We start from the raw sequence: 141,582 nt of genomic DNA, 5'->3' as shown, positions 1-141,582 counted from the left end.
AAGTCAGGTCCACTTTCAAGGTGAAACAGCAGACATGGGACATGGGGTTCACCTCTAGCCTTTTTTAATGGCCCCTCACTTCCTTTCCCCTGTTCTTGTTCATCCTACTCTGCGGACCTTGGTGGAGAAACTGGAGAGGGATCATTTTGGGATTTCTTGCACCTTGGTGAGTTTACTTCCAGATTCTGAGTCAAGTTCATTAACTGGGGAAAGAGTGACTCCTGCTGAGTGGCTTCTGTTACGGCTGCAGTGGGTGGGGGTGGGGGTGGGGGTGCCAGGACCCAGAGGGGCATCCGAGCCATCTGAGCCAGCACCGAGCAGGCACCAGTAGACACAGCTAAGCAGGGGGAGGCAGGGGGTGGTGGTTGATGGACCATGGGAGACTTTGTTTCCCTTGGGAATTAAGGGTGGCGATCTGAAGTTTCTAGAATGGAGGACCCAGTGATCCCAGCAGAGGTGTGACCCCAGGGCTCCCAAACCGCACTTGATTGCAGGTGGCCCTCCACCTGGTGCTGACTTAGCGCTGAGTGGGGGGTGGGGAGTGGTAGCCAGAAGGTAAGCCTCCCATCTGATGCCATTCAGAGCCCTCGGTCAGGATGTTCTTCTGCTCCCTTGGCTGCCCCCCTCCCTATTTTCTGGGTCCAGACAGACACTGCCCCACTAGCAGAGGAGCAGGGCTCTGCAGAGGGGCCGAGGCTGCGCAGCTCTTGGGGCGCCTGGTTGCAGCAGCAGCTGCAGCCAGCGCTCAGGCATGGCTGCCAGTCCTGGGATTGATCCCCCAGCCGTGATCTGTCATTTCTCCTCGGCAGGCGCTGTTTTCTCTTGCTTCGGGAGCCCCTTCGACACCTGCTTTATTTTTCTTCCTGCGCTGACGTGACGGGAGACAGGTGTTAAACTACTTAATCACTTTAAAATTGTTTTAATTTTCTGTTTTTTATTGATCTCTCCAGCACCAATTAATCAGCTCACTGGACCAGGCAGTTAGTACATTAAAAATTGTCAAGGAGGCCGTGCATCTTGCAAAATGTCTAAAAAATATTCGGCTAGCAAATTTCGTTTTTCTTTGGCATGCAACAGTCCTTTGCCCCGAAGAACTCCCACTTGCAAGGGTCCCCTGACTCTGGGGCTTGCGTCCGGGAGTTTGGGGGTGCAGGGGAGCTGCCCATAGGAAAAATGGAAGCCTTTTCGTCACCAGTTTGCATCTTTCCTTCCACTTTTGTTCACAGCTTCCAGCTCCTCAGGTCTCCTTTCCCCAAAAGTGTGAATTTTCCAGAAAGGGACGCTTGCTCTAGACCACGTGTCCCAACCCCCACAAGGGCAGGACTTCACCCTCTGTAACTGCCCTTGTGACCAGCCAGGCACCAGGCCCTCAGCCAGATTTCCTTTCCCCGGGACGTCGGCACTTTTTAACTTGTCCTGATGATGCCAAAGCCGCCTGTCTGGGGGTAGGGGGACTGCTAAACTTGGTAAACTGTTGGCGGGTGGCTGTGTGTCACGCTGCCTGGTCCCTGGCACCCAGGTGATGAGCCTGAAGTCCGTCCATGGAATGTTCTGGACAGCACCCCCCCCACCCCCAGTCACCCTGTCCTGAGCGGCCAACCCTTGCCACTTGTCTTTTATCACCTCTCTTGAAAATTATTAACTGCTTGGCTGTACTTTCTGAATTAAATAAAACCTGGACACAATAACCAGAGGCTTCAGTATTAGTTCTTGGGGGTAGACATTTGTTTTCTGATTTCTGCCATTCTGGGCATTTTTTCTCCTCACTTTCCAAAAGCGAGCGTCTTATCTTTTTGGTGGCAAATTAAGTATCAGACAGTCTGTCTGCCTGGTCTGAACTGTCCATTGCCTTCCAGTGGGTACCACCCTCTCAAGCATCCCTCGCTCACCACGGCCTCTTCCCTCTGCTCCTGGCTGACTCCCTTTTCAGTCCTCCTCCCATCCCCAGGCTTCTCATAGGACCCTCCACCCCCAGACCTCAGGCACAGCCCTCTGGAACCAGGGCCGGCAGCCCCCACCTGAGCCTGTTGGCCATGGACTTATCTACCCCACCCGCCCTTATTAATTGATATATGATTGGGCTGCAGCATACAATCTCATATTGATTTTCTCTCCGGACGCCACAGCTTTATTTGCTCACATCTGCCTTGTGTTTAATTGGTGCTTTGCTCTGGAAACCAGTGATCTTATCGGCCTGTTTGGTTTCTTTTCCTGGGGCACACAGGCATGCACACACCCTCACATGCTCAAGTTAGCTAACCCAGCCCGGCCTCTCCCTGACCCTCCCTCGAGGTGTTACTTGGGGTGGGGAAGGGCTGTGGAGAATGACCCAGAAGGGCCTTCTCCCAGACTTCCTGTCTTTACACTTGACCTCCTGTGCTGTGGTTGAGCCTGTGTGTGTGTGTGTGTGTGTGTGTGTGTGTGTGTGTGTGTAAGGCTTACTGGGGAAATACTCCCACTGGAGTCAGACCTGGGTTCCAATCCACCTGCTCCTCATGTGTGGCCTTGAGGCTAACATATTGCATTTTTCTGCACTGCAGCAACGCAGGATCTGAGCTGTGTCTGCAGCTCACCGAAACACTGGATCCTCAACCAACCGACCGAGGCCAGGGATCGAACCTGCGACCTCATGGTTGTTCGTCAGATTCCTGGGCCAGGGATCAAAGCCGAGCCACAGCAGTGACAACACCAGGTCCTTAACCCACTGAGCCAGCAGGGAACTCCTGCAGTACTGTCTGTAACTGAGAAAAACACAGAATACCTGCTTTGCAGCATTCTTAGGAAATATGCATCAGCTATCACACACAGTGCCTGCTGGCACTTAGCAGGTGCTCAGGAAACAGTCCCCCCCCCCAAACCCCCGTCCGCTGCCTGGTGTGAGAGATTGCAGTCCTGTGTGCAAGGAAGCAAAAGGGAGTCTCCTGCAGCCACCATGTCCACTCAGGGTGGGAGGTGCATCCCCCAAGGCTGACAGCTCAGGGAGGGTCTCTGCCACAGGGTATAGCAATCACTACCCCCTTGTCTGAGGCTGCACCTCGGACTTTTGACCACAGTCCTGCCTCTGGGCTAGTCTGCCCCGGGCTTTTTGTAGAAAGAGAAGACAGAAAGGCCAGAGGCAAACACGAATTTCCTATTGACACAGCATTAATTCTCCTGTTTAGACAGGTGAGTGTGCTTTCACTCACTTTAGCAAGATTAATGATGTGTATTTGCCCACAAAAGGTGGCCTAACAAGGTGCTCTGAAGCCTAGCCTTCTGGGTTGGCTGTGGGGAGAGAGGCTGGGGAGCTGCGCAGCAATGTGGGGGGAAAAATCAGCTCCCCCTTCACCACTTTCCACACCAGGGGCTTCCTCCCCTCCCCCGGGAAGAAGCCGGACGAGGGAATTATTGGTTAAAGAATGTGTCTTGCTGAAGGGGCTTTATGACTGACAAGGAGACGTTCTCACCAGACCTGCACCCTGGGGTCTGGAAGTCAGCCCCCACCCCTCTGGAAGAGCCCCGTCCCTGTAAGCTCTCTACCCACCTGTGCAAACTAGGTCACTCCCTATCTGCCTCCAAGGCTGCTCAAAAGTGGGGTCAGTCTCTGGTTCAGTGCTCCCGAGAGTGACAGAGTATTGGAGGGGACAGGCCAGGGTCTGGGGTGGGACAGGAAGAGAAGCATCAAGACCCCCTAGGATGGGAGTTCCCGTTGTGGTGAAATGGGATCCATGGAGTCTTGGGAGCGCTAGGATGCAGATTTGATCCCTGGCTCTGGCACAGTGGGTTAAGGATCTTGACATTGCAGCGGTTATGGCTTAGGTCACAGCTGCGGCTCGAATCTGATCCCTGGCCCGGGAACTCCATGTGCCACAGGGTAGCCAAAAAGAAAAAAAAAAAAAAGGAACACCACCAATTTCACATAGGTCAACTCAAAAGAAAATGTCATGCCATTTGTTATGCATATAAAAAGGACACACACACACACACACACACACGCGCGCGCGCGCACGTGCACGCTCACACACAAAACCACCCAGGATGCTCCAAGGCCTTAGGGCAGGATGTTCCCAGGCCTGTGAGTGACCTGGTAGCAAGATTGGATTGTAGCAGCTTCTGTTTTTTTACTTTGTGGGGTCAGCACAGCTCAAGCAGCCTATAGCTAGACACTTCTCAGCAGAACAGCCCACGGGAGATGACAGTGGAGGTGGCTGGGGTGGGGCACAGAGATGAGGCCATCTCCTCCAGGCCGGCCTGAGTCGGCAGAACCCCCCAGGGAACTCAAGTGTCACCCCCCTCCCCAAGAACCAGGCGCTGTTCTCATCAGGAATGTGACCACGGCTCGAAACTAATAAACACTGGGGATGAGAGGAATGGTCTGATCCCGTCACTCTAGGTCACTAAGGATGGTCTATTCTCATGGAGCCATTGAGCTGAGAGAGGAGAGCTGGGGAGTAAAGAGCAGAAGTGTGGGAGTTCCCATTGTGATACTGTGGAAAGGAATCCAACTAGTATCCACGAGGAGGCGGGTTCAGTCCCTGGCCTCACTCAGGGACTGGGTGAGTGAATCAGAATCAGACGTGGCTTGGATCCCTCACTCCTGTGACTGTGGTGTAGGCAGGCAGCTGTAACTCTGATTTGACCCCTAGCCTGGAAACTTCCATATGCCGTGGGTGTGGCCCTAAAAAGAAAAAGAGAGAGAGAGAGGAAGTGTAGGGGGCCAGCTCTCAGAGAAGGAAGCCTGGGACATTCAAACCCAGGGCAGTTCCACCTGTCCATCTGTCCTCATAGCCCCACAGGCTCCCCGGCAGAGCCAACCTATAAGCAAACAACAGGATTAAAAGAAAGAAAAAAGTGTTTTATTAATGTTCTTTCAGCTATAAATTATACAAACCCAACTCAACCAGACTCAAGACAAAAGGGTGGGTCTTGTCTTCTGAAAATTCTAGAGGCAGTTGAGGCCTGGCTGAAACAACATCACCAGTTTCGTCCCGCTCTCACCCTCCCCCAGATCTCCTGGGCTGGCTCCCTTCTCCGGGCAGGACGGACCAGCACTGAAGCCACAAGGCACTCCAGGTAGAGAGGGAAACTGGCACTCGCCCAACAACGTGGCCCTTCGCTCATTGGCTGGGATTGAGAAAAGGGCCCAGCCCTGGACCAATCCGTCAGATGACGAAGAAGGTGGCATTCGCTGATTGGCTTAGGATGGTGTCACTCATCCACGCCCAGAGATGGGGGTGGAGTCGGCCCACCCACACTAGTTAATCAAATGTGACCAGAGGGTTTTTCTGCCTGGAAAGTCAGGGATGTTTTATCCGAGACAGCGAGGATCAGCACCCGGGAGCCCAAACCACACAAGCGCACTGCACCCCTTTCCTCCTCCTTCACAGGGCGGAAGCTGCCATTCACTAGGCAGCGCACTCTACTCCACAGTTTTCCTGCAGTCAGACAAACGAGTCCTCTGCCTTGGCTGTTTTCACCGTGCATCTGACTGACCCAGGAAAGCCACACCGGAACTTCAAGGCCGACACTGCTTCCTCTGCCAGAACTCTTGGGGAAGAAAACCCAGACTCTTTCCACCTCGGCTTGCACCCTTGCTACCTTCCCTGATTGTGGGACTCTTTCTCACCAGGGCAGGAAGGACAAGCTGTGGGACTCAAGGTGGCTCCCTGAACAGGGACCCAAAGCAAGCAGGAGAGCCAACCCAAGTGGTTTTAAGTTGGGCTTCTGAGATTTGCCAAATTCATCCACTCCCAGTGCCCTGGGCACTTGTTAATCAGACACATTGCAGGAACACACCTGCCCAAGTGAGTTGGAGTATCCCAGAAGGGCCCTGGGAAGCTGCATGTCTGACAAGCCTTATTGTTGGGAGAGCTTGGGAAACTGATGAAATGAACTTCTTCTCTGGCTGTGAGATAACTGCTCCGACCAGGGACGGTGGCCGTGGATTGTGAAGCAGCAGAACCCACACCAAGAAAAATGACGTTTGCTGTGGTCCTGCCTTGGAATGCACCCAATCAGTCCCCCTCCATGAGGGGACCTCACTCAGTCCTTCTGTGTCCTCTTTCAGGTGGCTTTCAAGTCCTCATATACTTGGGAGTTGACATAGCCCTGGACTTGGAGTGGGAAGATAAGAAGTTTTGACCTTGAGTAGGTCTCATTTTCCCTATATGCAAATTGGGGATAAAACCCGATGGCCAGTCTATCAAATTGAAATAATGAGTCAAATGAAAAAATATAAAAGGAAGTGTCTAGAAGGCCACAATATTAGTGTTGAAAAGGGGGATCTGGTCACTGCTTTTCTTTTTTGACTGCCCCGCGGCAATGGATTTCCAGGGCCAGGCATCAGATCTGAGCCGAACTTATGACCTAAGCCACAACTGCGGTAACGCTGGATCCTTAACACACTGTGCCAGGCTGGGGATCAAACCTGTGTCCCAGAGCTCTCAAGATGCCTCCAATCCTCTCACACCCCAGCAGGAACTGCTTTTCATTCAAACTATCAACTCTGAATTTTAGGTGGGAGACACAGTGGTTCCGACGGATGGAAGTGGAGCCTGTTCCTTCTTCTATGTTAAAGGATGTGATGCTTTTGATGAGCTGTGTTGCTGTGTGTGGGTCAATTGTGAATTGCACCTGCATTCATGTCTGTTGCCTTTAATTCAGTTCTCTCTTATTCTGAACCACTGCTCTTGTGCGTCCCTCTGTTCTTGGTGAAGCCATTCCTCAGAGCACTGAGAGCACGGCCTTCCCTTTCCTTCCAGGCAGCCCATCTTCTTCTTCTAGACACCGAGCATCAGGAGGCTAGAGGGCTCATCTTGTGCTTGTGCTCCCAGCAACCAGCACAGCACCAGCTATTGAGTGCATGGAGTTTCATCTATAGCACATAGGATCCTAATTTTCTCTCTCTCTCTCTCTCTTTTTTTTTTTGTTTTTGTCTTTTGTCCTTTTAGGGCCGCACCCATGGCATATGGAAGTTCCCAGGCTAGGAATCAGAGCCGTTGTTGCCAGCCTACATCAGAGTGACGGCAATGCCAGATTTGAGCCACGTCTGCAAACTACACCACAGCTCATGGCAACATCGGATCCTTAACCCACTGAGCGAGGCCAGGGATCGAACCTGCAACCTCATGGTTCCTAGTCAGATTCCTTTCTCAATAAAATTATCTTACTTTTCACCTCACTAGGCTGGAAAATGCTTTTTTCCGACCCCAGTGCACAGACCTCGACAGTCAGGGAGTGAACTGTTCTAAGTGACCCAATTTCCCAGTGAACATCATTTAGCTGAAGACCAAGGACATGGGGTAACCTCCTGACAGCTTGGGGATATAGTCACGAGCACGAACCACAGTGATGGCCTCAAAGACCTAAGTTGGCTTTTCTGTCCCATCACCAACTGCCCATGGCAGGGCGATGCTTCTGAAATTCCTCTTTCTCCTCTGCTAGCAGTTGCCACAAGCATTAGTGTATGCCTACACCCTAATGGCAACCAAGAGGAGGTTGGGGCATTCCCACTGGGCCAAGGATCGAACCCACATCCTCTTGAATTGAATAATAGTCAGGTTCGTAACCTGCCGAGCCGAAACAGGAATTCCCAAAGATTTTTTTTAAAATTTTTCTATTGAGCACTTAATTTGGGCCAGGCTCTGAGCTCTGAGAAAAGGAGAGTTTTCCACACGGTCACATCGTCATACCCACCCTCCATCTGTTCACACTGCGGAGTGTGTAATAAACTAAAACTGGGGATCTTGTTAAAATGCAGAGTCGGAGTTAGGAGGGCCGAGGTGGAGCCTGAGAGTCTGCATTTCTAGCAAGTTCCCAGGTGAGGCTGGAACATGGACCATGTATAAGGGTATCAAGTGTCCAGAGCAGGATGTAGAGACCCAAATACCCTCAGGGGACAGGAAGAGGGTGCACAGCACAGAGCACAGGATGACAGAAGTGCTAGGTAGGTAGTGGGGCTCCCCCACGAGACCATGCTTGCCCAGCCTACAGACCAGCTAAAGTTTCTAGGAAAGCACTGTTCTGTTCCAAAGGAACACATCTGCAGGGTCGTGGCTCAGTGGGTTAAGGACCCGATGTTGTCTCTGTGAGGATGTGGGTTTGGTCCCTTGCCTCACTCAGTGGGCTAAAGTGTCCAGCTTTTGTTTTTTGCTTTTTAGGGCCGCACCTGCGGCACATGGAAGTTCCCAGGCTAGGGGTCGAAACAGAGCTGCAGCTGCTGGCCTACACCACAGCCACAGCCACACAGGATCCAAGCCACATAACATCTATAACCTACATCACAGCTCCCAGCAACACAGGATCCTTAACCCGCTGAGCAAGGCCAGGGATCGAACCCATATCCTCACAGATGCTCTTTGGTTTCTATAACCCGCTGAGCCACAATGGGAACTCCAAGGGTGCAGTTTTGAGCCAAGCTGAGGGTAGGTCACAGATGTGGCTCGGATCTGGTGTTGCTGTGGCTGTGGCTTAGCCCTTAGTTGCAACACCGATTCCACCCCTCTGCCGCAGACGCAGCCCTAAAAGGAAAAAAAAAAGAAAGAAAGAAAGAAAGAAGAGAAAAAGAACCACATCTGCAATCTGACTTCAGCCCTCAGCATCTGGGTTGCCTCCCCGCTCAAGAGTCCAGAACCTCAGGTGTTTAGCAGGTAAATGCACCTGCTCACCAGCAAGTCCTCCCATAATCTGCAGGTAGGGGCTGAATTGCCAAGGCTTAGGTTTTCACAGGAATGGGTGATTGTGACTTTTGGACTTGCTGGTCCCACTGTCCACTCTGGCTCTGCTGCTTCCTAGTGAATTTGAGGAGGAAGGAAGGAGTGTGAACACACTGATGTGTGACTACTCACACCATTTTTACACCTTGTGTGTGATTCCGTTTCATCTTCTGCTGGGCCTTACAGAGCTGGTTATCAGCCTCACTCTACAGATGATGGAACTGCATTTCAGACAACTTTGTCACAATGACCCAGCAGCTACTTGGTGACATGGAGACTCGAATTCGGGACTGTTTGCCTCCGTAGCCCTCTCGGAATAACACAGCAGATACTGTTGAGTGTCTGTATACGCCAGACATGCTTGTGAGTTCTGATCTTACAGAGACCCCGCAAGGTATGTATATTATTCCCATCTTACAGATGGATAAACCAAGGCCTGGAGGTTAAATCAAACGCACAAGCGCCCAGGGTGGTGGGGCCAGCATTTGAGCCCAGCTCTAAGGATCTGGCGTTGCCATGAGCTGTGGTGTAGGTCACAGACGTGGCTCAGATCCCACATTGCTGTGGCTGTGGTGTGTAGGCCAGCAGCTGCAGCTCTGGAACAATCCCTAGCCTGGGAACTTACATATGTTGTGTGGCCCTAAAAAGAAAAAGAAAAGAAAAGAAAAAGACAAAGAAAACAATAACAATAATAACAACAAAACTGGATCCTTAACCCACTGAGCCAGGCCAGGGGTCAAACCCACATCTTCACGGACAGCCGTGTCAGGTTCTTAGCCCCACTGAGGCACAGTGGGAACTCCCCAACCTCCTCTTTGTTGCCATTAGGGTATGGTCATTCAGAACCTTCTAACACACTGCCATCCCTACCTTCACCCCCCGCCCACCTCTGCTGGGGACATGTCCTTGGTCCTTCCTACACTGAGAGCCACAAACATGAAGTCTGATGAGGCAGAAACTGTGCCTGCCTCTTGGAGACTCCTGGGCTGCCATCAGGGCAAAGCTCCGTGCCCAGGACTGAATTTCTTCCCCCTTGCTCATCCTTGAAAAGTTTGTGATGGGGTAGGAGGGAAGTTGCAAGAAGCATGAATAGCCTAAAAGTAACGTAGCTTATTTCTTTTTTTTTTTGGTCTTTTGTCTTTTTAGGGCCGTACCTGCGGCACATGGAAGTTCCCAGGCTGAGGATCGAATCGGAGCTGCAGCTGCTGGCTTACACTACAGCCACAGAAATGCTGGATCTGAGCCGTGTCTGCGACCTACACCACAGCTCACGGCAACACTGGATCCTTAACCCACTGAGTGCGGCCAGTGATCAAACCCGCAATCTCATGGTTCCTAGTCGGATTCATTTCCGCTACATCACAAAGGGAACTCATTTCTTTTTTAACTCAGCATATACCAGAAGGCCCCTTGTGACCAGAAATAAAAAAGGGAAGGTTGCTGGGGCGGGGGGGGGGGGGGGGTGGTTCCCTGGTGGCCTATTAGTTAAGGATCCAGCGTTGTCACTACTGTGGCTTGGGTTTGATCCCTGACCTGGAAACTTCTGCATGCCCCGGGCATGGCCAAAATTTTTTTAAAAAAGCAAAAAACAAAAGGCGTGGTGGTGTGTGTGTGTGTGTGTGTGTGTGGTTTAAGATTTCTTTACGATGGATGAAATGAAATAACCCTGAGTTCTCCCCAGCTACACACAAGCACTTACCCATCTGTGCTCACACGCATACACACGTGTGCTTGAGGGCAGGGGTGAGGTAGGGGGACACGGGGAAGGCTGGAATTCTTGACCCAGAGTTTCCGGTGGCAGGTGTCCCAGAACTTGGAGATTGGAGGAAGTTTTGTTTAGCTCAGCAGATGTTTCTTGGGGGGGAAAATAACTTGCCCTAGTCTTGATTTAATACAAACCCCAAACAATGTGAATCAGATAGGCAAGAATTATAGGTATGATAGGACTGTAATAGGCTTAAAAAGAAAGCAAAGGAGCATGGGTTTTCTGGTCCCTGGCTTCCTCTTCCACATCTGCCTTGTGACTTGGCACCTGGATTATGTTGACAGCTCCTCCAGCCGGCAGGCCTCAAGACTCTCCTCAAATCGCTCAGCAAATCCTTGACCTTGTGTTTTGTCTCTGTGGCTGTGATCAGCAGGTGCTGGGTCCCCCCAGGTAGTTGTTCCACCTGCTGCAGCACAGCTGTGGGGCCTGGCCCAGGACACTCGAGTCAGCTTGTGGCCAGGAGCACACAGAGGAGGTCTTGTTTATTTCCTCCCCACCTTAGATGGAGAGACCTCCAGGGCGAGGCTCATGGCAGAGGGAGGGTTAGAGTTCAAAAGCATCCTTCATCGTGTTATGTGCGCCCCCCCCCCGGCCCCCGTGCCCTTTCTCTGGGTCCAGTAGGGTTATGATGAAGAGTGGATGCCTCCATTTCTGAGAGGCCCTCACGCCCTCCTTCCCACCCCAGGCTGACTCCACCAGCCAGATTCTCACACCCTGGGGGCCCAAGGGCTCGGACAAGGACTTGGGGCTGCTGCTTCCAGCTTGGAGGCCTTGTAGGTGTTCAAATAGATGGTTCCTGAAAGCACCTGACCTTCTAGCCTCTGGTTTTACTGCAGAGGCATTGAGGGTCTCCCCTCCCTGTAGACATGAGGGCCTGGGCATCAGCTCAGGAGGTCTCGTCCTACTTCTGAGACTTGATTTAGGTCCTTTCTGGGTCTCTGTTTTCTCATCCATGCAAGGGAGTCAATCCGTACCTCCTAGGTCGTGTGCGTCAGTCCAGCCTTCCACGTGGGTGGGGTTAGTAGGTGTCTGGTCAGTGTGGGTGTGGCTATTCTCTGTCCCGGGGGCTTTTCCTTCTGGTATCTAATTCCCAGCAGATAATTTCCCATGCAAGGCTACAAACTCCTGGAGGTCAGGGACCCGGCTAAACTCTAGTTTCTCTACTACGATGTTGCCTGGCATGTCCCAGCGAGACTTCAGCTTGGCCTATGCCTGAGGTTTCCTGACTCCCAGAGCCCTGACCTCCCCTCCACCCCGGGCAGAAGTGCTGCCCTCCAGGAGCCCCCCCACCACCGCAGCTGGCACATCCCAAGGCCAATTTCATGGAAGCACATGAGCCAGGGGAGGCTTCTAGGGCTTTTATTTTCACTCTTGATTTTTTAAAAACCAGTGAAGATACGCAAACGCCTGGGCCCTTTGGTGCCGCATTCCTCTAGGGCCTCGCCCCCCTCCCGCTTCCCCCAGCCCCTCCCCCCTGCTGGGCAGCATCCTGGGCAGAAGTGGCTCTGCGGCCAGACCTCCAGGAAGCCCAGGAAACCCAGGAGGGCCGTGGGTTCCATGCAAGCCTGGGGTGCAGCCCCTACTGGCAGGTCCTCTCCTCTGTGTGGTGACCACATGGGAGGGGCAGGGGTTTCTGAGGGCCCTTCCTGCCCCGAGTCCCTCCCCTGTGGATGCTCTCTTCTGCCCCCGTGTCCTGTCCTTGCACCCAGCCTTCTGGCTACAACTCTGCTCTTTGGGGACTTCTAATCTCTTCCTGTCCGGTGGAGTCGGGGAGGAGTGGGGGGAGGGTGGGGCAGGTGTGGGGGAAGGAGGGAATCCCTCTGAGGGCAAAGGAAAAAGGATCACAGGCCGGCAGCTCCCTCCAGGAACTTAGTCCTTGAGTTGGGGTTGTCAGGGGTGTTCCTTCTTTGCTGGGACCCACGTCCCCTCCCTGGGAAGGGTTTCCTCCAGCCTGGGTTAAGTTTTTGAATGGATTTTTTTTTTCCTTTTAGGGCCGCACCTGCACACATGGAAGTTCCCAGGCTAGGGGCTGAATCGGAGCTGCCAGCAAGTCTGCGACCTACACCACAGCTCAGGGCAATGCGGGATCCTTAACCTGCTGAGCGGGGTCAGGGATGGAACCCGAAACCTCATGGATACTAGTCAGATTCCTAACCCACTGAGCCACAACGGGAACTCCTGGGTTAGGTTTTTGTCTCCCACCCCTCAAGTGAGATCCTTCCTGTGCCAAAGGCTGAGGAGGGCCCCTGGTCAGGCCAGCCCTGCTTCTGCAGTGAGCTCGCAACTAATCTGGCCCCAGCACCCTGATTCCTGTCTCCCGGAGCAGCAGAGAGGCAGGAGACCCCTGCTGAGCTAACAGCTTCCCTGGGGGAAGCCCCGCACCCCCTTAGCTATCACAGTGGCGTTTCTGGGACCCCACGGCCTGTATGCTGGCTGCAGACCCCTGGTCATTTCCATCTACATGTGCACCTAGAATCTGTTGAGCTGGCAGGGCCGTGCCTGGGTCCACCGGGATGCAGGAGGGCAGAGGGGGTGCCGGATCTCAGGACAGGTGCACATCTGCGTCTTTGCCCCTCCTCCCTTAGGAGTCCGGCCTCCTTCTCCCCCTCTGCCCCGCCCTCTCCTCCTCCTCCCTGCATCCTCCTCCAGGTCTCCTTCCTCTTCGTCCCCTCCATCCTTCATCCATCCTCCCTCTGTCCTCCACCCATCCTCCCGCTCCGTCCTCCGTCCTCCCGCTCGGTCCTCCAGCCTCCCCCTCAGTCCTCCTGCCCCGCCCCTCCCCCGCCCCCCCTCCCTCCTCCGCCGCCACTGCCCCCAGTTAGCGCCTTGCGGGGACGCCGAGGCCGCCCGGCGGGGTCAGACACCGTGCGCGCCCAGGCTGAGCACCGAGAAGGCGGCGCGGTGCTTGCGGAGCAGCAGCCGGATCTTCTCGTCGTCGGAGTCAGGGTCCAGCGGCTTGTTGTACTCGTCGTCCTCATTCTCCGAGGCCGGGCGGTCCCCGCCTGCGCCGCCCGGGGCCCGGGGCGTGGAGGACGAGGGCTCCAGGGCGCTCTTCTTCCGCCACTTGGTCCTCCGGTTCTGGAACCACACCTGGGAAGAGAAGGATTCTGAGCATCGCGCACGCAGCGCACACCGGGCCCCTTTGGGGAGGGTGGCTCCTCTCGGTGGCAAGGACCCGCCATCCTCACTTTTATAAAAGAATAAATGGCTCAGCAATGGAGTTGTCTTATTCACACTACTTTTTTTTTTTTTTTGGAAGGAGGCAACAAAAAACAACTAAATGTGAGGGCAGCAGAGCCCTTTCGCTTAGCTGTGACCCTCTCTGCCTGTATCTTCCTCCCCTTTGCCATCTGGGTACTTGGGTGGAAGGGGCTGAAATGCTTTTAACCTCATAGACCTTGACTGAACCTCACGAATAATTTCCCCCCAACTTCAAAAAATCACATATGCTCGTTGCTGAGGACAGAAAGTACCCCAGGAAGCAAAGCAATGTGGGAAAGCCTTTCCTCTCCAGTTTAGGGCAAAGGGGGCTGCAGAGGTGGTTGGTTGGCTGCAGGTGCACGGCTCCCTGAGAGTCCAGACCCCTGGTCCCAGCTGCCCCTTTGCTGCCCTCTTCCCTCAAGCCTGCCACCTTGTGGCAGAGATGGGCAGTTCCAGCATAGCTCAGAACTTGCTTTTGCACCTCCCACCCAAAGGCCCCCCAGGGGAACAGTGAGCCTCAAAGTTGCCAAGGCGGCACCCAGGACCCTGGGGGCAGAAGCCAGTGTATCCATCCAGCTCAGGCCGGAGTTCTGCAGTTTGAGAGGGGCCGCCCTCTCCTAAGCTTGGCCCAGAGCTGGGCACAGAGGCTCCTACATCGTGACATCACTGGCAGGCACCAGAGGAAGGGTGATCTTCACTTGAAAGTCTGGTGAACCGAGACTTGTTTTGCTGGTTAACGGAACAAGCCTGAAGCCAGTTCTGATCCGGCCCAGAGGCTCTTGAAATTGAAGTGTCAGCTCTTGAAATTCCTAGCCTCAACATGAAGAGGCAGGAAAGATATGAGGTCAGAAACTTATAATCCAGGTCAGTCTCCCAATGTGCCTTTACCAGCCGGTGACCTCAAGCAAGAGGCTCAGCTGAGACTGTTTCTTCACCTGTGCGATGGGTAATAAGACCCACCTCAAGGTGGCTGTGAGGGTTTCAGTGGGCTCTCAGCATGGTAATTACTACCGTCTGCTGGGTTAGGTGGGCAAGTGGTACCCAAGCACCAGGACGGCCTCCCACTGAGCTGGCAGCTGCCAGGAGAACCAGGCTGCCTCTGTCCCAGGAAGCAGCTTCTCATCCTGCCAGGTAGACCCCCTTCTCCTCCCTCACAGACTCACCTTGACCTGGGACTCAGTCATCCCCAGTGAGTATGCCAGCCGTGCCCGCTCAGGGCCAGCCAAGTACTTGGTCTGCTCGAAGGTCTTCTCCAGGGCAAAGATCTGGTGTCCTGTGAAGGTGGGCCGGGTGTGCTTTTTCTTGTGGATGCTGTCGCTCAGGGGGTCTGGGGCTGGTGGGAGGAAGAAAGTGTGCGGTAATGGGGGGGTGATGGGGGAGGGGTGCCAGCCCTGCCCTGCCTCCCCCCCACCCCGGGGAAGGCTCACGTACAGAGGAGCCACTGAGGTTGCTGGGGTATCGTGGGACCTCTCACTTAAGCAGCATACCTCTGCCTTGTCTGGGGGGCCTGGGCCCCCCCAAGGGTGCCTGCCCCAGATTTTTAGCTAATTAGGGCCAGAGGTGCTTAGAACTGGTTGTCCCCATGACTTAATGATGCCACCGTCCCCTGAGGGGCAAGGGGACTTTCCTCTGGGTCTCAGAGTCACCAAGACACAGATTTGGCACCTTCTACCAACAATTGAGGCCCTAGGGGCTGGGGATTCCTCCCCTCCCACTTCTTGCTCTGGGATCCCATGTTCCAGGTGTTCCAGGCAAACCAGAACCCTAGGCTTCAAGTTGCTGCTTCTCCCTGTCCCCAGGCCTGGGAGTCATGTGGCTTCAACCCCACTGGAGAGTCTGGACACGGAAGCTCAAGAACTGACCACTCCCCACCCCCAGGCCAGGGCAGCCTCTCAGAAAGGAGCTGGGGGTGGGGGGCGGGGCGGGGGAAGCAGAAGGCCCACGTGCTGGGCCTTGTTCAGGGCAGCCTGACAGTCCCTGTCCTGTGTCCTCACATTGCAGGTGAGGAAACCCAAGCACAGAAAGGGGAGGAGACCTCTCGAGTGTCTGTCACCTTCAGCCCCATCCCCTTGCATTAATTTAGCCACTGACTCAAGACATTTTCCTGTGTGTGGAGGTGCAGGGGTGTGAAGAGGGGGTTGTGTGTGTGTAGGGGGTAGGGGACATGGGGATGAGAGAGAGGGACAGCTTAGAGCCTAAAGCACCCCCAAACCAGGTTATAAAATAGGTGCTGGGAGACGAGGCTTTGGCCCCCATGGGACTGGCCGTGTTTGGGGTTGATGAGGGGTGTGAGGGTTCAGAGCAGTGGGTGGGAGGCAGGGGTGCCTGCAGGCTTTCCTTGGCTGCCCCAAGCCCCCATTATGAGGCGGGGAGCCCTGAGGTGGGAGAGAAATCGAGGCTCCCTCTGCCCCTCTCCCCTGATCTGGGTACAGGTATGGCTCCTGCAGCCACTGACATGCTCCCTGCCTCCCAGGTAAGCGTCACCTGCCCATGGATGTCCTGCCACCTCCTCCAGCCCCTGACTGGCATCCTGGGGAGACTCGGACCAACTCTCTGACAATCACAGCTCAGGCATGGGTGGGCTGCTCCTGGGGATTGGGTGGTGTGGCCACTGCTGTTGATGTAAATCACCAAGAGAGGAAAGAGACCCCCTTGATTGTGTGGGGTTGCAATGGGGCCAGGGTACTTTCTGGTGTCCCCAAGTGCTGCCAGTGCACGAGGAGGCTCTTTAGGGAAGGTGATGCAGTGGCAAGTTCTCCTCACTGGGGACAGCATTTGCCCTCTTGGAAGAAGTGGTGACACGGGCTCTGGGTGGGACAAGTAGGGTGATGGGACCTTACATAGGGTGGGGGTGGGCCGTGGGGTCTTACCTAGGCTCTCCAGAAGGGCAGCTGGTAAGGGCCGGGGTGTGGGGATCAAGGCACCCATCCAAGCGAAGCCGGGGTGGGACAGGGAGGGGAGAACCCAGTGCTGCCCCAAGTGAAGGGACAGCCCCCCGGGGGGCTGTCCGATGGTGGCCAAGGACCCCACCACTCCTGCCCCCTCCTCCACATACTCACCGTTGCCGCACTGCCGCCCGCCTCGCCAGTCGGGGCCGGCATCTGCCCAGCAGTTCCGGGTCCGGGTGGGGTACTCCGTGGCCGCCTTGGAGAAATTCCCCACCTGGGGGCTGTAGTAGACCCCCTGGGAGCCAAGACCACCAAAGCCGGCCACGTGGGGGTAGCCGGAGAGGAGGCTGCTGTTCGGCGTGGCCACGGGTCTGCTCAGGATGTCTGTGATCCCGTGAGGGGTCCCCGCCGGCAGCTGGGGGCCCAGCCCCGGGGGGCTGAGCTTGTAGAAAGAGTTCTGCACCGAGTACTGGCACACGGGGGCCTTCATCTCCGAGAACTGAGCCAGCGGAGCGTTGTTCAGCAGGAACGGGCCCTGCAGGTTCGACTCCATGGCCCCCCCTCTGATGGGGCCCAGGGGGAGGCCGGAAGCCCAACTTCAGGCCCCTAGAGCCTGAGACCCCAAGGCCTGGCCCAGAATCCCATGGCAGCTTCAGAGGGTCAGAGCGGCCCCAGCTTCGGGCCGCCCTCCCTTCCCGGCATCCGGCCCAGCCCTCACCAGGCCGGCACACACGTCAGCCCAGCCCTGGGGAAGTCAGGTGCTCCAGGGGCAGGTGAGAGCACTCCCAGTGCCCCTGCCCTCTGTCCCTGTCCCCAGCTCTGGGGACACACGGCTCTCCCCACAGGTCTCAGCTCAGGCCCCTGCTCTGCCACGGAATCTGGGGACCCTCCATGAGAAGTTTCAAGTTCAGAGAAGCAACATTCCCTGATAAAGATGGGGCCCATTAGAATACAGACCCCACACTGGCTGAGCGGCCCGAGGCGTGTTGCCATTGGTGGAAAGCCTCGCGGGCTTCACATTGGCTTTTGCTAGACAAATTGCACTTTGAAAAGATTGACTGTAAAGTCGGCCAGTGTGTGTGTGTGTGTGTGTGTGTGTGTGTGTGTGTGTGAGAGAGAGAGAGAGAGAGAGAGAGAGAGAGAGAGAGGAGGAGCAAGCTCTGGAGGCTCTGTTCATTCTCAGAGGGTCCACCTGCTCTTGGTACCCCTCAGTGAGCATCTAGGAAAAAGTGGGAGACACTGGGGCAGCTGGAGGTCACAGTTCCTGCAGCTGCTGCCCCTCAGGCAAGGGGCTGGGCTTGGGGGTTGGGTGCTGTGCTGAGGCACCCCTTTCTGAGCAGATGCCCCAGCCTCTGGGGGAGTGTGCAATCTGAACACGGATGCTTCCTTCCCAATTTCCGTGCTTGGCCGGGTAAGTGGGGAGGCTGGGCTTTGGGGCCTGAGGCCTGGGGTGGGAGCCTGCCAGGCAGATTGGGGCAGGTGGTGGGAGTGGGGCGTCTCTAGGTGTGCTGGCTGTGGGTGCTTCCTAGCTCTGCCTCTGCCTCTGGGCAGCCTTTCCTGGTCCCCTCTGTCCTCCCTTCCTCCTCCTCCTCTGAGGACTCATCTGTGCCTCTTCCAAGTTCTGCCTTGCTTGGCACCTGGGTTGGAAATCTCTGATGGCTGAGCTGGCCGTTGATTCAGCAGCGGGTGCCTGTGACAGTCCGGTGGTTGGCGTTCGGTAAATATTGCATGGATGAGACTAGTTGAATTGCAGAACACCCATGTGCCTTTTTTTTTTTTCCTAATGAATTTTTACAACATAAAGGCTCTACAGGGTGGGGGAAGCTCTCTCCCATTTTATAAACAGGAAAAAAAACGTAAATAATTTGGGTTGTTTCTGCATGGAGCAGCCTCCTTCCCACAGTTTCTTTTTTCTTTTGCTTCTTCTTCTTCTTCTTTTTTTTTTTTTTAATGGCAATCAGCTTGATACTTCTCTGGTTATGCCAAATGGCAGGAAAAACCGTGGCTGCCAGACTGATAGGCTTTTGTTCCTCCTCTGCCTGGCAATCCCAAAGCCCTTTCTGACCAGCCTGTGGTCACCCTTAGGCAGATGGAGACAAGCCTGCTCCTGGGTTTCCAGCAGGAGGCCAAGGGCCTGGGCCTAAGGAAGGGCTTCCCTTTCACAGAGAGCCACACAACTGTTATCAGCTTGGGGTGGAATTGGCCATGCTTCAGTGGCACAGATGATGTGGATTAATTCAAGAAGGGCCTCACAAAAGGTTGTGCTGATGCTTTTTCTGGAAATTTGGATTAAAAACTGGATAAGTTTGGATTAAATGTTTTCATCTCTCTCGGAGTTCCTGTCATTGCTCAGTGGTTAACGAATCTGACTAGGAACCATGAGGTTGCAGGTTCAATCCCTGGCCTTGCTCAGTGGGCTAAGGGTCCAGTGTTGCCGTGAGCTGTGGTGTAGGTTGCAGACGCAGCTTGGATCCCGCGTTGCTGTGGCTCTGGCGTAGGCGGTGGCTATAGCTCTGATTCGACCCCTAGCCTGGGAACCTCCATATGTCACAAGAGCAGCCCAAGAAATGGCAAAAAGACCAAAAAAAAAAAAAAAGTTTTCATCTGTCTCAACTGGCTGTGCTGCAAAGCTGTCCATCGCAACCATTTGGGAAACTGAATTCCAGTTCCCAGTGTTGTCAGTGGAGTCCATCCAGGCAGGTGTGACTTTCTGGGTGATACTGGTACACAGCCATGGCTGGTCCCTTGGCCTGGGTGTCTTTTTCTTTCTTTCTTTCTTTTTTTTTTTTTTTTGCACCATGCAGCATGTGGAAGTTCCCGGGCCAGTGATTGAACCTGAGCCACAGCAGTGACAACACCAGATCCTTAACTGCTAGGCCACCAGGGAACTCCTGTGTGTCTTTTCTGATACTGAGAAACTTCAGAATCAGAGTGAGGACTGGGAGAGCTCCTAGGACCCTGTGACTAAGATTTGCCCCTCCCCCCAGCCCCCACCAACCATGTGGACATAAGAGGAGCAAAAGCTTCAGTAAATGATTTGGTTCTTATTTCACACCAAGCACGACAAAGGCATTTATGTTCAGGAACCCCGAGATGACAATCTGGAGAGACATTAGCCATCACTTAATCCCTTCTCCTGTTTGACAGATGGAGAAACTGAGGCCCACTTGGTGACCAGTGTTGCATGGTGTTAGGAGCTCTTTGGGAACAAAGTGATTTTCTTGGAGGTTCTTGAACTTTGAGTGGCACTGAGTGCAAGGGCCAGATGCCTTTATAGGAGGTGCTGGGTGGGGCCAGGGGCAGGTCCCCCTAAGTATGCCCGCTGTGTGCTCAGCCACTATCCTGGTGTTTGTGGTGCCTCCTCAGCCCACCTTGGACTTGCCTCCATTGCGTGGTAGTCATTAGATGGGACGGAAATCCGCTCTACTGTCTGAGGAGTGGACGGTCCTGACTAAGGCCGCTGTCCAGGTTGGGAGACGGTGCAGGCCTTCCCGGCGTGCAGACCTCCCTGTAAACGGATCACCCGCCCCCCTGCCCCCCCGCCGCCCGACTCCTCCAGCCCGCCCTTCCCCCCAACCCACTCCCTAAAGATGAGCCTGGAAGGCGAGATGGAGGCCTGTGCCATAAGTCGGTTTCTTTATTAATTTTGACATTTGTTCAGCTGGTGTAGGGAGAATGGTCTATACATCAGAGTGGGGTGGGGGGGGTTCCCTCCCGAGAACAGAGCAGGTGGGAGAGAGTCAAAAAAAGAATCATTTTCCATAACAATTTAAAAAATCAAGGTAATTCCAAAACTTCTAAAAAGCGTCTAAGGTGCAGACTGCAGCATTCTCTAGGCAACGTGTGGAGACCCCAAACCCCTCCCGTAACAGCCCCTACTAGCAGCGGACGCAGCATGCCGCCCGGGGCCGAGGGGGCCGGCGGGCCAAGCAGCCATGCCAGGCAGAGCGGGGGCCAAAGCGCAGCGGGGCCGGGGCCGCGGCTCTACAGGGGCTACTGGGTCGGCGGCGGTGGCGGCGGCGGCGGCAGCGGCGGCGCCGGGCGAGGCAGGGACAGATCGCGGCGGGAGGGGGCCCTGCGCCTGTCTTCCTTGGCCTTGACCGAGTCTGGCAGCCGGGGCTGGGCGGAGGGACCGGCCGGCGGAGATGCTATGCGCGCAGCCCCCGCGGGGCGGGGCTCCCTCTACCCCGCGCGCCCCTCGGGGAGCTGAGCCCGCCCCGCCCACCCCAGCCGGAACAGGTGGCGGGGCGGGACGGGGTGGGGGGGATCCCCTGTGCGCTGGTGCCGGCCTCGGGGGCTGTGACATCGAGGGAGCTTCTGTGCTACTCGGAAGGTTCGGATGTGTTCTGAGGACACCTCGGAAGAGCGGCAGGGAGGAAGGTGACTGCACATCCACAAAACAGTGGCCCTCGGGAGGGCGAGAAGAGCCTGCCAGTCCTCTCCTGGCCTGGGCGGCGCCGCGCGGGGCGCGTTGTGCTGATTCGGGCCTCCCTCTGCTGGGGCGGGGAAGGGGGGGGGGCCTCTGGTGGAACTTTAAGGCTCTTCCCTGATGGCACCGAGGCGAGGAACAGCCGGCCGTTCTGTCTCCTTCCTGCCCTGACGGGGCCCCTGGCCCGGGAGGATCTCAGTCCTGGCCAGGGGAGGCCTCCCGGTGGTCTGCCGCTGTCTCTCCTCCTGCGCTCTCCGTTCCTGGGCGCGTGGTCAGGAGGGGGCCCCTCCGCCGCCTCTCCGCGGGGTGTGCGTGGGGGGGTGGTCAGAGGGGCTTGGCCTGCTGGGGGCACTGAGGCGGTGCAGCCCAGCCCCCCCCCCCCCCCCCATGCTGGAGGCTGCCTGGGCTTAGAGCACCAAGTTCGCTCTGGGAGACCTCGGGGTGGCCACTGACCTGCGATCCGATGGGGCAGGAACCTTCACTACTTCTCCCTTCCTCTTTCACCGACAGACGGGCTAAGTAGGTCCTTCTCCCGCAGCCTGGAGAAGTCCTCCAGAGCTGAGCTGTTAGTGCTTTGTACATACTGCTAAAGTGTTTCTATTAGTTTGCATAGTATTTATTGTTTGTCATATACACAAGGCTGATTACTGCAGAGTTTACACTTTGAACACGGACTATGATATAAGTGCTTGAAGATATAGAAAACCTCTTCTCTATTGAACATGCTGGTGCAATCCTGGGACAGCCACCGGCCCTCCCCCAGCTGCAAGACCCTTTCAGATGGGGGCGCCGGCTACCTTGGAGCCCTACAGCTAAGCCTGGGGGGTCCTCGCCTCAATTCTTATGTCCCTAACATAAGGAACCCCGAATGCACTCTAAAGGTGATGATTTTCCATTGGAAGATGATTGATACTGAAACTGGCGGAGAGAGAGAGAGACAACATAAAAAAAATTCCAGTTTATCCACAGGAGAGTCTACACAGCTTCAGACGTCACAGTAAAATCTGTGTGTGTATACTAAGTAGAGGGGAGAGGGTGTATGTGTCTGTGCGCATGTGTGTGTGTCCTGATGCCATGTAGAGCGTCCTGGAAGGTTCAGTCCACTGGGGATCGGAAGGGACGGTCATAAATGGTGGGTGGGGTGTAGGGGTGGGGAAGGCTGGCAGACGAGGACAAGGGATTAAGGGGCTGAACTGGTTCTTGTTTTTTTTTTTTTCCTTTCCAGGAAGCTCACATGGATTTCCTACAGATGAGGTTGAAAAAAAAGTACCCTGTAACACGTCGAAATTCAAATGATTTAAAAAAATATCTCATCCCAGCCACAAAAAAGCCCTTGTTTGCTGTTGCGCTCAGCGCTCTCCTGCGCCCTCGCGTCCCTCTCTCTCTCTCTCTGCTCGGGTGGCTTCATCCTGTCCTGATTCCCAACAGAGCTCCACAGTCCTAGAGGCAGGATTGAGGACTGCAGGTCATGCGTCTACAGTCAGTCCTTCATGCGAGTAGGTGACTAAAGGAAGTCCCTTACAGAGGTCATGCCGTCAGCCTCCGGGGGGACGTGTGTGCTGCTTCCGGGGCCTCCGGGCCAGCTCTCCTCCTGGGTGCGTGGCAGAGTGTGTGGAGTTCAAGGGTTGGGTGTCGAGGTGTGATCCTGAGGGACACACAGAGAGAGAAGGCATCACTTAGCTCGGGAAGGTGCAACTCCCAGCAAAAGCCCAGGATCCTGGGTTTTGTGCTGGCTTCTCGGTTGGCGGGTGGGGGGGTGGGGTGCGTCAGGAAAAGCAGCTTCCCCAGGCAAGGCGGGAGCTGAAAGGCGCTGAGCTCAGGCCCCTGACCTTCCAGAAATACCAGCTGTCTGGCTCCCTGACCCAGAGGCTGCTGCTAGCTTCTCACCCAGTGGATAAGTTCCCTGGAAGACGGTGGGTGCTTTGCACAACCACCTGGTGGGGAGGGGGCTCCCATCAGCAGATCCTAGTACCTAGGTGCGTGCCAGGAGAGGCACCAGGCTAGGCGGTAGTGCCCTGGCTTGTTCAGTTCAGCCAACATGTGTGGCTGTCAGCTGTGAGCCAGCCTGGGGTGGGGGGGGGGGGACGAGGACAGAGCAGATGTGGAGCTCACAGACTCAGGGGACCTCGGTGCCTCTTCGGATCTGGTCCACAGGCTCCTACTGTCAGAGGCCTCTGACTCCTTGCCCTGTGCCCCAGAGATGGACCAACTCTGTTGGGGCAAAGGGCTCTTTGAAAACCAGCTGCCTCTTCTCAAGAGAGTGTGTCTCTTAGCCTGGGAGGCAGCAGCTCTGCCTGCAAAGTGAAGTTCAATTCTGCAGCCTGGGATTCCAGCAAGACAGTGCTCCCGCCTCCCCAGTGGGGCCTCGTGGTCCAACCTGGGGTGAAAACACCACTTTCAAGACCAGCTGCCCGGGACTGTCTGCCAGGACTTGCACTCAGAGGGGCTGACAATCTCCTGGGTGGGGCAGGAAGTAGCTCATTGAAGCATAGCTGTCCCCAGACAGGGAGCTTATCCTGCGCCCCTACAGGTGCCAGGCTTGGGGAGGAAACTGGAAGTGACCCAGGTGAATGCGACCCTGAGTGGGTCTCCAAGGATGGAGGGTGGCGCCAAGTTCCTCATCAGAGTACAAAGCCAGGTCCTTGACTGCTGTGTCTGGAAGGAGCTGTCACCCTGTAGGGGAACTCTTCCATCCCTGCCTGATCCCTGTCAGCCAAGCAGCCTCCTCTGGGTCTCCTGAAGCCACATGCCCTGCCCGCTGCTGCTTGCCTGTGTCCCCCCTCCGACCCCCAACTGCCCCACCAAGGACGCCATCCAGTCTCCTCTCGGCTGAAGTTCTACCCACCACCCTCCAGACCTCTCCTCCACGAGGCCTTCCTGAAAACTCGGCTCCCTCTGTCTCTCCCTCCTGTCACTGCCTTGCGTTTCTCGCCATCACAGTGTAGTTGGCAGCATGAACTCTGAAGCTGCCGGATTGCCCAAGTTCATTTCCTGTCTGCCCGTTTCCTGCTGTGCAGGCCTGGGTCCCGTTTCTGACCCTCTCTGTGACTCGGTTTCCTCCGCTGGGAAATGAGGGCCCTAGTGGGACGCACCTGTTAGACTGTTGTGATGGGTGAGAGCTAGGGGGTCTCTCACGCGCTCAGGACAGTGAGGGGTATCAAACACTGCCAGATCAGCTTTGGAAAGGCTCTGTCGGGGGGTCCTTTTTCTTGCCTGCTTATTTTCCCGGCTGGAGCATAAACACCCTTACCTTTCCGACGGGTCTTTCCCCTGCGCTGACCCCAGTACTAAGCATGCCTCACACAAGCACCCTTATAAAACCTTGAGCCTGGGGAAGACCGACTATGATCTCCCTCCCACTCTTCTGCCTGGACACACAGCGGAGGAGAAAGTTCAATTTCATCATTCTGGGTAATTGCTCTTTCAGTCTCTGGGTGAGCCGAGACTCCGGGAGGAGGACGGACAGACTGAAGGCAGGGTTGTGGGAATAGAGTGCGGGTCTCTGGCTGCATCCAGTCCTCTGCCGCCATCCTGGGTGCCCCCCAAGAAAGGATCCCCCCTTAAAAACGCTTAGAAGATAGCCCCCGGCAGCTCCCAGGGGCTGTTTGGCCGGGTTCTTTTTTCCTCGTGGCACCTCTTGGAGCTGGGCCCTCAGTCCTCACCCCTGCCCAGGGCCTGATGCTCTCTTCTCTTTCCTGAAGCCCAGACTCTGCAGGGGCTGGGGAGTGAGGGTGGACTGTAATGGAAAACAAAAGAGCAGAATAAGGAGTTCCCGCTGTGGTGCAGTGGATTAAGTGTCTGACTGCAGTGGCTCCAGTCACTGCGGAGGTACAGGTTTGATCCCCGGCTGGGTGCAGGGGGTTAAAGGATCTGGCACTGCCACAGAGGCAGCTACGACTTGGATTCCATCCCTGACCCAGGAACTTCCACATGCTGCAAAGCCAAAATAAAAGAGCAAAGTAAAACATGACCCCTGGCCTTCCCACCTCCTCCTACTAAGGTTACTAAGAGATTTATTTTCTTTTTCTATTCTTTTTTTTTTTTAGGTTGTTCCTGCGGCATTTGGAAATTCCTGGGCTAGGGGTTGAATTGGAGCTGCAGCTGCCAGTCTACGCCACAGCCCCGGCAATGCAGGATCCGAGCCACATCTGTGACCTACGTCACGTCACAGCTTGTGGCAACGCCGGATCCTTAACCCCGAGTGAGGCCAGGGATGGAACCCAAATCCCCACAGAGACAACACTGGGTCCTTAACCCAGTGAGCCACATGGAAACTCCCAGAGATACATTTTCAAATTCACTAAACTTCTCTATTTAGTCAGAGTTAACACAGGTCTGACAACCACAGTGTATGAATGGAAAGTATCTCTTAAAAAGGAAAATTAAAAAAAGCAACAGCCATCTCAGGCCACAGCTTTCCGAGTCCCAGGAGGCAGGGCTGCCATCCAGTGACCAGCTGCCCTATCCTGTAGCAGCGCTGACACCCTGATTCTTGGACCTACGTACCTGGGCACAGAGCAAAACCCACCAGCTGCTACTGTCGGCTGCATGGGATTAGGCCTGACTAACCAGCAATTTTCCAGCTTCTTAGATACGACCAGAAAGCACCCCTCCCCCACCTGCCAGGCCTCATGCAAAATCCTCCCCAAGGTCAGCAATGATTGTTGGGGCAGGGGGAATTGGAACAGGAGACGAGGATAGGGGTATTCTGCTCTTTGGGGGGGGGGGGGAGTTCCACGGTTCTGAACAAACTGCGGCCATCACTCATCTCATCTTTTAGGTGTAACGTCTAAGCCACAGCACCTCAGGGAGGTTTGGGAAGGAACACCAGAGTTGGTCCTGATAACCTAGTCCTCAAAATGTATCAAGATCCCTCAAGCTTGCTGCAGAATCCTGAGTAACAGAATTTTTTTTTTTTGTCTTTTTTTTCCTAGGGCTGCACCGCGGCATATGGAGGTTCCCAGGCTAGGGGTCTAATCCGAGCTGTAGCTGCCAGCCGACACCACAGCCACAGCAACGCAGGATCCGAGCCATGTCTGGGACCAACACCATGGCTCACGGCAACACCGGATCCTTAACCCACTGAGCGAGGCCAGGGATCAAACCTGCAACCTCATGGTTCCTAGGTGGATTCATTAACCACTGGGCCACGATGGGAACTCCTTAATTTTTTCTTTTTTGCTGAGTTCCAGAATTTTAATGTAGAAGGTCTGGGGCAAGGACCAAGAATCTTTGTTTTAAGCAGACCCTCGGATGGCTGTGAGACATGACAAGAAACAGTGGATTAGGACTTGACAGGATAAAAAAGAAAAGACACCCCTTTCACAAACATAACTGCCCTACAGAGGGAATATCGGCATTGCTGCCATTTCACAGCCAGGGCACCTGAGGCTTAGAGAGTCAGCAGACCCGCCCCCCATCATGCTTCAAGACCTGCAATTGATGGGGCACCAGAATACACCTCTTCTTCTTTACAACCATCCTCATAGTTGCCATGGTTATTATTATTTTTTTCTTTTTAGGGCCACACCTGCAGCACATGGAAGTTCCCTGGCTAGGAGTCAAATAGGAGCTACAGCTGAGGCCTGCGCCACAGCCACAGCAACACCGGATCCAAGCTGCATCTGTGACCTACACCACAGCTCAAGGCAATGCCAGATCCTTAACACACTGAGAGAGGCCAGGAATCGAACCTACATCCTCATGAATACTAGTCCAGTTCTTAACCTGCTGAGCCACAATGGGAACTCCTACCATGGTTATTTTTAAGCCTTTTGCGCCAGTGTGACCAATTTCATCCCTCTGACCCGAGCTTGGGGAGTTAAACAATGTGCAGGTAACGCAACCTGGAAACAGGGGGAGCCAGGCCTCGCTGTGACCTACATTGCAGCTTGTGACAATGCTGGATCCTTAACTCACTGATCGAGGCTAGAGATCAAACCCGAAACCTCAGAGAGACAGCGTCGGGTCCTTGACCCACTGAGCCACAATGGGAGCTCCTCATTTTACAGATCTTTACATTAACTAAGGGTGGGAAAAGTTTATATCCGATTACAGATCGCATCATGTAGAAACAAAAGCACAAAGGTTTGAGCCCTGATTCTCTCTACACGGTTTCAGCTTCCTGCCCTGGGCTGAGTCATTCATGAAGACCTTTTTTTTTCCAAGAGAGAAGCACTGGGATTTTCAACTCCCTGTGGGGGAGGGGGGTTCAGCACCCCAACCCCCAAGGAGTTCAAGGGTCCACTGTATGCGGTTGCTTTATTAACCCTGAACTCGTTTCTGAAGACTGTCACGCATGCCTGAACAAAGCTCATCCAGTGCATGTTTTCTCCACACAGCCCATCACGGCGTTGCTGCTCTTAGGGACCATGGGTGGAGGGGCCATTTCAAACAGCCGAATTGCCAACAAAAAGCACAAAAGGACACTTGTTGAGAGCATGAGCTGAAATAGGGGGCCTTGTTTGACCTCAGCTTGGAACAGGCAAAAAGGGCCACTCCAATGCTTCACCACCATCCCTGAAAGGCCAGGAAAAGGAAGCGCTGTCACTGTCGCTTTGGGGTTACAATACCTTTTAGCTAGTAGGCGAATCTGCAAGTGTGCAATTATCTGGAATCCACCAACACTGGGGACGGTCCACGTTTGCGAGCGGCAGGTACCAAGTGTGAAGGATCAGAGAGCCCTCGGCCCTTTTCCTGTGTTGTTGCGGCCTCTGTCTTGCTTGGAGGCTACAACATCGTAGGCCATGTCCCTCCGCTCCCCCCATCCCTGGGCTCTTGGGACCAGGCAGGAGCCTCCTCTATGCTGATTCCCTTGCCACCGCGTACATTTCTGGTCACTTCCTGGCAGAGGTCCCATCCCTGTGCTGCAGCCAGGCTGCTCTGGCCCATGTTCCTGACACCCACGCCAGGTGGTCTGCACCACACGCCCCTTGTGGGGGTTCAGCCACCTTGCAGATCATCTACAGAAACTTTTTTTTTTTTTGCTTTTTTAGGGCTGAACCCATGGCATATGGAAGTTCCCAGGCTAGGGGTCCAGTTGGAGCTACAGCTGCCGGCCTGCATCACAACTCAATGCAGGACTTGAGCCACATCTGCGACCTATACCTAACACTGGATCCTTAACCCACAGACGAGGCCAGGGATCGAACCTGCGTCATCACAGATGCTAGTTGGGTTCGTTAGCACTGAGCCACAATGGGAACGCCAAACAGAAATGTTTTAAAAAAATATCTGGATTCCTCCCTTCCCCTCGTCTGGCTGCCCCTCTTCTGTTCAGAAACAACAGCAGAATGGGAGCCAAAAAGAATCTGGAATTTAAAGCTTCTGCTGCTGCCCAAGAGGGTATTTTTTCTTCCTCTCCGCTTTTTCAATTTACTTGCACCTTTGGTGTATCTCCAGAACCAATCATAGGTGATGCCCTAACAGCAGCAGCCTGGTGGCCTCCAGCAGCGTCAGGGTTAACACTGTGACCTCCTTAAGCTGCTGAGGAGTCAGGTCTAATTTTGTCGTACAACTGGATCGCCTGGACCTCTTTTCTGCCCAAGTGCTGAGGGCTGTTGGGAAGCCCAGAGTCAGCATTTATGGGGGTTTGGGAGGCAGCAGCCCTGCTTTTGGCCGACTGCAGAAAGCAAGCCTGCTGGCCTCCGGGTCCGGGGCCAGGCCCTGGGGATGTAAGTGACAACAACCCAGTGTGTGCAGGGTGCGGGGGCCACATGCATCCTGCTTCCGGCCGACTCCCACCCCGACGCGCCGGGTACTGAGCTGGCCCGAGCTGGGCACAGTGAGGGCCTCGGGGCAGCTCAGTACAGGACCCGTCAGGGAGGTCAGAGGTCCGAGCTGGCCCTGAAGCCCCAGCGCTGCTCCCCGCACCCAAGAGCCTTGATGGCCTCCCCCGCCCACTCCCCACACATTGCAGCCCCCGCCCCTCAGCCATGCTGCCCCCACAGCCTCCATTGAGCATCACCTCTTCCTAGAAAGCAAGGGAGTGACATGCTTCAGGAAATACCAAGGTGGAGGGGGGCCTCGGGTTCCAGATTTGAGGCACAGCCGGGTGCCAGGCCTCTCACTGTCTTCCTGGGCACGTGCATTGAAAGAGCACAGCCTGGCAGACTGGACTGCACACCAAAGGCCCTGTTCCTCACCCTCCAGACCCCCATGCTGGGCTTCTAGGACAACGGCACTACCGAGGTGTGCCAAGGGCTTCTCACTCGCTTTTTAAAATCTGGTTTTGTTTTCTGTCTTTTGTTTGTTTGTTTGTTTTTAAGTAGCCACACTGGTGGCATGTGGAAGTTCCCAGGCGGGGGGTGGAATAGGAGCTGCAGCTGAGGGCTACACCATAGCCACGGTGGCCTACACCACAGCCACAGCATTGCCAGATCGGAGTTGCATTGGTGACCTGTGTCGCAGCTGGATCCTTAATCCACAGGGAGGCCAGGGATTGAACCTACATCCTCATGGATACTAATCGAATTCATGACCACTGAGCCACAGCGGGAACTCCTGCTGACCCTGTTCTTGAGGAGGAGATAGAGCTCAGAGGCAGGTTGGCAGTCTATGCTTGGAGACCCTGGCAGTGCCTGCCCATCACGCAGGGGTGGGGGAGGGGCCAGGAGAGACGCACGTTCTGGGAGGTGGCAGCCACTGGGGGGGACCAGGCCATGCAGGGAGGCTGGAGAACCATGGTGTTACCTCCAGAGAGGCCATTCGACAGGGAGGGGCTTGAGATCACTGCTTCCCCCTTTTGAGGCTGGCCCGCTTCACTATCTGTGCCCCCTTCCTGCCCTCTATCAGGTCTGGGTGAAGGCTGTTCCCTCTCAGCTCCACCTAGGGACAGCAGGACAGACAGAAGGCAGGACAGATCACACAGAGAGACGGGCGGAAATTGCAAGAGAAAACCAGACAGCCTGCAGAGGAGGCTCAAGGGGGAGCCAGGAGGCCAGCAGGTGCAGCCTGAACCCCGGGCGGGCTGCACAGAGGGCAGCAGAGTTATAGACCAGCCCCTCGGCAGAGCAAGGGCCTGGGGAAGGCCCCGGTCCAGGTGGTACCTTGGCAGGTGTGACAAAGTAATCAATATCAGCCTCCAGCTCATGAGGGTCCTCCAGGGGCCCCTCAGAAATCACCTCCTCGTGCTCCTGGGTGTCATCGGCTCCGGACGGGTCTATCTGGCGAACAACTTTGCGGATGACCTGGAAAAGAGAGGGAGAAGGGGCTGGAGAAGCTGTCAAGACAGAGCTGTCAAGACAGAGCTCACAGTGCTCCACCCTGCCTCCTGGTGTGATGGGAGGTTACACCGCCGTTGGTCTTCCCTGACGGCCGGGGTGTTTCTCTTCCATTGGACCACCCGCTCCCTGATTCATGAACCCAAACATTCCAAGGATTTTTTGCTCTGCACCTACCACTCAAGGAGTAGGAGGTGAGAACAGGAACGAGGACGCTCGCTGCTGGGGCAGAGGGAAGCCAGCGCCTGCCCTGACCTCTGGGAACATGGGGGCAACATGAGGTTTTCCTTCTCTTCCTCCTCGCCCCTTTTTTTGTCTTTTTAGGGCCACACCTCAGGTACATGGAAGTTCCCAAGCTAGGGATCTAATCAGAGCTGCATCTGTGACCTATGCCGCAGCTTGCAGGAACGCTGGATCCTTAACCCACTGAGCAAAGCCAGGGATGGAACCCACATCCTCTCAGAGACCGTATCGGGTTCTTTTTTTTTTTTTTTTGGTAGGCATTTAGTAAAAGTTTATTAATTTCTTTAAAATTTTTTTTTAAATTATAGATGATTCACAATGTTCTATCAATTTCTGCTATACAGCAAAGGGACCCAGTTATACATATATACACAGCTCTTTTTCTCATATTATCTTCCATCATGTTCTATCACAAGTGACTGGAGAGAACCCCTGTGCTGTACAGCAGGTATGTCAGGTTCTTAACCTGCTGAGCCACAACGAGAACTCTTCCACCTCCCTTCTGCTCACACCCAGCACAGTGCCCACCGCTTGTCAGGCAGAATCACGCCCTCTGATGTAAACCTGCCGTCCACCCCATGCCTGCCCACATCCTTTTCATCTTAGGAGGCCTGCAAGGACCCCCCCACCCCACACCCTGTACTGCTGTCATACAGCTGTTTTCAGGGCCAGGCATCACAGGACTAGGTTTGGGCTGTGTCTTGGGACCCATTCCTTCTGGAACACAGTAGCAGGAGCTGAATTCAGGCGGAATCGGGCACAGTGGCCGTGAGAAATGGCCTGCGGGGACTGAGGCAGATACCCGAACTGCCCCGTCGGAGCCGCATTATGCCTCTGTGAGGGCAGCATCGAGGAGCTGCGGGTGCGTTTTCCACCTCTTTCAGCTTCTAGCCCAGCCACCTCTGGGGACTCTGCACCCACCTTCCTGGTGACGACATTGCCCTGCTCATCCGTGTAATGCTCCTCTGACACCTGCTCCCCTGGAATATTCTGAAGAAACTCATTCCCCTGGAATTAGAGAAAGGGAAAAAACTCAAGATTGCTACGTGCATGTGGGAATCAGGGCGGAGGATGAGGAAATAACGTTACGGCAGCAACAGCCACAGTCCAGACAAATTCCCTCCATGGCCAGAAACTGCAACTCAGCAAGCAGCTCGGAACCATCGGTCCCAGGTTGGAACCCGTGGGGCCCTGTGCCTGAGGAGGGGAGGGGGGCCAGGGCTCACAGGAGCGCTGTGTGCTTGATTCCTGCCATGGCTCTGCAGTGGGCAAAATTGGGGCGATTACGCAGGTTTTACGGAGGAGGTCCTGGGAGAGCGGGTGAGGCACCCGATCGATCATTTCTAGGGCACTTTACAGGGGAGAACACCTGGCCACAGATGCTTTCGCCTCGAGGGTGACTTTATGTTTCACCTAGCAGGTTGGGGACAGAGCAGGAGGAGGGCCAGCTGGTCCCATAGCTGAGACTTCTCTGTCATCACCAAGGGGGGTCCGGGGGAGTGCCACACAGCTCTGGCCCCCTGCACGTCCCAGCCTTCCTACCAGCAGAGGTCCTCCCCCATGTCCCTGCACGCATATCCCTGCGCCGCTGGGCCCTCGCCCGCCCGCCCCTGCGCCCGGGTTACCTTCCGAAGGACCCGGCGCCGGACCACCCTGGTGGAGATGGCCTCCTCGTCGTCGCTCAGGCCCTCGTTCTCCCCCAGCTCCTTGTCCAGCTCCTGGTGGATGTGCTTCAGCACAAAGCACAGAGAGCCCCGGACAATGTGCATCACGTTCTGGCAGCTGACCAGGAAGAAGCCCAGCAGCACCAGGGTGACCAGGAGCTGGGTGACGAACGTCCACATCCTCACCTCCTCACCAGCCCTGCCCTCCAGGGCCAGCGGAGCCAGGGGGCCGAGAGGCGGGGGTCCGGCCGCTCATTCTGCTCTGGGACTCCACAGGCCTCCCAGCACCCCTTCCATCCTCTCCCTGGGGCCGGAAGCTGCAGGTCCCACTCTGGATCTGCTGCCCTCCTGCCGGGAGCCCGGCATCTGCCCTTGCACCCGGATGACGTCAGGCTCCGGTAATTTTAGCTCCCAAACCAGCTGCCAGGCTGTCGGTCGGGGCTAGAAGGAAGTCGGCAGGTGTGCCTGTCCTGGGGACTGGAAGCCGTGTACAAGTCACCACGTGTGTGACACCCACCCCGGGATCTAGCAAGGGGGCCCACGTGCCCCTGTGCCAACTAGAGGCGGTTCTGCCCAGGAAAATGGTCTCGTTCAGGACTTGGGAAAATAAGACATCTGGGGAATGTGGCTACTTGTGTGTGTTCTCAGGCTGCTGCTGCCACAATCAGAATGATGTCACCCCACTCGTGGGGCCAACACCCTGAAAGGTTCAGGGTCTGCTTCAAAAACAGCTCTGGGTGAGGGATCTGCTCAGGCCCAGCCAAATGGGTATAGTGCGTGCCGCACGCATGGGCACTGGGGCCCCTGGAAGCCCATGCAGTTGCATTGGCCCCTCAGCTCTGCATTCCCCACCCCTTACCCGGCACAGCCGCCCGACATGTAAGCGTGTCACTGGGATGTCTATTTAAGGCCTGTCCTTAAAGGCTCTTCCCATGCTGAGCTGTCAACACCAGGGGCAGGAACCACTCGCATTAAACTCGCCCTTAAACAGCGAACTGGATAATGCAGGCGCAGCAGCTGTGGCTGAAAGGTATGCCACTTTCAGATCAGGCTGTTCCTCTTTGGGCAGCAGCCCGGCGTGGTGGAAAGAACAAGGATCTGGGCCCGCTCGCTCACTCGCTGCAGGGCTAGGGGAGGTGGGGCGCCTTCTCAGGGCCTCCGTTTCCCCAGCTGTCAAACGGGAGCCAGGGGTTCTCCTCCTGTCCCCAGAGTGCCGTGAGGTCGCAGGGTTTGGGACCCCATCGATAGGGATGGTGGCAGCAAAGCTCCCATGCTGGCTGCTCCCTGGGTGGGGCTCTGTGCATGGGTCATGTATTAACTCCGTGACACTTGGGGCCACCCCCCACCCCCCATCGTGGCTAAGTTTTCCCCTTTCACACAAAGGAAACGAAGCGCAGAGAGGTTAAGTAACTCGCCTAGGTCAAAGAGGAAGGAAAGGAGAGACAGATCTCCAACTCCAATCACTGTACAACCTGGCTCATCTCAACGAGGAAGCACCTGGAACACGCAAGGGGGAACTCGAGACCTGGGTCTGAGCCAGTCCTGGAGGAGTCCAGGCGCAGACACTGCCCCTGGGGCCGCAGAGAGGCACCGGCTGCCTTGCAGGTTCAGGTGGGCGTCCCAGATCCCCAGTCACAGGCCCCGCCCACTCTCTGTTGTTTTCTGAGACTCACGGGAAACACTAGTGAACAGATGTTTTTGGAATGGTCACCGCATTATCATCCCCTGGTGCCTCAAAGAAAACAGCTCACCTACCCTCCCATCCACTCCTAGACCAGGGGGTTGCTGGGCTCTGCAACCCTCATGCAGACTGGGAACCAGGAGGTCCCAGACTCTCCTGGCCCTGATGCTGGCCTCCCTGGGCCTCAGTTTCCTCAGCTGTAAACGAGGCGGGTGGACCAGATGACCTAGAGGGTTTCTCTCTCGGTCCCCTGGGGGCGGTCCTGCTCCCTCTCCAGTCCGCCCCCACCCTCCTGGCATCCTCCTCCGTCTCCAAACCCGGATGCAGACCCAGGGGAGGGCATGTGTGCTTTGGGATAAATGTTCACTCCTGGGAGGAGCAGAAGTGGTGCCGCGGAACAGCCCCATGGCCAAGGCCAAGAATGCACTGGGTGGCCTGGGGTTAAAAATGGGTGTAGCCGCCTGTCTCATCCGTGGAACATCCTTGGCAGGGAAGCATTCTAAATAAAACACTGTTTAATTCCCGGCAACTCTTGGGATCCAGCAGCCCAGGCTGTTGTGGAGCCGGCCTGGTGCTGGGGTCCTCAGAGGTGCCTGTGAGGCTCAGGCTCGGACAGGAGTGGGGGTGCTGCGGAGAAGAAGGATGCAGAGGAGAGGGGAGGAGGAGGAAGAGACAGCACTGATGAGGAGGAGGAACTGGGGAGACATGGAGCCCATCCTTATAGACAAGTTAAAATCACCCATGCACGGAACAGCGATGCGAACTTCATAAAGATGCACAAATTAAAAAGACATTCATGGGAGTTCCTGCAGTGGGGCAGTGGGTTAAGGATCTGACTGCAGCAGCTCCGGCCGCTGAAGAGGTGCAGGTTTGATCCCCGGCCCCGTGCAGTGGATTAAAGGATATGGTGCTACCGCAGCTGCAGCTTGGATTCAATCCCTGGCCCAGGAACTTCCATATGCTGTGGATGCAGCCATAAAACACTCACACACACACACACACACACACACACATAGATAAAATGTCTGGGATTAGCTTCAAGATGACATGGAGGGAAGAGGCGGGTAGTCGATGAAACCAGACTGGCCATGAGTGAACAGTGGTGGAGACTGGGGGCTGTGTGCCAGCAGAGGTAATAGGCTGTTCTGTTTTTTTTGATGGTGTTTTTTGTTTTTGGCCAACCCAAGGCACATGGACGTGCCTGGGGCGGGGATCTGACCCGAGTCACAGCAGTGAGAATGCCAGATCCTTATCAGGTAGGCCACAAAGGGATTCCCTGTTTTGTCTGTTTTTGTATCTATTTGTAATTTTTCATAATAAAAATGTTTCAAAACCCACATTAAAATGGGTAACTGTGGGAACAGGGAGTGAAAATAAAAGAGAATAAATAAAATGAAATGGGGAGGTTGGGAGGTTCTGGGAGCCTGTGGTAGGGCCATGCTCTCTGTCCCAGCCTGTCCCAGGAGGAGAGCCCACCCACACAGGTGTGGAATTCCTGAGTGAACTCCGGCGATCATCCATCTTCTACCTCATTTATACGAGGAAACTCAGGGGCCAGTAGGACACTAGGACACACAGGACCCATTTAGCCTAGCACCCAGGTCTCTGGGTTCTAAGCCTGTCTTCCTAAAACAGGACAGAAGAATAAAAACAAAACCACGGCTCCTACAAAGCCCACCTCTGGCCCTGTGACCCTGGGTGAGTGGGAGTAGCAGCTGAGTGCGGCAGTGGGGGTTGGGAGCACAAGTGTCTAGAAGGTTCTGGAACTCCACCAAGGTGAGCCCCTCCCCGCCCTCACAGGGATCCAGGAGGCAGACAGGTAGACAGAAAGAGAAGCCACGGCCACAGTTTTCAAGGAGGACACACCGGCTGGGAGCTCAAGCCAATGAGCGTTGGCCCCAAGCCTGGCCCCTCCCACTGGGGGCGGCGTCTGAGATGCCTCCCCGGGGGGAGCTCACCTTTACCTGGAAGGAGAAGGTGCTGTCAGCCTCTGGCATCCATTCTTGGGAGCCTCGAAGTCTCTGTTCCCTGCCGGCCTCCAAGTGCTCGGCCGCAGACCCCAGGACCTCCTCGGATTCCCGGGACCCGCTGGGCTCCAGGTCTCTGATGGTGTGGACCGTTCTCTCCTCTGGCCAGGAACCCTGAGTCACCTCTTGCAGGTAGGAGATGATGGAGCCTTCTGCATCCCACGCCTGCAGCCTGGGGCCCAGGGAGAGACACAGGTCACCAGTTGCCCCCAGCCTCTGCTCTCAGAGACCCTACTCCTCCAGAGCCCTGGCCCACCCAAGGTGCAGCCTGCACTGCCCACCTGAGGGATGGGACAGCGTGAGCAATGACACGGTGGAGCACCCTGTCCAGACAGGCAGGTGTGGGCCATCCTGCTGTACCGGTGAAGAGGGCATGGATGCCAGTGCTGCTGGGCCCCACCCTCTGTGTGGCCAGCTGGGCACTCATGGCTCCCCAGGCACGTGGCTCTCACACTGCTGGTCCAGTCAGCGGGTATCCCACCTGCTTCCCTCCTGCACCCCCACCCTGGCACCCCGACCCCTCAGTCCTCATCCCAGGGCTCAGCTGGCAAGATGATCCCCCTGCCCCTTGAAGCAGGCTGTTTTGCAGTCTCTGGGACACATATGCCTGGTTTCGCCTCCTTCTCTGGCCACCCCTTCTCAGCGGCCTTTGTGGGCTCCTCCTAATTCCCCTGACTCCTGACCCTGGAAGGCCCCAGGCTCAGGGCTCAGACCATGCTCTGTCTGTCCCCACTTTCTCTGTGAGCTCATTCAATCCATGGCTTTAATCTGCACCACCTCCTCCCTGAACTGCAGGTGTGTGTGTCTAGCTGTCTCTTGAACATCTGTACCTGCGATTCCTGACAGGCATCTCAGGGGCAGCACACAAGCCCGCACTCGAGGTCTTCTCCCCAGACCCGTCCCATCCGTCTTCCCGCTACATCCTCATCCCTTCAGGTAGCAGGTCAAGGACACCTGTGTCCTCTTGGACCCCCCACCCGCACCCCTTTCTCTCACACTCTACATCTCATTTGTTAGCAAACTCTTTTGGTTCAACTTTCAAAAAGACACCCTGAACACGACCACCCCTGGCCACCAAATTGCCACCATCTTGGTCCACGTCACCATTAACTCTTGCCTCCACCCCGCCCTCCCAGCTGTGTCTGGCAGTGGTCAGACCATCTCGCTCCTCTGCTTGAAACCCCCAGTGGTTCTCCAAACCAGTCAAAGTCAAACTCTTGGAGTTACCGTCGTGGCACAGTGGTTAACGAATCCGACTAGGAACCATGAGGTTGCGGGTTCGATCCCTGCCCTTGCTCAGTAGATTAAGGATGCAGTGTTGCTGTGAGCCGTGGTGTAGGTTGCAGATGCGGCTCGGATCCCGCGTGGCTGTGGCTCTGGCATACGCCAGTGGCTACAGCTCCGATTAGACCCCTAGCCTGGGAACCTCCATATGCCTCGAGAGTGGCCCAATAAATGGCAAAAAGACAAAAAAAAAAAAAAAAAAAAAAAAGCCAAAGTCTTTCCAGGATCCCAAGGCCTCACGTATCTGACCCCATCTCCTCTCTGACCTCGTTTCCTGTGACTACCCCGCTCTTGGCACGTCGACCATCTTGTTGTTTCTTGCATATGCCAGGCGAGTTCCACCCCAGGGCCACTCCACCAGCTGGGCCTTCTGCTGGCCTTAATTCCTTTAAGTCTTTCTCCCAATGTCACTCTCAGGTGTCACTGGCTACCCTCTTTACAATTTCAACCACCTCCTACTGGGCTTTATTTTTCTTTTTAGCATTTAACATTAATTCACATTATAATTAATTAGCAGTCTCAATTATCATTTTCTCTTTCTATGGTCGCGCTATGGCATATGGAACTTCCCAGGCTAGGGGTTGAATTGGAGCTGCAGCTGCAGGCCTACACCACAGCCACAGCCAAGGCAACATTAGATCCAAGCCACATCTGCCACCTACGCAGCAGCTTGAGGTAACGCTGGATCCTTAACCCACTGAGTGAGGCTGGAGATTGAACCTGCTTCCTCACGGACACTATGTCTGATTCTTGACATGCTGAGCCCCAACGGGAACTCCTCTCTTAGTTACTTTTAAGTCCCTTTACTTTACATGCCTATTGTCAGCTTCCCCTCTGGCACATCAGTGTCTTGCAGGCAAAGACTTTCGCGTGTTTGCTCTATCCACATCCCCAGCTCCGAGACATCTGTATTGGGGCCTGGCACACAGTCAGCACCCCATACATACTGCTGAGTGAGTGCGCGAAATGTGTCTGTCCCCCCCTGGAGGGCTGACCCAGGTCCCAGGGCCAGCCTGTGACATTCTGGGGCCCAGCACCCAGGCCTTTGGTCCCCATCTAGTGACCCCATCATCTAATGACTCTACCCAGACAGTTGGTGCAGAAGCTTGTGGCAACACCGGATCCTTAACCCACTGGCTGAGGCCGGGGCTCGCACCCGCATCCTCATGGATAGCAGTCAGGTTCTTGACTCGCTGAGCCACGACAGGAATGGCCCAGTCAGTGCCTGCTAAGTGAACAGCCATCACAGGTGGTAGCAGGGCAGGGACTTTGCTCTGAATCCTCACACCTCACTCTGCCTAATTCTTCCCCTGAATCAAACAATGCCTTTGAGACACTACATGAACTCTTGCCGTTGTCTCATTCCCTAAACAGCTTTCCTTTTTCTGCCTATGATGGGATTCGGGCTGTGTTGGCTGGAGCCGGGGGAGGGGCCCATCTGCCTGGGCTTCTGGGAGGAGGATGCAGGTGGGAAGTGGAAATGGCCAGCCCTGAGCTCCATGGATGGCTACAGCCCTCCGGGAGCCCAGAAGCTATCTCCTTGCTTCAGGGAAACTTTAGAGGACAGGGCCTCTGCCACCCTCTTCCTGTGCCAGTCCTGGAAACCAAAGCCAGACCTGTCACCGTCTGTCTGTCTTTCTCGCACCAAGCCCCCTCTGCACTCAGCAGAGCACTGGGGTGTGGTGGGTGTTCACCGCATGGATGTGTGTTGGGCCCACGGCCTGGGGACAAGGGGCAAAAGGCCCTTCTGCCTCACTTCCAATGTGCATCCCTGCTACTGGACCAGGCCTGGGCCCTCCCATGGCGGGAGGAGAGTGAGGAGCTGCCGGGGAAAAGAACTCTCTCTAACAGCTGCAGCTCTGCCCTGCCCCAGATAAGCCCACTGGCCTCACTCTATCACAAAGGGCACCCTTATCAGCTCTGTCACACGCAGTCCCTGTGACCGCACAAAGAGCTTCCCAGGGCTCCGGTGCTGCTAGGTTTCCAAGTATGGTCTTCAACACACACAAGAGCGATGGGGGCCGAGACGTGTGTTCTCCAGGCCTTAAAATCTCTCTCCTGAGGACACAATCCCCAGGTCCACACCCTCAGCCTCTCTTCTGCTGGCCAACAACTCCCCCCCCGCCCCCCGCCGCAGCCCCGGCCCTGTGCCCTATCCCTCTCCTTGGAGAAGGGACTGGCCTTTGCAGACTCAGCTCCACCATCACACAACAGAGGTCTGAGTGCAGTGTGGGCTGGGCGTCTTACTGAATTTGTTTGTTCCAGGGTGCAGAACACAGGGTGTGGCAGCACCTAAGAGTCACCTCCGTACTCACCGCCAGGTACGGCAACAAGCGAAAGCCCAGGACAGTGGAAGGCATCCTGCACAGCAGCCCAGTCCTTACCTGTCCCGGCTGGACTCCGTCACCCGACTCACGCTGGAGGATTCTGTGATGCGGGCTTGTACCCTCTGCTGGCCTGAAACAAGAGACACTTCATTCTCTGAGTCCTGCCCTGCACCTGGCGAGTCCGCCTGCCTCTCATGACCTGGCAGCTTCTCTTCTGACCTCTGACCTTCCTCCTGGTCAAGCAAATCGATAAGGCCATTTGTGGCATCTGAATCCACTGTGTCGTCCTCCACGAGGTCCAGAGAGCCCAGCGTGGGGCCCTGGGGTCCCTCGGAGAGCGCCCCCTCCAGCTTCCACTCGTGGCCGGTGGCGTCCGAGTCCTCGGCCTTGCTGCACTCCAGAGAGGAGTCCTCAGCAGTGACCAGGGAGGGCGTGAGGCCCGCGGACCACACCTGCATGTCAGACATCTCCAGCATGGCGTCATGCTCCGTGCCCGCCAAGGGGATGGCGTCTATGACGGCCACCTCGTTCCAGTACTGGTCTGCGCGCAGCGGAGAGGGAAGCGCGTAGTGCAGGGAGGCGGGGGACAGCAGCTCGTCCTGCAGCGAGGAGTAACCTGGATGGGCAGACAGAGGGCGACATGCTCCAGCAGCGATTTCCATCCCGCGTTCACGAGCGGGGCCACGCGCGTGCACGCGCGCACACAGCTAAGGCCACGGACGGGCATGCGCATTGCGGGGAGGGGCTCCCCAAGCCTTGTGGCTGCTGCCCAGGCCGCTGGGCAAGAGAACAAGGCTCTGGGGTGGGGGTTGGGAGTGGGGGTGGGGATAAGGGTGGGGATGGGGGGGGCAGCCAGGGGTGGGGGCCGGGAGGGGCTCCTCTGCTGGACGCCAAGAGAAGACGCTGGAATGCTTTCTCTTCCAGTCCAGAGCGGGGATCAAGACGCCTTGATCCAAGGCCTTGAGCTCAACCCGCCTGGATCAGGTGAAAGACCCATGGCTCCCAGGCAGGCAGGAGTTAGTGTTCGGTCTTTACCCCAGCGTCCCTTGGGCACAACCCCGGGGGCTACATTAGGTATGCACCTCCAAGGGAGGGGTCAGCCCCAGGACCAAGGTTGGTGCCCCCAGTTCAGTGTGGCCAGCACACTGAGCATCTGCAGACCTTGGCACTGTGGTCCAACAGGAGACCCCTAGGTTTGGGATGAAGTCACGTGTCCACAGGGGTATAAGGGGTTCCAGGAACAGTGAATGATCTAAGGTGGCACAAGGGTGTGTTCTCAGGGTGCTCGGGGTCCCAGGCACACTTGCTGCTGCCTCACACTCTGCCCCCAGCTCCTTGTCAGGGCAGCTGTGAACCCATGGGCATAGGACCCTAAGGCATAGCCCTGTGGTCTGCACAGCCTGTTCCACATCTGCTCCTTGTGGCCAAGCTTGGACACGAGTCCCTGATAGTTTCCTGATGGCTGTGATGTGCAGAGGTGAGGAGGACGCTGAGGGAGCAGGTGTAAGCGCGAGGTCCCTTTTTGTGTCGTGGGCGGGGCTCCTGCAGGTGATGCCTCAGCTCTCCACCAGCTGTGGAGGAGGCTCCCCTGCATCAGGGAAGAGGGCCTCTGCCTCCCCCTCTGAACAGGTGCCAACCTGTGGGCAGAGGAAGTGCTGGGAGGCAAGTTCCTGCCCTCAGGCCAGTTGCGGGGGACTGGGCACGGGAGTGTGCTCACAACTTCTGGAGATCCAGCGAGGCCAGGGTGGGGTGCCCTGCTCTCCCAGCCAGTCAGGCCCTCCTCTCTCCCAGCTGCCCCCATTTCTTCTACTTCCTACGGAGCTTGGCTAGCCTCATTCTCTCACCTTCAACCAGAAATATTAACTGAGGTCTGGGTCCATGCCAAGTACCTATGTGCTAAAGATCTGGGGATTCTAAACAAAGACACAAACACACATGCACACAAACATACAGACACTTAGACACACACTCACACAGACTCGAAAACACAGACACAAACACAGACACACACAAATACACAGACATACAAACATAGACAAATACACAGACACACACACAGACACTTAGACACACACATACACACACATACATACATACGCAGACACACAAACACACAGATACACATATACAAACACACACAACTACACACAAACACACACAACTACACACACAGAGATACACATACATACACATAAACAAACAAACTCAGATAAACAGACACTTAGACACACACAAACATACATACATACACAGACACACACAGACACACAAACACAGATACACATACATACACATAAACACACAAACTCAGATAAACACACACTCAGACACACATACAAACACACACAAATACAGACACATAAACACACATAGACACACACGCACGCATGACAGGTTCTCTTTATCCTCTCTCATGACAATTTCCCAACAACTCCAGCTCACCTGGACCCCTCTTTTCGAGCCTGCCTCACATTCTGTCCTGGCCAGGTCATGTACTACAACTCCAAGGACAGGGGACCTGTCTACTTTTTCTTCCCACCTGCCTAGAACAAGACAGGGACCCCCTGGCCCCCAGCGCGGAGCTTTCAGATGCAAGGGGGGGGCACGGGATGAACAGGTGACCATACCCAAACTTGGTAAAACTGCCAAGTTGCTGAGCTTTGACGGGAGCTGCTCTCGTTAGATGTTGTTATTCTTTGTTTCAAGCCTACAGCAGCTCTCCATCCTCCTCCCAGTAAAACCAGTGTCCTCAGGATGGCCTGGGAGAGCTGACCTCCCATTGTCCCTGCCCTTACTTTCTCCCCTCTGGACCTCTGGCCCCTTGCTGTTCTGCACATGCACACCTGCTCAAGGATCCGGCCTGGAATGCTTGACTGGGCGTGCTCCCCAGCTTACATGCCCACCCCTCATCTCCTTCCAGCCTCTGTTCAAACGTTGCCTACTCCCACCCCACTATTTATTTTTTCTTTTTGGCTCTCCTGTGGCATATGGAGTTCCTGAGTCAGGGATCAGATCTATGCTGCAGCTGCAACCCACGCTGCAGCTGTGGCAATGCTGGATTCCCTAACCCACTGTGCCAGGCTGGGGGATCAAACCTGTACATCGTTCCAGAGATGCTGCCAATCCTGTTGTGCCACAGCGGGAACTCCCCACAACACTATTTAATTTTCCCAACCCAGAACTACAATTTCTCCTTGCTGGAGTCTATTTTTTCCCACCATACACCTGCTAGCACATTATATAATCCATTTACATGTTATATTTTTTTGCCTCTCCAAACAGAAGGTAAACTCCATGAAGGCAGTGTTTGTGGCTTTTCTCTTTTGTTTGATCTGTTTCAGAACTGACTTATCTGTCCTGCTTAGAATAGTCCCTGGCACATGGCAGGTGTTCAAAAAATAACTGCCAAATGAGCTGACCAACTGGACAGGCTTTTTGCAGTCACAGAGCACAGGACTCAGGCCCACATGGGTTAGAACTCTGCTCAGGCCTTAGAGTAGAGTCTCTAGGCTTAACTGGAGTCCTGCGGCCAGTGGAGACATCCATAAATACCTGGGTCTATAACTGCCATTAAAAAAAAATTAGCGTGGAGTTCCCGTTACAGCTCAGCAGGTTAAGAACCTGACTGGTATCCACAAGGATGCGTGTTCGATCCCGGGTTTTGCTCAGCGGGTTAAGAATTCAGTGTTGCCGTGAGCTATAGGTCACAGAAGTGGCTTGGATGTGGCATTGCTGTGGCTGTGGTGTAAGCTGGCAGCTGCAACTTCGATTTGACCCGTAGCCTTGGAACTTTCATATGCCATGGCTATGGCCCTAAAAAAGCAAAAACAAACAAACAAACAAAAAAACACCCGATAAGAACACCCGACATGGGAGCTATCCTCTTGACAGATTTTTTCTTTTTAGGGCCATACCTGTGGCGAATGGAAGTTCCAATCAGAGCTGCAGCTGAGGATGCCACAGTCAAGGCAACACCAGGTGTTTAATCCACTGAGCGAGGCCAGGGATCAAATCCAAATCCTCACAGAGACAACACTGGGTCCTTAACCTGCTGAGCCACAGTGGGAACTCTTCTCTTGACAGACTTTAATTGTCGTAACTGCCTTGTTTCTACTCATGTAATTCTACAGGCCTGGTGTCCACAGAATTTGCACACAAGCCTCTGCCCCCCCAAAAAACCTCTGATTTGACTTAAATGAACCAGCTCTGGGGAGAAACCCAACTAAGTGACCAATAATCACACAGAAAAGGGAGGAGTGTGTCACTTGATTTCCTGCAGTTTGCACCCTCCCTCTGTCCTGTGACTGGGAATCTGTCACTTAGCAGTCCCTGCCACGTCCAGCCAGTCCCCCCCAGGGGTGGGAGAGGGTCAGTCTGGGAGCCCCCGAGTCAGGTCTGAGGCGCCAGCCTCCTCCATAGGCACAGCCCTGAGCAAGCACACATGCCCCCGCCGCAGCGTGGACGCTCCAGGGGAAGGCGGGGGTCCTTGGTGCCATGCATCTGCAGGGGCTGACCAGCTGGCTCCTGAGCACCCAGCCGAGGTGAGACAGTGGAGACAGGTTGTGGGAGGGAGAGCGCGGACTTGTGGTCCAGGTGAGGTCAGAGAGAGGAGAGAAAAGCCACAGAACACAGTCAACACATGAGCCCTGGGCCCAGGGGCACTGGACAGTGGGTTTCAGACACAGGACAGGACAAAGGAGAGGGAACCGGGTGAGGTCAGCAACATCCATTGGGGTGGGGTGGGCAAAGGGGGGACATGCCCCCAGCCTCCACTCACCACCCCAGGCATGGCCCCGGCCACAGGGGTCCGCATGGCCAGCATAGGTGCGAGTGGCCAGGATGGTGGTGACCTAGGAGCTGGGGGAGGATGGCAGATACAGCTGTTGGGGATGGGGGTGGGAGGGGAGAACCGAACCCCAGGGCCCCGGATTCACAGAACCAAATTGGCTTTCAAGGTCTGTAAGGAACCTTAGGTCTCTAACTTAACCTGATTGTAAAGAAGAGGCAATGGCTCAGCCCAACCTGGAGTCTGGAGAAGAGAAGGGACTAGAACCCTGCCTCCCTTGTCCCAACTCCCACCACAGGGTAGTGCCCCTGGCTGCCTGTGTGCCTCTGGTTAGAGACAGAGATGGAGGGGGTGGGGTGGGGGTCCCAGGTCTGCTCTTCCCATGGCTGTTTCCTCTGCTGCCAGGAAGGTGTGCTCAAAGGCCAGAGAGGGGGTGATGGGGGCAAAGATCATCCCCCCCCCATCCTGGTCTCATCCCAGGGACTCCTGGCCATTCAGAACCACACCAAAGAGTGATGGGGAAAGAGATGGAGAAAGAAAAAAGGGAGAGAAGAGAGTAAAAGAGAGACTGGCTCAAAGAAGCCGCTGAGCCTCAGAGAAGGGGTGGCAATAGGACCTGACACCATCCACTGGTCCCCAGCTAGACCCTGTGCCAGAACCTCCGTGCTTCTCCTCCAGGGGTTGTGTCACAGACGGGCGCGCGCAGGCGCAGAGCTGGGGGGCGTCCGACATGCGTGGGGCCACAGTGGGGGCGCCAGAACACCGCCCCCCCCATCACCTCTGATCTCAACGCCGCCCCTCCAGGAGGGAGCCATAGAGACTGACCTCAGGCCACCCCCAGGGAGAGTCAGGCCGGCGGCTGGGCCCCCCGCGGTCCCGGAGACACTCACCATTCATCTGGGAGGGGGACGATGAGTAGGGTTTCAGGCTGCGGCTCTGTCTGCCGGAGTTCTCCAGCATGTTCACGATCTCACCGCGTTCGATGTTGCGCAGGGCTGCGTACAGGTTGTCCACTGCGGGGAAAGTGGAGAGCGCGCTATGGGGGGTGGGGGGTGGGGTCGGGGGGCACCAGCGCAGGATGCTACGGGGCTCTGGACTCGGGGAGGGGGCGGAGCCTGGGAGGAGGGGTTCGGCTGATGTCTCCACGTGCAGCCCCCCTCTTTCCTCAGATACCAAACCTTCTACCTCTTTGAAAATACCCGCAGACCTGGAAATGCTGCGGGTTCCACACCACCCCATAAAGAGAGAAATTCGCAATAAAGCGAGACCACGAATTTTTTTGGTTTCCCAGCGCATATAAAGTTACGATTACGCTACTCATCTGTTAAGTGTGCAATAGCATTTTGTCTGGAGAAACGATGCCTATACCTTATTATTAAAGTATTTTATTACAAAAAAACACTCTCCTCTGAGGCTTCAGTGAGTCTTAATTGTAACAAAAGGATCACTGATCACAGGTCACCATAACAACTACAATCATAAAGAGAAAATTTGAAATACTGAAAGAATTACCAAAATGTGACAGACATGAAGCGAGCAAATGCTGTTGGAAATTGGTGCCAACAGATTGCTGGATTTGATTGGTATGAAAACAAAATCTGCAAAAATCACAATAAATCGAGACATGCCTGTCTTTGTTGGCCTTACCAGTTCTATTCCAAGCCCTACCAGTGGCTAATTTCAAGGCACTGAAGGACTGAGTTTTGTAATCTAAGAGGAATACTGCAAGAAAATGCGAGTAATGATTGGATTCTGTCTTTTGGAAATCCTTGGTTCCTGCCAGTGGATCTGAGACACAGATGCATCTTAGTGCTAATTTCCTCTTTGTGTTTTGTGTTCAGGAACGTGGTTGAAAAGAGTGAGACAAATCTGTCCTCCAGACAAATCTGTCCTCTGGAAAATCCTCCAGAAAATCCTGAAAGCACAAATACTCCATCAGAGGGGCTCTTCTCCTGGCTCTGTCCTGAGTCCTCATTTTTTTGAAAAATTCAACTGGAAGGCACACATTCTCTGAGAGTCCCTTCTGGCAGGACTGCCCAGAAGACCAGAGATGCCCAGAGGTGTGCGCATGCGTGTGCATGTGTGTGAGACAGAGCATGCAGAAGAGATTGGCTTCAAAGGTCAACACCCTCCCCTTGCCCCCCCCACCCCCCACGGAATCTGGAGGAAGAACTCCTGGATGAGAGAAGGTCCTGTACCGGCTTTGGAGGGGGAAGGGCCCCAGTTTATCGGTACTGACTTTTTGCATCTTTGCCTTCACGGGTGAGCCACAAATTCAACAAGGCTGCACTCTGCTCCAGCAAGGAGTTGGGGTTCTCCACGCGGATCCTGTTGATGTCTTCCACACTGAACTGAAGCTCCCGGGCCAGCTCTGCACGCAAAGAACCAGGACATGGTGTGAGCCTAGCCGGAGCCCTGGCAGCGCCTCCAAGCCCGGGCATGGAGGGGGCACTGGGCCGGGTACCAGGAAATAGAGAACAGTCTGCCTTTGAACATGGTATTCCTTCTTCCTGAGACATACCTAGTAAAATTCTGGCATCGACTCCTGTGTATCCCCAGAAAACAGGCCAGGAGTAGGAGTGTGAACAGAGGAGCAAATAGGTTAATAGGTATTGAATGAATGAATGAATGATCAGACACTCTTTCTTTCTTTCATAAGGTGATGGGACTGAGCCCCTCAGCCAAGACCACAGAACAAGGGGGCGCCACAGCCAGGACAGGAGCTGAGCCTGCTGATGCCTGCGGTGCTGTTGATACCACATCAGACACCACGTCCTTTCAGCAGTTATAATGGAAATGCCACCTCTGCATTTGTGTGTCTTCAGGGAAAGGTTATTTACATTTAAGCTAAAAACACAAGTTCCCATCTAAATGCAAGGTAATGACACAGGATGTTAGCGCTTCCCTCTGGTTCCTGCTATTATTTCTCACTGGTGCTTGAGATGGGAAAACAGCATCTGAGTCTAACTTCGAGGATGCGGGAGAGAAGAGGGGACAGTGATGGCGAGAAGCAGAATGTGCACATATCACACACACGACACACACACATAGCACACACACACACACATACAGCACTCACATACACACATTGCATGTACTCGCACCACACACTCCCCCCTCCACGCACACACTACACATACACCACACAACTCCCACCACACAATAGTAACACCACACGATACACACACCACACATACACGCAGCACACAATACACACACATTCACACCACACACCCCCTCACACATACAAACCACACACTCACACCCCCCCACATAAACATACCACACACACCACACTCTTACCACACACACACCACCCACACACATACCATACACACACACACCACACAACCACACACTCATACCATGCACATGCCACACACACATCACATAACCACACACTCATACCATGCACACGGCACACACACACACACACCCTCCAAGTAGCAGCAGCCGACATGCTTTATTGGCTTAAAGAATGAACAGTCTCTGAACTGCTGTTGTGAGCTTTCAGCACGTCCTGCGAAGGTTTCTGAGCTTGTCTGAGGCCCGCTCTGCAGGTGGCTGAGCGAAGCCCACAGAAGAGGGTGGATGGCCTTACAGGGCCTGCAACTGAGTAAAACGCAGCTGGAGCCTTCACTGCCTCACTTCAGTAAGAGCTCCCCTGACTGCTGACGGGACTTCTGGAAGACTCCACCACGGCCCAGATAATCAATGAAAAATGCCGAGCCTTGCCCTTTTCTTCCCTCTTTCCCTCAGCTGGAGCAAAGGCACAGTGTGTACAGGGAGCCATGGGCGAGCAGCCAGGACACACATTTTTGTTTGCTTGTGTGTTTGTTTGTGGTTTGCTGGGTTCCCAGAGCTCTGTCACTAACTCACTGCATAACTCAAGTCACCCTGTTTAGCTGGATCTCAGCTTCCCCATCTGTAAAAGGGGCGACTGGGTCCATTCTAAGGTCTCTTGTAACGTCAGAAGTTGAGGGTCTGAAAAGGCAAACACGACGAAAGTGGAGGAGTGAGGGAGCCCCCTAGACGCCCCTTACTGGTGCCCAAAGGTATGGCTGGGGCAACGCCCCATAGGCGACAACCCTGCAGCAGGGGCACAATGGATGATGGGAAGCGGGCTAGAAATGCTTTCACCTCTTTGGAAGGGAGATGGTACAGGGCGGGTGTAGACAGGTAAAGGGCTTTTCTGCCCCAATTCCCAACTCACCGGCCCAGCTGAGGCCCAGGTGCTCTGCTATAACAGCCATCTTGTCTGGCCCCTCTGTGCCACTCAGGGAGCCTGTGGGGGAAGCAGTGCATTTCACTCAGTGGCCCTGATGGACACAGGCCCCCCAGACATGGGCAGGTGACATCAGAGCCCCCTCCCCATGCTCCGTGTCCACCAGACCAATCACTGAGGCGCATTCACACCGGCCTGAATCCATTGTGTCCCCATGGAGTTCCCATCTGGGTAGGTGGAGGGGACAGGAGACAGCCCACTGCTGCCCCTGGGAAGGGTGTGGGCCCAGAGCACCCCAGGGAGGTCCGTACCCAGCGTGGACTCGCTGAGGATGCTGTATCTCAGGGCCAGTGGCGTCAGGGTCCTCCTCCGGTCCTCGGCTCCACTGCCCTGCAGGAAGAAGACCAGAGCGGTGCTGTAGGGGCAGGTGGTAGTGGGGGGACGCAGCTGCCTGGAACTTCAGCACAGGATGGGGTGTGGGAGGAGGAGGGCCAGAGGGCATTGACCAGGCGCATACACTCTGGTAATAACAACAACAACAACAACAACAACAAGCTCATGATGGAGAGGGTGTGGAGAGAAGAGAACTCTCCTCCACTGTGGGTAGAAATGTACATTGGTACAGATACTATGCAGAGCAGTATGGAGGTTCCTTAAAAAACTAAATATAAGCTGTGTGATATTTGAAAAAGGTATTTAGGAGTTCCCGTCGTGGCGCAGTGGTTAACGAATCCGACTAGGAACCATGAGGTTACGGGTTCGTGTCCCTGCCCTTGCTCAGTGGGTTAACGATCCGGCGTTGCCGTGAGGCAGACGCGGCTCGGATCCCGCGTTGCTGTGGCTCTGGCGTAGGCCGGTGGCTACAGCTCCGATTGGACCCCTAGCCTGGGAACCTCCATATGCCGCGGGAGCGGCCCAAGAAATAGCAACAACAACAACAACAAAAGACAAAAAAAAAAAAAGAAAGAAAAAGGTATTTAAACTCTATGTACCTTGGTTTTTTCATCTATAAAAAAAAGTGAATTGGGATGTGGGGAAAAACAAAAACAAAAAACTAAATATATAACTACCATAGGATGCAGTAATCCCACTCCTGGCACCCCACTCCATATGCCTAGGGGTGGCCAAAAAAGAAAAAAGAAAAAAAAGCCATGAGGGGAGTTCCCTTGTGGCACAGTGGGTTAAAGATCTGGCATTGTCACTGCTGTGGTGCAGGCTTGACCCCTGGTCAGGGAACTTCCACATGCCACATGCCGTGGCCAAAAACAAAACAAAACAAAACAAAAAGTCATGAGGTGATCCTGCTGTGGTGCAGCAGAATCTTGGGAGTACTGGGACACGGGTTCAATCCCTGGCCCGGCACAGCGGGCTAAGGATCTGAAGCTGCTGCAGCTTCGGCTCAGGTTGTGATGGTGGCTTGGATCTGATCCCTGACCCAGGAACTCCATGTGCCATGGGGCGGCCAAGAAAGAAAAACAAAAAAAGTCATGAGGTGGCTAGGACACCTTGAGCCACCGGCTGCTCCGTCCTCAGCCTTGGAGGGCTTGGTGAGGGGTGCTGGGTGGAAACCTCTAGGCTCCCTTCAACCTCAGGGCCTCTGGGTGAACACGCGTGTGGCCCTCGCACCCTGACGTTTGTTCCCAAGCTTTGCAGGAAGGGCCCTTCTCCACCTCGGGAGAGCCACAGGCAGTTTTCCAATGGGATGAAGGGGTCTGGTGTGGCCGAGAGTCTGGGCAAGGTGCTCACCTTGGTGCAGGGTGGCATGGTGATGTTCAGGTGACAGAGGATATGCTGCGTGTCCTCGTACTTCATCGCCTTGCGCAGGAACAACAAGGACCCTCCCGGTTCTCGACTGCTGTCCCTGACCTGGATTCGGTTACACAAAAGGGAGAGTCAGGGGCCGCCTCCCTGGCCACCATCCCAGCGGGCTCAGAGTGCTTTGCCTCCTGAACGTCTAGACCCAGGCGAGGGGTGGGCCAGAGAAGCCCCTGCACCTTGACAGGGATGGCCAGCCGGTTCTCCCGGAACGACTGGAAGAGGAAGCTCCGCTGCTGTGCAGCCTTTTTGATGGGCACCAGGTTTCCCGAGAGCTCTGCAAAGAGGGGCATCCCTTCCAGAACCTGCAGGGAAGGAAAAGCAGACACACCTGGTCAGGAGCAGCGCCCAGATGCCCAGTTCCAGCCCTGTGTTCTTTCTTCTGGGCCCTCAGCACAGACTCTGAGGCCAGAGCCTTAAAAAAGTCCTGACTTGTTATACGTCTGACCCTGAGTGAGGACCTTGGGATGGGTAACAGGTTCAAATCTAATCCCCATTCTTTACCCCTCCCCGCACTGCCTCGCCCTCCCCCCTGCTCCCTCATCCAGGCACTGCCAAAACCCTGGAGTGCCAGGCAAAGTGGGCTCTGGGGTCCGACTCCTGGGACAACTCCTTTTTCTGTTTATGTGGCTGTGCAATCTTGGGGAGATTCCCTAACCTCTCTCAGCCTCAGTTTCCTCATCTGTAAACTGGGAATAATAAAAGTGCACATAGTGATGAGGCTCAGGGGAGGTGATGCCAGTCAAGGCCTTTTCATAGTACCTGGGACCTAAGAAATTTCTCTTGTTACCCCAAACCACTGGGCTGACAGCCTGCTGCCACCCTAAGACACAGGATGGTGTTCCTCGGCTGTGGGGGAGCTTTCAGAAGATGCTCCTCAAGTGCGGTGTCAAAGGGACACAGCCCAGAAGCCCTGCTGCAGGGGCAGCCCTTCTGAAGGCTCTGGGTCCTGCATCGCAGCAGCCCCAGAGGCGCTGTCCCACCGGGAGTCTGGGGGCAGGGCCGGGTCCTACCTCTATGTCCCGGCTCCGGGCCACCTCCACGAAGTTCTCGTGCTGCTCCAGAGTCTTGTCCACCTTGTCATCTGTCATGCAGTAGCAGCGCAGACGCCCTTCGCGGGGGTCGTTCATCTTGGCAAAAATGACAAACTTGGCCATGTAGGGCACCGCAGTGAGCTCCTTGTACAGCAGGGTGGCGAAGTTCACGGCTTCGGCCGTCCGAGGGCAGTCCGACAGCCAGAACCTGAAGAGACGGCAGGTGTGAACCTGACCCTAAAAGTCCTCTCCATTCAGCAGGACAACCTGTGAGGCAGGAAACAGCTGCCCTGGCTCCCCCAGCTGAGTGGGGGATGAGTAGAGCTTCTAGGTGCAGAGAGGAGGCAGGGGTGCAAGCAAGTGGTGGCCTTAGGGTGGCACCCGTAAGGACAGAACTGTCCTCTGCTGGGCCAGGCCTCACCTGGCAGAGACATTGGTGGTGAAGGTGGCACACTCGTTGGCGTACACAAGCTTGGTGGTTCCTGTGATGTCCTCCCATTGGGCCTGGTCTGTCCCTCCTGTGACAGGAGCAGAAACGGGCTGGGGAACAGTCTCCAGAGGCCAGCAGGGGGTGTGCACACCTGGCTGTGCGAACACAGCTACCCACCTAGCACCCCCTCCTCCAGGGGCAGGAGGCTCACCTTATCTCTCCATCCCCCCTCATCTCTCCATCCCCCCATATCTCTCCATCCCCCATCTCTCCATCCCCCTCATGTCTCCATCCCCCCATCTCTCCATCCCCCTCATCTCTCCAACCCCCTCATCTCTCTGAAGAGCACATCACTTGCTAGATCCTTCCAGGACACAGTTCAGGGCAGGGGGAACCCCTCACCAATGACACTGCACAGCAACCTCAGGCTGGTGGTGTCTCCCTCCCCACTGTCCCTCGGGTTGTCTGTCCAGGAGGGAGGGAGTGGGATCCGGAGCCCAATGGGACGGTGGAACTTGCGGCGCCGAGGCTCCACGGTGACAATGGGGCTGAACGTGGCCTGATTGCCCAGGAGTTTGGTGACCAGATCATCTGGTACAGGCTGGGCCTGTGAAGTGCCAAGGGGGACACTCAGCCCCGGAGCGCAGAGGGGGTCGTAGATGGAGAAAGAGACTGCGGTGCAAAGGCCCTGGGGGCGGGGTCCTGCCCAACTTGCCCCTCTGAGCCCCGCCCCCTTGCCCTGCTGCTCCCCACTCCAGCAGGCTAGGGTGTCTCCAAGAAGCCACGTGGCTCTGGCTCATGCGGAGCAGCGGCTTGTGGTTTATCTACGGTTATCTGCAACTTAACAGAGCGCCAGCCTTATCCCACCCACACAGCTTTCTCCGGAGCTTTAAGATCAGAGCTCTAATTGGACTTTCTGGGCACCAGACCAGTGTGTGGGGAGGTCCTGGGGAGGAGGACCATCTTTGAAGGCCTTGACACCTCACACCCCTGACCTGGTCCAAGGAGGGATGGGGCCCAGCAGGGGCGGGGGGGGGGGGGGGCGGAATGTATCACCTGCAGCGCCAGCTTCACTCTCTTGGTGACAGCATTTTCTGGGAAGGTGGCTTGCACCAAGGGGACCAGCTTGCTCTTCAGAAAGCCCCCCTCCGGGCCGATGGTGTCATAGTCCTGGCAGAGCCGCGACATGATCACGAAGTACAAGGGGAAGTCGGTGGTGATGATGCGACAGACCCGCTTCTTCTCCAGTTCCTCCAGGCTCCCCAGCTCTGCAACCACATGCATGTGTGCCCATCACCACCACGTGTCCCAGCATCTCCCCTCCCCAGGCCATGGCCAAGCCACCTGGAAGGACAAAGTTCCAAGCCCAGAGAGTCCAGCACAAGGAAACCAGGCTGCAGGGGACCCAAGTGCAGAAGCCGGACCATCTCTAGCCTCTCAGGGCTCCCCACCCCCCAGGAGGCCTGGACAGCCCAGCCCCAAGTGCAACCTCAAACCTCACCCTCCAGGAGGAGACCCCTGCTCCGAGATCCCTGGGGTTCCCTCACCTTCATCCAGCCCATTGAGGATCTGATCCAGGTAGCTTTCTCCATAACGGCTCTTATGTTCCTTCCACACAGAGCCATTTTCACTCCGAAGCACCACAAGCTCTCGGTCCCCGCGGCCATAGGAGGCAAAGTGGGGGATCTCCACAATCACAGGGCTGAGGGGATAGAGGGGATGGTAGGCAGGTGTGGGGATGCAGGTGTAGGGATGCAGATGTGGGGCTCAGGAAGAGCAGGTGGGAGGGGGCAGCAGGTCCCTGTCTGGAGGTTGGTCCTGATGACTGGACAGGCTTGTCTCGGCTTCCTGAGATGCCTCAGACCCCTCTCACTCTCCACCAGGCCCCCACTCCACTTCACAGGGGCCTCTCCTGTCGCAGCCACAGGGAATAACCCTGCCCTTGGACTTGATGTCCTAGACAGGGGACCAAGCCCCTTTTGGCCTCAGCTTCCTCCTCTGTCAATTGCACAGTGGCAGTTTCTAGGGGGGAAGGCTCCCCCCACTTCTTTTTAGAGCTGCACCTGCGGCATATGGAAGTTCCCTGGCTAGGGGTCGAATCAGAGTTGCAGCTGAGGCCTGCGCCACAGTCACAGCAACATCGGATCTGAGATGCATCCGCCACCTACACACCACAGCTTGCAGCAGTGCTAGATCCTTAACCCACCAAGCAAGGCTAGGATTGAAAGTGCATCCTCACAGAGTCCATGTTGGGTCCTTAACCCACTGAGCCACAAGGGGAACTCCGGGTCAAAGGCTTTGAACACCACTTTTAAAGGGGGAATCCAGGAATTCCTGCTGTGGTACGACAAGATCAGCTGCGTTTCTGAAGTGCAGGGACCTGGGTTTGACTCTTGGCCAGGCACAGCGGGTTAAGGATCTGGCATTGCTGCAGTTATAGCATAGCCGCAACTGTGGCTTGGATCTGATCCGTGGCCTGGAAACTCCATATGCCGCAGGGCAGCCAAAAAAGAAAAAAAGGGGGGCGGGGGTGGGGAATCCATGTGAAATCATTTTAGAGCAGCTTTACAATCGGTGGATGAAAGCTTGGAGATGGGGGACCGGCTGGGAACAGACCAGGGACAGAAATGGGAGGGCAGGACCGGTTCCAGCTTAGATCCCGTGGTGCCTGAAGGCTTCAGAGCCCCCAAGAAGCCCAGTTTGCTGCAGGAAAGGTAAGACGCGGTCCCTGAAACCATCGATCTTGACCTTGGTGGCAATGCTGCAGGGCTGCCTAATATTAAGACCGTTTCAGAGCTGAAATGATTAAACCCGGAGCCCCCAAAGCAGCCGTCTTCTCTGTCTCCACCTCTAAGGTCACACAGGAGCTGAGACTTAAGCTCCACCTGGGCAATGGACTCCTTTGCGTATCTAGAAAAGACCGCGGAAGGATCACAGAGGCTCCAATTCCATTGCCGTCAGAGCACTGGTGGGACTGCAGCTCATCCCACCCCCACGCCTGAGCTGGGAGGGGCTGGGTGGTCGTAGCGGGGCAGGGACAGTCAGGGGCATGGGGCGACTTCTCACCTCAAGAACTGGACTCCCGTGGGTCCCAGGGCGATGACCCTGCTGGCCAGGCCCTCCTCCTCGGCCAGTGGGGGCGGCGTGGTCAGCTTCTGAGGCTTCACCAAGCGGCAGGTGATGCGGGTGGGCGCTGCGCATGTCCGGGGTGGGACCACCACCCTCAGGCCGTTGTGCCGGCTGCCGCGCATGGAGCCCCCGCGAGCATCCACCATGAAGCTCACCAGGAACCTAGGGCACAGAGGGTCCGTGTGGGCCTCTCCCAGACCGACACGTGCGGGACCCGAGCCACCAGCCCATCCCAGGCCACTCACCCTGTGTGCACGGGGCTGGCCACCGGGCTGATATTGTCTGAGGTCTCTGTGGCCGGGCTGCTGGGGATGAGAGAGTCTTCATCGTACTCTTTTAATGCCTGGGGTGGGGGAGAAAGGCCAGCGGTGCCATCACTCTCGTCACAGCGGCCGATCTCAGCCAAGGTCCGGGAGGCTGGGGAGGCTCTCGGCCGGGAACCAAGGGGCGCAGTGTAGGAGGCGCTCCCCATACCCCACCACCCACTGACCCTTTGGGACCAGGCCCTCCTGGAGTACAGAAAAAAGCCCCGCTTCCTTCTTCCAATGGCCTCTCCTTGAATCAAGACCTGGCGCCAGGGCTTCGGACAATGGAGCAGGTCCTCGCTCCAGTCCGGCTTCAGCCGTAGCTCCTACCCAGGCTGGTCCCCATCCTCCCCTCCCCCCACGTGAGACCCCTGCCCTACGCAGCTTGGTTTCAGAGTTGGCAACAGACTCCACACCATCATCTACGAGCTCTTCAGCTCTGGGCAAGCCACGTGTTCTGGGGCATCGAGGGGCATGGGGAGGCAGAATGGACCCTCGTCCTGAGGGCTTCCCATCCCTCGTCTGCAAATGGGACAGCCTCCTCCCTCCCCTCAGTGATGCTCTAACTTAGGAGCCACAGGGCTGCCTCACCCCCTGCCTGATATATCACTGGGACTCACGGAGCCAGCAGGTCTGCATCCGTCCCACCCTCTCCAGGTTCTCCACTCTGCCTCCCAACTAGTCCAGATGCCCACGTCCCTCTCCTCTGCTGGACCATCTGGTTCATGTTTCACATCTCACCTCCTCTGTGAACCCTTCCGGTTGATCCTGATCTGGAAGAGCTTCTGCCACTCAGCTGAGCCCTCCTTGCATTCTGAGTTCCTCTCCAGCTGGACCACCTGCTCCCACATCCTCCCCAAATGGGCCCCTACAGGGCACACAGCGGAACTCCAGGAGACACCTACTGACTTTGGTTCATGACTCAAGCAAGGAGTCAGAGAGCACCACTGGCCAGGGGACCGCTGGACATGGGTCCACATGGACCATTCCCATGGCCGTCACTGCAGTGCTGGGGAATGACCACACCTCCCAAATATAACCTGGGTGCAACAACAACATGATGACACTGTGATGTGCCTTAGGGTGGAATGGCTAATTGGACGGCATCCAATGGACTTTAGGTCCAGGACCATGATTGCTGCTTGTTGCCACGCATCCCTTCAGTGGCAGAGAAGAGACCAGCCTTGGCTGGAAAACTGATAAGCCTGGCTCAGTGATCAGGCCTCAGGGTGGCCAGTCTCAACCTCCAAACACCACACTGCTATCTTTTCTATCCTAGAAAACCTCTTTGCCCTGGGCAAAAAAAAAAAAAAAGGCCAAATGGTATAAAATTAAACCAAGAATAATTAACTTTTTAAAATAAACCATCCCACTCATTTTGGGGACAAATTCAGGTGGCTTTCAAGGAAGCCACAATACAGGTATTTTATTTTATTATTATTTTTTGGTCTTTTTCCAGGGCCACAACCGAGGCATATGGAGATTCCCAGGCTAGGGGTCTCATGAGAACTCTAGCCACTGGCCTACGCCAGAGCCACAGCAACTCAGGATCTGAGCCGCATCTGCAACGCTAGATCCTTAACCCACTGAGCAAGGCCAAGGATTGAACCTGCAACCTCATGGTTCCTAGTCAGATTTGTTAGCCACTGAGCCACGATGGGAACTCCCCAAAATAGGGTATTTTAAAGAGTAACAACCCATGCTGGGAACAGCTCCCCCCTGACATGCCCTTTCCATCTGTATCGGTGTTTTAATCTCCCATAATCCCTTGAGGAAGGTGAGGCAGAAACTGTCCCCTTTTTTATAGATGTGAAAGAAAAAGTGCAGAGTTCCGACTCCTCTATGGCTTCATGCCGTTGTGGCTGAACTACAGCACCAGGATGGGTACAGACAGTGTGTCCTCAGGGGGCGTAGCGGTGAGAACACAGGCTCTGGAGCCAGAAGTTCTGGGTCAGTTCTCAGCCTCAGTGAGACCAGCAGGAGGATGTTTCACTGGCCCTTAGGCTCTCTGAGGCTCAGGTCATTCATAGCCGGGATTGTGAGGGTGTCCGCAGTATAGATGCTACAAAGAACACTCGGAATCTGGGATCTGCAGGGTTTGGGAAATGCCAGGCGCTTTCCGCTATGAGTCCCTGTTGTTCCACAGATTATCTCAAAACAGTGACCTGTTCCCGGGGGACCTGCTTGCTGCAAAGAGGAAGAGAAAGGCTGCCTCTTACCTGTTCTGGCTCTTCAGATCTGATCACCACTGTCTCAGGTGTGACACAAGGAATCCGTGGGATGGCCGGGGATTCCACCCTGTATGAGAGAACATTGCGGAGTCAAAGGGATGAGCCTTTTGAGCAGTGCCCCCCGCCCCATCTTCCACAGGAGGCCTAAGGGAAACACTTCCACACCCCCAGAAATCACCTATCCAATCCAACCTCCCCACCTCTGCCTGAACCCCCACTGGCCACTGCTGTTCATCCCAGGCTCCAGACACTGACCAGGCTCCATCCCCTGTCTCCTTTCCCCAGAGCCTGACTTGTCCTTCCTGACTTGGCTGAGCCAAAGGATTTGCCTCCTCCAGGAAGTCTTCCAGCACTCACCACCCCTTAGAGCCCTTATCAAGGGAGCCCTCACTCTGGCTGTGTCATCTTATTCTGCATCATGGTATGACTACTGGGTGTGAGTTTTGGTCCTACTAAATATATCTGTAGGTTCTCCACAGTCAGGGGCTGAGTCCTGTGTTTCTGACTGATGTTCAGTAAATACCAATTGTGTTTCCCTTCTCCTTGTTCCACTGCCCTGTTTTGTACAAGCCCTGGGACCAAGCTGGCTCATGTCTGTCTTTTCAGACAAACACTGAGGGCTCAGTGTTTCTACAAAGTTGTCACTTTTTAAAAAGATTTTTAAAATTCTTTTACGGCCAAACCTGCAGTATATATAGATGTTCCTAGACCAGGGATTGAATCCGAGCCAGAGCTGTGACTTATGCCATAGTCAAAGCAATGCCAGATCCTTAACCCACTGAGCTGGCCTAGGGGTGCCTCCACAAAGACAAGGCGGATCACTGACCCACTGTGCTACAGCGGGAAACTCGCAAAGTTGTTACTTTTAGGTTCATTGACAAAAGATGTACATCGGAATGTCTCACAGCATCATAGGGAGGGATGAGAAACACACCTCAGGCAGACACAGACCCTCTGTGGATTTTTCCTAATTGATCAGCTCATGGAGGAATGCGGTGGGCATCTGAGAACTTGGTGGGCAAACTTGGTAACAGTTTTTATTATTATTATTATTAAAAATTTTAAAAAATTGGATGAAAGGTTCTTTAAATGCTTTATGATTTTCAAAAGTTTCACACACATGATTTCATATAATTCCATAATAACCCCCTCTTTTTTGGCAATTTTCTTTCTTTTTTTTTTTTTTTGGTCTTTTTGCCATTTCTTGGGGTGCTCCTGCAGCATATGGAGGTTCCCAGGCTAGGGGTCTAATCGGAGCTGTAGCTGCCAGCCTACTCCAGAGCCACAGCAACTCGGGATCCGAGCCGCGTCTGCGACCTACACCACAGCTCACGGCAACACAAGATCCTTAACCCACTGAGCAAGACCAGGGATCGAACCCGAAACCTCATAGTTCCTAGTCAGATTCGTTAACCACTGCGCCACGATGGGAACTCCCTTCCTTTTCTTTTTAGAGCCGCACCTGTGGCATATGGAAGTTCCCACGCTAGGGGTGGAATCGGAGCTGCAGCTATCGGCCTACACCACAGCCACAGCAACATGGGATCCGAACCACGTCTGCAGCCTACGCTGCAGCTCATGGCCACGCCAGATCCTTAGCTCACTGGGCGAGGCCAGGAATCGAACTTGCATCCTCACAGACACTATGTCGGGGTCTTAACCTGCTGAGCCACAATGGCAGACTGCTGAACTCCATGGCAGCCATTTTTAAGGGGAATCTCTGTCAGTGGAATTTTTGGTGAGAAGCTGAGAGCATGGGGGGTGGGGAGTGATGTGGATAGGAGGCTGAGTGAGAGGAGGCAGGAACACTGGGGAGAATTCAGGCTTTAGGGGAGGTCTCTGCCCCTCCCCTCTCCCACCCCCTGCCGGTGCTCCCAGCATGGGGCTGGCTTATCTTAAGATGCTGGACCACTGTTCTGTCCTTGTCCTGGAACACCCAGGCCCGGCCCTCCTGGGACCTTCCCTGCTCCAGAATCCTATCTGGGTTCCAGAAGTGGGCCTTGGCCTCCCCTGGTGTGAGCAGTTTTCTTTTTTTATGGCCCTATCATGGCATATGGAAGTTCTTAGGCAAGGGGTTGCATCCAAGCTTCAGCTTCGACCTATGCCACAACTGCACCAACGCCGGATCCTTAATCCACTGTGCCGGCCAGGGATCGAACCCTCGCCCCCGAGGGTTTCTTACACTTGGTCCAGCTTCGGCACAAAGTCCAGCAGCTCCTTCTCTTCGTCTACATCTCTGGAGTCCTTCTCGGCCTTGAGGCCCACAAGTTCTTCCCCTGAAATCACACAAGTTTAAGTGAGTGACAGGATGGAGAGTCCCGCTTTCTTTTTTAAAAGTGCTTTTCCTGCTCCTCCTTTCAATGCTTGCTCCCAAGGTCTGTGATGTTGGAAGGGGACCATGAGCAATATCCTCTAGCCCTGGTGCACAGCAGCCACCCCTGACATCTTAGTCTGCACCAGGCTTTGGAGGAGGAAAACAATACAATGGGAAAGAACTTTTTTTTTTCTTTTTAGGACTATGCCTGTGGCATATGCAAGTTCCCAGGCTTGAGGTCGAATCGGAGCTGCAGTTGCCGGTCTACACCACAGCCACAGCAACACGGGATCCGAGCCACGTCTGAGACCTGTTACACCACAGCTCAGAGCAAGGTCGGATCCTTAGCCCACTGAGCGAGGCCAGGGATCAAACCCATATCCTCGTGGTTTGTTACCGCTAAGCCGCGATGGGAACTATGGAAAGAACTTTTTTTGCCTGGCCAAGTTCTACCTCAAAATAGCCCTGCGGGTGTGCAGTGACACCAAAGAAAGAGGCATTTCTGTCCTTTTCCACACCACACGCAGGAGGTGAATAACCACCATGGAACCAAAACCATCCATCTTGAAAGGTTCAAGGGGATGAAACCTCATCATTTCCTAAGACTATCACTGGGCGGTTCAAACTCTGCCTATAACCCAGACCGCCTCTTTGTTTCTCGTCTCCTCCTCGAACTGAAGTTGGAGCCCTTGACCTTGCAGGGTCATCGGCTGTCCCCCAGCTGTGAGTGTCCTGGCGTTGTGATCTGGAGCCGACGGGGATGGAGTCACAACAGCTCATGCAGTTATGATCACAGACACAGTGGCGTGGGCACAAACACAGACATGGCGGGAGGGAGCCACCCGCCCGGGGCGTGATCTTACGGGTGGAAATGTCCTGCTTTAGTCAAGCTCTGATTGCTAGCCGTCAGAGGAGGGTGGAAAGCAGGGATGGATTAGTGAGAGCTTGGACTGCTTAGGGTGGAATGCACTGGTGAGAAAAGACCACGGGGAACAGAAAGTGGTTCATACCCATTATAGATATATGAGCAGTTCCTGGAAAGCAAAGAAGAGCCAAGTTTAAGGAAGGACAGGATTGAAGTCAGTTCAAGCGAGAGGCACATTATCAAAGGCGATACTCTCACCATCTCATTGAAGAAGCTACACCATCAATGGATTACCAAGAGGAAAGGGGCCAGAGAGGTAATGCAGTCCAGCCCCACCTTCTTATATCCAGAGGGTTCTCTTCCAAGTTAAGTGAGGAGACAGGCTTACTTGGGGCAGAAAACGCTACAAGGACCCCGCCACTCACAGGAGTTGAAACTACAGTCATTTATTTATTTATTTGACCATGCCTGCCACAGGTGGAATTTCCTGGGCCAGGGATAGAACCTGTGTCACAGCAGTGACGGGAGCTGCTGCAGTGACTTCGCCAGGTCCTTAACTCATTGAGCCACCAGGGAACTCCAAACTATAGTAATTTCATAGTGTATACAGCCCCAAGCTGACTGACCCATGAAGTGGTCAGAAGAACAGCTTATGAAAAGGAATTCTGAGATTTTAAATAAAACAACTTGTTATCAAATCAAAGTACAAGAAACACACCAGGTAGAATTTTATTACAGTTCTTATGGCTCTGAGAGTTGATCTGAGTAGATCATACTCTGTGTATGGTATATGCAGCAACATATATTTATGAAACTGCCTGGGATTTTTTATATTTTATTTTTTTTTTCTTTTTAGGACCATGTCTGCCCCACATGGAAGTGCCCAGGCTAGGGGTCGAATTGAAGCTGCAGCTGCCAACCTACACCACAGCCACAGCAAGGCCAGATCCGAGCTGAATCCACAACCTATACCACAGCTTGATCCTTAACCCACTGAGTAAGCCCATGGATCGAACCCGAATCCTCATGGATATTAGTCGGGTTCTTAACCCACTGAACCACATTGGGGACTCTTTTTTTTTCTAATTTTAATTTCTGAGATGTAGAGTTCCTTCTAAAATTACATTAAAGGAGTATTTTCAATAATGGACATCTCTAGAAAGCAGCTCTGTCTGGCTTCAGTCAGAAAGTAGAATGTGAGTGTCCTGGGAGGACCCAGGGGTGTTCAGAGCCCCACACAGCCCCTCTGACCTCACTTGGTGTTAATCCCAGACAGTACCTTCATCTTCAGAGACATCCAGGATCTCATCCACCGTCTCAGGGAAGCTCATCCGGTGCTTGTCACTGATCAACTAAGATGAGAAAAAGCAAAGAATTCAACCCAAACACAGCCATCCGCCCAAAGGAAGGATGGTCCCAAAGGAAGAAAATGAGCTAAGAGGCGTTCTGGGGTTTAGGATCACCAGCCTCTCCCCATGCCCGGTCCCTGCCCCAACCCCATCTACCCCTGCCCCCCACCCCCTAGGTCTGGTCTCGGCCGCACCTCCTCTGGCCACTAGGTGGCAGCACAGCTCCGCCTGATGGAGAACATCCCCCCCCCCTCCCCTCCAGCTCCTTAGGTTTTGAGTTTCCTGCGAGTCCTGGGACCCCAGAACACGCTCACTTCCCGGGGTGCCCCACAGGGCCCTGCCGTCAGGCTGTGTGTGTCTGGGGTGGGGGTGCAGGGCAGGAGCAGACGTACCACAACACTGGTTTCGTCGGTCACAACCTTGAGCACGTCTGTTACAGAAATGTAGCCCAGGCGCTTGGCTATGGCCAGAGGCGTGGTTCCATTCTGCGAAGGACAGTAGAGGGAGGGTGAGATCAGACCCGCCCCCTGGACAGAGACCAAGACCCCTGTAACGTGTGAGCCCTGACGCGTGTCCCCAAGGCTGCCCACAGAGGGGTGGGTCTGAGAGGAGGCTGCTTAAATTTGCAGCTCTGGGGGTTTCCTGGTGGTGCAATAGGTTAGGGATTCGGCATTGTCATTGCCATGGCTCGGGTCGCTGCTGTGGTGCAGGTTCAATCCCTGGCCTGGGAACTTTAAAAAAAAAAAAACAAACTTCAACTGTGGGTGCAGGAGCTTTAATGAAACCAGGGGAGATCTGGACGCCAAAGTCAAGAGTAGCCAAGCGGGAGCCAGCAGGAAGGTCAGGGTCAGGGAGGCACCAGATATGGCTGTGGGAAGTGGCTCTTCACAGCATACAATTCCACTTTTTTTTTTTTAGCTGTGTCCAGGGCACGTGGAAGTTCCAGGGCCAAGGATGGAACCTGAGCCACAGCAGTGACCAGAGCCACAGCAGTGACAACGCCAAATCCTTGACCCGCTGAGCACAAGAGAACTCCTCTCTCTACTGTGATTTTAAAAGGAAGAACGGAGGGAAACTAAATGGATAATGAGGCATAAATTTTCCTTGAAGTTCTCTAGTCCCAGGATGTGCCCTGGGCAGACTCATCCTCGCCTACAGCTGCAGCAACTGCGCCTACACTCCAAGGTCCACACCCTCTCCAAGCCAGAAGCAGCATGAAGGTCATCTATGCACCTGAAAATCACTTGGTCTGGTTCACACTCAACAGGGATACCAGCTGAAGACCCTGGGCCCCCAAACATCACGGACCCCCCCCCAAGACATTGGTTTTCTTCACTCGCACCACACTGAAAGCAACTTCACAGATTTTAGAAAGGGTTTCGACAATCTTTTTTTTTCCTCTTTCTTTTTACTGCTGCACCTGCAGCATATGGAAGTCCTCAGGCTAGGGGTCAAATCAGAGCTTCAGCTGAGGCCTACGCTGCAGCCACAGCAACACTGGATCTGAGCTGCACCTGTGACCTACACCATAGCTCACAGCAGTGCTGGATCCTTAACCCACTGAGTGAGGCCAGGGATCGAACCTGCATCCTCATGGATACTGGTTGGGTTCTTAACCCCCGAGCCACAGAGGGAACTCTGGTTTTGACAATCTTGAAACAAAAATAACAGAGGGAGGGTAAACAGGGTTACAAGGACAACCTTCAGTCTTCCAGAAGGAGGAATGAATCCTAAGATGCCATGTCGGGGGCGGGGAGGGGGTGTAGCTGGGGCTGCAGCCCGTCTAGGCTCCAGGCATGCAGCAGGACATGCTGAGTGCTTCTGGTCAAGGGGCTGCCCTGTGAGAGCAGTTCTCTGAAATCGGGTACTCACCGAGCTGACCTCGTTTGGGGAAGCACCGTTTTTGAGAAGCAGTGTCACAATGTCCGTATGGCCTTGTTGAGCTGCCTGATGCAAAGGGCTATATCCAAGCTGGAAACAGAGAAGCATGTGGCAGGATTAGGCAGCTGCCAGGGAAAGCACTGTCTGCCCGCCACAGGGCCCGTATATCTTTTACGAGCAACATAAAAAATGCAGCCCTACCCACCCCTACCATCCTTCCTCAGGCGTCAAAGCCAAGATTGGTGGCAGAGCCCCAAGTGCACCCAGAGTGACCCTGGCTGCCTCGGAATCTGGCACTGGTCTCAGGTGACCCTGTACCTTAGTCTTGGCATTGACGTCTGCCTGGTGCTGTAGCAGGAACTTCACCAGCTTGATATTCCCATAGTGACTGGCCACGTGGAGTGGAGTGTAACCCATCTGAAAAGTGAGAGATGGGAGAGGGTGACCAGCAGGGCGTCTTGAGCTGGGTGGCCATGAAATCCTCGCAATAAGAGAAGTTAAGAGAAGATGGATGCACCCCCTTCCCTACCGCGCTAATGAGGCACCTTGAACATGATGGAGGATAACATGAGAAAAAGAATGTATCTTGGGGTAGACTCCAATGGAAGAGAGGGGAGAAAAAGAATGTGTATATATATATATACGACTGGTCAATATGCTATACAGCAGAAATGGACACTGAAAGTCAACCAGACTTCAATAAAACAAATAAAAAAGTAAAGAATGTATACACGTATGACTAGGTCACTTTGCTGTACAGCAGAAATGGACATAACACTGTAAATCACTAGACTTTAATAAAAGTAAAATTTTAAAAATTAAAAAAGTATATATATATATATACCTATTCTTTACTTTTCAAATTTTATATATATAAAAAAAATATATATGTATATGTATGACTGGGTCACTTTGCTATACAGAAGAAATTGCCACAACATTGTTAATCAACTAGACTTTAATAAAAATTTTTGGAGTTCCCGTTGTGGCTCAGTGGTTAACGAATCCGACTAGGAGCCATGAGGAGGCGGGTTCCATCCCTGGCTTCGCTCAGTGGGTTAAGGATCCGGCGTTGCCGTGAGCTGTGGTGTAGGTTGCAGATGCGGCTCGGATCCCGCGTTGCTGTGGCTGTGGTGTAGGCCGGCAGCTAGAGCTCGGATTAGACCCCTAGCCTGGGAACCTCCACATGCCGGGGGAGCGGCCCTAGAAAAGGCAAAAAGACAAAAAAAAGTAAAAAAAAAATAAAAAAAGCAAAAAAATAAAAATAAAAAATTTTAAATTAAGAAAGTAAAGAATATATGTATATATGTATACACACACATGTATGTATGACTGAGTCGCTTTGCTTTACAGCAGAAATGGGCACAACATTAAAAGTCAACTATACCTTAATAAAAAAAAAAAAAAGGACGGATGAAAGCCCTCTGCAAAGTCTTCAGGAGCCGTCCCCACTGGATATGATGGCAGGAGGGGTTGGGGAGCAGGGCTCGGTGTCGGACAAGTGCAGTGCGAGGGCCAGAGAGGTCAAGGAGGTGAGTAGAAAACCCACACTACAAGGAGGTACCTGGGGGCCTAAGCGGTGGGGGGCATTTAAAGTCTGGGAGGGGAGCGAGGTCACCCAGGATAAGTGTGGAGAGAAAAAAGTGGGGCTCAGGGACGGAGGCCATTGTGAGAGGGACATCCGAAAAGAGGGAACAGCAAAGAAGTGGGGGGAAATCAGGAGAGATCCCTGTGACGGAAGCCAGGAGGGGTGAGTCCCAGAAGGAGGGACCCGCCAGCAGGCCCTGCGAGGGCAGGGGACTCAGGTGAGGAGGGACAGTGGTGTGGAGCTCACTGCCCACCCGAACAAGAGCGGATTTGCAGGCGTATTTCCTCTAGAGAGGTGAAGTCCCACTGAGAAAGTCCCCAAGTGGTGGCCTGGGTCCCTGGGCTGCAATGTAATAAAATTTATAGGAAGTGGCCGTTGCCTGCCATGAGTGGGCTTTGGCCATTCATTCATTTGAGATTTGGCTGCATGGGAGCGAATTGTCAAGGCAGCTATTCTGCAAAATGTTTTCATGCTCCCTCCAAAGGGCGACAAAACCAAGGCTCTTGGGGCTCCTGAGCACTCCCAGGGAGCTAGTGCTCCCCAACAGACACCATTTTTTTTTTTTTCTTTTCAGGGCCACACCTGGGGCATATGGAAATTCCCAGGCTAGGGATTGAATTGGAGCTGCAGCTGCCGGCCTACACCACAGCCACAGCAATGCCAGATCTAAGCCGCAACTGTGACCTACACGCAGCTTGTGGCAATGCCAGATCCTTAACCCACTGAATGAGGCCGGGATGGAACCCACATCCTTATGGATACTAGCTGGGTTCTTAACTCGCTGAGCCACAACGGGAATTTCGCAGACACCCTCGTGACCCAGACCCTGCAGGCTGAAGTGATAGGGTGTCTTCTGGACCCCCCAGTTCTAACTCATAGGAGAGGATTTCTCAGGGCTGAGCCCTGAAAGACTAAACCAGACCCTGCCAGAGAAGCCTCAAAGATCTAGAACATTCTTGGGTTTTAAGCAGATTTCCATTGAAGTGGCAGGCAGCTGAGGATAAAATAGGTCTCTACGTTTTTCACAGCGAGACTTCAAGGTCACTCTTGGACAGGTGTTCCCGTGGAACTCTGGAGGGCTGGAGGGGTTGTTGCTTTGTCCCTTCCTTTAAATATAGTTTCCGTGGGAGGAGTTCCCGTCGTGGCGCAGTGGTTAAAGAATCCGACTAGGAATGATGAGGTTGTGGGTTCGGTCCCTGCCCTTGCTCAGTGGGTTAAGGATCCGGCGTTGCCGTGAGCTGTGGTGTAGGTTGCAGACACGGCTCGGATCCCGCGTTGCTGTGGCTCTGGTGTAGGCCGGGGGCTACAGCTCCAATTGGACCCCTAGCCTGGGAACCTCCATATGCTGTGGGAGCAGCCCAAGAAATGGCAAAAAGACCAAAAAAAAAAATACAGTTACCATGGGGTGAAAAGGAAGAGAATGCCACTTCCTCCAGGAAGCCTCCGCTTTCCATCTGATGGGAACACCCCCTCCCTGGTCTGTGCTCTGTGTGGTTCACATATGTCCCCTCACACCGCAGCTCACCCCCGCTCTCCCTTCCTGCCTCTTACAGCATCTGCAGATGCCCGAGGCAGATTCCACTGTGTGCTGGGCACTGGGGTGTCCTCAAACCACCCCCGCCCCTCCCCGCCCGCCCGCCCAGGCTCAAAGAATGCTGACCTGCATTTAGCCAAGTGCCTGAATACACGGGGGTTGACTTTTCGAGTGCATTTGGGGAAGCCTGGCATTTTGACACCTTGCTTGTAGAAGAAAGGTCTGGGAATCATGGTGAAACATGGAGAGGACTGTCTCACCTCACTACACAGGCTCAAAGTTTAGCCCCCTTTTTAAGCTCCCCACTGGAAAGCACTGGACTAGTGCCCTCTAATGCCACTGCTGCCCTAGGAAGTGGCAGAGAAGGGCCTCTGGGTGCTTGGGCTTCAAAACTCCTTGACGATTAGGGGAGACCAGAGTGGGCAGAGCTGTGGGCACAGGGGGAGCCACGCAGACAAAGTGCGGGCTGCCAGCCTTACCCGGGTGGTGGCATCCACCGTGACACCGTGTTTGATCAGCACGTCGGCCACTGGAACGTGGCCTTCCTGTGCGACCAGATGGAGGGGAGTGAGTCCACTCTGGAAAGGAAAGGAACTGTATCAGCTTAGAGTCAGGAAACAATTCCAGGCCAGCCTGAAAGGGCACCGAGGTGTGGGAACTGAACTTGGCTCTGCAGTCCCCACCACCAGCTGTGTGATCTTGTTTGACCCTCCTTGTTTGACCTTGGCCAAACCCTCCTTGCTCTGGGCCTCCACACCCTTAACCAAAATATGAGGTGGTCAGACTAAACCAGAAGTCAGTAACAGTTTCTGTTAAGGCCCAGATCATCAATATTTTAGGCTTCTGTTTCTGTTGTAACTATCCAGCTCTGCCAGGAATGGGGAGAGAGCAGCTATGCCCACATGTAAATGAATGGGCGTGACTGTGTGCCAATAAAACTTTACTGATACAAACAAGCAGTGGGCCAGATCTGGCTCCCAGGCGGTAGTTGGCTGATCTCTGAACTAGATGAACTTGGTGGTCCTTTCCAATGGTAACATTCCCTATTTCCAAGACTCGAGATGAGCTTCAAAGCCTCCGTTTGCTTCTCAAGAAAATAGGGGCCATCACGGACTTATCTCAAGGCCAGAGGAAGGCTCATTTGAGAAAACAGATGAAAACACATTGTGAAGCAGAGTGTGCCATTTAAACGCAGCCTGCCTTCGGCGCGTCCCAGCCAGCGCTGGGTGCTGTAAAAAGGATAGAGGATCCAGCTGGGCAGGAAAGCACCAGATTCTTGGAGTCCTTGTCACAGCTTTCTCATGAGGATGGCCATGCTCCAGGGATCTTGTGGGTATGTGCACACTAGCACAATATCAATCTTTTTTGTAGATTGAGATGCTAATTAGAAAAGGCCCAGCCAATGCTTTGGCATCAGGTAGGCTCCGAGTCCTGCAGTCTTGGTATAAGCAACCTTTCTGAACCTGTTTATTTATAAAACTGAGATAAAACCTCCTCAGGGCTGTTGTAAGGATCTCTCTGTCTCTCTCTTTCCCTCTCTCTTTCTCTCCCTCTCTCTCTCACACGTACGCACACATGCATGCACGCATGTGTGTGCACATCACCTGATTCAGAACCTGGCCTCACAGCAGGTGCATAGTACTGAGATGCAGCGTGTAGTCCACTGACCCGCACCATGACGGAGTCCACGGCACAAGTGCAGATGCATGTTTACCTTGTTGCCCAGGTTGCCGTTGGCCTGTTTAGACAGCAGCAGGGCCACCATCTCGGCGTGACCCTCCTGGGCTGCCAGGTGGAGAGGTGTCACGCCCTGCACTGACTCAGCATTGGCCGAGCCCCCGTACTGCAGCAGGCTGCGGGCCACCTCCATCTGGTTCTGCTTGGCGGCGATGTGCAGGGGAGTGTAGCCATTCTGAAAGAGAAGAGCCACCGGAGCCTGGGTCACAGGAGTGCTGAGCTGACCAGCTGAGCACACGCTGAACGTTTCAGAGCCTCCCTTCAGAGGAAGCGGGTGGGGGAAGGAGGACAGGTTCTTGGCTTACTGGACACTGAGCAGGGCTGGTGTCACCCGGGAGCGCTCCTTCAGTAAACAAACAAACCAACTGAATCTCCATTTGATGTGGAGAACCCCCTAGAGCCAGCAAGGACCCTGTCCCCGTCTTGTCCATCTCTGTTCTGTTATCTCGCTCTGACAAACTGCTGACCGCTAGGCACCCCGTCCACAGCAGATGCTAGGATTCAGCCAGGCAGCCTAGGGAACAACTAGTGGCTGGGTACCTAAGTAAACAAAAAGCTCCCATATCTTCTGTTTTGAAATAAGAACCCCGTAGCTCCCATCGTGGCTCAGTGGTCAACGAATCCGACCAGGAGCCATGAGGTTGCCGGTTCGATCTCTGGCCTTGCTCAGTGGCTTAAGGATCCGGCGTTGTCATGAGCTGTGGTGTTGGTCACAGACGTGGCTCGGATCCCGAGTTGCTGTGGCTACGGTGTAGGCTGGTAGCTGCAGCTCTGATTCAACTCCTAGCCTGGGAACTTCCATAGGCTGCAGGTGCGGCTCTAAAAAGAACAAAAAAGTGGATAGTGACATCTTACTTGTTCCTAAAGTTGCTGAATGGATCAAACATGATAATAATCATCAAGGTGCTTTAGAAAATTAAGATATAAAAGTAATAAACGTGTTAAGTCCACGATGAAATGAAGGAAACCAGCCCCACAGTAAATCAGCAATGTCATGTGTACTGTCTGTTTGGCTGCTTTCCTTCCCCGCTTTGTAGGGAGAGGAAGACTTTCTCAGTGAAGGAAGCAGCATGTGGTTTCCCCTCAGGAGCAAACTCTGTGTCCCACTCCGGACAGGTGACAGCCCACTGTGGTCAGCACTGCTGGAAACCACTTCTCCCCGCATTACTCTTTCTGAGCTTTACCGCAACCGCCTACAGCAAGTAAGGCATGTGTTTTGTGGAGGTTTTTTGCCCTCCCCCCCCCCTTTTTTAGGGCCATTCCCTCTGCACGTGGAAGTTCCAGGCTAGGGGTGCAATCGGAGCTGCAGCTGCTGGCCAGAGCCATAGCTCACAGCAACGCCAGATCCTTAACCCACTGAATAAGGCCAGGGATCGAACCCGCATCCTGATGGATACTAGTCGAATTTATCCACTGAGCCACAACAGGAACTCCAAGGCAGGTGTTTTTATTACTATCCCCACTTTGTGGATAAGGAAGCCAATTCACTGAGAGGCTAAGTGCCTTATCTAATGTCCCATGGGAAGTAAAACAACAGAGAAGCCAAATTTGGCCTTGTGACTCCAGATTCCAGGTTCTTTTGGATGGAGTGTGATTCCTCTTGGAATCTTGTTAAAATGCAGATTCTGACTCAGAAGCTCTAGGGAGGCCCAGGACTCTGCATTTTTCTTTCTCTCGCTTTTTTTGGCTGCGCCTACGGCATGTGGAAGTTCCCAGGCCAGGAATCGAACCTATGCCACAGCAGTGACAATGCTAGATCCTTAACCACTAGGCCGCCAGGGGACTCTGGGATGCTGCATCATTTCTAACAAGTGTCCAGGTAATGGTGCTACCGGCGGCCACATTTTGAGCAGGACCCAGGACTTTCGAAGCATATGCCCACCCAGCCCCAGAGCAGATGGATAAGGCATATGGTCTCCCCACCACGGCCAGCTTTCTCCTGGCCTTGCTGGAGACCTGAATCCCCGCTGCCAGCCACGGTCTCACTGTGGAAACCGACATTTCTGATTCTGCCAGGTCCACTGATCAGCAAAAGGAAGCAGGAAAAAAGGGGGGCCGCCAATATAGTAAAATCCCAGTTTTACAGCACTGGGGGACAGGGTAAGATTCTCCTGCAAAGTGGTTTTCGTGAGGAAATGAAAAGCTGTCATTTATCCGAAGAATGAAATGGAATAATAAATATCAAACTCGTTGAGTAATTATGTAAGATAATTCTAGTGTTTTTGTTTTTGTTTTTGTTGTTGTTGTTGTTTTTTAGGGCTGCTCCTGAGGCATATGGAGGTTCCCAGGCTAGGGTCGAATCAGAGCTGCAGCTGCCAGCCTAGGCCACAGCCACAGCAACACGGGATCCAAGCCACCTCTGTGACCTACACCACAGCTTGTGGCAATGCTGGATCCTTAACTCACTGAGCAAGGCCAGGGACTGAACCTGCATCCTTATGGACACTATGTCGGGTTCTTAACCTGCTAAGCCACAATGGAAACTCCCAGATTCCTCATTTGTAACAAGCTCCCAAGTCAGGATGACATGGGGTGAGGCAGCTAAACATCTAAGATGCCTGGTACCTGACCCTAGACTGCCTTCCATTCCCTTCATGGAAACAAGGATTATTAGGTTTTTTGTTTTTTTTTTTTTTTTTGCTATTTCTTGGGCCGTTCCCACGGCATATGGAGGTTCCCAGGCTAGGGGTCGAATCAGAGCTGCAGCCACCGGCCTACGCCAGAGCCACAGCAACTCAGGATCCGAGCCATGTCTGCAACCTACACCACAGCTCACGGCAATGCCAGATCCTTAACCCACTGAGCAAGGGCAGGGACCAAACCCGCAACCTCATGGTTCCTAGTTGGATTCGTTAACTACTGCGCCACAACGGGAACTCCAGGATTTGTTTCTTTCTCTCTCTCTCTCTCTTTTTTTTTTTTTTTGCTGCTCCTGTAGCCTGTGAAGTTCCCAGGCCAGGGACTGAACCCGGGCCACAGCAGTGATTTTGCCAGATTCTTAACCCGATGAGCCACCAGAAATCCTATCAGGATTTCTTTCATGGTACAAAGGACTTCAACTAGAGCAGTTACTCATGTTAGTACAATCGGGAGTCCAGGCCACTGGGCAGCTAAGGTCCACGCTGCTGGCAAGAACAGAATCTTAGGCTTAGGCTACCACGTGGCCCCAGTTAAAACTGAGACACGAGAGCTACTGCCCACCTCAGATCAATGGCCAGCCCCTCTGAGCTTCCACCACAAGAGGAAGGACTACAAGGAACGAATGACCTTCCATAGGTGACAAGGACAGGGGGCAGCCAGGCAGGCGAGTCAGGGAGACTCGGTCTGGGAGGGATGTGAGCCAGCAAAAGGCTCCTCTTTCCTAAGGAAATGAGCTCATCCACAGGAATGTGCACGCTGGAGGGAGATCTGCCTAAATGTTCAAACAACATTAGCATCGAAATTAAAAGGGGGCGGGTTTGGTTTGGGTGCAGAGAGATTTGCATGTGAAATTCCACAAAATTGCCAGACTACTTTGGAAACTATTTTTTGCCATGGAAACAAAACCCATCTGTACAGGGTTTGTGCTTGGATAAAGCTCTCTTTAAATATCATGAGCCTGGCTCCGATCTCTTTTCTATAAGGAGGCGGGTGAACAGGAGGGGAGTCCAGCCTTTTATTTTTAGAGGCAGGAGTAAGTCACGTCCTAGCAGGGCTGTGGGCTGTCTACACAGTGATGTGGGCGCCCGGGGAGCGAAGTCCAAGGAGAGTGGGTGTCTGGGAGACGCTGTGTCTGCTGCAGAGTGATGCTCTACCATTCAGATGAGCATCCTGAATTCCCCCTGCGGCTCAGTGGGTTAAAAACCCAACTGGTATCCATGAAGATGCCTGTTCAATCCCTGGCCTCGCTCCGTGGGTTAAGGATCTGGTGTTGCCGTGAGCTGCTGTGTAGGTTGAAGATGCAGCTCGGATCCCACGTGGCTGTGGCTGTGGTGCAGGCTGGCAGCTGCAGCTCCGATTTGACCCCTAACCTGGCAATGTCCATATGCCGCAAGTGTAGCCCTAAAAAGAAAGAAAGCAAAAATTCAGAAATTCAGATGAGCGCCCATCCCAAGGAGGGAGGGTAAACTAAAGGCTGGCACTGATTTTCCCAGGGTCCCCACTTAAGTCGGCAGGTGTGGCTGGAACCACACAGGGAACTACCAGGTGGCTCCCTCCTGCTGCAGGGTTGGGCACTGGGGTTTGTTCTCTCACAAATCCAGAAATTATCTCCATTTCTTCTGAGTCTTGGCTGCCCATCTAATGGTGAGCTCAGGGGCCACATGTGTCCTTGGCATCCGAGCCCTGCTCCCTCTCCTCCACCCTTCTCTGTACAGCCCCTACCCCTCACAGACCCTATGCACCCTGTCCTCCCAGAGAGGGGCAGCCTGTCCCCCAAAGTGACCCTCGAGTCCAGCTTTATCCCTGTGCCTTGTATCCCCTGCCTCCCCAGTCCGCTCCTGCATAAGCCCCATCTGCTCCCTACACCCCTGGGTTCCTCAGGGGCTATGCACCCACAGCTCTGAGCATCTCAGCGGCCAGCATCACTGTGTCACATTTTACGTCAGAAACAGCGTCATCTCAGAGCCTGAACTCCACAGGGAAACAGATATGGGGGAGACTATTCACATTCGAGATTGGTTCCTTGCTTTCAGGTTCTGGCAAGCTCACCCTCAGCCCTGAAGATGCGCCAAGCCTGGCCCTTGTCCCGGAATTGGAGAACGTGCTGTACGTGACCTCTGACATCAGTCTGGGGGACCATGAGTTATGTAAAACGAGTTTCCCTTCCACCAGGTGACCCTGGGCTAAGAAGTGTCTCCCACTTCCCGCCCCTCTCCCAGCCCCCAGAGAGCAGCCATCGCATTGCAGGATGGGAGGGGAGGCTTCCCAAGCGAAAATAAAATGAAAACACAAACCCTCCTCGAGGGGTGTCATCCTGGGATGCGGACTCAAAAGGGACTTACCCAGGCAGGGCTGTGCGGAGAGCCGCCCCGGGGCAGCAGCAGCTTGACGATGTCCAGGTGGTTGTGATGAACAGCCACATGCAGGGGCGTCAAGCCATTCTGCAGGGGGAGGGACAGAGCCACACTCAGGGCCGGTCCAACAGGCCAGCCCTGGCTCCAAGCAGGGGTTGGGGGGGGGGCAGTGCTGTCACTTCCTGTACAGCTCAGATCTGCTGAATGACCATTTCACAGTCAGACTTGATCTGAAGTCATTAAAGACCACGGCCAGCTGGGACCGGGGTCACCTCCTCATCCCTGGGGGTCACCTCCTCGCCTCTTCGGGGTCACCTCCTCAATCCTGAGGGTCATCTCTGCGCTGCTGGTGGTCACCTCCTCAGTCCTGGGGGGTCATCTCCTCACTCTTGGGGGTCACCTCTTCGCCCCTGGACGTCACCTCCTCATCCCTACAGGTCATCTCCTCAATCCTGGGGGAGGGTCATCTCCTCATCCCTGGGGGATCACCTCCTCAGTCCTGGGGAGGTTATCTCCTCATCCCTGGGGGATCACCTCCTCAGTCCTGGGGAGGTCACCTCCTCAGTCCTGGGGGGGGGTCATCTCACTCCTGGGGGTCACCGGGTCTTTCTCAAAGGGGGACGTCTCTGCCAGAAAGATCAGTCTTCCCCAAGGCCGCTCTCATTGGACGGCTGCCCATTCAAAAGATGGACATGGCAGGCAGGCTCAGGCAGAGATGCCACCACCTGCGTGAAGCAGATCCTCTCTCCTGGCCTCTGAGCTGAGAGGGGGTCAGGCTCACCTTCCCGGCAGCATTCGGGTGTGCGTCGTGCTCCAGCAGCAGCTCAGCCACCCGCACCTTCCCATACTTGGCCGCCACATGGAGAGGGGTAAATCCTTTCTGAGGAGAAACACAGGCTGTCAGAATCATGGGGAGCCCCAGCCGTCCTCCGCAGACAAAGGGCTGTGACAAAGGAGGTCCCCACCCCAATGGGCATGAAGACGCTGGGGCAGGATGGCTGATGCCCCCAGAGGCGCAGACCTCCAGGATCAGCCAGCTTCTACCATTTGCTACCCACCCCTTGGGGGAATGCAGGCAAAACCACCCTGTGTGGCTCTGTGACAGCCAGCTGGTTCAGGTTCATCTTGAGCAGGTGCTGCGCAAACAGCTGCTCCATGATAAACGGATGGAGGCTGGGTGGGTAGATGACCAGCTACACCTCACCTTTCTGGGAAGGATAGGACACACCTGGCTCATAGGTGGTGGCCACTCCCTTGGGCCCCTCCTTCCCAGCCGCCTGCAGCACCATCTAGGCTACACAGGACCAGATGGGACCCTCCCTCCCTGCCCCCAGGCCCGGCGGGGACCAGCCTGCTGCTTCTTGAGAACCGGAGGTGGGAGGCTGTACCTTGGTCATGCACGCCTGGGATGCCCCCTTTTCCAGAAGGGCCAGTGCCGTTTCCACATGGCCCTCTCGGGCCGCGATGTGCAGGGGGGTGTGCCCAGCAGTGGTGGCCAGGTTGGGGTTGGCGTTATTTTCCAGCAGGAGCTTCACCATGTTTGTGTGGCCGATGCGAGCTGCACAGTGAAGTGGGGTCTGGTCATCCTGGAAGCCGAAGCGATAACAAAGAACAGGGCACACCAAGGTTACTGGGCTCTTCATTTCACAAAGAAGGAAGGTGGGGCCCAGAGAGGTTAAGTGACTTTCTCCAGCCACAGAGCTAGTATGAGAAAGAGCTGCGATGCCAATCAGGTCTCTGAGTTACGGAAACCAATGCGTTCTACTCTAATCCTGAAAACGACCCTTCAGGTTAGTTGTTATTCCTACTTAACTGCCTGAAGGCTCAGCCTTCCCATCAATAAAATGGGAATAATGATACTGACTCATAGGGCTATGGGTAGGATCAAGCAGACGGTGTGTATGTTCCACGCCGAGTCTGGCACAAACTATGCGTTATGGCTACTACTATGGGCAGACCTTGGGGACACTGCAGGTTCAGTTCCAAACCATTGTGATAAACTGGGTATCACAAAAAAGTGAGTCACAGGAATTTTTTGGCTTCCCAGTGTGTATAAAAGTCCTGTTCAGGAGTTTCCATCGTGGCTCAGTGGTTAGGGAATCCGACTAGGAACCATGAGTTTGTGGGTTCCATTCCTGGCCTTGCTCAGTGGGTTAAGGATCCGGCGTTGCTGTGAGCTGTGGTGTAGGTTGCAGAAGTGGCTCGGATCCCGAGTTCCTCTGGCTCTGGCATAGGCCGGCGGCTACAGCTCCAATTAGACCCCTAGCCTGGGAACTTCCATGTGCTGCAGGTGCGGCCCTAGAAAAGACAAAAAAAAGAAAAGAAAAAAGTCCTGTTCACACCATATCACATGGAGTTCCCACTATGGCGCAGTGCTCACAATGGGATCAGCAGTGTCTCTGCAGGGCCAGGACGCAGGTTTGATTCCTGGCCTGGCAAGCAGGTTAAAGGATCTGGTGTTGCCCTAGCTGTGGTGTAGGTGACAACTGCAGCTCGTATCTGATGCCCAGTGGGGAACCTCACATGCCCCGAGGGCGGCCAAAAAAAAAATGACATTCTTATCATGTGCTGCATTATGTCTAAAAAACATACATACCTTATTTGAAAAACCGCTTAATTGTTAGAAAACGCTAACCATCTGGTAACACAGGGTTGCCACAAATCTTCAAACACATTGCTGGCCGTGTGCAATAAAGCAAGGTGACCTGCACTGTCCCCCAAGTCCTGAGTGTCTGCTGGTCTTTGTGTCTGAAGGCTACTCTGCTTTTCTTTACACCGGAGGTGGTGGGAGGGTTAGAGCGCAGAAGCAGAAAGATGACTTTTCATCCCACCCCTCCCCCTTCCTGTTTCCTCCTGAAGCTGGAGGCAGTCAGTGTGTGTGTGTGTGTGTGTGGTGTCTCTGGGTCACTGAGCCCACCCTGGGGCCCTTGGCTCAAATGCCATGACAAGCAGTCTCGGTGCCTCTGCTCGAGACAGACTGCTCCCCCTGCATTTGCATTCCTTCTATTCTGGGATCCCTTTCGCCTCCAGAACTCACCTTGGCCTTGGCATTGACTTTGGCTTTGTTCTGGAGCAAATATTTGGCCACTTCCGTGTGCCCTGCTCGGGCTGCCATGTGTAGTGGGGTCTCCACTTTCTGTAAAAATAACACAATTATAGAAGCATTAACACATGTTGGGTTTCCAAAAGAGCATATGCAGAGCTCCACAGTGCCGGCCCAGAGTGGGCTTTTTGTCCAAGAGGTGAAGTTGCCCCAGGGAGCAACTTCAGCCTTTAGTCTGCTGATGCCTGGTGTGTGTGTGTGTGTGTGTGTGTGTGTGAGAGAGAGAGAGAGAGAGAGAGAGAGAAAGAGAGAGAGAGAGAAAGACAGCGGGAGATAGGGGGAAGAGATCCACTTAAAAATAAACCCCAGGACGGAGTTCCGGTCGTGGTGCAGTGGTTAACGAATCCGACTAGGAACCCTGAGGTTGTGGGTTCAGTCCCTGGCCTTGCTCAGTGGGTTAAGGATCCAGCATTGTTGTGAGCTGTGGTGTAGGTCGCAGACACAGCTTGGATCCCGCGTTGCCGTGGCTCTGGTGTAGGCTGGTGGCTAGCCTGGGAACCTCCACATGCCCTGGGAGCAGCCCTAGAAAAGGCAAAAAGACAAAATAAATAAATAAGTAAACCCCAGGACTTCCTGTTGTGGATCAGTGGGTTAAGAACCCTCCAGTGTCCATGAGGATGTGAGTTCAATCCCTGGCCTCGCTCGTAGATTAAAGGATCTGGCATTGCCACAAATTGCAGTGTAGGTTGCAGATTGCGGCTCGGATCTGGCATTGCTGTGGCTGTGGTGTAGGCCTGTAGCTGCAGCTCCGATTCAACCCCTAGCCTGGGAACTTCCGTATGCGTCGGGTGTGGCCCTAAAAAGAAAAAGAAAAAAAAGTAAACCTCAGAGATAAGGAATGTTTAAAAATGTAAATATATTCCCTAATAGCACCTAGAGAAGTTCCCACACGATTGTCCAACATAAAGCCCTCAAGACTTACAGGAGTGTGACAAGTTCAACTGGGAAAGTGTCAGTACCTACAGACATTCTCCCCATTCCCCCCCCAACCAGGTCTGAAGCCTCTGCTATTCTGCGAAGTTTGTCTCTGAGCTCTCGGTGCAGAGGAAGAGCCCTGCCTTCCCCATGACTTACCACGTTGGAGACATTGGGTGAAGCATCCCGCTGCAGCAGGTTCTTCACGATAGGCAGGTGCCCCATGAAGGAGGCCACATGGAGAGGCGTCAGGCCAGACTGGAACAGACCAGAGAGGAGTGAGAGAGGGGTGCCTGTCCCTCTCCTTCAAACACACAGTCAGATGGATCTCAGGCTCTCTTGCCTCTAGGGTGCTCCAGAATGGTTTTGCAAGAAAAGGGAGTTCAACAAAATGGGTGTGTTTCCAGGAAAATAGCAGGAGAGGAAAAAAAACAAAAACAAAAACAAAAACACACACCACTGCAGGGTGATTCTGCCCACGCTGACAACTCGAAAAACTGCATCTGACCTTGGACAGCTCCCTGAGAGCCAACATAAGCCCCTGGTCTTATTTATTTGTTTGTTTGTTTATTTAATTTATTGGCTTTTAACTCAATGAATTTTATTATATTTATAGTTGTACAACGATCCTCCCGGCCTTATTCACCCCTGATTTATTCCTTTGAGTGTTTGCAACTGACACACATACACACACACACACACACACACACACGCAGCCACTCGAGATGGCTATGAAGACGGCTCATCCGCAGTTTCTCCTACCTCAGTGACAGCGTCGATGGAGGCGCCCGTCTTTAGCAGCAGCTCCATGACTCGAATGTGGTTCTTCTTGCAGGCGATGTGTAGGGGGGTAAAGCCATTCTGCAGCCCCACACAAAGGGAGAAAGCCAATCGTGAGCTTACACGCCACCCCAAGCAACGCCCAGACCACCTTGCCAATTAAAAGGCAGCCTCTGCCCCAGTCTATCAGTGGTTCCGCAGATCAAAACATCAATTACTGCAATTCACGGAAGAGGCAGATGCCTCTCACTATGTACTAGGCATGGTCCTGAACCTGTTGTCTGTAAACCTTTTTCTTTCTTTCTTTTTTTTTTGGTCTTTTTGCCATTTCTTAGGCCGCTCTCGCAGTATATGGAAGTTCCCAGGCTAGAGGTCGAATCGGAGCTGCAGCCACCAGCCTACGCCAGAGCCACAGCAACGCAGGATCCGAGCCGTGTCTGCAACCTACACCATAGCTCACGGCAACACCGGATCCTTCACCCACTGAGCAAGGGCAGGGACCGAACCTGCAACCTCATGGTTCCTAGTCGGATTCGTTAACCACTGAGCCACGACGGGAACTCCTGTAAACCTTTTTAAAAAAGAATTTAGGTGTTCCTGTTGCGGCTCAGTGGATTAAGAACCCCGAGTTGCCACAAATTGTGGCATGGGTCGCGGATATGGCTCAAATCTGTTGTCGCGGTGGCTGTGGCATAGGCTGGCGGCTACAGCTCCAATTGGACCCCTAGCCTGAAAACTTCCATATGCCGCCCGAGCTGTCCTAGAAAGAAAAAAGTAAAAGAATAGAATTTAGTCATATTTTGGGATGCAATGAAAGAGCCTGCTGTTGAAAATTTCCTTAAGGGGAAATTTACAGTAGAGAGTCCTTGTGTGAAGCAAATCACGTTTCCTCTGCCCTGAAACCACAGATCGTTTTTAATCAGACGGTTTTCTGTACCTCAGCTCTGCTCTAAAGTGATAAGCTCCATGAGGGCAGGGATTTTTTTTTTCTTCCTGTGTTTTGTCTGTCTGCTTGTTTTTTCAGTGCTTTATCCTCTAGGGCAGTGGTCCTCAAAGGAGTGGGGAGGGGACTTTTTCCCACCCTCCCCCCACTCTAGGGATATTTGGCAAAGTCTAAAGACATTTTTTTTTTTTTTTTTTGGCCATGCCTGAGGCATGCAGAAGTTCCTAGGCCAGGGATTGAAACTGAGCCACAGCAGCAACCTGAACCACAGCAGTGACAATGCTGGATCTTTAATCTGCTGAGCCACGAGGGAGCTCCTAAAGACATTTTTGATTGTCACAACTAAGGGAGAAGTTATTAGCACCTAGCAGGTGGAGGCCAGGGATGCTGCTAAATGTCCTACTATGCACAAGCTGGCCCCTCGTGACCAAGAATATCAGGGCCCACATGTCAGCAGTGTTGAGGCTGAGGAACCCCAACCACCCCAGACAGTGTGAGGCCAGTGCTCCCTGAGAGCTTTCTGAACGAATGAATGAAAAAGCCATCCTTACACCTTGGAGGACTCCTACCCTCTAAATTCTTCTCTTCCCGGAATGGACAGAGAGGGGTAGGGGTGGTGGCAGGTTCAGAAACTTTCCTCGGAGGGCCTGGCCTGGGGCTCGGGAGAGGAATTTGCTTTAGGCCTGAACTCATCTCTGCTGGAGCACCACGACCCCCTGTGAACCCCTCCGCAGAGGAGGTATGCTGAGCTGAGCCCCTTTCACTCATCCCCACAGCAGATCAAAAAGCCAGGCAGTCTCTAGAAATCAGGTTCCTTAGCTCTGCGCTGGGCTGGGACTGGAGTGGCACCGCCAACCCAGACACACGCCATGGACACTGCTTGTGAGTTATGTCTCCGGGGCCCAAACCCACCCGGGCCCCAGCTCATTGCCAGGGGCGTGGTCAACTTGCGCCAGTAGGATGTGGCAAGGAGAGTGACGTCACGCCTGCCTGCGCTCTGCCACGCCCCTACCTCAGCAGCCCCACCCACTCCGCCCCAATGATCTGAGCAACTCCTGGCGCCCGGCGGGGTGCTCAGCCCTGCAGTTCTGGCCCTGGCCCCTCCAGCCCCTCACTCACCAGGGCTCTGGAGTTTGGTTTGGCCCCTTTATCCAAAAGGACCTTGGCCACCCTGTGGTGGCCGCAGTGGGCTGCCACGTGGAGTGGGGTCAGGTGGTCCAGCGTGATATCATCTATCTCTGCGTTGTATTGCAATAGGAGTCGGACACAGTCGAGGTGGTCTCCCTGAGCCGCCATGTGGATTGGGGACAAGCCGTTCTGGTGAAGAAGGAAAACGAGCGATGGCAAAGGAAATGAGCTCGGAAATTCAGGGCAATGATTCCAAACTCACTTCCGGCCTCTTTATTACACTGGGCCTCTGCATGTCTCCCGATTAAGCTGGGTTCAGCCTGGCACTTCTGCTGGTCTCTGACTGCAGATCTCCTTTCCACCTTCAGGCCAGCTCCATCCAGGCCCACCTCTTCCATGAAGCCCACCACCCCGACCTCTGTGGGCTTTTCTCATCTGCAACCCTCATTCAAACCTTATTCATATATTTGCTGAATTGTTTTAGTATTTGACCTCTTAGGTGTGTATCTTCTTCTCCTTCCTTACAAGCTTAGATCAGTGACTGTGTCCCAGTATCTCCTACACACCCTGCAGTGCCCCCCCCCCCACATGTAACACACACAGTGGCCTTTAATCAATGTCTTGAGTGAATGGATAGTGATAAAATGGAGTTTAGACCTAAATCCCTCTTTGCCTCTAACAAGTGCACTTAAACAAACAAAAACAAAAACCTCTGTTAAGGATCCTCTCTGTTCCTTAGATAGTAATTTATTAAAAAAAAATTAAAGACAAGAGGAGACTTATTCACTCATTCATTCACACATTAATTCAGCAAATATGAAGTGATCAAAGTGCACCAGCTATGGGATAAGCTCTGGGGAAACAGAACAGACAGAATCTGGGGCCAAGGAAGCTGGTAGACCAGTAGCTTAAAGTCCTGAAAAGAGCTACATCGTTCTCACTGTGTAGTGATGCCTGGAAAGCATGATCAAAGCACAGAAGAGCAAGAGAGAGTGGAGTCAAAATGGGGAAGGGGAATATGTGGAGAGAAGGTTTTCTGGGAGGTGATTCCTGAGCTAGGACCTCACCAGGAAGAAAAGAGGAAGAGTATCTCCTTGAAGGGAACAGCATGTGCAGTGCTGCAAAGGCAGCTACCCGGGACCCAAGGGGGCTCCATGAAGGCAAACATGGGAGGCCATGGCTGACGGGGCATGGAGCTGGGCTCGGGAGGCAGGTGGGAGCTGCATCAGGAAAACCCATGCAAGAGGAAACTGGAATGGCAGCTTTTAGGAAGTAACAATTGAAAGAAGTATTTTTAGCAAGGAGAAACATGATCAGGCTGCACGATGGCTACCATGAGTGTTTGGATTAAATTGCGTCCCCCGGAAATTCACAAGTTGAAGTCCTAATGCCCCGGACCTTGGGAGATGGCCTTATTTGGAAATTGGATGTAGGTTAGTTAAGTTGAGGTCACTAGTGTAGACTTTAATCCAACATGACTGCTGTCCTTATAATAAGGGGAAATGTGGGGAGTTCCCTGTCATGGCTCAGCAGTAACAAACCCAACTAGTATCCATGAGGACGTGGGTTCAATCCCTGGCTTTGCTCAGTGAGTTAAGGATCCGGCATTGTCATGATCTATAGAGTAGGTTGAAGACAAGGTCAGATCCAGTGTTGCTGCGGCTGTGGCCTAGGCCAGCAGCTGCAGCTCCAATTGGACCCCTAGCCTGAGAACTTCCACATGCCACTGGTGTGGCCCTAAAAATATAAAAGGGGGGGGGATTGTGGACACACACAAATGCCATGTGATGATGAAGGCAGAGATTAGAGTGATGGTTCTATAAGCCAGAGAACTCCAAAGATTGCCAACAAACCATCAGAAGCCAGGGGAAAGGCGTGCAACAGTTCTCTCTCCTGGTCTCAGCAGGAACCAGCTCTGCCCACATGGATCTAGGGCTCCAGCCTCCATAGCTGCTAGATGATAAGTTTCTGTTGTTCAAGCCACCTGGAGTGTGGCACTTTGTCTAACACAGTCATTGCTTACTGCATTTTAGAAAGGTCAGATCATATTTCTCAATTGAAAACTTGGAAGTTCTCCATAGAGAATTTTCATAACCATTCTTCTTAGCTCTTCCTGATAATCAGGATAATATGAAATTTTTAATAACTTAGGAACATGTATATAAGTTTAAACCCAAGGCCTCTGTGGGAAAATGTTGAGGATTTCCTGACTTAATGGTATAATTGGGAGCAGAATTCCACCTACTCTTTTTTTTTTTTTTTGTCTTTTTGCCATTTTCTTGGGCCGCTCCCGTGGCATATGGAGGTTCCCAGGCTAGGGGTCCAATCAGAGCTGTAGCCACTGGCCTACGCCAGAGCCACAGCAACGCGGGATCTGAGCCTCGTATGCAACCTACACCACAGCTCACGGCAACGCCGGATCATTAACCCACTGAGCCAGGCCAGGGATCGAACCCGCAACCTCATGGTTCCTAGTCATATTTGTTAACTACTGAGCCACGACAGGAACTTCCCACCTACTCTTATCTGAGGATTTTCACTTTTATATGTACTTTCAAAGACACTCTCTCATGTGATCATCTCAGCCCTGGATGGAGGATTGAGCAAGAAATAAACTGGCTTAGCAGAGGATACCTCTACCCATCACACACACACACACACACACACACACACACACACCCCTGGGCCATGAACATGACCCAGGTTTCAGAGAGCTCTGTAGAACAATCACATGATCATGAGTCAGGGAATAAACTAGCTGCCATGTTGTGGAATCTTATGACAGGGAGCTGCTCACAGAAAACCCCAGGAGTGGCTGTGAGGGGTCTGGTTTCTGCCTCGAGGTTTTGACCACCTTCTAAAGTCACCCTAAAGAAGGAGCCAGAGGGTCTGGAGTCTGTGTAGGCAGCACCAGGTGGTCTGACGGCTTCACCTCCAGGAAGATTCAGGTCCTTCCATTAGAACTGAGGGACAAGCTTTTGCCCTGACCCCAAAGGACCTTGAGAAGAACAGTTTTGTTTTCTTTTTAATTGCATCCAGTCTGGCTCCAGCTCCGAAGACTCCCTGAGTGCTTCGTTCCTGTCTTTTCTGGAGCCAGGGTAAAAGAGACAAGGCCTTATCTACAGCCGTATAGACGGATCACAGCCCAAAGGTCAAATCCGGCCCTCTGCCTGTGCTTGTCAATAAAGTTTTATTAGGACAGGGCTACTAGTCTGTACATTATCCAAGCCTGCTTTCTCATTACAGTGGCGGATCTGAATCACTGTGACACTGACCGTGGCCTGCAAAGCCTAAAAATATTTAATATCTGGCTTGTTAGAGAGAAAGTTTGCCAACCTTGATCTAGATAATAATTAGAGCTGAGTGCCTCCTGTGTGACAGGTGTTAGGGTCAACATCATACACTAGCTGAGTTAGTAGTAGTAGCATCTCTGTTTCTCAGAAACAGGACTCCACCCTGGGTTGGCTGGACCTGGAGCACTGCCTACCAAATGCTCCCCTAGGAAAAGATGCCCAAACCTTGGTTTTGGCTTGGATGGGTGCCCCGTGGTCCAGTAGGATCTCTGAGATTCGCAGGTGCCCATTCCGAGCTGCACAGTGGAGAGGTGTCAATTCATCCTTTAAAAGACAGTCAAAAAGAGAAAGCCCTGCACATCAGAGGCTGCTGGAGAGGAGACAGCCCCAGGGCATCATTCCACGCACAAGGCTTTCTTAAGGACCAGCTCAACCCAAGTAGTCCTTGCCTGCAGCCGCTCCAGCAGGCTGTTCTGGGGCTGGATGCCCATCCCTAGCTGGTCAAGGAGAGCCCACCTCCTACCCCCCACCCCAGGTGGGGCTCTGGAAGGTGGCGCTCTCCCCACCCTCGGCCTTGCCGTGGAGCTTGCCGGCACCCACCTTGGTCCTTGTTTCTATCTGGGCCCCGCGGTCCAGCAGGAGCCGCACCATAATCACGTTCCCCCTGCGGGAGGCGATGTGCAGCGGCGTGATGCCGTTCTGGTGGGGAGGAACCGGATGGTTAGGGTCAGGGCGCAGCCTCCTCCTCCAGGAAGCACCCGCCCCGCCCCCTGTGCCCCTGCCCCGCCCCCTCCGCCTGCTGCCCCGCCCCCTCCGCCTCTGCCCGCTGCCCTGTGCCCCCGCCCCGGCCTGGGCCTGCCGTAGTACAGGCAGCCTGTTGAAGGCCATCGTTGGGACTGGGATGTTTCTCGCCTAAGAAAGGTTTGAAAGCTCCTAACGGCGGGCCAGCATCGTGCTTCATCGCGGCAATCTGGCCAAACCCTGGTCCCCGAGTCCAGCCCTCCAGGCTTTCCACCTCCAGAAAGGGCAGGCTGAAGGTGCCGGGTGATTAGAAACGCATTGTCCTGGAGCCTGAGCCGATGCCAGGGCTGTCTCCCCCGTAGGCATGCCTGCTCTACGAGGACGTTCTCGGTGCCACTGGGAAGCGGGGGCGCCGGTTCTAGACCCCCAGCAGGTGTGCGGGGCCGGGGCGCTGTGCCAGAGCCTCACCTGGGGCGTGAAGTTGACGCTGGCTCCCCGGTTGAGGAGAAGCTGGGCCACATTGAGGTTCTCGTAATGAGCTGCGATGTGGAGGGGGGTGAATCCCGTCTGAGGCACAACAGAGGGGGACAACGTGTCACTGGGGGTACTGTCCCTTCTACCTCAGAATCAGCCCGGGGTCTCTGAAAAGGCCGGCAGGCCAGAGGACCCCACACAGAAGATGGATTTGGACTGAAGGGGACAAGAGACACCCTGTGGCGAGTTACATCCAAAAGCGAGGTGTGACATCTGGGGTCGCCCAGTCTGTCTGTGGTTCACATGGACAAACCCTGGACTAGGGTCACTCCCTGGACTAGGGTCATTTCTCTGAATGGTCACTTATATAAGATTTTAATCAATGAGTTAAAAGCGTTGGGGGAGGGGGGGTCCATGACCTTAATCTTCCGGATGGTTCAGCCTGTAAAGAGGTGCCATGATTCTGCTGGGTGGCGGAGGCAGCCCTTTGGCCCAAGATGGGTCCCTTGTCATCATTCTGGTCCTAACCTCCCACCACGCCTAACAGCAGTTTTCCAGACAAAACCCCCTTGGCTTTAGGGTGGGTGGGGGAACTGACAGGGCAGATCTGTGCCCCGTGTGAGGGAAGACAGTCTGAATTTACAGACAGTGGCCCAGCAGTGCCTCAAAACGCGGAACAGCATGCTCAGTCAGCAGACTGTGCAGGCGCCCCTAACCCCCAGCCCTTCCAAGGTCCCATCTCCACTTGGGGAGACTGCCTTCCCTCCCACCACCAGGGGGCAGCCGACCGGAGATTTGGAATAACATTCTAGGACACTCCTCTGGCTAGAGACCACTCTCCTGCTCTGCCTGGACACTTTTCTGGATGACTAGGAGCAAGGGGAACTTTCCGTGCTCCATGCTAGGCACATGCTTCTCTGTGTTCCCTGGGGATTTAGAGCAGGGTGTCCCTGTGTTGCTGTTGGGGCTGGTGCATCTCTGGTCTGGGCTAGTACTGGGGAACTGCTGGGAATCGGTGGAGACCCTGAGGTTCCCTGGTTGCGGCCCCAGGATGCTCCCAGCCTCCGCCGGCTGCCTAACCTTGGAAAGCACATCAGGGTTGGGGTCATTCTGCAGCAGCACCGCGGCCGTCCTCGTGTCGTCATTGCGGGCTGCGATGTGCAGGGCCGGGAGGCGTACCTTCCCCTTTGTCCCGTAATTGATGAGGTGGGCCACCACATTCTCATGGCCCTGCTGCAAGGCCACGGCCAGAGGGGTGAAGCCGTCCTGGCCAGGGAGAGAGAGAGAGATCCATTTGCTCTGAATGTTCTGACAGCTCTAGTCCTCAGAGCAGGACACATGCCTTCAAGCTCAAGGCTCTTCCTGGTGGCAGGCCCTTTGGTTGGGATGACCTTCCAATTCAAGGACCTCTTCATCCCCCAAGCTCAGCTTAGATGCCACCTCCTCCCCCAGGCCTTATTTGGTCTCATCTTCTTTCTCTGCCATCTCACAATGCCTAAATTCACTAAATAACTGAATTTTCCTTTAGCACCTATTTAATTTTCCTTTAGCACATATTTAATTTCCCTATATGACTTGTTCCCAGTCTGCATGCTACAGGGGCTTTTTACTGCCCTGTCTCTTTGGCCCTTCACCCTCTCACCCCATCACCTGGTGCCAGAACAGTGCCGTGAACTAATGGTGGGAGTCCCTCCTTTATTCATTTCACAAACATTATTGAACACCCACCAAATGCCAGAAACCACACCAGGCACTGAGGTTTCAAATGTGAGCGACTGTTACTGATCTCTTGAGTGTGTACTGAGTGACACCGGGGCCCTCTGAACTAGCAAAGCAGAATCAAAACAGAATCATCTAATCACTGAGTCTTCCAATGTTAAGAAGCTTTTCAAAAGAAATCTTGTCCGATTTCATCATTTCACCAGTGACAAAACTCAGGGTAATGTGCTTTGTCCAAGGGTGTACAGTGGGTTCATAGCAAGAGCATTTTTCTTTAAGGTCCAAGGCAGACCTGTCATCCAAGCAAACACACACACCCCCATCCCTGCCTGGCCTCCAGTGGGAATGACATGATCGCCCCTGCTGTCACTTCTCTGTTGTGTGTCTGTCCTCAACAGCCACAACTGTCTCTCGAACCCATGCAGGGTTCAAGAGTACCCAGGACACCGGTCATGACAGAGGATGCATCCCCAGCCCTGTCCCAGGAATGCATGCCCACCCCCACCATGTCCTTTCCCATGAGACCTTCAGCCATGATCTTCAGGCACTTACTTCTGTGGCCACATTCTGATTAGCTCCATTTTCCAGTAAGAACTTAACCACCTCCAAGTGATTCTCTTGTGCTGCCATGTACAGAGGTGTGAAGCCTTTCTGTAACCCAAGAGGAGAAAACCACTAAAATCCACCCGCATCAGCGAGAGATGCTCAAACGGGGGCAAAATCCTTTAAACTCCAGGATCGTTCTCCCTTCATCCTGCTTCCACCCAGCCCTCGGTGCAACACCCCCACTTGTATCTGCAGCTTATAAAAACTCACCAACTTTGGCAGTGGTGCCCTGGGGTTACTGCAAAGGCCACCAGGTGGGGCGCCCCTCCCCCTCCCCCCACATGGTCAGCCTCTCTGACACGCAGACACACACACCCTATCTCGCTCCCTTCTTCATAAACCCCTCCACCCACGTCCTCCCTACACAGATGAGCCACAACTAAATGTATTATTCAGCTAGTTTGCTGAATAGGGCGGGGTCCATGGTGACCTGCCCCATCATGCTTAGGATGGCCGCTGAAGTGTGAGAAAGAAATATGCTTGATGACACTGCAAATTGTCAGCTACACAGTGTGTGCACCCGGTGATGGGGACGGCCACTCCACCTGCCTGGCCAAGAGCATCACCTGCGACTGGGCGTTGACATTGGCGCCATAGTTGACGAGCTCCCGCACCACCTCGTCCTGCCCTGCAAGGGCGGCGATGTGCAGCGCCGTGTTCCCCTTCTGAAACACAGGGGGAGGGAAGAGGGGAGGTTCCCAGGGGCCATCCCAGGTGTGGGGACAGGGGTGCTGGCCACGGGGAGGCAGCACACTTCCTTTACGGCCCCTAGGGACGGACCACACACATGTCTTCTGCCTGAGCCAGCAGGTATCATGAACAGCGCTGGAAGCCCAGGGAGGGAAAGCCTTCCTGTTCTCCTGAAACAATAATGCTCTGGAATAAGAAAGCCAACTTTTCAACACTAGTCTCTGTCTCAGCGACCCGTCTTTGGCCAACAGACAGTTGGAATCCCTCAGGACACATGCCAAAGGGCTGCCAAGCAAGCTGGCCCTCGCACAGACGTTCAGCTCTTCCCAGACTGTGGTTCTGCAAGCCCGAGCTCCGGAGGAAAGGAGGCTGCATCAGATTCCAGAGACCCAGCATCCTTGTTCTGCGACTGTAACATTCACTGACCAAAGGCTGGACCAAGGGAGGCGGGATGAGGGGCAAGTTACTTATCAGAGAGAAGAGGGAGGGCAGAAATAGGCAGAGGTGTTGAGGGGGTAATAAAATGAACTATACGATGCATGCAGGGAAGAGAAGAAAAATCTGAAAGTAAGTGGGGGAAAATAAAGAGCCTAAAATCTGGCAAGGGGAAATACAAAGAAAGGATATTAATTAAAAGTCAAATAGGGTCAGTCAGAGTTGAGGCAAGGAAGAGAGGAGAGAAGAGCTAGAGAGAATAAATATCAGGAAAAAAAGGAGATTCACCCCTGTTCGGAAGGAAATTTTTTTTTTTTTTGTCTTTTTAGAGCTTCAACTGTGGCATATGGAAGTTCCCAGGCTAGGGGTCGAATTGGAGCTGCAGCTGCCAGCCTACGCCAGAGCCACAGCAACGTGGGATCCGAGCTGTGTCTATGACCTGCACCACAGCTCACGGCAACACCAGATCCTTAACCCACTGAGTGAGGCCAGGGATCGAACCCCAGTCCTCATGGATACCAGTCAGGTTCGTTACCAGTGAGCCACAACAGGAACTCTGGAAGGAAGCTTTTTTTTTTTTTTTTTGTCTTTTTGCCATTTCTTGGGCCACTCCCGCGGCATATGGAGGTTCCCAGGCTAGGGGTCCAATTGGAGCTGTAGCTGCCAGCCTACGCCAGAGCCACAGCAACGCGGGATCCGAGCCGCGTCTGCAACCTACACCATAGCTCACGGCAACGCCGGATTGTTAACCCGCTGAGCAAGGGCAGGGATCAAACCCTCAACCTCATGGTTCCTAGTCGGATTCGTTAACCACTGCGCCACAACGGGAACTCCCAGAAGGAAGCTTTTGAAAAGCTGAGAGCCGGTCACCGAGACTAGGAAGCCAGGCAGGTTCTGAGAGGGTGAGGGGAAGCACAAGGTTTCTTGTCTGGGTTCATCCTGGGAATCCAATAGCACTTCCTGGACGGCTGGAGTCCAGTGGGCTGCTTCTGTTTCCGGGATGCCTGCCTGGCTCTTTTCTGCCTCCTGGATGTCCTCCCATGCACCCATGTGACCCCACGTGACCCCTGCTCCAGGAGGGGCAGGCAGGACCAGCCGTCAAAAAGGGACAGCAGCTGGACCCATCAGCAATGTGAGGAGCAGAGATCTTGCACCATCTCCCTTTATCTAGTTCAGACAGCACCTAGTTTATAACTAAAACCAAGTGCACTCTCGCTAATCCATCTGGAAACCCAAGAACCAAACAGCAGGGACTTCAAATCCAGTCCACAAGCTGGGATCCTCATCACTGGGAGCAAAGCACCTCCCGTAGCGTGGGAGTGATCTGAGCAGTAGGGGGTCTGAGTTCCAGGGCCACCTGGCCACCACTGTCCCAGTGCCCTGGAGCTCAGGCTTTTGTTTTTTGTTTTGTTTTGTCTTGCTTCTCAGGGCCACACCCATGGCACATGGAAGTTCCCAGGTTAGGGGTCAAATCGGAGCTGCAGCTGCTGGCCTACACCACAGCCATGGCAATGCAGGATCCCAGCTGCATCTGTGACCTACACCACAGCTCATGGCAACACTGGATCCTTAGCCCACTGAGCGAGGCCAGGGATGGATACTAGTTGGGTTCATTACGGCTGAGCAAGGATGGGCTCTGGGGCTCAGGTTTTTGTCTCTGAAGTGTGACCTGATTCAGGTAGAAGCGTCCTCTGGTTATCTCCTGAACTTGTCTGATTTCTCTGTAAATCCTACATGATAAACAAGAGGGTTCATCCTCAAATATCCATCAGAGATTAGTGCCAGAAATGAGCCTATAAATGCGAATTGATCATTTCGCCTAGAAGTCCAAAGAGCTTACAAGTAGAGGCCCCGGTACCTGAGTCCGACTCACTTGCTGTACTGAGAAGAATAGGGCTGTTGGCACCAGGATCTTCTATATGAATCAGGACTCGGACCTCCACGCCTCCCCACCCAGAAGGAGGCGTGTGCTGTGTCCGTCCATCCGTTCGCCACACGCTGAGCATGTGTGTATCAGGCACTGGGCCAGCTCAGGAGTCGGAAAAGAATATAAAAAAAGAACGGCTATATATGTATCACGGAGTTACTTTGTGGTTCAGCAGAAATTGGCACGCTGTAAATCAACTACACTTAAAACCAAAAAAAAAGAGGCGACTTTGGCTACATCGAATGTTTCTTTCCATCCTTCTCCTCCTGTCTGAAACCCACTACAGTGCACGCCCCATAGAAACCCATGTGGAGGGAAGCGGGTCAGGGAGGGATGTGGGGCCCAGCTGTGGGTCTCAGCCCATGACATCTTTGGGACCTGGGCCCAGGACAGCAGGGGTGAGGAATGGACCCCCCTATACACACACACACACACACACACACACACGCACACGCACACGCACACGCACACATACTGCGAGGCTCAAGAAGACCCCCCTCCCCACCCGCATTGCTGGGCCTTGGGTTGGAAGTCACTGGAGACCTGTCATAAGCCTGTTTTCTCCGCCCCTCCCCCAGCACAAGGCACATGCCCTCAAAGAAGCAAGAACATTTACTTTGCTATATTTGGATCCACGAAGACCCAATTTCTCCATTTCCAGGGAGTCTCAGAGCTCAGGGAAGCGAGGGTGGCTACAGCGGGTGCTGAGTAAGTGCCCAAGGCGGGGCTGGGTGGGGTGGGCGGGGGGTGGGTAATGCAGTTCTGATCCCAGCCAGCTTGGATGCTGAGCTGGCCTCTGGGGGTGGAGGTGGGAGGCTGGGCAAGGAATTCATTGGCTTCACGCTTTTTCAAATTTCTAAGCACAGTTTAGGGATCTATATTGGTTTGGGCTTTTTTTCTCCTTTTCTTTTTTTAATCTTCCTCCTGCTTGCGAGACTCATTACAATTCTCCAATCTGTTGACTCTTGCTTGGCCCACGGTTTCAGCTTCACCCCCCTTTTTTTTTTTCCTCCTCCCTCTGTATGGCACTCGGCAACCACGCTGGCTTATAAAATTTCTATAAATAACAGAGACACATTGAGTGTTCGCTTGCAAAATAACAATCAAAGGGGTAAATTCGGAGGCAGTAAAAGTGCTGAAGAGTAGTGGTTCTGCAGCTCTTGGAGAGGTGCCAGAAGGAGGACAGCCGCTCTGGCCCCACGGCCCATCAGATGGCATCCTGATCATGGCCAGGTAGGCGAGATCATCAGAAGAGAAATAACAGCCTGCCTCTGGTCCACAGCAGGAGACTGGGGAGGGGGGAGGGGATGGCAATTGGTATTTGTCCTGGGGTTAGAAAAAACAAATGCCCCGTACATATTCAGCAAGAGCAAATCAGGCTGTTTCAGTCATGAGATCTTTTCACCTTCAGGAAATGACAGGAAAATTACAGAATTTTTACCTCGAGAGATGATTCTACCTTCACAATATTTTGGTAGTTCCCTCCGTAACCATAAATTCTACCTGTTCGCTACACACTGTTCCTCTGGTTCACTGCTCTCGGGGCGGAGCTGAAGATTCCTGCGTGGGACTGAAGTTGAGGCTGTGTGTGAGACCACATTGAATAAATAGCAAATGGGAAATAAGAGGCTGGAAGGATGGACTCAAAGAGGAAACCAGGGATATGGAGGTTTAGTTTTTTTTTTTTTCTTTCTTTTTTTTAATCTTTTTAAGGCTGCACCAGAGGCATGTGGAAGTTCCCAGGCTCGGGGTCAAATCAGAACTACAGCTGCCAGCTTACACCACAGCCACAGCAACGCAACGTGGGATGCCAGCCGTGTCTGTGACCTACACCATAGCTCAGGGCAAGGCCGGATCCCCGACGTACTGAGCGAGGCCAGGGAGATCGAACCTGCATCCTCACGGATACCAGTCAGATTCATTTTTGCTGAGCCACAGTGGGGACTTCTGTGGGGATTTAGTTTTGCTTGTGGTTAAATGCTGGCTGTGCATTGCTTAAGAAACCAAGAAGACGCATAACAAAGAACACTGATTTGTGCGACGTGTAGATGCCCCAATTTCACAACTGCAGGTTATGGACTTAAGTCTTTGGTGTTTGTCATCTTTTGCTTTGGGGAGAAGCGCCCTGCTGTTTGAGAAACAGGATGTCAGCCTATGCCAAATGCCTGGAGGAAGAGAGGAAGCTGTTCAAGGGAGCCAGCAAGGCGAGGAAATGGGTTCGGGGCTGACAAAAGAAGACACGCTAGAGGAGAATCAATGAGAAGGATCTGGACTCTTCTGAAGCCCTCAGGAACGACACGGTCACCCATATTTATTGGTTTCTTCCTATATAGACATTGTATTTATTTATTTATTTATTTGACTTTTGTCTTTTTAGGGCCGCACCCACGGCATATGGAGGTTCCCAGGCTGGGGGTCTAATCGGAGCTGTTGCTGCTGGCCTACGCCACAGCCACAGCAATGCCAGATCCGAGCTGCATCTGGGACGTACACCACAGCTCACCGCAATGCTGGATCCTTAACCCACTGAGCAAGGCCAGGGATCAAACCCACAACCTCATGGTTCCTAGTTGGACTCATTTCCGCGGAGTCATGATGGGAACTCCTTCTACATAGACATTTTAAATATACTACCATGTTTAATTTCCATGCCAACCCTGCAACTATTATAATCTCCATTGTAAAGATGAGTAAACTGAGGCTTCTCACTGGCTGAGTAACTTGCTTAAGGTCATGGAGTAGGAGGCATCTCAGTAAGAATTTAGACCCAAGGGACCTGTCTGTGGACCTGCTGGTACTCTTGGTTGGGGAAAGCCTGAAGCCTCCAGGCAAAGGGTTTTATTTTCAGACTTATGGTCTAGTGATGAGGATAAAGTCCCCCTGAATCCTTGTGGAAAGAGGGTTGAGTTTTGCAAGTGACTTCAGTAGACTCACCGAAATAGGAAGTGATTGGAAGGACGAGAGAAATTCCAAAACACGCTGAGGGTTACTGTCACGAAAGGCTGGTCCCTGTGCCCTTTAGGGTTTGGGACCATTTGAGAACTTTTGATGGAAAGCGCCTGCTCCCCAAGACACGTACCTTGGTTGTTGTTTCCAAGATGATCTCTTTGTGCAGAAGTTCAACCACCATCTTCACGTGGCCTTCCTTAGAGGCCAGATGCAAGCCGTTCAACCCATTCTGTGAAGAGCAGAGAGGCAGGGAGAGTGGGTTAGAGGGACTATGGGTCCTGCTGCTCCAGCAGCTGGACCGACGCCCCTGCCTGGGAGGGGATGAGCAAAGGGCCTGAAGGGGAGACCCCTGGGGGTGGGGCCATTGTGTGTGGGGAGTCCTGTATGGTGTCCGTGCAGGCACAGGGCAGGGCCAACCGGGCTGTGGATCGGTGTTTCTGTAGGAGCATCAGATCCCAAGAGAGCAGGGGAAGAAGGAGGGTGTGACAAGGTGACAAGCCCCCACTAGATGTGAATGGAGTGTGGGAAGCTCCCACAAAACCAACGGGTGACCTTGAAATTCAGATCTCAGCCCTGGCTTCAGGCACCACTTAATTGAAATGCTCTGGTTCCAACCCCCTGGTGAATTTTCACAGCAGCAACCGTCAAAAGCAAAGGGGCAGCACCAGTGTATCCTAAACATTTGTAGACACAGATGTATATGTACAAATAAATTCTGAAAGAAAGCCATTGGAGAATTCAATGCCACCAACCACCAAGCTATAAGATTTTCTCATCAGAAGAGTCAGTATTAAAACGGCCTGTTGGACCTAGAGGATATCATACTAGGTGAAGTAAGTCAGAGAAAAACAAATATTATATAATTTATGTGTGGAATCCAAAAACTGATACAAATGAATTTATTTACAAAACAGAAACAGACTCACAGACATAGAAAACAAACTTATGGTTACCAAAGGGGTAAAGGGGGAGAGGGATGAACTAGGAGTGTGGGGTTAACAGATACACACCACTATATATAAAATAGATAAACAATAAGAATGTGGGGGAGGAGTTCCCGTTGTGGTGCAGTGGTTAACGAATCTGACTAGGAACCATGAGGCTGTGGGTTCGATCCCTGCCCTTGCTCAGTGGGTTAAGGATCCGGCGTTGTCATGAGCTGTGGTGTAGGTTACAGACTCGGCTCGGATCCCACGTTGCTGTGGCTCTGGCGTAGGCTGGCAGCTACAGCTCCAATTGGACCCCTAGCCTGGGAACCTCCATATGCCACAGGAGCAGCCCAAGAAATGGCAAAAAGACAAAAAAAAAAAAAAAAAGAATGCGGGGGAATTCCCTTCCTGGCTCAGTGGTTAATGATCCTGACTAGGATCCATGAGGACACAGGTTCGATCCCTGGCCTCACTCAGTGGGTTTAGGATCTGGCACTGCTGTGAGCTGTGGTGTAGGTCAAAGACGCAGCTTAGATCCTGTGTTGCTGTGGCTGTGGTGTAGGCTGGCAGCTACAGTGTCAATTCAACCCCTAGCTTGGGAACCTCCATGCACTGCAAGTGTGGCCCTAAAAAGGAAAAAAAAAAAAAAAAAAGAATGTATTATATAACACAGGGAATAGTCAATATTTCGTCATAACTTATGATGGAAAAGAATCTGAAAAAAAATCTAAGTATATATAATTGAATCACTTTGCTGTACAACTGAAACTAACACAATATCATAAATCAACTGTACCTCAATTAAAAAAAACAAGGAGTTGTCTTGTGGAACAATGATTTAAGGATTCGGAGTTGTCACTGCAGCTGCTCAGTCACTGCTATGAAGAGGGTTCCATCCTTGGCCGGGGAATTTCCACATGCCACAGGTGTGGCATAAAACAGAATAGAATAGAATAGAATTAAATTAAAAATAAAACAGCTTCTTGGCCACCTTGGCATTTCATTTTTTTTTTGTCTTTTTTTTTAGGGCCACACCCATGGCATATGGAAGTTCCCAGCCCTAATGGTCCAATCAGAGCTGCAGCTGCCTGCTTATACCACACCCACAGCAACAATGGATCTTAGCTGCATCTATGCCGCAGCTCACAGCAATGCCTTGACCCACTGACCGAGGCCGGGGATCAAACCCACATCATCATAGATACTAGTCAGTTTGTTACTGCTGAGCCACAATGGGAAATGCGAGCAAAGCTAGCTTGTCTGAGAGTTAAATGCCAGGGGGAAAGAAACAGAGCAATAAAGTGACAAGCCCAACCATCAGTCCACAAAAGCAGAACTCTGAATGAGCAGTCAGGTTCCAGCCACACCTGGTGGAGCTCCGACCATGCTCTAGAGAAAGTAGACAGCACAAGCTTCTCTTGTCCCCTCTTGCTTCCTGGCCTTCTGACCCTTGTACTAGATGTCTTCAAACTTTCTGGAGAAAGCATCTCCTAAGAGGGCTAAGAGAACTGACAATACAATGGAACTAACTTTTGGTTCTAGCAGAAGAGTCAGTCTCAACTCCATATAGAGAATGATTTTCTTTGGTCGGCTCCTCCTCTTCCCCACCAGCAACTCTCCCCCACCAGCAACTCTCCCCTTTTCCCACCTCCTTCTTCTGGTCTCCTCTGCTGGTCAACTCTGTTCCAGCCTGTCCCCTTTCGGGGGTGCACCAGGGCCACTGCAAACTCTGACTGATAAGAAATATCCTCACCACCAAGATGGGGGCTGGGGCTTGGCTCCTGATGGGATGAACAGAGGGGTCCCTGGCTCACCCATCTTCAAACATCTCTGCGTATTTGCAACACGGATGGAGCTAGAGATGGTCATACTGAGTGAAGACAGAGAAAGCCAAACACCATAGGACAGAACTTAGATCTGGAATCTAAAATACGAAACAAATGAACTTATCCACGGAACAGAGACAGACTTACAGACATAGAGAAAAGACTTGTGGTTGCAGGGGGGTGGGGTGGGGGGGAGGGTGTGTGGGGAGGGGTGGACTGGGAGTTTGGGATTAGCAGATATTAACTATTATATATAGAATGGATAAACAACAAATATTACAATATCCTATAATAAATATAAATGTAATAAATATGATTACAATATCCTGTAATAAACCATAATGGAAATGAATATGAACAAGAATATATGTATAAATGAATCACGATGCTGTACACCAGAAATGAATACAACATTGTAAATCAACTACACTTCAATAAAAAATAAATTAAACAAATTTAAAAAAAATTTCTGCAGCCCCACCATGGGGGTCCTGAAATTTCCACTTTCCCTTTGTGTCAGGGCATCAATTTCTGGAGATTCTAATAAAAACACAAACATTCAACCTGGGAGTGGTTGTGCATTAACCCATCAACAGACTAGTCCTATTGCTTTGCTACAATCAGCAGAGGAAAGCAATGAGTGACTATTGCAGTAATGGGACTCAGGACAGGAGCCTCATGACAGGAGAATGGAAGGTTTATAAGACCCTCTTTAGGTCAGTGCCTTGAATGGGTAAACACAACAAGTGCTTTGAGGGTCAGAGAATAGCCAAGAGTAGACTTAAAGGGAACTTTACCTACTTCCTGACTATATCAAACTCACCCTGCACCCCCAAACACGCAGAATGTACTTGGCCAAATCTTGGCCCATCAGCACCAGGCAGCCTGTTAGGGTGCTTATGTGTGGAGGGCCTGGGAGGTGGGGGATGGGAGAGTCCGGTGCACTATTGTCCCTTGCAAATGTCTGAAAATCTCCATTAGATTTCTTCCTCTTGCAGATTCTGGACCCCATGGTCCAAAGCAGTGTGAATTATCTGCACTGCAGCGTAATGAGTTTATCAGATAAAGGCTACATCAGAGCCAGTTTTGAGAAGAGAAAGTGGGAAAGTGACTGAAAGCAAGACAGCAGTCTTTTTTTTTTTGTCTCTTTAGGGCCGCACCTGTGGCATATAGAGGCTCCCAGGTTAGGGGTCGAATGGGAGCTGCAGCTGCCAGCTTACATCATAGCCACAGCCACAGCCACAGCAACTTGGGATCTGAGCCATGTCTGCGACCTAGACCACAGCTCATGGCAACTCTAGATCCTTAACCCACTGAGTGAGGCCAGGGATCTAACCCTCATCCTCACGGATACTAGTTGGGTTCATTACTGCTGAGCCACAGTGGGAACTCCAAGATAGCAGTCTTAATTGCTAGAGCAAGGGGCTAAAGTAAACTGCTTTCCCTCAAATCAATTTGCCAAGCACAGTCTCAGCAACAGTGACAACAAAGTGCTCTGGGTGCCTGGACCCTCTCCCTCCAGCTTTGGGTCCTGACTCTACATGGGACTGGCCAGCACCGGATGTGTGCCTTGCCACCCCCTGGCCCCAGTCCTGCCATCTCCAATCCCATCTTCACATCCACTGCAGCCTTGCTTGGAAGGTTCTGGGCTGATCGCAGGCCTCCTGTAGTTACATGGGAACTTGGGGTGGTGCATGCAGCTGTGGGAGTCACAGTCTGCTCACCCCGGGAGACTTGGAGGTGCGCTGACTGCTGGGGGTGAGTGCTGACTTGAGAGGCAATCACTTCCCACGAGGCTTTGCTGGCCCTAGCAAAGCATCTAACATTTGCTGCTAATGCCCTAGGGTGGCTGTCCCTGATCTCTGGAAGGATTCTAGACACACTGTCTGCCCAGAGAATGCTAGAGTCCAACAGGATATTAGAGATCCCCATGCACTGAGGAAACAGAGGCCCAGAGAAGTCACATGACCAGCTCAGGTTGTTGCTGTGGCTGTGGCTGTGGCTGTGGCCAGCAGCTGCAGCTCCAGTTAGATCCCTAGCCTAGGAACTTCCATATATGCTGCAGGTGTGGTCCTAAAAAGCAAAACAAAAACAAAGCAAAACAAAGCAATCACATTGGCTCAGGTCCCAAGCCTTCCTAGGGCACAGGAACATATAGAACCAACCCGGATTCCCCAGGAGGAAAGGGTTTTTTTTTTTTTTTAATTTTTATTACTGTATAGTTGATTTACAATGTTGTGTCAATTTCCACTGCACAGCAAAGCATCCCAGTCATACACACATATGCATTCTTTTTTTCGTTTGTTTGTTTTTTGTCTTTTTGCTATTTCTTGGGCCGCTCCCGCGGCATATGGAGGTTCCCAGGCCAGGGGTCAAATCGGAGCTGTAGCCACCAGCCTACGCCAGAGCCACAGCAACGCAGAATCCGAGCCGCGTCTGCAACCTACACCACAGCTCACGGCAACGCCGGATCCTTAACCCACTGAGCAAGGGCAGGGACCGAACCCGCAACCTCATGGTTCCTAGTCGGATTCGTTAACCACTGCGCCACGAAGGGAACTCCAACATTCTTTTTTTAATATTACTTTCCATCATGTTCTATCCCAAGAGATTGGATGTAGTTCCCTGTGCCATCCAGCAGGACCTCACTGCTTATCCATTCTTTTCTTGTTTTTTTTTTTGTTTTTGTTTTTGTTTTCTGTCTTTTTAGGGCCACAGTGCGGCATGTGGAAGTTCTCAAGCTAGGGGGCAAACTGGAGCTGGAGCTGCGGACCTATACCATAGCCACAGCAATGCCAGATCCAAGCCGCGTCTGCAACCCACACCATACCACATGGCAATGCTGGATCTTTAACCCCTTGAGCAAGGCCAGGGATTGAACTCAAGTCCTCACGGATACTCGTCGGGTTCGTTACTGCTGAGCCCACCACAGGAACACCCGCTTATCAGTTCTAAATGTAATAGTTTGCACCTACCAACCCTAAACTCCCCATCCATCCCAGTCCCTTCCCCGTGGTAACCCTAAGAACTAGTATGATTCTTTTTTTCCCCCTTTTTTTTCCCACTGGGGCCGCTCCTGCAGCATATGGAGGTTCCCATGCTAGGGGTCTTATCAGAGCTGTAGCCGCCAGCCTACACCACAGCCGCAGCAATGCCAGATCCGAGCTGTGTCTGCAACCCACACCACAGCTCACGGCAATGCCGGATCCTTAACCCACTGAGCGAGGCCAGGGGTCGAACCTGCAACCTCATGGTTCCTAGTTGGATTCGTTAACCGTTGTTCCGTGACGGGAACTCCAAGAACTAGTATGATTCTTTTTATCAGATGATGAAAGCAGTTTCCCTTTGTGATTATGAAGCAGCTTAGAGCAAACGCTCTGTCACAACAGCCATCCATGTGGGTCTGGTCCACTGTGGGAGGTCTCCTGGATTTTATTCACCACCCTGGTCCTTAGCAAGTTCCTCTGCTTCCCTCCCAAAGCTGCACCCTGGCAGAAGATGATGCTCTTCAACAGAAAAGGGACCGTCTGAATAGATCTGCATCTCCAACAGTTTTACTCGGCTCCCATCCTGGATCCTGGTTCAATAATCTCTTTCTTCTTTATGACTTTTAACTTTTCTCACTTTATTTTTTTAATTAAAGTATAGTTGATTTACCATGCTGTGTTAGTTTCAGGTGTACAGCAAAGTGATTCAGTTCTACTGTATGTATGTATGTGTGATTCAGTTACACTAAATATATTACATAGTATATGTATTACATATATATTTTCTAATATATATATTAGAATATATAGTCTATCTCAGATTATTTTCCCTTATAGGTTATCATAAAATATTGAGTATAGTTCCCTGAGTTATATAGTAGATCCTTGTTGGTTATTTTATATATAGAAGTGTGTATGTTAATCCCCAACTCCTAGTTTATCCGCCCCACTTTTCCCCTTTGATAACCATAAGCTTGCTGTCGGTCTGTTTCTGTTTTTCAAATAAGTTCATCTGTACAAGTGATATCATATGATATTTGTCTTTCTCTGTCAGACTACTTCACTTTGTATAGTCACCTCTAGGTCCATCCATGTTGCTGCAAATGGCATTATTTCATTCTTTTTTATGGCTGAGTAATATTCCCTTGTATATATACATCACATTCTCTTTATCCATTCCTCTGTCAACGGACATTTAGGATGCATCCATGTCTTGGCTATTGCGAATAGCACTGCTATGAACATTGGGGTGCATGTATCTTTTTGAATTAAAGTTTTTCCAAATATATGTGCAGGAGTCTCACTTTACTTTTAATGTGTTTGTTTCCAGCATAGTCCCCATAAGTTACTTCCAAATCCATGATTGTGATGATCTGAATCCAATACCCTCAGCAGAGCCACAGAACAAGCCCCGTGTGGCACAGTGATGATAGGTGTGCCAGAAGTCCCAGGAATTTAGTGCAGAGCAAAACACACAGCTATGACAAATTCTCACACGGACTACAGTTAACTCACGCAGAGCGTGCACTTAATCTGATTCAGCCAACATTTATGGAGAATCCATCCTGTGCCTGGCATCAGGCAAGGGATGAATAAAACACAAACACTGACCCCTGAAGAACTCAGCAGAGACAACAGATGCATAAAAGTACATGCACCATTAAGAGAAAAATGCCTCAAATGGCATATACAAGACTAGAAGTAGTGCAGAGGAAGAAGGAGCTGCTTGGTCCAGGGGGTCAGGAAAGCTTCAAGGAAGCCTTTCAAGGCAACCTGCACAAAGCTGGGATGTAAATTCATCAACAATGGCAATGTGGGGATTTTTTTTTTTTTTTTTTTTGGTAGGGCTGAACCTGCAGCATATGGAAGTCCCCAGGCTAGGGGTCAAATCAGAGCTGCAGCTGCCAGGCACAGCCACAGCCACAGTAACGCTGGATCCTAGCCACGTCTGCGACCTACACCACAGCTCATGGAAATATAGGATCCTTAACCCACAGAGCAAGCCCAGGGATCCAACCCACGTCCTCATGGATCCTAGTTGGATAGTTAACCACTGAGCCAGGAAGGGAACTCCCGGCAATGTGAGTTTAAATGTGCCTGAGTTTGCATTCTAAATCCATGAGCTAAAATTTTATAAACTCCAGCTCCCAGCCATTCTCATCAAGTGCCCTCCTCTTCCTTTCATGAAGCATCTGAATTCAAGGAATGTACAAACATCCAGACCCATGGAGAAAATTTTCTCTGGCAATTGGCCTCAGCAGGATGGCTGGTCACATCTAGCAGCTGAAAGTCGTTGAAAGCCTGAAAAAAAGAGTTTACTGCAAATATAAAAAGAGTTTGTACCATTGTTTTATTAGAGGCATAACTGTGTATACAGACTACTTCCGGTATTTCAAAAGAGTGTCTGTCTCACAGATAAATATTACATTTAATACTTTCCTTTTCCAGAAGCCGATTTGTTACTGCTCAAATCTGAAGGCAGGAGGGGTGCAAATTCTGGGAGCTACATGTTCTTAGCTATAATTATGGACAGAGACAAACTTTTATCTCCCACCTCTTTAAAACAAGGATCCAGAGTTCCCACTGTGGCTCAGTGGTAATGAACCCAACTAGTACCCATAAGGACAAGGGTTTGATTCCTGGCCCCGATCAGTGGATTAAGGATCTGACATTGCTGTGAGCTGTGGTGTAGGTTACAGATGCGGCTCAAATTTGGCATTGCTGTGGCTCAGATGCAGGGCAGCAGCTGCAGCTCTGAGTTGATCCCTAGCCTGGGAACTTCTATATGCCTTCAGTGCAGCCCTAAAAGACAGCAAGATAAATAAAATAAAATAGGAGTTCCCGTTGTGGTGCAACAGAAATTAATCCGAATAGGAACCATAAGATTGAGGGTTCAATCCCTGGCCTCGCTCAGTGGGTTAAGGATCCGGCATTGCCATGAGCTGTGGTGTAGGTTGCAGATTTGGCTCAGATTTTGGCATTGGTGTGGCTCTGGCATAGGCCAGTGGCTACAGCTCTGATTAGACCCCTAGCCTGGGAACCTCCATGTGCTGTGGGTACGGCCCTAAAAAGATGGAAAAGACCAAAAATAAAATAAATAAATAAATAAACATAAAAAATAAAATAAAATAAAACAGACACCTCCTTCTGGGTCTCCAGTTACATGCACATTAGACTAGCTGATATTGTTCCACAGCTCTTGACTGCTCTGTTGTTTTTCTTTCACCACCCTCTTTTCTCTTTTGTTTCAATTTTTATCATCTCTATGGACTTATCTTCAAGTTCTTTGATTCTTTCCCCAGCTGTGCCCAGTCTAAAGGTGAGCCTATTGCAAAAATTCCTCATTGCCAAGAAAGCTGTTAAAAATGTGTGGCATTCATTGGACTCTTTCTTAACAGTTTCCACCGCTCTGCCAAAATTCTCTATCCATTCATGAATGTTGTCCATTTTTCCTACTAGATCCTTTAACCTATTGAAGCGTAGTTGTTTTAAAGTCCATCTGATAGTTTCAACATCCAGGTCATCTCTGTGTCTGGTTCTGTTGATTACTTTGTCTATTGACAGCGTTTTGTTTTTTTCTTACTTTTGTGTGTGTGTCTTGTAATTTTTAACTGAATGCCACACTTTATGTGTAGAAGGGACTGAAATAAACAGCACGGGTGCCTGGAAATGGACATTCCTCTTCTTCTGTGAAGCTGTTAGCATGAGGGTGGAGGAAGGCGAGTCATCTTGGCAGGAGTTGACCTGGGTCTGGGTTTTGTTGTTACCACCAGTGCACGACAGCCTTCAAATTATCCTAGAGGTAGGCTGCTAAACCGTTGAAGTCAGAGTGGGAGCTGGAAGGTCATTCTGTGCTCCTGATCCTCCTCACCTTCCAGCCATCCCTGAATGCCTGTGCCTCAACTGGCATCTATCTCCATGATCTTGCCCCTCTCTCAGTCGTCACATGCTCTTCCTTGTTACAAAATAGGAGCACATAGGTTCTTTTTTCTCCTGGTCCAGCTTTAGTCTTAAGCAGACTGTGCTCCTGGACCTCAAAGGTAGGGTTTTTTTGCTTGTTTTTTATCTTTTTCAGGCCACACTTGTGGCATGGGGAGTTACCAGGCTAAGGATTGAGTTGGAGCTGCAGCTGCTGGCCTATACCACAGCCACAGCAATGCCAGATCTGAGCTGCATCTGCAACCTATGCCATAGCTCGCAGCAATGCTGGATCCTTAATCCACTGAGTAAGGCCAGGGATTAAATCCATATCCTTATGGGTATTAGTCAGGTTCTTAACCTGCTTGGCCATAACAGGAACTCCAGGTTTTGTTTTGTATTTTATTTTATTTTATTTTATTTTATTTTTATTTTTATTTTATTTTACTGTATTTTATTGTATTGTATTGTATTGTATTTTTTAGGGCCGCATCTGTGGCAATATGAAAGTTTCCAGGCTAGGGGTCAAATTGGAGCTGTAGCTACGAGCCTACACCACAGCCACTGCAACGTGGGCCAAGTTGTGTCTGTGACCTACACCATAGCTTACAGAAACACCAGATCTCTAACCCACTGAGCGAGGCCAGAGATGGAACCCGCCTGGATGCTAGCCAGGTTTGTTAACCTCTGAGACACGATGGGATATTTTCTTCCCTTTCTTCTCTGCAGCAACAAAACCTTGCCTCTAGAGTTGCTCTCGGGTGAGATTTCCTTGCCCCTCCTCCAGGAGTTGCAGATCTCTGCTTTTTATTGGAATAAGTCAGTTACTGGCCTAAGACAGTTTCCCGTCCTCGCCAACAATACAGGGGTTGTGCCTCCCCCTTTTCCTGCAGCAGTGCTGGTCTCTGCCTGCATCCTGGGGCTGCAAGGTTTCCTACACTTTCCCGGGGTCAGAGGAAATCTGCCTCTATTCCTACTGTGGAGAATGGATTCTGCCTATCATCTGAAGGGGAAACGGTATTTTATTGTTGTTGTTGTTGTTGTTTTGTTTTATTTTTGCTTTATAGGACTGCACCTGTGGCATATGGATCTACACCACAGCTCACAGCAATGCTGGATCCTTAACCCACTGAGTGGGGCCAGGGATGGAACCCTCATCCTCATGGGTACTAGTCAGGCTCATTACCACTGAGCCACAACAGGAACTTACAAAGGGTGTATTTTTGCTTCAGGTGAGGGGAGAGTTAGGGAGAGGCAGGCCTCTGCCCCTGCCTCCACAGCTACAGTGACTCCTTCTCTTCTGGGCTGCCTGGGGATGTTCTCTGGTCTCCTAATTTACCCCAATATTTCTCATGAGCACCTGGTGGAGGCCTGGGGTTGTAGACACACTGCAGCCATGCTGGCCAGGAAGACTCAGTTGAGATTTTTTTTGGCTTGTGTGGCAACTGCTTCTCTCTGCTGCATCTGCTAAAATGCAAACTGTGGCCCTCTCTGTGGAGGACTCCGCTTTTATTTCATTTTATTTTATTTTACTTATTTTTTTTTTGTCTTTTTAGGGCCACACCCTTGGCATATGGAGGGTCCCAGGCTAGGGGTCCAATTGGACCTGTAGCTGCCAGCCTACACCACAGCCACAGCAAAGTGGGATTCAAGCCGCGTCTGCAACCTACACCATGGCTCATGGCAATGCTTTGATCCTTAACCCACGGAGCAAGGCCAGGGATGGAACCTGCGTCCTCATAGATGTTAGTCAGATTTGTTTCTGCCGAGCCACAACCAGAACTCCCTGGGCTCCTCCTTTTTTAGAATTCACTTAGTTCTGCTGCCTTGCAGGTTTCTGATGGGCTCAGGGAAAACTGTAATCCTGTAAATTATCCAGGCTTTTCTCACTGTGAGAGTGGGAGCCACGTTCTTCTAAGATTTTTACATCCTAGAAACTCCATCTCCTTAGACTCTGAGGCCACCTGGCCCCATATGATCCAGTCCCAGGTAGTCTTAACACAGCAGACAACCATTTTAGGATCTTTGTGGAAAAAATGTTCATGTCAGGAGCACACACTTGGAGCTTTTCATCACGCTTTGCTCCTTTTTTTTTTTGTCTTTTTTCTTTTTAGGGCCACACCGTGGCATATGGAGGTCCCAGGCTAGGGGTTGAATGGGAGCTGCAGCTACTGGCCTATACCACAGCCACAGTAATGTCAGATCCGTGCTATGTTTGCGACCTACACTGCAGCTCACAGCAATGCTGGATCCGTAACCCACTGAGCGAGGCCAGGGATTGAACCTGTGTCCTCATGGATACTAGTCAGGTTTTTTTTTACTGCTTAGTCACAATGGGAACTCCCTGTCTTTGCTCTTTTTTGTCAGGTAAAATGTCAACTTAGAGGACTCTTTGCAGATGCAATCTGTCCAACAGGAGGGGAAGAAATCTCAGCCAGGCTGTGTTTCTTTTGACATTTTGAAGAAGAAAAGTCACATTCAGCCAGAATGATTTCATTTGGAGTATTTTCCGGTACCAACTGTGAGAAATTCCATTGGCAAAACAGACAATCCCAGACATTTGTTCTCAGTAAGCTGCTCCTCTGTTTAGCATCTCCGATCGCCCCAATTACACTAATTGGTTTCTAGATGTACAAATACAGTAGATGTGTCACAAGAAACTTAACTCTCTTCCTATTCAGAGCAGAGGGTGATTTCAAAGAGAGGCCTTGGTTCTGGAGATCCTTTGCCTCCATGAAAACTGCTAGAAAAGCTCCAAGGTTGATGCCGGAATACTCCGTTCTTCCCTTTCTTTCTCTCTCTCTTTCCTTCCTTCCTTCCTTCCTTCCTTCCTTCCTTCCTTCCTTCCTTCCTTCCTTCCTTCCTTCCTTCCTTCTCTCTCTCTTTCTTTTCTTCCTCTCTCTCTTTCTCTTTCTTCCTTCCTGTTTTTTCTCTCCCCTTCCTTCCTTCCTTTCTTCTTCTTCCTTCCTTCCTTTCCTTTTTTAGGGCTTCACCGACAGCATATGGAGGTTCCCAGGCTAGGGGTCAAATAGGAGCTACAGCTGCCAGCCTATACCACAGCTACAGCAATGCAGGATCCGAGCCACATCTGTGACCTATACCACAGCTCACAGCAATGCCGGATCCTTAACCCACTGAGCAAGGCCAGGGACAGAATCCACATCTTCATGGATACTAGTCGGGTTCTTAACCCCCTGATCCATAAGGGGATGATTTCCTATACAGACTGCAGGCCCTGCCCCCATGGAGCTGGCGGCCTCAAGCTGTGTCCTGAGGACCTGGTGCCCACCTGCCCCTCCCATCCCCCCCAGCCCCCCAGTCTCACGATTTCAGCCCCACTCCCTTCTTCTGAGCTAAGCAGCATGTGCTTCTGCAGTAGCCAAGAAGCATGGCCTTTTTACTCATGAGCACCTACCCCCATATTCTTGGCTCTGCTCTGTAGATGTACTGGTGGAGGTATTGCCAGAGGCAAGGGAGTCCTGGCCAGGGGAAGATTTGATCCAGTAAGCTAAGAGTGATGTTCTGTGAAGAGCACACCAAAGCAGTGGCAGAGAAGGCCAAGAAGTCGAGGACCCCAGAGGAAACAAGAAGAGGTGGGGGCGGGGCTTCCAGGGAATTTGCCTTCCTGCCACTTCACCCAGGCAATCAGCAAGGAGTGAAGGTCTCGCCCATAAAGGACAAGGACGTTCGCACAGAGTTAAGATCTTGGCCATAAAAGACAAGGATGTTCACACATGCACCTCGCTCTTAAGATTTTATATCCTGCTTTCCCATTCAGCCCGAAACTCTACTTGCTTGTTATATCTGTCCAGAGAAGATAAATAATTATACTCTATGTTACAGAAGCTTAATTCCCTGAATTACAACCCTCTGGTAATTTGTGACCTCCAGTTTTGCTCTATTATTGGTGCCTACTTGTGGGGTGAAGTCCGCAGGGACATTATATATTTGCGGGTCTGCAGCCATGAAACAGAGGAGGAAATAAAAACTGAAACAGGGCTATGGAGGGAAAAAAGGACTGAAATAGGAGTTCCCTTTTGATGCAGCAGATTATGGATCTATTATGGTTACACAGCGGCTTGAATTGCTGCTGTGATGTGAGTTCAAGCCCTAGCTCGGGAACTTCCACATGAAGCAGGAATGGCCAAAAAAAAAAAAAAAAAAGACTAAAATGGTCACCAACCCTATTCAGAACCCTGAAATTGACAGGAAAGATAGAAAGCATCAGGGAAAGAGGAAAGGCAGAGATGGCGGAAACCAAAGCAAAGGGGGCAATGAGCAGCAAGAGTCCATGGGAAAGGAAAGACAGACAACGTGATTGTCACCATGGGCTCGTGAGATGTGCATGAATTAAGGGACTAGCAAAGAAATCCCTACAACAATATATATCTTGAGTCCTCTTCTCAAATTGCCTCTGTTAAATTTTCAGCCCCAACAGAAACAAAATCAAAAGAGAATGGGGGTCAAAGGAGTTCCCATCGTGACTCAACGATAACGAACCTGACTAGGATCCATGAGGACATCGATCCCTGGCCTTGCTCAGTGGGTTAAGGATCTGTGATGCTGTGGTGTAGGCCAGCGGCTACAGCTCCAATTCAACCCCTAGCCAGGGAACCTCCATATGCCACAGGTGCTGCCCTAAAAAGACACACAAAAAATGGGGGGAATTAGGGTCTTCCAACTCTCCCTTCTCTTCCTCTTCCCTTCCCTTCCCTCCCAGCTGGAAGAGGCTGACAAATGAGGAAGCAGGATAGTGAATTAGAGAGGGGTGCCCTGCAGAGGCATCTGAAAGAGAGGACGGGGCCACTCTGGAGTGCTCCAGAGATGCATCAAGCCAATAAACAAATACCTTGAGGACGATTCCATCAGTGGGAATCGGGTTTCTCTCTGTCTGAAGGGATTTAAAGCCTGGAAAGAGGTAAGACTAGAAGAACCAGGAGGTGTTGGACTATGATTGGAAGCACTGGCCTGATCTCATGGATTTTTAAGATACACATGTGGGTAGACATAGAAATAGTTACAGATGTGTATATACACACAGGATGAGCAGCAGCCTTGAGCACATTGAGTGACCAGATTTTGGTGTCTACATACCATCCTCCACTGAAGGGAACTGTGAAAAGTGGTGATCTGGGGCTGGGGCAGAGAAAGCACAAAATGAGCCTGAGACAACTTGTGCAGGAAAACAAGGAAATCAAAGAGTGGAGTTCTTGTTGTGGCTCAGTGGGAACCTGACAGTCTCTGTGAGGATGCAGACTTGATCCCTGGCCTTGCTCAGTGGGTTAAGGATCTGGAGTTGCCATGAGCTGTGCTGTAGGTTGCAGGTGTGGTTCAGATCCTGTGTTGCTGTGGCTGTGGTGTAGGCTGGCAGCTGCAGCCCCAATTTGACTGCTAGCCTGGGAACTTCCACATGCCTCAGGTGTGGCCTGTAAAAAAAAGAAAAAGAAAAAGAAAAAGAAAATCAAAGACTAAAGTAGGCACATCAAAGAACACATAAGCCAGTTCATTGAAAGTGCTCCTAGTGGCCTGATTTAGATTTGAACATCAAAATAAGTCATAAGAGTGTCAGATTACAGCCCATCAAATCGAACAGGAACCATGAGTCTGAACAGGTATAAATAAATAATGAAAAAAACAAATCAGTGAGGGAGGAGGAAAAGCTTATCCTTCTGTGGACTGTCACCTAATAAATATAGAAGAAGTGATGGCAATGGAGAGAATCCCTCCTTGGAACCTTCACAGTGGTAGTCGACGCAGGTAGAAACCATCAGTGTGTATCAAGAACAGTGGCTGGAAGTATGATGAGGAACAGGATATTGGGATTATATCGGAATATTCCTCCCCAAGGAATTACTGATCAACTAAAGGGAGAAATGGATGATTTTACAGTAGAAAAACTGGGCCGATACCAACTTCAGCAGGTGATCAAGGTTAACATGATGGGAGTGAAAAGCTCTTGGCAGAATCCCATAAAAATCCTGCTCCCTTTTGTTTTCTTCTCTTTACGGCTGCACCTGCTACATACGGAAGTTCCCGGGCTAGGGGTCGAGTGGGAACTGCAGCAGTGTCTGGATCTGAGCCGTGTCTGTGACCTACATCACAGCTCAGGGCAACGCCAGATCCTTAACGCACTGAGAAGGGCCAGGGATTGAACCCTCATCCTCTTGGATACTAGTCAAGTTCTTAACCTGCTGAGCCACAATGGGAACTCCTGCTTAAAACTTTCTAAAAGAAAGTGGGGGTAAGAAAGAGCAGCGGGAGAGGGGCAGCAGGGCCGTTGGAGAGGCAGTGGCACCAACATGGGCTGCTCTGGGCTCTGGTTAGGGGAGGATGGGTGGCCTGCTGGGGGTCCCTGCACATCTAAGGATCAGAGGCAGGTGAGGATCGGAGCACACACCCACCTTCTATATTGACAGGCCCTGAGAGGCGCGGCCCTTAGCAGAGGTGAGAGGTTACCCCAGGCCGGCCGTCCCGGAGTGCCCATCAAACCATGAGAGGATTGCAGCCAAAGCCCTGCGTGGGAACCCGCTGATGGGAGGGCGGGACCACCCACGAGCCACCTCCCCTGACCCAGAAAGCGTGTGGTTCCCAAGAGACCTCTTGGTGGAAAAAGTCTGCTAGAGAAGTATGATCCTGGGAGTTCCTGTTGTGGCTCAGTGATAACGAACCCGACTAGTATCCATGAGGATTCGGGTTTGATCCCTGGCCCTGCTCAGTGGGTTAAGAATCTGGCATTGCTGTGGCTGTGGTGTAGGCCGGCAGCTGCAGCTCCGATTCAACCCCTAGCCTGGGAACGTCCATATGCCATGAGTGTGGCCCTAAAAAAAAAGACAAATAGATACATATATATGATCTTGGAATTGAATGCATCAGAAGCCACTGAAAGCTGGAGTGATGGCTGTACATCAGCCTGTCTCCCCAGGACCAGGGAAGGTGGAAGAAGCCAGAAACCAAGGGGGAAGTGCGCAGGCAGAGAGAAAGGGACAGGACCAGCTCTGAGCAGGTCCCTCCTCTGCTCTGTCACAACCTCAACTTAGCGCCTTGCCTGGGTGATTCTTAAGATAGATATTCATGGGGAGGGAAACACCCGAATGCTGTTCGTTAGCCTGAGAAAGAAAAAAAACCCCAACCTACGCCCCTTTGGGAGCTCTGGGTAGGGATGAGTCAACCAGATCACATATCACGGTCGCCTTCTCTCTACTCTCCGTATGCACCTGTGCAGCCTTCCAGGCCCAGCAGCTCAGCAGCAGGGGCTGCAGGCCCTTAGAGGAGAAACTGTGAGCTCAAGTTCACGAGAGCCAGGAACACTGACATTCAGCTCAGCAGCCAAGAATGTCTCCTATGCACTAGAAAGGGTTTCCACACCCAAGATCTTGGCATTCTTTTATTTATTTATTTACTTTTGTCTTTCTGCCATTTCTTGGGCTGCTCCTATGGCATATGGAGGTTCCCAGGCGAGAGGTCTAATCCGAGCTCTAGCTGCTGGCCTACACCACAGCCACAGCAACGCAGGATCTGAGCCGCGTCTGCGACCTACACCACAGCAATGCCAGATCCTTAACCCACCGAGCAAGGCCAGGGATCAAACCCACACCTCATGGTTCCTAGTCGGATTCGTTAACCACTGAGCCACGACGGGAACTCCAGATCTTGGCATTCCTTTAAAAGGAGAAAAAGAGCCAGCCCTTCAGAAGCAGAGCCGTGGGGGTTAGAAAGAAGAACACCAGATACAGGACAGAAGCTCCTAGACTGTCCCCCCGATATGTCACTCCACCGCCCAGGCTTCAATTTGTGAATTTTCACAATGACAGGACTGTGCCCATCTCTCTGCTTCCCCTTAACTGCAGCATCAGACAGCATAAGCATGCTCAGAAAACAATTAAGATCTGTATTTTTGCATGACACATGCCAAATTGTTCACAGTGACTTTCTGGGGACTGGGGAGCCCGGGGGAAACTTATAGAAGACTGACTTTCTATATTTCTGTCAAGTGTGATTTATTTTTGTTTTTATTTTTTGTCTTTTTAGGGCCACACTTGCAGCACATGGAGGTTCCCAGGCTAGGGGCCCAACTGGAGCTGTAGCCACCAGCCTACATCACAGCCACAGCAATGCAGGATCTGAGCCAAGTCTGAGACCTACACCACAGCTCATGGCAACACCGGATCCTCAACCCACTGAGCAAGTCCAGGGATCGAGCCCACATCCTCATGGATGCTAGTTGGGCTCATTAACCACTGAGCCACAAAGGGAACTCCTTTAAAAAATTTTTTTTTAAATGGCTGCACCCCAGGCATAATGGAGTTCCCAGGCTAGGGGTCAAGTCAGAGCTTCAGCTGCCAGGCTACACCACAGCCACAGCAATGCCAGATCTAAGCCACGTCTGTGACCTACACCACAGCACATGCCAACACCAGATCCTTAACCCACTGTGTAAGGCCAGGGATTTAACCTACACTCTAATGAAGACAATGTCGAGTCCTTAACCCGCTGAGCCAAAAGGGGAACTCCTAAAGTGTGAATTTTTGAACAACTACTCTGTATTAATTTTGTTGTCAAATTAAAAATCTCAAAACAATTAAACTCAGGGACATGGCTGGTAAAAATGACAAAAATATTCCTATCAAAAAATTCACAACCGAAACGTCAATAATCCCAGGCAACTTCACATGCAGAGTCTATTCTAATCAGAAAGGAAAGGGATTGCATTTACATGTCCTCTCTTAACCAGAGAGGCAAATCTCCCCAGGCCCAGATCAAAAGTCATTTTTCTCGATGACTTTCCCTGTCCCTCTCTCGTCACCACTCAGTGGCCTATTCCCAGCCCCCCCAAGGGAATCACTCTCCCACTGTATCCCCATGGCATTCAATGACACTACCAAGGCCTTGTCACACTGCATCTATCCCGTCTTGAGTCTGTGTCTCTCCAAGGAGGACTCTTTGTGGCGTGGCACCCCCCTCCCCCTACTTCTGGTCCCGGGCACAGGGCCTGGCACACACTCTGTGTCCCCTAAGAGCTGTTGGGATTGAATCCACATGCCTGCCACCCCCCCCCACAGTGTCTCTCCAGACCAAGAATGTCACATCAAGATACTGAAAATTCACACTGAAAATTCACAGCAATAAAACCACAAAGGAGTTCCCTGGTGGTGCAGTGGGTTAAGGGTCTGACATTGTCACTGTAGCTGCTGTAGGCTTGATCCCTGGCTTGGAAACTTTTCCATGCCATGTGCATAGCCAACAACCTCCCCCCCACAAAAAAAAAAAACCATAGAGTGGACTTTGGAGGGTGTGCATTCTTTGCAATATGTTCCAGATCATTCCTGACGATGCTGTTACCCTTTCCTCGTTCCCCAGGAGCCCAGAGGTGTCCCTGCTGTTGCTACAAGTACACATCTTCATAGACCTGAAGTGGTCAGTTAACTCTTGTTCACCAAGAGGCAAAGGAAATAAAAATAAAGGAACATGGAATGACTGGCCAATGGGGACCTGCTGTACAGTGCAGAAAACTCTACCCAATATTCTGTGATCATCTATGTGGGAAAAGAATCTGAAAGAGAATGGATGTGTGTACACGTATAACTGAATCACTTTGTTGTACAGCAGAAATGATCCCAACCTTGTAAACCAACTCAACTTTAATAAAGCTTAAAAAATAAAATAAAACCACCATAGGGGAGGCCGCCCAGAGGAGGGGGCCCCCACTGCACTGCAGGGGTCTGTGGAGTTTAGCGCACGGAGGCCAGGGGTGGGGTGGTCTAGAGTCCCAGGCTCCAGTTCTGAAAGAATCTGCTTCTCTGTCCACCTCACCAGTCAAGCACCTGCTCTATCCACCCCACAAGGGCCAGGTGAGCCTCCATAACGGCTGTGCCTGGAAAGGCTTGGAAAAGCAGGGACACTACAGAACTGAAATCCGTGCTTTCGAAACACCGTGGGTCACTCTGACTCCTGTCAAGCAATTGACTTCCTTTCTGCCTATAAATTGGTCACCCTAATTAGCCAGATGAACATCAAACAGCTCATTTCTGCCTCGATGCAGAAACAATTTGCCTATTTTAAATTAATTCAGGGGAAGAAGGTTTTCAGGTTCTGTCTTTTACTCGAATACTTTTTCCAGCGGGAACTGGGGCTCCAGCAGAGTCCCCAGTGAGGGCGGAGAGGGAGGGGTGTCTGGTGCTCCCCTGGTTCACCTGCACGTCGGTTGCAGAGCACCACCCTCCCGGGTGGGGCTGCAGTCAAACGTCCTTTCCTCTCCATCGTCGCTATCCCAGGGCTGCGACGAGGCAGCACCTTGATTCAAGAAGGCTTACTATTACCATCTTATCCGACAGAGAGAGGCTTTCTGTACGAGTTGCGGGAAGGGTGCGGGTAGAATTAGGTAGAACGACGATGCGGTTGAACACCCTCTCTCTCCCTGTCCAACCACGGACGAGTACCAGGCTCCATCTCTACACTGGGGTCCCGATGTCCCCTCCTTCGCCTAAATGCCACCGTCCTCCCCTCTGATATTTCATTTACCCCATCCTCACTGGCCTCCCGCTGCCGGCATCCATCGCCACCCCTGCCTCAGCACAGCCTGATCCTTCCTGCTGCAATTCTCTACTTGGCAAACTCCCACACATCCTTCAGAGCCTTTCTCTGACTCACAGGCCTTCCAGCAGCACCCCCTAGACTAGGGGCAACATGGGAGCCGGGACTGGGCTCATTCTGAGCAGCCAGCACGAGGCATAGGAGAGTGGCTCAGATAATGCTCATTGAGTGAATGAATAAAAAAATGAAAACAGCCTCTGTGCTCATTCTGGAAGGTGCTGGATTTGTAACCCTCTCTTCACAAGCTGGCCTTTTTTACTGCCCTTCAAGTTTTTCGAGAGCAGGGGTTGCATGAATTTCATGTCTACCATGGTGCATTCAATACATGGTATAGAATTATTATATATAAACAGGATAAACAACAAGGACCTACTATATAGCACAGGGAACTCTATATAGCACAGGGAACTCTATTCAATATCCTGTGATAAACCATAATGGAAAATATGAAAAAGCATGTGTATATATGTATAATTGAGTCGCTTCACTGTACGGCAGAAATCAACACATTGTACAGCAACTATACATCAATAAAATAAAGAAATTTTTTTTTGTCTTTTTGCCTTTTCTAAGGCCGCTCTCGCAGCATATGGAGGTTCCCAGGCTAGGGGTCGAATCGGAGCTATAGCCACCGGCCTATACCAGAGCCACAGCAACGTGGGATCCGAGCTGCTCTGCAACCTACATCACAGCTCATGGCAACGCCGGATCCTTAACCCACTGAGCATGGCCAGGGATTGAACCCGCAACCTCATGGTTCCTAGTCGACGTTAACCACTGTGCCATGACGGGAACTCCAAAAAAAAATTTTAAAATACACATTTGCGGAATACATGAATGAGCAGCTTTCTGAGCTCAGCTTTCTGAGCTCTTGAGTGAGAGAGTTGAATACCACAATCTCCTCTAACCTTTATGACTATAATTTGGAAAGGTAGCCCAACAAATCCTGATCAAAAGACTTGGCCTTTGGCTGCTGTAGAAAAGTTGATTCTGTAGCTCTCATTTCAGGGGCTCTGTCTATTGGAAAGGCTGAAAACCCTACACCTTCAAGATGAGTACCTAGCAGTGGTGGGGTACACGTACAAGGCATGTGTGGAAATTTAGGGGACATCGATGATCCTAACACATATGATTTCACCTGCTCCCTTGGGCTGTGTTTCAGTGCTGGCCTTTGTTTATGCTTTTGTGACCCTTCAGACGGCCGAGCTTCTGGAGACAGCAGCAAATATCGCCACGTGTTTGACAAGTGTGGCTGATGCCAGACTCTGAACCATCATCCCGCACAAGAATCATTTATCCTAAGAGGAACCAGTTCACCATGCTCTTAAAAGTGGCAGTGCTGGGGAGTTCCTGTCGTGGCTCAGTGGTTAATGAATCTGACTAGGAACCATGAGGATGCAGGCTCGATCCCTGGCCTTGCTCAGTGGGTTAAGGATCTGGCATTGCCATGAGCTTTGGTGTAGGTTGCAGATGTGGCTCTGATCCCGCGTTGCTGTGGCTCTGGTGTAGGCCAGCGGCTACAGCTCTGATTCGACCCCTAGGCTAGGAACTTCCATATGCCACAGGAGCGGCCCAAGAAATGGTAAAAAGACCAAAAAAAAAAAAAAAAAGTGGCAGTGCTGGAGTTCCCGCTCAGTGCAGTGAGTTAAAAATCCGACTGCAGTCGATCAGGTTGCTGTGGAGACTCGGGCTCAACCCCTGGCACAGTGGGTTAAAGGATCCAGCATAGGTCACAGCTGCAGTTCGGGTTCAATCCCTGGCCCAGGAACTTCCACATGCCGTGGGTATGGCCATTAAAAAAAAAAAAAAAAAAAAGTGGCAGTGCTGAGATGTACTCTCTACCTGGGCCAAGCATCAAATACCTAAGCTTTCATCATCAGTGGTTACAGCAGACTGAAAAGCTACTGACTGACTTTATGAGGACCTACTATGTGCTGGGAAAAATCCCAGGGAAGAGCCCTGAAGGAAGCCAAGTCCTCTCCCTTTGAGATGTGTCGATTTCAGCAGAGAAGACAGAGATATTGAAGAGACACAGAGATGCATAATTACAGTCAGGTTGGAAGTATCACAGAGAAAAATAAGAGACCAAAGGGGAGAGTTCCCATCGTGGCTCAATGGGTTAAGAAACCGATTAGTATTCATGAGGATGCAGGTCCTTTTCCCTGGCCTCGCTCAGTGGATCCAGCATTGCCATGAGCTGTGGTGTAGGTCGAAGACATGGCTCAAATCTGGTGTTGCTGTGGCTGTGGTGTAGGTCGGCAGCTGTACTTCCGATTCATCCCCTGGCCTGGAAACTTCCATATGCTGCAGGTGCAGCCTTAAAAAAAAAAAAAAAAAAAAAAGACAAAGGGGATTCAGGATACTTGTGTAACTGAGCTAGTGCCCTGTGGGGCTCCCAGGCACACAAGCCTTTCTGTGTCCTCTATTCCTTGTTTTTAGGGAAGAAGCCACAGGCTTCATGACTTTCCCTAAATTCCAAAGGGCAGTTGCTCAACAAGGAAGGGAGGGGATGCAGAGACCAGGGAGGAGCAGTGCAGCCTTGGGGCAGGGTCCTGCTTCCTCTTCAAGGAATATTACATAATATCTTTGAGCCTTTCTGCAGAACTAAAACCCCCAACAAATGGAAGGGGGTTCTAAAATGATGGTATCTTCTTCATTCTGGGAAGGAGGACCACCAGAACCAGCCTGGGGCCACTAAACACCAGCTCTCAAAGGCAATGCAAGCTTGCCTCTACCCTGATGCTTACCTGCAGCCCTGATCCTTATTCTCCGCCCCAAACTATAAAACCACTTCCCAACCCCTTCCAAGGAGGGCACAATCTTTAAGGCATTAGTCTGCTGTGGCTCCCTTTGTCTGACAAAGCAATAAAGCTATCTTTTCCTCCTTTACCCAAAACCTCTGTCCGTGCAGTTTCAATTCGGCACTGGCAGACAGATGCCAAATTTCGGCAACACTTGGGGTGCCCCAGAAGACCCCTCTTCTAACTCTGTCTTATGCCAGCTGCAGATAACAAGGCTTTTCTTTTGGGAACAAAATTTCCTCGGAGGATCTCAAGTAACTTTGTTGCCATCAGCAAAGCCAGGGAGCCAGGGCTTGTTCGCATCCTAAGAACAGGACAGAAACCTCAGTGAGGCAGTTCCCCGTGGTTGACCCATGTTAACCTGGCAAGTCTAGGAATCGGGGAGACCAGAGGCTCTGACTTGCTCTCCTCCTGATCTCTTTTTTTCTTTCTCTCTCTCTGCTTTTTTTTTTTTTTTTCCCCCCCTGGCCACCCCAGCCAGGGATCAGATCTGAACCACAGTTGCGACCTAAGCCATGTAACCAGGTACCAGACCTAAATCTTTGTGATTTGAAGTCAAAGACCTTTCCTTTGGCCTCCGAGGCCTCCCTCAGTCTCAAAGGCTGACTCAAGAGTTAATGATGAGGACTTCCCCTGTGGCTCACAACAGAACTACTCAGTGTTGCTTCTACAGTGGCTGTGGCTCGACCCCTAGTCTGGAAACTTTCATATGCTGCAGGTGTGGCCACTTTAAAACAAAACAAAAAAAAAAGAGTTGATGAGAAAAATATTGTTACAGCCAAAAACTAGCTGAAACAGTCTCCATTATCTTATGCCCTGCCTTGGCCCCCTAATTTATTACTAATGTTTTCTTTCTAGTTAGAGATCTATTGCACCTAGTGTCTGGCTTTTCACAAACGATCCCTTCCTTGCTTAACTGTTTTCTTTTGCTAATGGTTACTTTCCAGTTAGAGTTATATTGCACCTGTACTGCACCTTTCCTAATTCACCCTGTAAGCCATCTTCATTCCAGAGAGAAAGTCAAGGAATGATAATTCCAAAGACAACCAGAAACCATCACCGGACCCACTGCCACCGGCTTTGATGACTCTGAAATGACCTATGGATGAAGAATAATATAGACACCTGGATCAATAAGCCTGTCTTTTGGAGCCAAAGCTAGAAAACCCCTTGCTGTCTCCTCTCAAGTCAGGGCATAGTTTTGTGTTCTCCTTTTCCTGGCAGAGCAATAAAGCTGTTCTTTCTCTTCCTCAAAACTGTCTCTGAGACTTAATTGGTGCCATTGTACAGAGGCCACATTTTTGGCTATAGCCACAGCTGCAGCAATGCCAGATCCTTAACCCACTGCTCGGGGCCGGGGATTGAACCTGTGTCCCGACGCTCCTAAGACGCTGACCCTCCCAGTGTGCCACAGTGGGCACTCCCTCCTGATTTCTTTCTTTTTTTTTTTTGGCCACCCTGCTGCATATGGCATTCCGGGGCCAGGGATCAGATTGGAGCTGTAGTTGCTATCTAAGCCACAACTGCAGCAACACCAGATCCTTTAAGCACACTGTGAGGGACAAAGGGGATCAAACCTTTGTCCCAACGCTCTCAAGATGCCAAAGATCCCATTGCACCACAGCAGGAACTCCCCTCCTGACCTCTGTATTTGGCTAACTGTAAAAAGCTAAAGTCAACTAATTCATCCCAGAAAGTCCTTTTTTAAATTTATTTTTTATTGCTATAGCCTCCAGAATGAAATATTTTAATTTGATGTGAGTGATCTAGCAAGGATTCTGGAAACTGGACATATGAAGCTGATAGTCATAGGTGCATAATGACGGAGCCATTGATTCAAATCAGGATTGACCATCAATTATATGACACCTTGTATACTGGGTGCTGTGGGGCAGAAGCAGCCATGAACTTTGCCCCCAGGACAGGTAAGATGACATGACCAAGACAGGTAAGATGACATGACCACTGTGCTGTATCATACGACCCTGCTGAGCTATGAGACAGGTGAAGGGTGCCTACAGGTGATGGTACCCCAAACTCCAGGGACTCCTGTGTCTTTGCAGTGGCTTTTGAGCCGAGACAGGACCCGTTCCCACCTCCCCACCCCTGGCCCATTGCTATGTGTTTGCCGCAGTGGTGAGAATGACACAGTCCTAGGCTGAGTGAGGACCCTGGGTCCCACAGGTCCTGTGTCATGGGGGCGGAGACCACCATGGCCAGGGCAACAACACTGCCCTGGGGAGGCAAGTCCTCTGGCTTCACCACCCACCCCCACCTCTTCCCCATTATCCAAGTCCCTTCGGGGTTCTACCTGGTCCTCAGCCTCCCCACCCAGCTCCCTGCTACCCACCCTGAGCCCCGAGTCAATTCTCCGCACAGCAGCCAGGGTGTTCACTTAAAAACCGAAGTCTGCGAGTTCCTATGGTGGCTCAGCAGGTTAAAAACCTGACTATTATCCATGAGGATACGGATCGGATCCCTGGCTTTGCTCAGTGGGTTAAGGATCCGGCATTGCCATGAGCTACAGTGTAGGTTGCAGATGCAGCTGAGATCCATTGTTGCCCTGGCTGTGGTGTAGACCTTAGCTGCAGCTCTGATTCGACCCCTAGCCTGGGAACTTCCATATGCCGCAGGTGCAGCCCTAAAAAGAAGAAGAAAAAATAGTACCTGGCACAAACATTTAAAACATACGTGTGAAATGACACCCCCCCTCCCCCAAAGACACTGGGGGATTAGGTTTAATGTGCCTCAGGGCCCTGTTCTCATGGGCCAATGCCAGCGTTTGACTTCCTCGAATGCTGAATGGCTTCCAAATATCTATCTTTGGGTTGGGCCTCTTATCTGACTTCCAGGCTCAAATATCCAATTGCTCACTCTATATGTCACCGGGTTCCTCCCAGGGACACCCTGAGAGAGCCTGCTCGACCTCTGCACCCCCTTGCCACATGCTGAGCCCACTCCCAGCTCTTGTGTCAGTGAGTGGTTCTGCCCTTTCCCCTATAGGAGCCAAACGTCTGATGGTCCCCCCCACCCATTCTCCTTCCCAGTCCCCATCCATCTCACAGCCATGACCCTCCTCCAAGCCACCCCTGGGTCCCTCCTGAACTACTGCTATGGCCTCATAACTGGTCTCCCCACGTCCACTTGTCAAGCCCATGGTGGGCAGCGGGACCCTTTAAAGCACATCTGCGGCTACATCATGCCCGTGCTTGCATCTGTGGTCAGCTCCCCTTGGCTCTCAGGATAAAGATCAGAATCCCTGACCAGCTTCTACAAGCATGACGGATGCATTACCAGGACACTTGGATACAGCCAGGGGGGTTGTCCAATCCCGAAATACCTCCATACCCCAACCCCGCCCATGTGGACCCTCTGGCTCCTCCCCCAGACCCCTCTCCTTTCTCGGCAGTCATGGGGTTAACATGCCTTGCTGCAGGAAACACACGCTGGCACACACGTGCCCACGCGCGTGATGCACATGCAGCGCTTGGCCCTGGGGCTCACTGACCCAGCTGTTGACTGTTGTAACCATTGCCTCTGCCTCTGAGGTCTAGCACAGCCCCAAGGTCACCTCCCTAGCCTCATCCTGTCCCTCTTGTCTCTGCCAGTTGCCTCGCTGCCCTCCACCCCCCATACTCTCCAGGCTTTTCTCTGCTTCTGGAATGCTCTTCCCTGCCCTCAGGAACCCTCACCCGCCCCTTCCAAGAACTCACTCTCTCTTCCTTTTGGTAGCCTTCTCTGACCTCCAACCTTATGCCAAGTCTCTCTCTGTCTTTTTTTTTTTTTTTTTTGGCTTTTTAGGGCTGCGCTTGCGGCATGTGGAAATTCCCAGGCCAGGGGTCGAATGGGAGCTGTAGCTGCTGACCTACACCACCCACAACCCTAGCAACTTGGGATCTGAGCCACATCTGCGACCTACACCATAGCTCGGCAATGCCGGATCCTTAATCCACTGAGCAGGGCCAGGGATCAAACCTGCATCCTCATGGATACTAATCAGATTCTAAGTCTGCTGAGCCACTATGGGAATTCCAAGCCTCTTTCACATATTCTCCTAAAACATTCTGCCTTTCCTCCAGGGGTCCTAACATACTTTCATCTGCACACCCATGTGTGTGACTGTTTCCCTATTTCACCAACCACTCTCACAACCAGGAGACTACAGTTCAGGGAGAATAAGGATGGTGACTCTTTATTTTTTTGGAACCATTAAATCCCTAAAGCCCAGCTCTACACCTTTCGGAGGTGGAACAGGAAGACACAGGCTATACAGGTCTGCAGCTTGAATAATGCTTGGCTAAATGAAAGCGGGCACTCCCGTTAAAGATCGTGGCATTGGCACGTGCATATGCATGTCCTGATGTGGATTTGTTCTCCTCTATAAATATAAGAATGACGATGATAAAAATCGGGAGACCTCATCTGTGCACTAAAGGAGTTGCCCTGAATATGCAGGTGTCTCTTACGTAAGCCTCTTTCCACTCTACTTAGAGTAATTACTTCCCCTAATGGCAGGCGACTCATCGTCTTTTCTGCAAACCATACTATGTGAAAGTGTGTTACTTACATAAGGATCAGCACTGGCTGGATTACGGCTCAAAACGATTCAAGCAAAAGCCAGACCCTGGACACGAGCCTGTTTTTACCATCTCAAAACAGCAAAGGCATGTTTTAAAGAGAAGGAAGGAGCTCTCTGTCCCCAGAGCACTGCCCCATGATGCGCTCAGGTTAACTGAGGTTTGAGTTTTGCCACTCCCCAGCTATGTAGACTTCCCTTTCCCCTCCCCTGCCCAATGTTCTCTACTTAGAGCAAAACCCAAAGATCCTATGAAACTGGAAGGAGGCTCCTGCAAAGTGGTGCAGGTCTGCAGCCCTGCCCTTGCAGCAGGCACAGAACACAAGACTAGCAGGGTCCAGATGTGGGAAAGGGGAGGAAGGGGTGTGTGTGAAGGAGCCATGGGACTAAATCAGCAGGAGGAGCTTTGCTCCGTGGGGACCCTTCCTTTGACGCCACCCCGTGCACATTATTTCCTCACCTACAGCAGTTAGCAGCTTCCTCTGGCTAGAAGCCCAGCAGAAATGATGTCTATAAAGTGCAAACATTACCTCGGTGCTTAGAGGGCCCTGAGCTGACCCAAGGAGCTGCCCTGAGGAGAGATAGCACAAGGACAGGCCAGCCACAGCCCAATCAGGATGGAGCCTTCCCTGTGTCATCAGAATCTCCCAACCATGCACGGAAAACAGCCTCTGGCTTAGGGCTTATGAACAGGCAGTGGCCCCCATTTCTGCTAAATGGATTCCTTTGAGAGCTTAACTCTTGGAAGGTCTCTAAGGGGCTGGTGCATCCCTTGGCTGTGTTTTGGCTGCAGAGGAAACCAGACCTCTCCTCCCTCCCATTCAGGGAAGTGGCGGAAGGTGCCCTCAGTGTGAACCACCGGGCTGGGGTGGTATTAAAACCAAGCCTCTTTACTGAGCCCTCTGACCCCAGGACTCCCGCTCGGCCCCCCCGGCTCTGCTCCTACAGTCCCTTCCCAGCAAAGAAAGGGCTTCAGAGTTTCCATCCCTCCAAAGGCAACCTTTAGCTTTGCAGGTGTGCTTAAAATCATCCAGAACGTCCTGCGGTCTGCGGAGACACACACACACACACACACACACACACACACACACACACACACACGCTGGGATATTTGGGTGGAGGGATGAAAGAAGGGGGCAGGGCTTGCCATTTCCCATCTAGTTTGCATTCCCAAGTCCAGCCACATGCTTTCTCCCTTCTGAACTCCCTTCTGAAGTTCACTGTCAGAGCCTCTGTTTCCTATGGGACCACCCACCCCATCCTCTGATCTTTCAGCTGTGGATTTAGACCTACTGGATCTGAAAGAAGTCTTGGCAAGTGGTACTGGGGGCTTAGGCCAAGTGGAAGGGCAGGGGCTGAGAGGTTGAGGGGGTGGGGGGTGGGGGTGCAGGGGGTGGGGGGTGGGGAGAGCTCGCCGTCAGTGGGAAAGTGAAGCTGCATTCTAGGTATTTCCCCTGCTGACTTGCAAAAGCCACCTAGTCCAGAATGTGTAGTGACTAGTGGTAGAGATACTAGGTAATTCACTACTATCATTCTGATACTTTTAAATAAAATGTTAAAAATAAAAAAAAATTAAAAATAAAATAAAAGCCATCTAGTCCAGCACCACACGGATGGACCATGAGGACACTGTGCTACGTGAAATAAGGCAGTGACAAAAGGCAAGCACTGCATGAGTCCACTGATGAGTGAGATACCCGGAGGAGTCAGATACCTAGAGACGGAAGGATGAATAGTGGTTGCCAGGGGCTGGGGAGGAGAGGATGGGAAGTCAGTGTTTAATGGGTGCAGAGTTTCAGTTCTGCAAGAGGAAAAGCACTTTGTGGATGGATGGTGATGATGCACATGGATGTGCCTAATGTGTGGACCGCACACTTTAAAATGCTTAAGATGAGTTCCCATCGTGGCACAGCAAAAACGAACCCAACTAGGAACTATGAGGTTGTGGGCTCAATCCCTGGTCTTGCTCAGTGAGTTAAGGATCCAGCGTTGCTGTGGGCTGTGGTGTAGCTGTGGTGTAGGAGATGTGGCTCAGATCCCACGTGGCTGTGGCTGTGGCGTAGGCCAGCAGCGGTAGCTCCGATTAGACCCCTAGCCTGGGAAACTACATGCAGCAGGTGCAGCCCTAACAAGCCAAAAAAATATCTAAATAAGCAAAATAAAATGCTTAAGATGGTAAATTCTACATTACATATTTTTTACAAGGAGAAACTTATTTTTTAATTTTTTTTTTTTTTTTGGCAGGGCCCACAGCATTCCCAGGCCAGGGATGGAAGCTGAGCCATAGCAGTGACCCGGGCCACAGCAGTGACAATGCCAGATCCTTAACCACTTGGCCACCAGGGAACTCCTCAACATGTTTTTTTCCCTTTTTTTTTTTTTCTTTTTAGGGCCTTACTCTAGGCAAATGGAAGTTCCCATGCTCAGGGTTGAATTGGAGCTGCAGCTGCTGGCCTATGTCATAGCCACAGCAACGGGGGATCAGAGCTGGTTCCTTAACCCACTGATCAAGGCTGGGGATTGAACCCAAGGCTTCATGTATACCAGTCGAGTTCATTACCACTGATCCAGGAACTCCCTAAATGGCTTTTTATTTTATTAATGTTATTTCTTATTTATTTTTATTTTTTGCTTTGTAGGGCCACATCCGAGGCATATGGAGGTTCCAATAGGGGTCCAGTCGGAGCTACAGCTGCCGGCTTACATCACAGCCACAACAACGCCAGATCCAAGCCACGTCTGTGACCTACACCACAGCTCATGGCCATGCTGGATCCTTAACCCACTGAGCAAGGCCAGGGATCGAACACACAACCTCATGTTCCTAGCTGGATTCATTTCCCCTGTGCCATGACGGGAACTCCCCTTAAACGATTTTTTAAAAAGTCACAATGGGTAAATTTATTCTAAATTAGAAACAGAATCTGCTATGTCCCTGAACAACCTAACTGACGGGCAGACACAAACAAAACAGAAGTCATTGAATCCACAGCCCCAGCCACACCCCTGGCCTCTTTCTAGGGAGTGAGATCCTCTCCATTCAGTCAATTCCTAGATCTCTGGCCCCGAATCTGACTCTGTCCTCCAATCCATCCTGCACACCTTCAGTTTCCTTCCCCTCCCCTAACCAAGCCTGTCACTTGGCACCAGAAACATTCAGAGAAGCCAGTTCAGCCGTATAGGTTCTCAGCTTTCGTCAACACCCCAACAGAGTGAGCCCTCAGCACTACTTCCTTCTCAGCCCAGCAGCACACCACAAAGGCCGCTGTCAGACAAAGGAGATGCCTGTCACCATTGACAGAGCATCCTTCAAAGGCCCTTTTTCCTGCCCATTTCAAAGGCCACACATCCTAAGCCCACAGTGGGGATCAGCCGACTTCTAAGTGGAGAGGCCGTGGGGGACAGGCAGGGGCATGGCCCACACTGTTTGGGCACCAGCCCTTCTCGGCGGGGTCTTGGGCTACCACAGGGCCGCAAACACCAGGGTTCAGAAGCCCTGGGGGGTTTGGAGGCCTCTGGGAAAAGGTTAAGAGGGGCCGATTAAAGCCTGCAGGAAACGGTACCGGGAGCAGCTCCTTGGAGACCACAGGCCCGGCCGCGTTCCACTTACCTGGTTACAGGTGTTAATGTCTACCCCATTCCGCAGGTGATCCAAAGCTTTGTCCAAGTTACCTGATCGTGCTGCCCTCAGGAAGCTGGTAGCAGCATCTGCCTGTGGGGAGAGAGAGCAGCTGTGAGCGGGTCTGCGTGGCGACGACCTCAGGGCACATTCAAGCCCAGGGCTGCGATAAAGGGCCAAGGTCACGGCGGCAGCCAGGACACCATCCTGCAAAGGTGCCCACCCTGGTACCCAGGCACAGATGGGTCCAGAGCCCCTCCTGATGGCTCTTGGCCCATGGCTGGGGCTGCCTCCAGAGGCCAGCCTCCTTGCCTTTTGGGGCTTTTATGAGCAAGCCTCTCGGCTAAGACAGGGAGGGACCAGCCTTCCAGAGGGACCCCATTCCACTGCTAGGCACTCAGCAGGCCTGGCATCTCTCGTTGCCTCGATGCTTCCAGCAGCTCTGCCTCCTCCTGAGGAACCCACATCACAGAGCCAGCCCCGGTGAGTCACAGACAGAGGGGCCATAGGGGCCAAACTCGTGTGCTCCCTGATGCTACTTTATTTCTAAGTAAACAGCACATGGCACTGACTATGAGCTGAGAACTGTTACCAGCACTTAACACGCACTACGTATGAACACACACAGAGGCATTTCGTCCTCCTTTCAAAACTCCCCAAGTAAGTGCTGCTGCTGTTCCCATTCTACAGATGAGGGAACCGAAGCACAGAGAGCCCAAGGGGCTTGCACAGGGTCACCTGACAGGGAACAGGCATGGCAGGCTGCCTGGCTCTAAAATCCTGAGCGTGGCCTCCCTGCTCTGCTGCTTTAGCTGGCAGGTGACCCTGCCAGCTTTCATGAGTGAGGGTAAAGCACTTGGGTCCATAGGCTGTGACCCAGTCACTTACAGGCGCATCCAGGCCCTGCTTTGCATTACAGAGTGAGAGCTGGGGGTGGGGAGAAGAAGGTCTATTAAGGCCGACAAGTGTGGGAGGCTCCAAGCAGCTCCTCTGCGCCTGGGGCTGGGAGGTGGCATGGTCCCCAGGCACCTTCGCTCCTGTGTAAGCAGGGGAGGGTAAGGCCTTTCCCATCATACCTGGCTATGAAGCTGAAAAGAAATATTACATATTATTATAATTATTGCATCAGAACAAGTGCTGAGCATGGGACTTGCGTGAGGAATACCCACAGGGTGAGTTTAAGAGGGGAGGGCCTTCACATGACAGGCCTTGACCCCCAAGGTTCATCTGGGGGCGTCGTCTCCCTCCTTCATGCTCCCTCCTCAAGAACATGCTGCAGGGGGCTGAACGGTGGCCCCCTTCTAAGATTTGTCTGCATCCTGATCTCTGGGGCCTGTGGATGGGACCTTATTTGGAGAGACTTTGCAGATGTAATTATGTTATGGGTTTGAGATTGTCCTAGATCACCTACATTGGCCCTAAACCCAATGACAAGGGTCCTTATAAGACAGAGGGGAAGACACACACAGGGAGTTCCCGTTCCTGTTGTGGCTCAGTGGGTTAAGAACCTGACATGGTGTCCATGAGGATGTGGGTTCAATCCCTGTCCTGGCTCAGGGGGTTAAGGATCTGGTGTTGCTGAGAGCTGAGGTGTAGGTCGCAGACGTGGCTCAGATCTGGTGTTGCTGTGGCTCTGGCGTAGGCTGGTAGCTGTAGCTCTAATTCGACCCTTAGCCTTAGCCTGGGAACATCCATATGTTGCAGGTATGGCCCTAAAAAAAAAGAAAAAAAAAAAAGACATACATACACAAAACACACACACATGCACACAAGACATCAGCATAGATCAGAGTGATGTGGCTACAAGCCAAGGAAGCTGGCAACCAGCTAAAGCTGGAAGAGGCAAAGATTCCAGCCCACAGCGTTCTGCTCACACCTTGACTTCAGACCTCTGGCCTCCAGACTACAGGAGAGAACATTTGTCTTGTTTTATTTTATTTATTTATTTATTTATTTATTTATTTATTTATTTATTTATTTATTTATTGTCTTTTTGCCATTTCTTGGGCTGCTCCCATGGTATATGGAGGTTCCCAGGCTAAGGGTCAAATCGGAGCTGTAGCTGCCGGCCTATGCCAGAGCCACAGCAACGCAGGATCTGAGCCATGTCTGCAACCTACACCACAGCTCACGGCAACGCCGGATCCTTAACCCACTGAGCAAGGGCAGGGATCGAACCCGCAGCCTCATGGTTCCTAATTGGATTTGTTGACCACTGAGCCACAATGGGAACTCCAAGAACATTTCTCTTGTTTTAAGCCATCAAGTTCACGGTACTTTGTTACGGCAGCCACAGGGAACAAATAAACATGACGGAAATGCGGAAGACTAAATCTACAGCCAACAATCTCAAACAATGCTCCACAACAAAACCAAAGTGGGGCTGCAGGCCTTTGCCAATGAAACAGTTAATCCAGGAGTTTCCTGGTGGCTCAGAGAATTAATGATCTGGTGTTGTTACTGCAGCAGCCTGGGTCCCTGCTGTGGCATGGGTTCCATCTCCGACCTAGGAACTTCCACATTAACCCAGTTAATCCAGGGCGGAAAAGATTTTCCAGCTTTATGGACCTCCATACGGGAGGGCTGCCCCATCCCTGTCCCCTCACTCCTCAGGCCTCTGGTGCTCTAGATCCCAGCCAAGCTCACTCAGACCTGGCCTTGCTGATCTTCCTAAAAGCCTGACGTCCTGCCGGCCTTCCTCAACTCCAGGCCTGAGTGGGTCCTGCTCTATAAGCTCACACGCAAGCTCTGAGTCTCGGAGTCTGCAGGTTCATGACACACGTGGATGTCAGATTTGTTACCGCTGAGCCACGATGGGAATTCCTGGACACTTAATATTTAGGAACAAGAGTCTGATTTTTAAAATGCACTTTAAATATACATATTTTTTCTTTTTACAGCTATACCTGCTGCATGTGGAAGTTCCCTGGCTAAGGGTCGAATCAGAGCTCCAGCTGCAGACCTACACCATAGCCACAGCCACACTGGATCTGAGCTGCATCTGAGAACTACACCACAGCTGGCCACAATACCAGATACTTTACCCACTGAGCCAGGCCAGGGATCCAACCTGCATCCTCATGGACACTATGTCAGGTTCTTAGGAACTCCTAAATACATATTTTTCTAACTATTTGATGGATGCCAATTTTATCCTCCCCTAGCCAAACTGTTTGCATTGTGAGGTAAGGATTAAATCTTCTCTTTTGGTTTCTGTGTTTGTTTGTTTGGCCTATGGCATACGGAAGTTCCCTGGCCAGGGACAGAAGCTGCCCCACAGCCACGACCCAAATCACAGCAATGACAATGCCAGATCCTAACCCACTGAGCCACCAGGGAACTCCCTCTTCTATTTCTTTTGAGTCCTTCAAAGCACGAAGTGTCTGCTAGGTCATGACCGCCCTTGGTCTAAAACGCACAACACTTAATATCCCTAGGCTCCTTGGTGAGGCATCTGCAGTGGAGGAAATATATCAGAAATGAGGATCAGTCTGTTAGTTCCTCAGGAGCTGAACTTCCAGAGGAATCAGACTCAAGGTTTAGTCTCTCCAGAAATAAGTGTTTGTCCCTGCTGATTCAGAAAGCCTGTCTGGATTCAGCAGTTGGGAGAAATGGGATATTACCCTCCAAAAGGAAAGCATTAGAGCAAAACACATCTTCCATCTATTCAGACTGATTTCTGCAGCAGGATCATTGGATTTGGGATAAAAACCTAAGGATGGTGGGTAAAAGATAGCTAGCTGCAAGGCCAACTAGTGATCCTGTCAGACCATTCAAAGCACTGAATCTAGGAAGCAAAGGAGGATATTTATGACAGACAGACAAGCTGATAAACTCCAGATGAGGCTGAGGAATGATAACTAGTTTCTGCTGTGTGTATAAAAGAATCATGAAAATATTAATACTAATCCCAATCATTAGAAAGTATATCACCAACATCCATATATATATATATTTTTGTCTTTCTAGGGCTGCACCCTTGGCATATGGAAGTTCCCAGGCTATGGGATGAATCAGAGTTGCAGCTGCTGGCCTACACTACATCCACAGCAACTCTGGATCCTTAACCCACTGAGCAGGGACAGGGACTGAATCCGAGTCCTCATGGATACTAGTTGGGTTTGTTACCACTGAGCCACCACAGGAACCTCCACCAACATCTATCTTTTAATCCTGATCACAACCTGCAAGGTAGGTACAATTATTAGGCCCATTTTATTTTATTTATTTATTTTTTGTCTTTTTGCCATTTCTTGGGCCGCTTTGGTGGCATATGGAGGGTCCCAGGCTAGGGTCCAATCGGAGCTGTAGCCACCGGCCTACGCCAGAGCTACAGTGATGCCAGATCTGAGCCATGTCTGCGAACTACACTGCAGCTCACAGCAACACCGGATCCTTAACCCACAGAGCAAGGCCAGGGATTGAACCCGCAACCTCATGGTTCCTAGTCGAATTTGTTAACCACTGCGCCATGACAGGAACTCCATATTAGGCCCATTTTAGAGATGACAAAACTGAGGTTTGGAGAGATTAACAACTTGCCCCAAGTTCTTCCTTAGTTAACACTCAGAGAGTCAGCCCATGACTTCCTGATTCAAGCTGATACCTTTCTACTGCCCTTGACCCTGAGGTGCATTCTCAGCAATTCCAATCTTGAGGGTGCCCAGGAAGCCCTGACAGAAGTAGGGGCTGGAAGAGGTCCCAGGCCTCTTCCAATGAAACAGTGACTCCACAGCAGAGAAAGAGTCCCTGGCAGGTCCCAGCTCTGACCCCGAGCACTGCACTGAGGCCAAGACAGTCCTCTAGAAAGGAATCAGCTAGTTCAAGTCCTTATTTCCCTGATGACAAAAACTAATGGGAAAAATAAAGTGACTAGGAGTTTCCTGGTGGCCTAGCCATTAAGGATTCGGCATGGTCATTGCTGTGGCTCAGGTTTGATCCCTGGCCCGGAAACTTCTGTGTCTGTGGCCAAAAAATAAAAATAATAATAAAGTGACCTGTGAAGGTCACGTGGCTAGTTAAAGGTGAAGTTTAATTTCGAAGGCTTTTTCATTTTCTCTTTCATCTCTCCAAGCATGGAGTAGCCAGGACCAAAGCAGGACCATTGGGGTATCTGACAGGTGGGTTGTATTAATGTGTCATGACACTGTGCATCCCCCAATTGAATTCTTTTTTAAAATCACTTTTTATTAAAGTATAGTTGATGTACAAGATTCTGTCAATTTCTGCTGTACAGCAAAGTGACCCAGTCATACATATATGTACACTCTTTTTTTTCTGTCTTTTCTAGGGCTGCTCCCATGGCATATGGAGGTTCCCAGGCTAGGGGTCTAATCCGAGCTCTAGCTGCCGGCCTACACCACAGCCACAGCAACACGGGATCCGAACTATGTCTGCAATCTACACCACAGCTCATGGCCATGCCAGATCATTAACCCACTGAGCAAGGGCAGGGACCGAACCCGCAACCTCATGGTTCCTAGTCGGATTCATTAACCACTGCGCCACGATGGGAACTCCCTGTACATTCTTTTTCTCCTAGTATTTTCCATCGTGTTCTATCACAAGTGATGGGATATATTCCCTGTGCTGTACAGCAGGACCTCACTGCTTATCCATTCTAAGTGTAATATAATAGTTTGCAGCTACTAACCCCAAACTCCCCGTGCATCTCACTTCCTCCCCCTCCCCCCACCTGTGGCAACCACAGATCTGTTCTTTCCCCAGTTTAATTCTACCTCCTATTTCCTGAGGCTCTGTTTCAAGCCCAGGATCATGCTAGAGCAAAGACAGAATAAAGATTCTGAACACAGGTCCCTGCCCTCAGGATTTGAAAAAGTGACAGACTTCTTAGGCGAGCCATGCCACAAGCACGCACCCAGTACATCCTAGGTCTCGGGGAATATTTAGACTGCAAAACAAATGGCCCTCTTTGGAATCTGAGACCCATTCCTGCCATCTTGTTCTGGCCAAGCCTCTAGTTCAAGTACCTCTCGCTCAATGACCTGTCCTAGGTGTCTGTTTCCTGGTGCATCTAGAACAGTTTGGAATCCAGCAGGGCAGAAAGAGAGTCAGAAGAAGCCAATATGTTCCATGTAGGTTATTTACCTGAGTCAATACCCACCAGAAAATAATAATGACTAAATACAAACAGGACTAGCTCTGCACTAGGATAAATTGGAGCAGGGTCCCGGCCAGCCCCCCAACCCCAAGTGCCCCCGTCCCTGTGGGGCAGCCTCAGAGAGGCCCCTCTGTGAGAGACCAGGCTCAGGAAGGCTGGCCATCACGTCTGGAAAATCAGTCCAGGGTGGCTCTAAACCCTGCATCGCCGCTGAGAGCCGTCACCCCTCTGAGCTCCCTCCCCACCAAGGCTGCTCATTGGTGCCTTTGCCCCTTGCCTCAGCCTGAGCTTCACTGTAATCTAATTTGACCCGTGAGAAAATTGCTAGTGCCACCCCTGAGCGGGGGAGGGGCACACACATTGTGTGGAGTCCCTGAACTTCCTTTCCTAACAAAATAAGTTACCTTTATAAAGCCTTTCCTTTTTTTCTCCCTGTGACCATAGCATGTGGAATGTTCCCAGACCAGAGACTGAACCCAAGCCACAGCAGTAAACAGAGATACAGCAGTGACCACGCCGGGATTCTTAACCATTAGGCCACCAGGGAACTTCTTAAGCACTCAACATCCAAGATTTCATTTGCTCCTCCCAATAGTCTCCTGGGGCAAGTACCTTATCCTCTCTTCACAGATGAAGTAAATGCGGCACAGAGAGGTTAAGCTTCTTGTCCAAGGTCACACAGCTTAGTCAGGATTTGGCTCTAAGCAGCCTGTCTCCAGGGTCTTGCCCTTCAGCCCTGAACTGTGCTGCCTCACGAGTTTCATTCAAGGGCCCAGAGATGTCTCTCCAGGTCCCCTCTGGCTGGAGGGAGCCTACTGCCTGCGCTCAGAGGCCGTACCCACTCCAGCCCTCACTTTGGGAGGAAGTAAGTGGAGGAGAAAGGAAGCGAATGGAATTCCTCCAGGGACTCAAATTCTCATCAGGGCTGCTCATCGGAAAAGGGAGGTGAACCCTTGGTTACCTGAGACACCCAGACTATTATTAAACTTGCACTTCCTGAGCGGGGCCATACGAATATAGCAAGAGGTAAGTAGCCCAGGGGGCTCCAGTGTCGGGCTGGGGTGGGGTGGAGCAGGCGCCTCAAGGTCAGCAAGCCTGTGCGCGGGAGCTGGGAGGCAGTCCGCGGGCAAAGGCTAGGTTTAGACCTGGTGGGAGAACCCAGGGCCTCTTCACACCTCCTCTGGGGCTTGAGATGCCCTGAGCTTTCCCTGGACAATCCCAACGGACTTTTTCAAGGTCTTTTAGTGCGAAACTTCTTTAAAAAGATCAATGGAAACTGAGCTCTCATCAATTTTTGTAAACAGCGATAAGGCAGTCTCTCTCTCCCAAAGGGTCTTATTTGGGCACTGGAAAGTTTCTTTGACAGGGTCACGGTCAGAACTCCCAGGAGAGGTTCTAGATCTTTTCCTGAGGCGCCTCAGTACATCCAGGAGACCAAGTACAGCAGGCAGCTATATATGAGAGAGGCCCTCGACTTCTGAGATTTCCTTCAAACTCAGAGCCGGGGGGGGGGGGGGGGCCCGCGGGGTGGGGGCGGGTGGGTTCTTGGAGGGGGCTTGGGGGAAAGAACAGCCAGTGCCAGACAGTATGCACCTGTGTGGGCCCAGCCTTAGCCCACCCACCATAGAGACGTGAGCCCTGGGCCCCAGTGTGCATTTTCATTAGCTTACTTTCATCTTTTTTTTTTTTTTTTTTTTTTTCCTGTCAAGTTGTACTATTGAAGCTTCACAAACTGTCTCCAGGTGCGGGCCCCCCACCCCCGCCCCGACTACCACTGACAAAGATGTCATGAACCACTTAAAGGTGTCACTGAGGAAACAAGGTGTGTAAGCAGGAGCCCCAGATTCTCCGATAACCTCTCCGCACAACCGAGAAGCTTTGCTATAAACCCGCTCCATTCCTGCGCTCTCCGGGCATCCTGCTTAGAGACTGGGTGATGCAGGGATGTGAGAAAAGCCACAGTGGACCCTGACTTTGGGAAGACCTGGCGTGAAGCCCTGTTCTGCCACTTGATGCTGTCTGTGCCTCGTACAAGTTCCCAAACCTCGACGTCCCCATTGCTAAAATGGGGACAATACACAGTTCGCCAGGAGGCTTTGAGGATGACAGGGAAAAGGAGCCCCGCCCCGCAGGCTTTTCCCGCTGCCTCTGGACCTCCAGGCGCTAGTGTTTCTAAGGTCCAGGGGCAGAATCCCGCGGGCGCGCGAGGCAGCCCTCCTCTGGCGAAAGCCGTGGCATCCCCGCGGGTCCGAGTGGGTCCCAGCGAGGAATGGCCGGGCGTCCTGCTCCCCCGCCTACCCCGCCGCCCCAACCGAATAGTCCCGGCCGGACTCTCCTCCGGGCACCTCCACGCGCCCGCCCCGGCCACAGGTCCCGCCGCCTCCCGGCACCAGCCCCTCCGCGGCGGCGACCTCCAGGCCAAAGGAATTTTCCTCTGGATCCTGCTAGAAGCCTCGCCGCCCGCGGGCGTGAGGCAGCAGAAGGGCGGCCGGCGCACGTCCCCGCCCCCGCCCGCGCCCTCGCCCGGAAAGTTGGCGCCCGGCGCCCGGCGAGCCCGCGGCGAGGGGCGCGGCGGCGGAGACCCCGCGTGGCGCGGGCTGGCTGTGCACTCACCGCGGCGTCTGGACCCGACCTGCCCTGTCGCGCTGCCATCGTCCGGCGCCCGCGCGGAAATCTGAGCCCGCGCCCGGCTCCCCTCCCCCGTTATCTGCTCGGAGGCGCGGGGAGCGCCAGCAAGTTACGCGGCATCTGGCTAAAAATACAGGCGCCCGCCGCTCGCCTGGGCTCGGCTCCGGCGCACGGACCCTGGCTCCGGCCCGTCAGCCAGCCGCTAGTGGGGTCTCTTCATTTTCTCCCCATCCTCGTGTCTGATGGGAAAGTTAAGGTGAAGCGATCTCCGGAGACGAAGCACCTGCGGCCGAACCCCGCGGTGCGGGCGCGTGGAGGGTGCGGCGGGGGTGAGGGCCGAGCTGCAGGGGCGGCCGGCCGGCGGAGGGCAGCGTCCTGCGGCTGCAGAGAGGAGGCACACGCGTCCAATGGAGGTGAGGAGCTCCAAGCTGCATGGCGCTCCCCGCCCTGCCTCCTGCCTCCCCGAGCGCCCGGGTGAATGGGCCCCGGAGCCGGCGGAGACGGCCAGGGTGAGCTCAGCAGAGTCTATTTATGCCCCATCGCCAATCTGCGTGTTTACAGCGTTTACATCGTGTCCTGAGACACCAGCTAATCAGCCTCTTCCAGCTCCTGCTGGAGAGCCGAGCCGCGGAGTGAAGCTGAGAGGCAGGACTCAGATCTGTTACTACGTTCTCTCTCTCCTGCCTCCAGTCTGACGATGTTCAGGGATTGTCACCCAAGGCGGGAGGAAGCTCCCAGCTTTCTGCCCGGGACCATCCTCACCTTTTGGTGAGGTCGTTTCGAGGGCAGATGTCAAAAGCGTGTTGGGGGTTGGATACAACACGGGATTACGCTGAGCCTTGAGAAATGGCCAGCAGAAAGGGTGATGGAAACTGGCAAGGCCGCTGGCGATGCTGTTTGTTCCCACTTGGATGTTTTGGATCATGAGCCCAACTCATGCTCTCTTCAGTTAGCAGTCTAGACACAATACCAAATGCTGTTTTCCCAATTCTCCTGCCATGACACATGGGCATGGGAGAGCTGTGTGTTGGGAGGTAACTGAGTACCTATTAGGTGATGGACATATTGCCTTATCTCATTAACACTCACAGCCGCCTCTAAAGGTAGAAGATGCTGTTGGAGCTGTACAGATACGGAAGCTGAGCCCAGAGAGAGGAAGGTCAGGACTCAAGGTTACTATTAGGAAACACAGGGTCCCACTGACCCAAAGCCCTTCCATTAGCAGCAGTGGCAAGATCCCCAGCCCAAGTGCGCCCAGTGCCAGGGGGAACAACCAGCAGGCTGCTCTGAGGTTAGAAAAAAAACCCGAGTGTTTGCCAAAGTAAGGCGCTCTTGTAAATTGGTGCAGCCGCTGTGGAAAACAGTATGGAGGTTCCTCCAAAAACTAAAAATAGAACTACCATTATGATCCAGCAGTCCCACTCCTGGATGTTATCTGAAGAAAGTGAAAACACTAATTCGAAAAGATATCTGCATCCCAGTGTTCATAGCAGCATTATTTACAATGGCTAAGATATGGAAGCAACCTAAGCATCCATTAACAGAGGAATGGATAAAGAAGATATGGTATGTGTGTGTGTATATATATATAGAGAGAGAGAGAGGAGAGAGAGAGAGACAGCCAACCCGTATATGTAGAATACTACTCAGCCATACAAAGAACAAAATAGTGCCATTTGCAGCAACAGGGATGGACCTGGAGGGTACTATACTTGCTGAAATTTAGCCAGACAGAGAAAGAGACTAATTAAGACTAATTAAGCAAACAGAGAGAGACTAATACTGTTTTCATGTATATGTCTTACATGTCTAGTATAAATAATGAAACAAACAAATGAATATAACAAAACAGAAACAGATTCACAGATAAAGAGAACAAACTAGTTACCAGTAGAGAGAAGAGCAGCGAGGAGGGCAACAAAGGGGAAGGGGATTAAGAAGTACAAGCTACTGGGTATAAAATAAACAAGATACAAGGATGTGATGTGACATTCGGCACAGGGAATATAGCCAATATTTTGTAAATAACTTCAAATGGAGTACAATCAATAAAAATATTTGAATCACTATGTTGTACACCTAAAACTAAAAATTAATACAATATTGTGAGTTAACTATACGTCAATTAAAAGCAAAACGGGAGTTCCCGTCCTGGCTTGCGGAAACGAATCTGACTAGCATCCATGACGACTCAGATTCAACCCCTGCCTCGTTCGGTGGGTTAAGGATTTGGCATTGGTGTAGGTCGCAGACGCAGCTCGGATCTGGAGTGGCTGTGGCTGTGGTGTAGGCCAGCGGCTACAGCTCCAATTAGACCCCTAGCCCAGGAACCACCATATGCCTTGGATGTGGCCCTAAAAAATAAAGGAAAGTGCTTTTCAAAGCCATTTGACAATTAGGGGAAAGTCCCAAATAAATGGGATAAACAAGATCAGGAGAGAGGAACAGGATATTGCTAAAAAAAAGAGTGAAGTGTATAAGGCAGCATGCCCCTCCCCATTGGGGTGAAACTGCTGGTATTTAAAGATAGCAGGGGAGTTACCATTGTGGCTCAGCTGTAACGAACCCCACTGGTATCCATGAGGATGTGGGTTCGATCCCTGGCCTTGCTCAGTGGGTTAAGCATCTGGTGTTGCTGTGAGCTGTGGTGTAGGTCACAGACACGGCTTGGATCCTGTGTTGCTATGGCAGTGGTGATCTTTAGCCTGGGGGAACTTCCATATGCCTCATGTTCGGCCCTAAAAAGCAAAAAAAAAAAAAGATAGCAACAGCAGAATTCTCTAGGCCCAAGACCCTCAATGCACATAGAGGACGGGCAACCCCTGAAAGGCAGAAAACGCCACACCTCTGGACCAAAGGACAAGTATCTGGGCCAGGAAGTCACCACACCCCCTTCTCTACGCACAAAAGGGCACACATTTTAAAAGCATGGGTTACCCTGCATGTCTCTAGCTCTGAGCCTCTTAAAAACTGCCTCTCAGATTTGCTAAGAGCCTCTACATAGAGAGCTTCAATTAATAAATTATGGTTACTGGAACAGCCCCGATCCATAGCCCAGTGGAATATCTCAAGGGATTCTAAAGCACTGTTCCAACATTAATATTGAGAGAGAGAAATGCCCTGCCCAAATGGAAGATGAATAATATGTATCATAGTTTCAAACACCAATGCAATGGACTCACACCATGAACTGAAAAAGAGACTATTTTCAACAGCTGTACTGAAGAGTATGAACAATGTACTATAAACTGCAAATTTAAAATGCACAATTTGGTAAGTTTTTATATATACATAACTCTATAACCTATATATATATAAGTATAAAATATACATAACCTTTTATATATGACATAACCCTATAAAACCACCACTACTATCAAGATAATGAACCTCCAAAAGTTTCCTCCTGCCCCTCTATAGTCCCTCCCATTGGTCCATTTTCTTGCCAGCACTTGGTATGACCAGCCAATTTAGATATTCTGATAGGCGTATGGTAGTATTGTGGTTTTAGTTTCTATTCCCCTAATAACTAATGATGCTAAACACCTTTTCAGGGGCTTCCTTGCAATCCATATATCTTCTTTGGTGACGTGTCTGTTCAAATCTTGTGCCCGTTTTTTATTTTTTACTGCTTTAAAGGTTTTATTATTATGTTGTCATTTGTTTTGTCTTTTGGACATGCCCGCAGCATGTGTAAGGTCCCAGGCCAGAGAAAGAACCTGCGCCATAGCAGCAACCCAAGCCACAGCAGCGACAATGCTAGATCCTTAAACTGCTGAGCCGTCAGGAAACTCCCTTTTGCCCATTTTTTGAACTGGGTTGCTTATTTACTTATTATTGAGTTTTGAGACTTCTTTATACACAGCATATCTATTTCCTTTCTTTTTTTTTTCTTTTCTTCTTTTTGTCTTTTTAGGGCCACACCCACAGCAAATGGAAGTTCCCGGGCTAGCGGTCTAATCAAAGCTATAGCTGCCAGCCTACACCACAGCCACAGCAAGTAGGGATCCAAGCTGCGTCTACAACCTATTCAACAGCTCACAGCAATGCCAGATCCTTAACCCACTGAGCAAAGCCAGGGATTGAACCTGCACCCTTATGGATACTAGTCAGGTTCTTTACTGCTGAGCCACAATGGGAACTCCCAGCATATCTGTTCTCAAGGTGAGATAAACTATGATCTTACAAGTCAAGTGAAAAGCTCAAAGTTAAATAGCAAAAAATTCCCAATCCAATTCTAATACCCAGATAGTATAATTCCTAAGCCCTGGGTCCTTTATACCATGAATGCTATGGGTTATATACAATCATAAAGAAAAAAGATGAGCTAGTCATAGTGGTCTGAAAGCTGAACACAACGCATGGTACTGTTGAGAGGATGGGCAAGGTACTGAGGTATTATCAGAGAACTCGAGGACTCAGGACTGCCAAGGATTCTTGCCATTGGTTGTGACCTCGGTAGGGTTGAGGCTTTGCAACCTAGATGTGCAGAGTTGGCCAAAGCCCAAGCGGAGAAGAAGGGAACAATTCCAGGGACATTATTTAATAAGAACAGAGGTTAAAAGACCTGGGACAATCAACACTAAAGAAGTGAGGGCTCAGGGAGAAACTCCTCCACTCCAGAGCCTGGGTCTCCAAGTGGGACCAACATGGCGCCCTTTCCCAGGTGCAGCAGCCTGGATACCATGATTCAATTATAAGCTCCTCAAAGGCAGAGACAGCTTGGTTCACCTGTTCTGTATTCCCCCATCCCCTCCCTCACCTTCCCTCCTGCTTCCCTGTATGACCACCACAAAGGTGGGCAGAGGTGACACAGAAACACTTGCTGACTGATGTATGAACATGACGTGCGCATCCGTTTCCACAGTCATGAGGAAACCGTAAGTCATGGGGTTAAATTGATGTGAAGAAGTCTTTGATCAGACAGAAAGAATTCTTTCAGCTGTAAGGGATGTGGCTGAATAGAACTCATTGTTCAGAAAGGGCTGAATCTTTGCTGGAGATCCTCTGGGATTGTAAAGAAACATATGTCACCATCCCATGGGTTGTGTAGAAGCCCAGGATAAGGAGCCCACTTGTAAGGGGTGCTTTGGGCTCCAGGGATTCAGAAAGATAAGCCCTTCGGTTCTCTCCCCATTGACTGTCCCTCCTCAACCTTCCATCCACGCCCTTAGACAGCAAATAATCATCCTGCCTCCTTGCCTGTTTCCTGGCTCTTTTCATACCTCAAGGCTGCACTTTTACTTCTAGGATTGAGAATGCCCAGGAAACCAGCCAGGGAGAGATACTGAAACCAAAGCAAAGCGACCAAAGCAAAGGACCGGAGAGGAACTGATGGGCTAAAAAGAAAAAGCCGAAGGGTTCTTGGTAAGGATGCAAGACCACTTGTTCTAGCCTACAGGTTCATGGCATCTGCTGTTTTTTCCCAGTTGTGCCAAATATTTTACCAGCTCTCTCTACAGTTCCTCGCAGACAAGCGTAAGGAAGGGCTGGAGGAGTTCTGTCCCCCAGAACACATTCAGCTGTGCCAGGAGGAGATGGTGCGGGGGGGAAGAACGGGACCCAGCACACAGTGGACCTGGATGGAGGGGGAGCCTGGCACAGCTCCAGGCCCCTCTGCCACCAACTCTCCCTGAATCTTCCAGAAACTGGGAGCCTGCTCCTTTTTGCTCAAAAGCATGAAGCAGAGCATCCCAAGTGCATAGGATTCTCAGGCGACTGCCTTCACAGGATGCTTTGGGAGATGGGAACAGGCAGCTTCAGACTGGACCCAAGCTGGCTCCTCTGTAAAGGGATGGAGCTGAGATTCAGAGCAGACTGGGGAGTCCAGAGTTGGGCTTCCTAGCACCTCACGCCCTGGTCAACGACCACTCCCGTCCCCCCCCCCCGCCCCCGAATGTCCCCAGAGGACAGAGGGCTGTTTTAATCCTACTCTGAAATCAAATTTGACGCAGCACTGAAAGGCACCAGCATCACCATTTTCTTTTCCCAACAGCCTTAAAATATGCAAAGTCAGAGTTCCCATTGTGGCTCAGTGAGTTAAGAACCGACATTGTCTCTGTGAGGATGTGGGTTCGATCCCTGGCCTCCTCAGTGTGTTAAGGATCCCGTGTTGCCGTGAGCTATGGTGTAGGTCATAGATGTGGCTTGGATCCTGCATTATTGAGGCTGTGCTGTAGGCTTAAGGTGCAGCTCAGATTCAACCCCTAGCCTGGAAACTTCCATGTGCTGAAGGTGTGGCCATAAAAACAAAACAATACAAAAAATTTGAAGTTAACAGGCTGACAGTCAAACTGTGTAACATTTCTTTTCTTTTTTTTTTTTTTTTTGCTTTTTAGGGATGCACTTACAGCATAAAGAAGTTCCCAGGCTAGGGGGCAAATGGGAGCTGCAGCTGCCTACACCACAGCCACAGCAATGCCAGATCCGAGCCTCACCTTCAACCGGCACAACTCACGGCAACGCCGGATCCTTAACCCACTGAGTGACGCCAGGGATTGAACCCAAGTCCTCATGTATACTAGTCGGGTTCGTTTTCGCTGCGCCACAATGGGAACACCCAAACTGTAACTTTTGATGAAAGTGATATGTTCCTTGGAGGACAGAGATAGACCCCCCCCACCCCCCCAAATGTGGCTGTTCACCTGGAGACCTGCTATGGACACCCCCTCCCCGAATATGGACGCTCAAGTTGGGCAGCAAGAAACAATGGCCTATGGAAAAAGACTGCCTGCATAGATTAACCTCCTACAAGGATTGACTGCCCTCTGTCATGGGACTTGACTCCCTACCCATCCCTTGACCTTCCCCTCCTCCTCCTTCGTCGTTCCTGCCACAAGTTCCCTCCACGGAGACTTCATAAGCCTCGCCCTCCTCACAGTCAGGGCTGGTGCCATCTGGAGCTCAGCCTGTGCCCCTCTGATGCCTTAATACCTCTCTCTTGCTTTACAACTTGGCCTTGCCCGTTCCTCCCTTGGCAAACCTAAAAAAAGGGAAGTAACTTTTCTGAGCATCGTTTTCCTCATCAGTGAAATGAAAATAAGCTCTCCTCTTCCTGGCCCCTTCCCGGGTATTGTGAGAATAACGTAAAAATGCCCAGCACCACTGCAGGCACACAGTAGGTCTTCAGTAAATGACAACAATGTTCTTTCCCCCTTCTTTCCTCCCATCACGAAAGCTTTTGTCAAAGGTGAACGCGCCCCCCCCCCCGCCCCACAACACACACACACACCTCGAGGTAGGGGGTGTGACTGCTTTCGCTTTGACCCTGGAACTTAGAGGCTGGTTACTGCCTGTGCAAGGTCGGAGCACCCTTGGCCAAGAATAAGACCCCAGCCAGCCCAGCTGCTGTAGCCACTAGACCTCTCAGACTTTCACTGCGTCATTTTCTTTTTCTTTTCTTTTTTGGACGCCCTGAGGTATATGGAATTCCCAGGCCACAGATCAGATGGGAGCCACAGTTTCGACCTAAGCCACGGCTGTGGCGATGCCCAACCTTTAACCCACTGTGCCAGGCCGGGGATTGAACCTGCAGCCCAGTGCTCCCAAGATGCCACTGATCCCGTTGCACCACACTGGGAACTCCCCAAGCTTCAAATTCTTGATGTACTTTTATTTTTTTTTTCCCTGCATCATTTTTAATTTCCATTTTCTCTGCTGTGGAGAAAGAATTCTCAGGGCACAAGTCCAGCTGAAGCCCTGCTCCTGAGCCCCGCCCGGGCCCACCACTCCTCCTGCTGCATCCCTGCCTATGGGACAGCTTTGCCCTGAACCATTCTTCTATCTGCCCAGCCCCGCACCCACCCAGGGAGTTGCCCCAGCTGGAGTCTCTGTGGGAGGCTGATATGGGTGGGTTCCAGGAGCTCCACCTTTTACTGAGAAAGGCAGGCGGGCTTATCACCCCCCCGGGGCAGCGCTACACTCCCACCCCACCCTGGGGGAGTCTGTGAACCCTCTAAAACATCCTGCTTGGTGTGTGTGTCGGGGGGGGTATTTTTCCCCTTGGGGACACTGCTGGGCCCTTCCTGCCCTAGCCCCTTCCCCAGTTAATTAGGGAGGAACTTGGCAGAATAGATGCTTCAGCTCTTGAGTCAGATGGCCCCGGAAATCCAGGGTGACTCCTTCAGACCTTGAGTGATGAGAGCTGAGAGCCTTGGTAATTTTTCTATTTCACTGTGGGGTGAGCTCCCCGGTGGCCAGTTCAGTGGCCCTGGGCCCCGCCTCCCTGGAGCAAGGATCCCGAGT

The 141,582-nt window shown here is 52.3% G+C and overlaps 2 protein-coding genes and 1 long non-coding RNA gene across 12 annotated transcripts; 1 reads left to right on the top strand and 2 right to left on the bottom strand.

Annotated features, from left to right (window-relative positions):
• Positions 1-13,314: 13,314 nt before the first annotated feature.
• On the bottom strand, positions 13,315-17,100 carry NKX6-3 (NK6 homeobox 3). The gene is made up of 3 exons (XM_047770378.1): positions 16,719-17,100; positions 14,823-14,992; positions 13,315-13,548 (listed from the first exon to the last, which is right to left on the bottom strand). The coding sequence occupies exons 1-3, from the start codon at positions 17,098-17,100 to the stop codon at positions 13,315-13,317; spliced, it is 786 nt and encodes a 261-aa protein (XP_047626334.1).
• A 3,056-nt stretch (positions 17,101-20,156) lies between these two features.
• ANK1 (ankyrin 1) lies at positions 20,157-133,847 on the bottom strand. 10 transcript variants are annotated; one of them, XM_047771802.1, is made up of 44 exons: positions 133,324-133,838; positions 124,581-124,682; positions 93,474-93,572; positions 87,909-88,007; positions 87,289-87,387; positions 86,098-86,283; positions 85,012-85,110; positions 84,403-84,501; positions 84,028-84,126; positions 80,501-80,698; positions 78,421-78,519; positions 77,818-77,916; positions 76,678-76,776; positions 75,029-75,226; positions 74,422-74,520; positions 73,629-73,727; positions 68,624-68,821; positions 67,389-67,487; positions 64,106-64,204; positions 63,779-63,877; positions 62,299-62,391; positions 61,837-61,909; positions 60,703-60,726; positions 59,561-59,654; positions 57,367-57,445; positions 55,088-55,185; positions 54,780-55,004; positions 53,261-53,415; positions 52,770-52,981; positions 52,116-52,320; positions 51,705-51,801; positions 51,263-51,491; positions 50,429-50,554; positions 50,181-50,300; positions 48,746-48,824; positions 48,423-48,494; positions 46,449-46,580; positions 45,100-45,222; positions 39,481-40,039; positions 35,750-35,984; positions 31,362-31,448; positions 30,024-30,164; positions 29,668-29,802; positions 20,157-22,621 (listed from the first exon to the last, which is right to left on the bottom strand). In XM_047771802.1, exons 1-43 carry the CDS (start codon positions 133,360-133,362, stop codon positions 29,704-29,706), a joined length of 5,664 nt encoding a protein of 1,887 aa, XP_047627758.1. In that variant the 5' UTR covers positions 133,363-133,838; the 3' UTR covers positions 20,157-22,621; positions 29,668-29,703. The 10 variants fall into 10 exon arrangements, with proteins under 10 accessions (XP_047627758.1, XP_047627761.1, XP_047627760.1 ...); XM_047771805.1 differs by having other exon boundaries at positions 30,099-30,164; positions 133,324-133,832; XM_047771804.1 differs by lacking the exon at positions 29,668-29,802 and having other exon boundaries at positions 133,324-133,847.
• LOC125122907 (uncharacterized) lies at positions 133,486-139,704 on the top strand. Its single transcript, XR_007133931.1, has 3 exons — positions 133,486-133,751; positions 138,589-138,705; positions 139,677-139,704. It is a non-coding gene; the product is annotated as an uncharacterized LOC125122907 (long non-coding RNA).
• The last annotated feature ends 1,878 nt before the right edge of the window (positions 139,705-141,582 follow it).

This window comes from Phacochoerus africanus, chromosome 3, assembly GCF_016906955.1.
Source record: "Phacochoerus africanus isolate WHEZ1 chromosome 3, ROS_Pafr_v1, whole genome shotgun sequence".
Classification (NCBI taxonomy): domain Eukaryota; kingdom Metazoa; phylum Chordata; class Mammalia; order Artiodactyla; family Suidae; genus Phacochoerus; species Phacochoerus africanus.
The sequence above is the reverse complement of the archived record's forward strand: the minus strand, read 5'-3'. Positions and strand labels throughout refer to the sequence as shown.

Coding starts and splice junctions, on each gene's coding strand:
- NKX6-3 (XM_047770378.1), bottom strand. CDS start 17,100: ATGGAGTCGAACCTGCAGGGCCCGTTCCTGCTGAACAACGCTCCGCTG. Junction 14,993..16,718: donor CGGGCGGCAGTGCGGCAACG/GTGAGTATGTGG, acceptor TCCTCCCACCAG/CCCCAGACCCCCTGAGCGAC. Junction 13,549..14,822: donor TGACTGAGTCCCAGGTCAAG/GTGAGTCTGTGA, acceptor TTCTCTTCCCAG/GTGTGGTTCCAGAACCGGAG.
- ANK1 (XM_047771802.1), bottom strand. CDS start 133,362: ATGGCAGCGCGACAGGGCAGGTCGGGTCCAGACGCCGCG. Junction 52,321..52,769: donor GAGTGAAGCTGGCGCTGCAG/GTGATACATTCC, acceptor GGCACTTCACAG/GCCCAGCCTGTACCAGATGA. Junction 35,985..39,480: donor ACGGAGTCCAGCCGGGACAG/GTAAGGACTGGG, acceptor CCTGGGCCCCAG/GCTGCAGGCGTGGGATGCAG.